Raw genomic sequence first — 144,179 nt, 5'->3', positions numbered from 1 at the left:
TAAGATTCTAAATATATTTCTGGTAACATGATATAGGCAGATGTAGAACTGCTTGTGTGTGTTTTACGTTAACTATTATAATATTGTGTGTATGTTATTCCCCTGGTAGAAGACCAGTTCGAATTAAAGTACTGTCATAGCTAGGGGTTGTTTTGGTCCCATTTTTCCAGAAAATTCCACTACTGAGATCGGTTACTGTCCCAATCCCAGAAACTGAGCTCAAGGGATATGAGGAAATTTAAGGCACTCCATGGCCAATGTTATAGCAGTGCCACAGAGTAAGGTGCCAGTCGCCAATTAGAGATTTGAAAAACAAGCTGGGTTTCAGCAAGGAAAGCCTTGAAGTCAAATTCTGTCACATTTCAGGCCGGTTTAGAGGGGCCAGATGTGAAAGGGTATTATCTAATCCTGGAGGATGTGCTGTTGATGGATAATGATCTGAAATCCATATCTCCTCACCATCTGATTTCCTGCACCACTAGTGCATTTGGTTTTGGAGGCAATTCTGTCGTGCAGCGGGAACCCTCTCTCCAGAGAAAATTCTCATCCGCAGCCGAGTCCTCTAGAAAATCTGGAAACAATGTGGAGGAGGGTTTTACCCTGGAATATTCCGCCTATATCATTCCACTGGGTTTCAATTTGGACAGCCAGTGATCTCAAGGATGAAAATTAGTAAGAACTTGCGTGCTCAGAGGAGCAATGGAAGATTGGGCTGTTCCACAAAGGGAGCAGGGCCATTTGGAAGCTCAGTAGAATGGGAATTATCCAGATCATTTGGGGTGCAGGGTCAGGTTCAGATGGCTGGGCCCTGCCACCCTCTATTAGCCAGTGTACCAGACTCAGACTGTTAACGCCAGGATACTACTACTACTAATAATAATAGTATTGCTAAGTGCTTACTATGTGTCAAGCACTATTCTAAGTACTAAAGTAGATACAAGCTGATCAGGTTGGACACAGTCCCTGTCCCACTTGGGGGTCACAGTCTTAATCCCCATTTTAAAGATAAGGTAACTGAGGCACAGAGAAGTTAAGTGACTTGCCCTAGGTCACGCAGCAGACAAGTGGTGTAGCGGGATTAGATCCCAGGTCCTCTGTCTCCCAGGTCTGTGCTCTACCCACTAGACCAACGTGAATATTTTTCAACCTGTCATCTGAGTTGTCGTTTTCATACCTGGCTGTGATCTTGGATCTCCTTCGGTGTCTGCTGTTCACAGTGGTGCTTTGAGCTAAGTTTCTGTTTGTTTAGGCAAGGCTGCTGTGATGTGGTCACACACTCCTTATTGGTGTCTTCATTCTCCAAGACATTGGCTTTTACAATTCAAACCATTGGTTGATTCTCTAGTCAGAGTCTGTAGCATATTAGACAGTTTTGGGGCCTACACTTACCATCAGACATAAAAGGGCTGAAAGCCACCTTACCTCCAGGTCTGCTATATTCTCAGGAGCTACTGCCCGCAGTGGCCAATGAAATGCCAGCCCTAGTGTGCCAACAGGATGACTTTCTCGTATTAGTAGGTGGATGATGGTTTAGTAATTTGGAGCTGATGTCTACATTCCACTGAACAGAACCAGACTGCTCCCATTGACTCTTCAATCTGGGCAAGTAATTTAACTTCTCTGGGCCTCAGTTACCTCATCTGTAAAATGGGGATTAAGACTGTGAGCCCCCTGTGGGACAACCTGATCACCTTGTAACCTCCCCAGCGCTTAGAACAGTGCTTTGCACATAATGAGCACTTAGTAAATGCCATCATTATTATTATTATTGTGAGGTCCAATGACTTCTACCCATGTTTCAGCATCGCTACCAAGTCTGTCTGTGCAGACTTCACCCATGTTAAGTGTGATTAACAGAGTTGGGACTAGAAATCTGGTCTTCTGATTCCCAAAGCAGCACTAATTTCGCTGGGCCCTTATTATTATTATTATTAATGATTTTTACGTGGTATTTGATAATCACCTACTATGTTCCAGGCACTGTACTAAGTATTAGGCAGATACAAGAAAATCAGGTTGGACTAATCCCCATCCCACACTTGGTTCACAGTCTTAATCCCCATTTTACAGACGGGATAACAAGTACAGATAAGTGAAGTGACTAGCTCAAGGTCACATAGCAAGCAAGCAGAGGAGCTGGAATTAGAACCCAGGTCCTTCTGATTCCCAGGCCAATCCAGTCCACTAGGGCAATTATAATAATAGGCTTCAATTATAATATTAATAATAATAATTATTGTATTTGTTTAATGCTTACTATATGTCAAGCACTGTTCAAAGTGTTGGGGTAGTACAAGTTAATCAAGTTGGACCCAGTTCTTGTCCCATGTGGGTTTACAAGTCTAAGCAGGAGCATGAACAGGTATTGAATCCCCATTTTACAGATGAGGAAATTGGGGCAAAGAGAAGTTACGTGACTTGCCCAAGGTCACCTAGCAAGCAATCAGAAGAGTCAGGATTAGAACGCAGGTCCTCATATTCCCAAGCCTGTTTTCCACTAGGTCTTGCTACTTCTAGGACTCAACTCATACAAGTAACTTGTCAGATGGTGATAACACTGTAATGAGCTAACCTGGACTTTCGTAGAACTTCTCCTTCAGTATCCATTAATTCAGAGTCCTAAATCCTTATGACTGTGGCATGTTGTCCTGTCTTAGTCATCAATGAGCTTTCCAGATCTCCTGGCCAAATTGAAAGCCTTGAGTCAAGATACCATCTGATACTTAAAAGCTGCTGCTCTGAGAAGGGAGACCACCCTAGAAAAAAAGTGTCTCCAGCCCCTGTTTCCTTTATCTCTCTTTTATCTGAAAGTCTGTTTTTTCTCAGTAACAATGCCAACTCTTTATCTAGCAGCCAAGAGACAATTACAGTCATACCTCCTTCTGGTGAAATGATGCTCTCATTTTTCACAAGCCAGCAAGGCCTAGAAGCAGTATGGCCTAGCGGATAGAGCAGGGGCCTGAAAGTCAGAAGGACCTGGGTTTTAATTCTGGCTCTTCCACTTGTCTGCTGTGTGACCTTGGTCAAATCACTTAACTTCTCAGTACCTCAGTTACCTCATCTCTAAAAGGGGGATTATAACTGCGAGCCCCACGTGAGACACGACTAACTAGTATCTACCCCAGTGCTTAGTGCAGTGCCTGGCACATACTAAGCACTTAACAAATACCATTAAAAAAATAAATAAAAATCACCAGTTACCATCTTCTGGGTTTTAAATGAGGAAGGCAATTCATAGGAAAGAGTTTCCCTGTAGCAGATGAGCACTGTGTATTTAACCTTTAGAACATTGTAAAGGCTGTGGTTGGGGCTGGCTATGGGACTGTGGTGACTGACTTTGAGCCCCAAAGTACCTGAAATTCTACTCCTCTAGCCACTATACTGTATTGCTCTCTTTGGTTATTTACTGTTATCCTTATTTTTATCAACTTCTTCGGCCACAACATAGTTAATATGCCAAGTCACCTACTTGCCCCGACTGACCATGAGTCGGCTAAAGGCTTCAGGACAGAATTTTCTGAAGGGTGAGGCTGCAGAGAACATGCAGAATTCTGGCAACTTTGCCATCTCTTTGGCCAGAACTTGGATTGGTCTTCAACTGTTCACAAGCGCGGTGTGGCTTAATGCACTTTACTCACAATGGCTCAGTTTTGTTCTTTAGGATACCTTATACTGTGCTCACTTCAAAAGAGAAAATCCCAATTCTTCATTTGGATCTTGAGTCCCAACCAACTCAGACCACGTATCCCCTCCGAGGTAAGGGTCTGCCTAGGTTCCAGGCACTGTGGGAGGCTATTTATTCCTTTGACCCTTAGCAGGGGTGCATGCAGGAGATGGTCGGATATTTTTCGCACTTCCAGTATGGGCTGGTCTTGACTGTGGCTTCACCTGAAGCAGGCACTAGCCCACCTACCTAAGGTAATAATAATAATAATAACAGAATTTAATAAGTGCTTACTATGTGCAAAGCACTGTTCTAAGAGCTGGGGAGGTTACAAGGTGATCAGGTTGTCCCACGGGGGGCTCACAGTCAATCCCCATTTTCCAGATGAGGTAACTGAGGCCCAGAGAAGTTAAGTGACTTGCCCAAAGTCACACAGCTGACAAGTGGCAGAGCCAGGATTTGTACCCATGAGCTCTGACTCCAAAGCACGCTCTCTTTCCACTGAGCCATGCTGCTTCTCATCCTTCTACACTGTGAGCCCACTGTTGGGTAGGGACTGTCTCTATATGTTGCCACTTTGTACTTCCCAAGCGCTTAGTACAATGCTCTGCACACAGTAAGCACTCAATAAATATGATTGATTGATTGATTGTAACTACTTCTCCTGTCCCTTGCATATTTGTTCACACACCATCCCCTCTCCTGGAGATGTTTTCTCCCTTTCCTCTCCTGGTCTGGGCTGTTTCCACCTTTCCTGATCTTCTCCTCCTCTGCTTCTCAAAATAAATTGAACTGTGTTCAATCAGAGGGTTCCTCAAGCATCTTCATGACTCCCACCTTTACTACATCACTAAAATCCTCTTTTCTCTCCATCCAAACTGTTACCACGTTAATACAATCACTCATCCTATCCCTCCTGGATTACTCCATCAGCCACCTTGCTGACCTCCCAACCTCCTGTCTCTCCCCACTCCATTCCATACTTCACTCCACTGCCCGGATCATCTTTCTTCAAAAACAGTCAGGACATGTCTCCCCCTTTCTCAAAAATCTCCAGGGGCTGCCCATCCACCTCCGTTTTAAGCAAGAACTCCTCACTAATGGTTTTAAAGCACTCCATCACCTTACACCCTCCTATCTCATCTCGCTTCTCTCCTTTTACTACCCAGCCTATTGTTGGGGAAGTACAATATAGTAATATCAAAGAGTTGGTAGACATGTTCCCTGCCAATAACAAGCTTCCAGTATAGAGGGGAAGACAGACATTAATGTAAATAAATAAATTATGGATATGTACATAAGTGTTGTGAGGCTGAGGGATGGGTGAATAAAGGAAGCAAATCCAAGTGCAAGGGTGATGCAGAAGGGAGTGGGAGAAGAGAAAATGAGGGCTTAGTCAGGGAAGGCCTTTTGGAGGAGATTTACCTTCAATAAGGCTTTGGAGATGGGGAGAGTAATCGTCTGTTGGATATGAAGAGAGAGGGCATTCCAGGCCAGAGGCAGGATGTGGGTGAGAAGTCGGGACTGAGATAGATGAGATCGAGGTACACAAGACTCACCACAGCAATTCTAATACCAGAAAAAAATATTGCCTCAAATTAACATGTTTATGAAGACCTGGTCACTGCTTTGCATTATGGAACACTAAAAAAAACAGAACACTTCCCTCTGCCCCTCCTTTTTCTTTGATAGAGAGGAGCCTACAGTCTCAATGCATTTCATTCATTCAATTGTATTTCTCATCACTAAGCTGTCATTCAGTTGTAACCCCACAGCAAAGCCCATTTCAGATGGACTGCAGCTGCCTCCAGCAATTAGCTCTTCCTTTCTTCCTTCTCACAGACCACAGCAGACACACCTCCGATCCCCCTTCCCGCTCTCTCCCTCATTCCCCTGTCTGTGTTCATGAGAATACTGCAGGCTGAGGAAATTGAGAAACTCACCGTATCATTGAAAGCTGGTGAATGAAGCAGGAAGAAGAGAAATCCAAGGAAACCCAAAGGGCCAGTCCTGCATTCAGGACTCTGTCAAGACGAAAACTCACTTTGGAGTTTGGGGAGGCAGGAAAAAACTGATTCCGTTCAAGTGATGGTATACGTCTGCTTGTGAAGAGTTGAACATTCTTGAGCCTTGAAATCAAAGAGAAAGCCAGTGAGCGTGAAACATGAATTATGTTTGGGGATATGTTTTACCTTAACCCCAGAACTTTCAGTGGGCCTTCCAAGTGATGTTTAATTGGAGAAATATGGCTGGATACATATGTCTCTTTTAGAGAAGCAGCATGGCTCAGTGGATATGGCCTGGGCTTGGGAGTCAGGGGTCATGGGTTCTAATCCCTGCTCCCCCAAACGTCTGCTGTGTGACCTTGGGCAAATCACTTAACTTCTCTAAGCTTCAGTTACCTCATCTGTAAAATGGGGATTAAGACTATGAGCCCCACATGGGACAAAGTGACCACCTTGTAACCCCCCAGCACTTAGAACAGTGCTTTGCACATAGTGAGTGTTTAACAAATGCCGTTATTATTATTATTGTAGTTGACCCTAACCTCTCTTTCCCACCAGCTAGGGAACCACCACTAGGGAGCACAATGGGAGAAGGAAATAAGGGGGAAGTATTTAATGATTCCTCCAAGTCATTTTATCCCAAATAAGCGTGATTTCCAGCCCTTCCAAGGTCTGTACTGCCTGGACAGAAGGGACCACTACCACTGAATCCCAGCTCAAATTGAACAGTAACAATGAATTATAGCAAGGGAATGATGATAATAATAATTGCAGTATTTAAGTGCTTACTGGGTGCCAGGAACTGTATTAAGTTCCGGGGTGAATACAAGCAAATCAGGTGATGGATTTGGCTGGGTGAACTCTTTCCCCTCCTCAGTGGAATTTCTCCATTCCGACTGATCAATTAATGGTATTCATTGAACATTTTGTGCAGAGCACTGTACTAAGCACCTGGGAGAGTACAATGCAATGGAATTAGTAGGCACATTCCCTGACCATAACAAGCTTACAGCCTATAGATGAGCATTCCAAGAAATTCTCCTGTGTGCCCTCCACAAAAGGCAAGAGAACCAGCTGAACATGCTTAAATTCAGCCTCTTGCCTTTTGTGGAGAGCACACAGGTGAATTGCTTACAAGAGAACTGGCTGAATTTAAGCATGTTCACAAACAGGAGATATTTCCAAAAGAACCACATTCAAAAGCACATAATTGCGTATGGGCATGCTGTATTTATTTTATTTTGTTAGTATGTTTGGTTTTGTTCTCTGTCTCCCCCTTTTAGACTGTGAGCCCACTGTTGGGCAGGGACTGTCTCTATATGTTGCCAATTTGTACTTCCCAAGCGCTTAGTACAGTGCTTTGCACACAGTAAGCGCTCAATAAATACGATTGATGATGATGTATTTCATTCCCATATTTCATCATGCTTCATCAGGGTGGCCTTAAAATTAGGACAGAGCAGAATGAATGCATTAAGACTGTCTAGTAACTCCAACTGAGACCCATGAAAAATCCACTGAATTTTTGTGGTTTTGCTCTTCATGTTGTCTCTTTCCATTTTCTACTTTGTCCCTTTCTTTCCTCTATCATTACCCAGCCTCTCCCCCTCCCTTCTTCTCTTTCTCTTCAATTCCCCTCACTTCTTCCACTTTCTCTATTCATTCTACTCCCCTCACCTCCCTTTCTTCCTTACATCCTTCTCTGCTGCTATCTTCCACTCCCTCTTATTCCATCTCTGCCATCCTGTTTTGTCTTATATACTTCCCTTCTCAGCTCTCCTCCAATCAGCAACCTCTGCAAATTAGCTTCCAATACACTAAATTACTTTTGAGTCTCTGTCTAATCAGTGTCATTCACAATCCTTAGTGCCCACTCCCACCCAAATTTCTGTCAAAAGTCCTATCAATCCTGTTTTGTAAGAGCAAGAGTTATTTCTCCCTAGCAACAGTCAGCAGGACATTGTTAGCTTTTGTCCATTAACAATTTGTAATTTTTTTAAATCCTTCTTTTGACAATTTTTCCCAATCACACACAAATCTTCCATGATATCTCATGTATATATGTATATTAGATTGAGCGCTCCATTGTATTTATTCTGATTCCACTGTTTTTGTCTCCCCGTTAAAGAGTAAATTCCTTGTGGGCTAGAAGCATATCTTGTGCTTTTCTTTAAATTTCACAAATGCATTGCATTCAGTATGTGCCAAATAAATTTCACTACTACTAGGTACTTGCTAATTTGGGGGCCAAAGAGTGAATTATTAAGGGATTAAGCCAGTAAAATGTGAGACCAGTTTTTGCAAGGAAACACTGTATTCATTTCATTAATCTTCACTGTCTTCCCTTCAGGGTGGCATCACTCAGCCTGTCTCTACTCCTGTTTACATTTTGATATCCTTGGTTAGAATATTTCAGAGCAGAGAGTGTCATAAACTCCATTATTATCCTTAAATTAAAAAAAAAAAACTTCACATGGGCTATAAAACCCTAGGAAAGAACTAGATATTTTCTAAACTCAAACTTTAATAATGCATAATAATAATAAAGTCAGTGGAAGAGGTTTGTTGTGTAAGCCAGGATGAGTTCAACTGCAGTCATGCTATTTGTGAATTTGATAGCCCGTTAATCCACAGAGGCCAGAACCTTATTGCAAAGTGTTGGTTTTTCCTATTTCCAGCTTGTCAGGGCTTTGTATTAGCATTCACTTATGGCTGTCTCTCTCAGCATCAACTCTCCACACCTGATTCCCAAGATAATTTGATTCTCATTTGAAATTTAACAATCTGTGAGATAACGTCAAAACTAATCAATGCAAAAACAAGCTTCCTAAATACACTTTGGTCACTTTGCATAATAGCTGCCAAATGCATAGAGACTATGAGGAGGAGTTAAAAAAGAAAACTCTGTGCAGCCAGGACTCTAATATGCAGGTCAATCCAACTATTCATAGGCCATAGTGGCAAGAAGGGCAAGTTTATAGCCGGCTGGGCAGTGTAATCAGGAAATCCTCTTGAGAGGAGCTCTTGAGATTACAAAAGAGATAGAAGACACAATCTCTGACATTAAAGAACTTGCAATCTAATATCTCAACTGAAGGTTTTATATCAGATCAGCCTGACCTAGTGGAAAGAGTATAGGGCTGCAAATCAGAAGACGATGGTTTTAGTGCCAGTGCTGATAATGGCCTACTCTGTAACCTTGGTCAAATCTCCTAACCTCTCTGGGTTTCCGTAACCTCATCTGAAAATGACACTAGAATATTCTAGAGCTATAATGCAAGCAAGTGACATAAAATCCATTACTATCCTTAATTTTTTTAATATTCACATAGACTATAAAACACAAGACTTAGAGGACTGTAAAAGGTTGGACTGAGTCCAGTCTGATAGCCTTGTATCCGCTCCAGTGTTTAGCATATAAGTACTTAATAAATGCCATAAAAAGACAAAGAAAAAGAAAAGGCAGCAAGGGCTAAGTTTTTGAAGAAAGTAAACCCAGTTCTCTCATTTATTTCTGTAAATATGACAGACACTGTAAGGGGAGCATTAGCTCTTTCACATCAAGGGACCATTTAACACATTCCAAGGGGATATACGAAATGACCCCTTAAACTGGACCCAGACATGGAAAAGTTGATGGGCCTCCCAAAATGCTCACTTTACCAACTGGGAATAACTTTCAAATTAGGAGAATCTGGCTCAAAGCTTTCCATCCTCTTCCATCCCACCAAGAAAAATATCAAATACTTTGCAAATCAGTCAAGTTGGGTGCGCCTTCTTGAGAAAGGGTGTGGATAGAATTTCAAAGCAAGATTAAAAAAATACATATCACCAAAGTTACTATTTGCATGAAGGAAATGGAGATTTGATGACATGTAAAGTAAGTTCATTTGCAAAGCAGCAGAGCTCCACTTAGGCATCCTTGTCCAGGTGACGGCAAGAAATCGTTCTAGGTCCCCATTTTCCCACTGACAGAGTTAATTTACCTAATGGAACCAGGTGGCTAAAGAGTTCACCCAGTTCCAAAACAGGAATGATTTCTCCCACCTGACTTGTAAGGCTCAACTTATCTTTTACTGTTACTTGTTATCTCAGGAGCTCAAGCCTAAATCTCTATAGCATCATATCAAAAATCAGATATTTTAGAGTCTGTGCTATTCACTCATGTGCTACGGAGGGGAGCTTTGGTACCCAATCTTTAATGGAAGTTTCAGTTGTTGTTGTTGTTTTTTTCCATAAAGCAGAAGGAAGCCTGTTCCATTCCCAGGGAATTGGTTTGACCTCCTTTATATCAGCCACTAGAGGTCAATAGTACCCATAACTCTCCTCTTCTATCTACTTTTTTCTTTTATAATAATAATAATAATAATAATAATGGTAGTTATTAAGCACTTACTATGTGCAAATCACTGTTCTAAACCCTGGGGAGATTACAAGGTGATCAGATTGCCCCACGGGGTCTCACAGTTTTAATCCCTATTTTACAGATGAGGTAACTGAGGCACAGAGACGTTAAGTGACTAGCCCAAAGTCACACAGCTGACAGTTGGCAGAGCTGGGATTTGAACCCATGACCTCTGACTCCAAAGCCTGTGCTCTTTTTTATCTTGCTCTCCTTCCTGCTTCCCACTTCTGCTTCCACGGGAGACCAGCCTCTTTTGTTCCCTCTCCTGCTCCTACCTTTATGCTTTCTTTCCCTGTGAGTCAGAGGACCTGCGTCCTAATCCCGGCTCCACCACTTGTCTGCTGTGTGACATTGGGCAAATCACTTAACTGCTCTGTGCCTCCATTTCCTCATCTGTAAAATGGGGATTAAGACTGTGAGCCCCCTGTGGGACAGGGACTTTGTCCAACCCGAGTATCTTGTATCTACCTCAGCATTTAGTACAGCTCCAGGTACATCATAAGCACTTAAAAATACCACTTTTTCTTTTTACCTGTAGACGGTAAACTTGTTGTGGGCAGGGAATGTGTCTGTTTAGTGTTGCATTGTACTCTCCCAAGAGCTTAGTACAGTGCTCTGCACACAGTAAGTGGATATGTAAATACAATGGATTATTATTATAATTATTATTATTATCCCCCCTCTTTTATACCAGACGTTCCAACCCAGGCTGGCAGATTAAGATGCTGGATGGCCTTTGGACACTTTGGACACCCCCTTCCCACCCCTCCCAAACCCTCCAGACAGAAGTCCACTCCCGTTTTTTCTGGAGCACTTACTGACTTACTGGCTCCTGAGGGCCATTCCCTGCTGCAGAAAAGATAAGGGAAATGAAAGCTAGTGGTCTCAGGAAGACTGCGGTAGACCTTCCCACCTCCCACCACTAGACAATATAAATATCTAACAGAGCCAAAAATCCGCATTGCCCCAGTGTCCCAAACCAGTTCCTCAGATCCCAAGAGATTTCAGAGCCTCCTGCAGCTCGTGACTAGCCAGGATGCCAGGCCCTGATACAGTAGGCTCATCATTCTCTAGCTTACTCTGGTGACTTCATCAGCAGGTGACCCATCCAGGGAAAAGTGACATCTTTCTATGGAAATTCCACGTTCCATATGAGGATGTTGAGGCTGGCAGAATGAGGCCAGGAGGCCTCACACTCCCAAGTCTCCAATTCTTAACAAAACTCTTAGTATGGTTGTTTTCTTGAAATGATAAAAGAGCTTAAATGGTGTAAAATTTTCTCTCGTAGTCACTCACCTTGATAGTAGAGTAACTGATAGTAAGAAAACTGATATTGGTTGTTTAGTGCTCATTCACATCCCTCCACACATCTGCCAAAATAGCTCTCTTCCTCCATTCAAAGCCCTACTGAGAGCTTACCTCCTCCAGGAGGCCTTCCCAGACTGAGCCCCCTTTTTCCTCTCCTCCTCCTCATCCCCCCCTGCCCTACCTCCTTCCCCTCCCCACAGCACTTGTATATATTTGTACAGATTTATTACTCAATTAATTTTACTTGTACATATTTACTACACTATTTTGTTAATGATGTGCATATAGCTATAATTCTACTTATTCTGACAGTTTTGACACCTGTCTACCTGTTTTGTTTTGTTGTCTGTCTCCCCCTTCTAGACTGTGAGCCCGTTGTTGGGTAGGGACTGTCTCTACATAGTGCCGACTTGTAATAATAATAATAATAACGATGATAATGGCATTTACCAAGCACTTACTATGTGCAAAGTACTGTTCTAAGCGCTGGGGAGGTTACAAGGTGATCAGGTTGTCCCACGGGGGGCTGACAGTTTTAATCCCCATTTTACAGATGAGGTAACTGAGGCACAGAGAAGTTAAGTGGCTTGCCCAAAGTCATACAACTGACAGTGGGCAGAGCAGGGATTTGAACCCATGACCTCTGACTCCAAAGCCCATGCTCTTTCCACTGAGCCACGCTGCTTCTCTAAGTACTTCCCAAGTACTTAGTCCAGTGCTCTGCACACAGTAAGTGCTCAATAAATGCGACTGAATGAATGAATGAATGAATTCTTCACTAAATTCTGACAAATAAGAGGTCTTAATTACCATCCATTTTCCCTCCAAAAATGCCATTTTGGTTACAACAGAAGCCGGTGACAATTTTTAGAGATTAAAAAAAAGAGTATGCAAATGACATGCATAATTGCTCCCTTGAGATTAGGCAATCAAAGGACAGACATTTCTGAAATGTGACATTAATTCAAATATATAAATTAAAATGCTAATCTATTTTTAAACTGTGCTTTACCAAAATCAAGCCAGAATGCTAATGCCATCTGAGCAATTTGAGAATCTAGGGATTGCATTCTTCTGTAATTCTACACATTTTCCATAACTTAAAAACTCTTCCGTGCCCTGCAGCCGCCAGAGGACTGTCTTGCCTCGATTCTATTATGTGAAGAACTTAGACATTTTCTTTTCTCATCTACATCAGGACCTTTGTCATCTTTGACCAGTCCATCTGTACTGTATTAATGCATCCTGATTTCAATCAATCATATTTATTGAGCACTGACTCTGTACATATCATTGTACCAAGTGCTTGGGAGAGTAGAGTATAACAGAGTTTGTAAACACATTCCTTGCCCACAAGGAGCTTACAGTCTAGAAAATGCATTTGAATGTGAGATTTTAATTGGCGTCAGTATCCTGGGGAGTCTAGCCCAATGGGTCAAGTACATGGTGTCCAGGAAGACAGAACTGGAGCATCCAGAAATTGTTGGCTGGCCGAAACTGTGATCCAGGGTCTAGTGAGAATCTACCTGAATCTACATGGGGATGACATGGGAGAGAAGAATTGCAAAACTGAAGGTGAGGGAGGACTGAACTTGGTCCAGGAGGAGTCAATCAGTCAGTCAGTTGTATTTATTCAGTGCTTACTGTGGGCAGAGCACTGTATTAAGTCTTTGGAGAGTAAAACAGACACATTCCCTGGCCACACTGAGCTTACAATCTTCAGGAAGCTTACAGTCTAGAGTAGCAGCTCAGGTTTAGAATAGCCCATCTCCCTAGAGGTTCTTGTGTCTACGATAGCATGAACCAGTCTGGACTCAGGGTTTCATTGCTATAGGAATGCTCCCTTGACTCTATACTAAAGGAAACATGGATCCCAGTTCTTTCTTCCAGAATGGTAACACCAGTCAAACACCACTCAGCCACTGATTCCTGTTGCCTAGTCCAAAGACAAGGAATTCCTTATGGGGTTCAGGAGAGCTTTTGCAGTGGTCCACCTGCCACGTATTGCCTCAAAAATATAGATGAATTTAGGTTTTCCATGTTTTTTTAAAAAAAATTCATATCTCATTCAGGGAGAAAGAATCAAAGACCAATGCCTAGAGGCAGCATGAAATTGGCAGAGAGCCGGAAGAACGTTCCCCGGAAATACAGAAACTAGTTAAATGAGGTCAGGTTTCCCAAGATCCTAGACTCCTGTTGCAGGTGGTTGTGGAGAGAGGAGCCTGATCTGCAGGCAAGAGGATTCAGCTTTTGTTTTGTTTTTACCATCAAAGCTCTAATCAGAACAGCGAGTCTCCCCTACTTGTTGCAAAGCATCTGTTTAAACCACTCACTGCATTTTCTGCTGAGGTGGGACACTGAGCCAGCTGGACCAGGGTTCAGATGGCGAACATTGTATCCAATGATACCTCCCCACAGAGTCAAATCTACTTCAGTCAGAGGGAGAAGACTGGCTCTGAAGCACTTAGTACAGTGCTCTGCACACAGTAAATGCTCAATAGATATTATCGATTGATTGATATCCTTCTGCCCTCATCTGATTCCCCAGCCCTAAACCCCAACTCACAAGCAAAGACACAACAGACAAACTCCTCTGGGATCCTTTCTGGCAGTTCTAAATCTACCAGGAAGCAGATGACTTTTCCTTAAATTTCTCGGATGCTTTAGGTCCCTTAGGTCCCCAACCTGGCTGTTTCTTCTAGTTTTAGAAGGCCACTCATGATGCACCAGGCAACTCCCTCAAGACATTGCCAAACTTTCAGTAGCACTCTAAGGAGACTAAGCTTTAAAACCAACTAACAGTCTGGGACAGAAAGGAGATTTGTAAGTTGAATTATTTCAGCAAGACCTACTGGGCTACATTTGTAATTGCTGGATATTTTAAGAAAAGTTTCCGGAAGTGTGAATTTCTTTTGGAACCTCATAAAGCACATCAGTTTAATTCAGATGTCTGCCCTCCCTGGGTATTTAAGAACCAAAATATTATATAGCCACTGCCAAGACTCTGCTTGTTGGCTTCTCTAATCCCCTACCTATGGGTGCCCACATCAGTTAGTCAATAGCAGTTATTGAATTCATTCATTCATTCAATCGTATTTATTGAGCACTTACTGTGTGCAGAGCACTGTACTAAGTGCTTGGGAAGTACAAGTTGGAAACATATAGAGATGGTCCCTACCCAACAGCGGGCTCATACTAAGTAGCTGGGAAAATATAATACAATAGTTGGTAGATATGATCCATGCCCTCAAGAAACTTACCATCTTGTGGGCCCTGTTCTAGGTGTCTTATTCTTCTCACTTTATAATCAACTTGTTGAGTAGCTCATCTGCTCACATGGCTTCAGCTCCAGCCCCATTGCAGATGATTCCCAAATCTACCTTAACAGCTCCACCATCTCTGAAGCATTCATACAATCTCATATTTTCTCATGCCTCCAGGATGTCTCTTCTTGGCTCTCCCAATAGCACCTGAAACTCAGTAAGTCTAAAAGAGAACTTTACGTCTAAACCCACTTCTCCATCTCCTTACTTGCCTGGATCTGTCAACAACATCACCTTGTTGTTATTCCCAGAGCCAGAAACTTTGGTATTATCCTTAATTCCTCACTGTCTTTCAGCTTTCATGTTTTATCAAACTACTAAATCTTGCCTGTCTTTTCTCTACAAGATTTACCATGTCCATTCATGTATTCACTCATTCATTCATTCAGTGGTATTTACTGAGCACTTACTGTGTGTGCAAAACACTGTACTAAGCACTTGGGAGAGAACAACAACAGATACATTCCCTTTCCACAACAAGCCATCCGCCTCTTCCTCTCTACTCAAACAGCCACTACCCCGGTTCGAATTCTTGTCATTTCATGCTTAGACTTCGATTTCAGCCTCCTCACTGGTCTCCCAGCCTCCAGCCTCTCAGCCACTCAGTCGTATTTATTGAGCGCTTACTGTACACAGAGCACTTTGCTTGAAAGAGTACAATATAAAAATATGGCAGACAGATTCCCCACCCACAAGACTCTCCTTCTCTCAGTCTATACTGCACAAGGCTGCCCAGATCATCTTCCTAAAACATTATTCAACATCTTCTCTCTACTCCTCTAAAACTCCCAATGGCAGCACATTTTCCGCTGAATCCATCAAACACTGCTTACCGCTGGTTTAAAGGCTATTCTCTAGCTTTTGCTATTTTATATATTGGCTCTTTCTTTTTTTATGGTCATTGTGAAGTGCTTAATATCTGTCAAGCACTGTTCTAAGTGCATGGGTATGTACAAGTTAATCAGGTTGGAGATAGTCCCTGTCCCACATGGAGCTCTAAGTCTGAGTAGAGAGAGTTGAGGAACCTGTGGCCCAGAGCAGAGTAGTGGCTTCCCCAAGGTCACACAACAGGCAAATTGTGGAGCTAGGATTAGAACCCAGGTCCCCTAACTCCCAGGACTGTGCTCTTTCCACTAGGCCACTCCTTGGTTCACACTCTTTACTCCTCCCAAATTCAGCTAATAACCATTTCTCACGCTTGACTCTAGCACCTCCGACCAAGCAACGTGGCTAAGTGGAAAGAGCCCAGGCTTGTGAGCCCGCTATTGGGTAGGGACCGACTCTATATGTTACCAACTTGTACTTCCCAAGCGCTTAGTACAGTGCTCTGCACACAGTAAGTGCTCAATAAATACGATTGAATGAATGAATGAATGAATGAGTCAGAGGTCATGGGTTCTACTCCCGGCTCCACCCCTTGTCAGCTGTGTGACTTTGGGCAAGTCACTTAACTTCTCTGTGCCTCAGTTCCCTCATTTGTCAAATAGGGATGAAGACTATGAGCCCCACGTGGGACAACCTGATGACCTTGTATCTCCCCCAGCGCTTAGCACAGTGCTTGGCACAAAGTAAGCACTTAACAAATGCCCTCATCATCATCGTCATCACGCTGTTCCCCATGCCTGAAACTTCCCTTTCAAATCTGCCAGTCTATGGTTCTCCCCAGCTTCAAAGTCTCCCTAAACTATGACACCCCCTAGGAAATCTTCCTAGATTAAATGCCAACACATCAATCCTAGAGCCATCCTTAGTATTTGTCTATCTCTCCTGAAACTTACATGTAAATATATATTCAATTATTTATTTAGTTTTCTCATCCTTACACATTCACCCTCTTATATCTTATTTTTTGACCCGCCCCCTTCTATTGTAAGTGATTTATTTCTTCCAGTGTCCCCCATTAGATTAAACTCCTGGTGGGCTGGGAATATTTGCTTTGTTACTCTCATATCAATAGTATTGACTGATTCTGTCAACTTGACCCAAGGAACAACGAGTAACGATATTGAAGGTCCAAGTCTGTTCTTTCGTACACATACACCCACCTCCCCACATACTTCTGAGAATCAGTCAATCATATTTATTTAGTGCTTACTGAGTGCAGAGCACCACACTAAGCGCTTGGGAGAGTACAATATAATAGAGTTGCTAGATATGTTCCCTGCCCATAAGGAGATTTGATTGTTTAATTACAGAGAGGATTGTGGAATAAAAACATCTAGAGACACATGACTTACCTCTTCCAGCCTCCATCTGTGTGCGTGTTCATGCCGCTGTTTCCTCATCACTTTCTACAGGGCCACCTGCTTGCCATGAGGTCTCCTCTCAGCCAGTCTTACTGCAACATCTGAGTAATGATGTCGATACATCATTTGCAGTAATGAGATTTATAGTTCATTGTTCCCAGTGACACTATGTATGTTAATTTTCTTCCCTCTGGCTGTAAGTCAGGATTACCATTTGGCTGGAACTGACCCTTTCCATCCAGAGAACAGTGTGTTTTGTTTGAAATCTCTGGGCCAGTGACTCATCCTATGTAACTCCCTGAGAAATCACAAATGGTTACATAGGATGAGGGTTTGCCCCTGTTTCCATTTAGAAAAAGTCTATAAAAGCTGTAACAATACCAAACCCACATGTTCTCATGATTGATTTACAAAGCCATTTCTCATGCTTATCTCTCCCAGCTTTCAGATCCAGAAAAACAAACTGAACCTCAACAGCAGGCGAAAACAAGATAGGTCATGTGACATAAAACATATGTAATACCCTTAGGTTCATCCTGAGAGAAAAGCTTCTGCAGACGGTTTATGAAACGCACCAACCCATTCATTCATTCATTCACTCATTCATATGTATTGAGCACTTACTGTGTGCAGAGCACTGTACTAAGCACTTGGGAAAGTGCAATGCAAGAACAGACAGTGACATTCCCCGCCCACAATGAGCTTAGAGTCTAGAGAAGGGGAGATAGACATCAATACAAATAAATAAAATTACAGATAAGTACATAAGTGCTGAGGGGTTGGGAGGGGGGAAGAGCAAAGGGAGCAAGTTGAGGTGACTCTGAAGGGAATGGAAGATGAGGAAAAGTGGGGCTTAGTCTGGGAAGGCCTCTTGGAGGAGATGTGCCTTCAATAAGGCTTTGAAGGAGGGGAGAGTAATTGTCTGTCGGATTTGAGGAGGGAAGGCATTCCAGGCCAGGTGAAGGACTTGGGCGAGGGTTTGGCTGCGAGGCAGGTGACATCTAGGCACAGTGAGAAGATTAGCACTAGAGGAGCAAAGTGTGCAGGCTGGGTTGTAGAAGGAAAGAAGTGAGGTGAGGTAGGAGGGGGCAGAGTGATGGAGTGCTTTAAAGTCAAAGGTTAGGGGGTTTTGCTTGATACAGAGAAATATGTGCAACCACTGGAGTTTTTTGAGGAGGTGGTGACTTGTCCTGATCCTTTCTGTAGAAAAATGATCCGAGCAGCAGAGTGAATTATGGATGGAAGTGGAGAGAGACAGGAGGCTGGGAGGTAAGGAGGCTGCAAGGCTGGGAGACTAATGCTGTAATCCACATGGGATAACATAAGTGATTGTACTACCATGGTAGCAGTTTAGATGTAGAGAAAAGGGAGTATTTTAGTGATGTTGTGAAGGTGGGACCAACAGGATTAGGTGAAAGATTGAATAACTGGGTTGAATGCAAGAGAGGAGTCAAGAATAATGCTGAAGTTACAGGCTTGTGAGACAGGAAGGATGGTGATGCCATTCGTTCATTTGATAATATTTATTGAGCGCTTACTGTGTGCAGAGCACTGTAATAAGTACTTGGAAAGTACATGGGAAAGTCAGGGGAGGACAGGGTTTGAGTGGGAAGATAAGGAGCTCTGTTTTGGACATGTTAAGTTTGAGGTGATGGGAGGACATCCAAGAATAGATGTCTTGAATGGCAGGAGGAGATGCAAGGCTGGAGAGAGGGAGAGAGATCAGGGACTTAGACGTAGATTTCATTTGGGCTGCAATGTTGACAGGATTTGGTTTCCTTATCAAAATGAGCTGTAGTAGAATCTGACAGGTTGCCATGCTCCTGTACCTGAGGCATATCTCTTAGAGTATTAAATTTTCCTTAATTGATTCACCTTCACTGGGGCCGTTACAGCTCCTGGTCTAACAACAATGATGGCAGAGCTCACTGCTTATGAACAAAGTCATTACAGAATCAGAAAAGTGAGGGCCAAGAAAATGGGGTAGAGAGAGAAGTAGCTAGGAATCCTATCCAGTGATTTTTTTCCCTTTGCTTTGCCTCAAAATCCATCCCGGCTCCGCCACTTGTCAGCTGTGTGACTTTGGGCAAGTCACTTCACTTCTCTGGGCCTCAGTTACCTCATCTGTAAAATGGGGATTAAGACTGTGAGCCCCCTTGGGACCACTTGATCACCTTGTAACCTCCCCAGTGCTTAGAACAGTGCCTTGCACATAGTAAGTGCTTAATAAATGCCATTATTATTATTATTATTTCTTATTCTCTTGACTGTAAATGATGAAGTGGGAGAAAGTCAGCATCCAGAAACATGGGCATCTTTCTTTTTCCCGGCTCATTTCCTTTTTCTGTTAGAGTTCAAGCTCCTTATGAGCAGGGAATATTTCTTGGGCTTCTGTTATTCTCTCCCTAGAGCTTTGGACTTGGCATTTCACTCAGTGGGTGCTCAATAAACACCACTACTACTAGTAATGCTACTTTTTCAATTATGAACTTGTTTTCCATGAAGAAAAACCAGAAAACCCACTTGTCAGATCCAATTGTACTCATTTCCTAGTTTTCAAAGGAACAGTTCTAGTCTCCAGGAAGAGGCTTAAGGGGCAGGAAAAAGAAGACTTTTTGTCTTCTGAGAATCTGGTTACGGGAGAGCCGAGAACTCCTTTCCTCAGCCGGACTTTAATAGCTATTCACTGGCATTAATTCAGGAAGCCGATTTAATTTGTGACCAATATAGCTCCATTTCACAGAGAGAAGAACATGTTGGCAGGTGCAAAGTTCCCCAAATGGAATAATCTTTTCCTTATTAATTTGCTGCAAATTGCTTCCCGTTCCTCACGCACAGCCCAAGCGTGTCACAAACGACTCTACTCTCTGGGCCCTGCATTTACTAAAGCAGGGATGTAGCTTTCAAGGGGAGAAAAAAACACATTAATTCCAAGTTACATTACAAACAAAAGATAATACAACCACAACACACTCAATAGAGCACTTCTGAGTCTTCAAGGCACTTTACCAACATTAACCATTAATACGTATTATCCATATTTGGGGAAATAGAAGCATCAACGGTTTTAATAGCTGATTTAAGGCCAGAGATTCTTGGCAGTCTAGAATATCATTTCAAAGTCTTAAGCCACAGCACCATTCTGTTCCCTGAATTACACTCATAGTCGAATGTTGGAGACTGGCTTTTGAAAGTACCTCCCTCTGGATTAACAAGAGGATATCATTGTGATGATTAGCAGTGGCTAAATCCTTCGTAGTACCTGTTAGAGTTATTAAGATAAAGGAGTTTTAGGGGTTCCATAACCAATTTCTGGTTTAAAGCACTTGTAGATCAACACTAGTAATTCACTGTAGTTTGCACTTTGACTCAAAAATCTGGAACATGGGCGGCAATACTTGATTCAAACTTTTTAAAGAAATTAATAGTTTGCAAAATGTCAAATCAGCATCCCTTTAGGGATGTTTCTCAAGTCAACAAAGGCTGCTGAATGGCATCCCATAGGATCAGAAATCGGGCTGAACAAAAGTTCGCTCCTTTTAAAAATTCAATTTAAAACATGCACTTCAAACCTAGACTTGAACATCAACTTTGAGGCTTTTGGGGACTTAAGTCAGAGCCTATCATTATAGGAACATGGTTTTTTTTTTATGACTTCTTCGATATAGTGGAGGGCTTATTTTTCCAAGAGGAAAATACTTTCTGATGTCAGCCAGATGTGAAAAGATTAGTTGCTCATGATTAATGGGCCTATTGAAGTACAAAGCTTCAAGACTTTGTGATATTTATCTCATCCTAGAGAAGCAGCACAGTCTAATGGATAGAGCACAGGCCTGGGTGTTAGAAGGACCCAGCTTCTCCTCGCCTGCTATGTGAGCTTGGGCAAGCCACTTAACTTCTCTGTGCCTCGGTTACCTCATCTGTAAAATGGGAATTACCACTATGAGCTCTATATATGATACTGACTGTGTCCAACCTGCTTACCTTGTATCTACCCCAGCGCTTATTACAGTGCCTGGCATATAGTAAGCACTTAACAAATACCATAAAAAAATCCTAATTAGGGAGTAACCTTCATAATCTCATGTTCCCTTGTGATATCACAAAAGAGTTATTGTTGAACTCAAATAAACTAACGCATGTTTGGGGTGTGGAAGCTGATATTTGACTCCTACAAATAGTTTCCAGGGGTTTAGGAATAACTTTCAATAAATCCACAGCACAAATCATTTCTTATCCTGAAATATGAAAACAATCTATGGTTTTCCAGTGCTGTCAATGGAATTCATCAGTTTCCTAGAAGTCAAGGAGCAGCTTTTCTGTTAAATAATTTATAAAATCAAAGGAATACAGTTAGCTGCAGGATGAAAGAATTGTGCAGCATTTCAAGAAAAGGTACAGATGGCATGCCGGAAATATCTGTGGAAATATCAGGGATATTCCTGATATCTGTGGAAATATCAGGGATGTCTGTGGAAATATCAGGGATCTGAATCCACTCCACATTTCCCAAACTTTGCCTTTGACTTGGAAGCACAGTGAATGCTCAGTACCTCAAGTTGTCCACTCAGGACTCATCCAGTGTCATAAACTAGGAGAAGAAAGATGGCCCACTGCATAGAGCATGTGCCTGGAAATCAGAAGGACCTGGGTTCCAAACCCAGATCTGCTACGTGTCTGCCATGTGACCTTCAGCGAGTCACTAAACTTCTCTGTGCCTCAGTTGCTCCATCTGTAAAATGGGGATTAAGAGTCCAAGTCCAATATGGGACAAGGACTGTGTCCAACCTGATTAACTTGTACCGACCCCAGTATTTAGTACAGTGACTGACACATAGTAAGCACTTAACAAATACCGTAAAAAAATTGGTCTGAGAGATGAAAGCAGACACCAAGTCCACTTGAAAGCTAGTTTAGTTTCCCAAAAGATTACCGAGTGCAACTATGTAAAATTCTTCTTTCCAAATCATAGACTTTAAGCTCATTGTGGACAGGGAATGTGTCCGTCATATTGTTATGCTGTACTCTCCCAAGAGCTTAGTACAATGACCTGCACACAGTTAGGCGCTCAATAAATGCGATTGACTGATTGATTAATTGATTGGAGGGTATTTCCCGTTTCAGATTTGTTCAAAAAGGATTTCTCTGACTACAATAGTATTATCCCGTCCTCCCAACTGACACTATGTTTTGCCCATCCCATACTGACTTGGCAGGTCAATCACCACTCCCACCTGGAGCGCTTAGTACAGTGCCCAAGCGCTTAGTACAGTGCTCTGCACACAGTAAGCGCCCAATAAATAGGATTGAATGAATGAATGATGGGGACACCAAGATACCCTGAAAAATGGGTTGCTAGGTCAGTGGCCCAAAAACTTCACTGAGGGTTTCCCAAGTTTCAATTTGGGTTTCTCCTTTCTACTCAGGAACTCTCAGGTTGTACCAGAGACTGAGGATGAGTGGGGGTTGGAGTGCAGTTAAACAGCCATGAGAACAGAAGTAATGACTTTGCTACCACAGCTGTGCACCTGAAAGAACAAAAGATCCCTCTCCACTATGAAGTGGACAACTAGGAGTTTGGAAGAGCGACTATAGCCAACCTCATCAACTATTTGCTCCTGTGGAGAAGAGGGGTATGGGTCACTTAAAGACGATGCTAACTAAATCAAGGTGAGGTATTGGTTCGTGGTAGTGGAAGAAAAGGTGACCCCCCACAACCCCCATGTATATGGGACACCTATCAGTGCCAGATACTAAAAAGAAACCAGCATTTCTGGAGTGATATTTCCTTAATTTAATAAAGGATTAAAAATGGCAAATCACAGATTAGAATCCATATGATATCTAACTCTTTTGCTGCTGTTTTTCACTTGCTATAAGAATGAGTCAAAATTACCTAAGCATTGTTGGACAATTTCATTCAGATAATTCAATCGGGCAGTTGGATTTATTGAGCACCTACTGTGTGCAGAGCATTGCATTAAGCGTTTGGGAGAGTACAATATTACAATACAGCAGACACATTCCCTGCCCACAGTGAGCTTTTATCTAATTCGAGTCTTTATAAACTTCACAAAATCACGTTTTCTCTGAAAATTGCCTGTGCATCTGTTTCTAGAAGTGCCTATCAGAGAGACAAAGCCATTTAACTAAGAGAATTAACTTTCAAATGAAAGAAACCCAGGACACAATTCTGCCTTCAAATCCTGATGGAAACTTCTCTTTGTATTGGCATTGTTCCCCATTTAAAATAAATCAGAAATGGTTTTTCTACTTATCTTTCTCTTTCAAAAAATTAAACTTATTTTTCAATGAAAAATGACTGATGAGTCCAAAAGTTACTAAAATGGTCATTCAGCATCTGGTATGATGTTATGGTCAGTTTTTCAAGATTGGTTCTTTTGGTTTATATTTCAGTAATTCATGGGATGCGGTATGACCCAGTAATTAATCTCACTCAGTCTGTTTTTCCACACAATGTAGTGCAATCTCAGTATTTGTTATAATTTGCCTTATCCTTATTTATGAGACAATATAAGAGGAATTAATGTGTGTGCATTTTAAGAAGAAATGACACTGCCCAATAGAGTTTACCATGTTATGGAAAAGGTTTACTGGAATTTAACGGGGACACTAAAGAAGAATGGTGGATATATTTTTTGGAATAGCCCCTTTTTCTAATTTCCAAAATCTTCCATTTCTCAGAGATTCATTGGTGATTTAAACATTCTAACTAATTACCCAGTGGCTTGGCAGCTGCAGTAGAAGCATATCTTTGTAGAAACACTAGCAATCTGTTCAGTCATGGAGACTCCAATCTTCGAGCTGTGCTCTACACGAGCACAAATTAAATCAGTGTAATGGATATAAATAAATAATACAAATGGCACCACTTCCAAACTAAGGGCACATGACCTGCCTATAAATATTGAATTTGTGTCTCATTCCTGCAGTTATTTACTTTCCAAAAATGTGGCAATTTACTCTCATTACCCCAAGTAAATCTACTTTGATTTTAACAGTTATTTTATAATTGGATAGAGACAGCCAGGACTGATTTATAGATCCTGGTTGTTGCTAGGATACGTGGCATGGAATTAGATGAAAATACATCACTCTGGAGGGAAAACTCTCAAGGATCATGGAAAATGACACTTCCAACTTGCACTGCCTGAGAGAGACCAATCCTGTGCCTTCTGGAGTCTTAAAGCTGAAGCATTATTTCCCCTTCCCACCACTCCCTCTTTTGAAACCATCATCCTACACAATAAGGACATTCTATTACTAAAATAAATCAGGTGGGTCTTAAAGCAAAGAACACACATATTTATAGAAAAACTCGTGTTTTCATGTTTGTTTTACAGTGAGAGAAAAAACCCAAAAGCCCCCAAATTTTATGTATTTTGAAAATATATTTAAAAACATTAAAAATTTCTATATTTAAACATATATTATATGTTAATTAGTACACTTAAATAGAACTTGTATTTACAGTAGGATTCTGATGCTTTGAAGTTTTAATGCCAATTTTTCAATAACATAATTATATAAATATACTAAAAATACAATAAATATTTATGTTTTACATGGTGAATAATATCTCTTCGCCATAGAGAGAACAAGGCCACAGACATTTACTTACATCTTCAATGAGAATCACCATAATAAAGCAACAGACCTGCTGCCATGCATGAGACACTTTGCCACAAAGAGAACACAGCAAGACTTAAAAAAAAAATGAAGAGCAACACAGAGATATCATTTAAAAAATCTCAGTTCAACAAAAACTAAGACGCCCATGATTATGACGTGTCAGCTGAAGGCAGCAATAACCATGGATGGATTCATTGCTTCATTCCTACTTCTGAGTAACAGGACCTGGTGGACAGTGTAATAAATAGTTGAGGACTTCTCTACCAAATATCCAAAATTGTTCTTGCTTTTGCCCCTCCAAAAGTAGTTTGGAATTCATATCATGTACGGCAGAGAACTCTATTCCAAAGCATTCACTATAATGCTAAACATAATCACAAAGAAACAGCTAAAAAAAAGCAATAACCCACATAACAAACCTGCAAGGTATGGATGTATGGAGTCATGCAGCAACTAAGGAAGACAATAACTTTCTCCTTTAAAGGCAAATACTTAAAACCATCTCCTTATGACAAACTTCTCTACCTCAAATTAGAATTAAACAAATGAACCGTTCTTTGCTTTTGGGCCACCAAGACTTCAAGGCCAATTATCTAAATGTGATCTCCCTTTGTTTATTGGCCCCTCTCACTGCTGAGCAATTGCTTTGGGTGTTCCTGATGTCAAGTGCTGTTCAAGTTTACCTTACTCTAGGAGTCTGCCTGTAGCACATAGGGTAAGAAGATGGTCGATAGATCTAGAGACAAACTCCTTTAAGAGCCTATCCCGGCCCTCAAATCCTCCCTTCCCTCTTTGGACTAGCCCCTTGCTGGAGTGGTTAGGGTTTTGTCTCTTGGTGAGAGAGTGGTTGAAAGAAAAGTGACAGAACTCTAGGAATCTCCACTCTGCAGCAGAATTCCCTGCCAAAGACCCCATCTGTGCCAAAACTGTGGGTAGTTATGTTCGGGATTCAAGGGAAGCGACATTTTGGTTTGGGGAGAACAGGATACCGACTGAAGTCCAGCTTCCCCCACTCTCCGTCCCTGTGAAGAAGCTGGGCTCCCATCACTTAAAGATGGAACAATTTTATTTCCCTCCTGACTGAGCTTACTGAGAAAACAGGGTCTGACCTTGGATATCTCCCATTCCCCCCACCCCCATAGCACTTATGTACATATCTTTATACTCTATTGCTTCCACCTACCCGTAATCTATATTAATGTCTATCTCCCGTGCTAGACTGTAAGCTCCTTGTGTTCAAATTTTCTTGTATTCTCTGAAGCGCTTAGTTCCGTGCTCTGCACACAGGAAGCATTCCTTAAATACTATAGTTTGATTGATTGATTAACAGGGGAAAATTCCAAATAGCACAGATGGGTCACCTGTCAGCCCTACCTTTGCTTCAACCTGTTGCTGGTCCTGGTTAGTCAGCCTGAATCTCTCTGTAGAAATAGAGTGGAAAGCTTTCTCTCATTTCCCTCTGCAACTAAAAAAGTCACGTGAAGATGAGGAAATTTAACCTACATCCAGAAACTGGATTCCTTTAATACCTAAGAATTTAATTGCAGAGGTGCCGGGGTGTTCCTGGAGGAATTGTGGCCTAGCTGATTGCATCGCAATGGTGACCCCTAGGTCGGAACCAGTTCTGGGGGGTGGTCCAGGCTCCCAGTCATCTCTGGGGTCCGTCTGGGTTAGAGAAAGTGAGGAACTGTCTGAGGGAGGACAGAAAGCTGCCCAACCTCGGCACAGCCAAGTGAGAACCTCTTGAGCATAGTTAGATAATGGAGGCACTTGAAGCGTGAGGTACAAGCATTCTGCCCACTTCAGTCCAGAGCTGCTTCTCAGGAGCCCTTCCCATCTACCCAGAATTTCTTTCTGAATTTCTCAAATACCACATGCCCCAGAAATCTGAGGGCTGTGCCCAGGTAAATTTTCTATCACATTCCAGGACACAAAATGGGGTTCCCCTAACCCAACTTTCCTGGTTTATGGTATCTCTACCCCTACTGAACTTTACTCTTCAATCGGGACACTTTTATTCTGCAAACAATTCTCTACAAGCCTTATCACGTCTCACTCGGATGTTGATCCCATGCACAAAAGTCTCCCCATATTAGAAAAATAAGTATTCTGCCATCCCCTATGCAATAGCCGTTACAGTTCGGGATTGGGTTGGAACATTTACAGAAGGAGTCAAACAATTTAGATCTCAAGCATTTGATTTTCTCTTTCTAGAGAAAGTCAGCACTCTATGAGTGTGTGGTTCTTTCAGAAGGAAATGTCCAGGCCGCGTCGGGAAGCAGTTCCTGAACGAGATTAGGTGCCCAAGGGAAGAGGGACATGAACGCCTTTATTCAGTTGCCTTGCTCTTTTTAATGATTCCTTCAGTTTTCTGATTTGATATCGCCAACACCTTTACCACATACAAAACAAATTTGATTCAGTAAACACATATATAAAAAATATGTGAGTAAATCATTATATATACATGATCTACTCTCATATTATATATATCATATATATACATATATATGTATATATATATATGATCATGAATTCTTCCCCCTCCCTACCACCTTTTAAACTTATGGGAATTTTAAAAAAAAAGAAAAAAAAGAAAAGAAAAAGAAAACAGGAAAGCTAGGACAACAGCACCTTGACATTGTTTTAATTCCAATGCTATCAGAAGTTAAAAGCAGTAAAACAGATATAATACTAACAGGAATAAAGATACTTACTGTCTAAAATGTAAACGGAATGTTTTGGTTCAAATTTTTTTTTCTGAAAAGAGGACAGTTTATTCATCAATTCACAATTGAAGCAACATGCAATTTATTTTTTTTTCAACTTTTTACGTTTTCAATTCTTGGCAACGGCAACAAACCACAATGTTATCGAGGAATGTAATGCAGACTTATTTTGTTGTTTCTTTTTTTAAGTTGTGCGCAAATGACTATTTCCCTTCAGGTCATGGATATGTTCAATAAATAGATTGTAGAACCACTGTACTGTATAAACTTCATTTATACATGCAGTCCATAAAATTATTTTTTTTCTTACTGAATAATTTACCCTGTAATGTATATATACAAATAGATAATTTTTGTCTCAATATAATCTATACAACATAAATCCACTATCTTCCCCTCTTAATGGTCAATGTACATACACAGGAAGTGTCTATTCTTATGAACCGCCAGCCAACTCTTTTTTTGTTATCCATCGTGAGGGCCCGTACGTAGGACTGGGTAGTTCGGCACTGGGAGTTCCAGTGCCTCTTGTCTATGCCCCGACAACCCTCTTTTGTGTAGCCCATTGGGTTGCACTTAGTCTCGTAGAAGTATTGCTTCAGTTGGCCTTTGGGGACCGGAACTTTTTCGAGGACCGTGACCGTTCCGCCCGACATGTCCACGGCCGTCTTCTTGTCCGCCGCCGTGACCCACTCGCTGATACTGTCACATACGCTCAGCTCCCCGCGACGGGCAGGGTCAGAGTGGCGTCGGACTCTCATGGACATGTTGGCCGCATCCAAGTAATTTTTGTACTCCTCAAGCAGAAAGAGCAGCGGGGGCTCCAAAGGCACTTGACTGCTTAGCATCACCCGAGACGTGTACAAGTCTGCATCTTTGTTCTCCTCGCTCGGCTGGACGCTCTGCTCCTCGTCCAGGAGCTCCTCGATCACGTGTTCGAAAGTGTTGGCCAACGACGTCAGTCCTCTCGACCCGGGCTGGGGACCGCCGAGGCCCTCCAGGGTCCCGTGGGTCCGAAGACCGGGGTAGGCCAAACTGCCTTTCCCTCTGACACTGGCTTCTTTCATTGGGGCAGCCTTCATGCAACTGAAGTATGATATAACCATAGTAAGGAAAAAGATGGTCATCACTCTTCTCACCTGGTGGAACTGAGGAAGGGACACAAAACAGAAAACAGAAACCGATTAAAACTTTTTTGCAGGGGCTCAAACAGTCGCACACCCACTGGCTTGAGCTTCGGTGACGTCACGTAGGGTTCAGGTTTATTTACGTATCGGCGATTAACCTCAGCTGCACGCAGGTACAGGTTACTATCAGGTGCATGTTATTATTTCATTTCATGTAAGACAGTGTTTGCCCCAAGATTGAGAGCCTCGGTTACTCTCTATTCCCATGATAAGGAGATCCTTTTAACCAAGTGAAAAGTCAGGCATCAAGGTTTCCCCTTCCTCCGTCCCTTCCAGGGAATATCTTAATGGGCTTAATTGGTCATGATCTCTCATCTTGCTGCTACTAGCACAAGGAGATCATGGATGTTACCAAGCAACCACAAGTGTTGTAGTGAGACATAAGGGAGGAAAAAAAGGTTAGTAAATTTCTCCCTTTGCGGGAATGTGTGGCAAATTTAATGGTCTGAGAATTTCTGTAGGGCTGCCCTAAAACCTAAGCATCTTTAGCTCTGTAGCACTCGAGACACACACATCACAACACAAAGAAGAAGAAAGGTGACTTTTATTTGCCACGTTTCATTCGTATACACAAAGTTGCCAAATAAAGCTCTGGAAAGCACCAAGTGGTCTGTAGGACGTGTAAATGTCTTAAACAGTGTTTTCCAACCTCTAGGTTGTTTCTAGGAAGCATCCTAGATAGAGATTGTCGCTAAAAGGTTACATGACAAATGTCAGCCTTTTAAGTAAAAGCCTTTAAGTCCTTTTGACTCCCTTGACAACTAGGACACGATTACTTCCTTCAATTCCACCTTAAAACAGGTTTCCTTATATTTCAGGCTAACAGCTATCTGTTCCCAACTTTTTCTTTAACTTGAAAATGGGCTCCCCTCTTCTCTGGCTTCTAGAGAACAGTGCATGATCCCCATGTTTTGAAGAAGCAGATAATGCCTAATGAAATGCTTTGCAAGTTTATTGGGAAGTCTCTCATTCTTAGCAATGCCCAATGAAGACAGCCTTCCTCACTGGTTGCATCAGAGCTCACAAAAATGACCAGGGAAGAACAATTAGACAAAATATGGGGCAGAGCCAAAGACCGATGCAGTGTCTCCATCATGGCTCCAGATTCACCTACCTGAATTGTTGTTTGCCCAGATTTAGAAAACGATTCCCCTGTTTCCACCCTCCAACCCTGCTGTTTCTATTTCAGAGGGTTGCCGTGGTATAGGCATTTATTTATAAAGAAGTCAATTCCTCTCCAAGCATGATCTCTGGCACATTTGATGGAGAGATGTGATTTGCAAGTCCACATCAGAAGCCTGAAGTCCAATCTGTTCTCCTACCTCCAGGAGCAGCCAATGCCTGATGCTTTGGGAAAGGATGAAGATCTTCTACAGGGCCTGTGGCTTGTTTTCTGCCCTTTCCAGTAATCACAACATGTCCTCCACCAGGGACTCTCATAACTTATTACTAAAAGCAAACAAACCTACAGGCATGTGTCAGTTTCCCAGATTCACTCATATTGCACAATCTCCCAGAATTGCCTGAACCATGGGATGGTCAAACCGGTTTAGCTCAAACAGGCACCTCCGTCTTCCAATCTCCAACCAAATCTTTTGGGAGAGACTGATCCATTAAGGAAATTGATGTTCCATGGATGTTACGGAGTTCTGGTGATCCTGAGTAAAACCCACATCCCAAGCTAGGCCTCTCTAGGGGGTAAACTAGTTCAGATGAGAATGGAAACAGTGTGCCCCATGCATGAATCACACCACACCTTTAGCAATGTGTCCAGGGAACCTGTTACATCATCCTGTCTTAGAATAGAACATCAGCCCTGTTATAGCATCACTGACAGTATGATCCCTTGCTGTGGAAAAGGAGATGGTTTACGATAAAAGCCAAAAGGTATAAGAATACAAAAAATCACTTTTTAAAGTCCAATATCCTATGGCATGGGTGGGTCAAGAATATTTCCACAAGACCCAGATGCTCTAAGAAAAGGGAAAAAGGTAGAAGTGAATGCCAAACCTCTCCATTCTCTAGGTTCTCCACTGATTGCTTTCTCGCGTGAGCAGAACAAATGGGCAAACCCCAGGGATTGTGAGGTTATAAACTTCAAAATCAACTCTTTGCAGTTCTAGCTGCTCCAAACTTGGAACCCTTTGCTCAGCGCTTTTCATTTGCCGATCTCAAGATGCTTTCCCAAATATTAAGTAATTAAGGCTTGTAGTACTCCTGAGAGGCAAGAAACTGTAATTATCTCCACTTCACACTTAAACAAAGAGAGACCCAGCATTGAAAGTGAAACACATACTGACATGGATTTCTCTAATGGCATCAGGTCAGAAGCTAAATCTCCAAATAAAACTCAGCTCTTCATCTAATTCCCATTCATCCTTATTAACTCTCAAATCACCATGATTGCTATATGATTTTTATTACTTGTGATGGGAATTTTTTTTACTGCACATTGTGTTTCCTTTACACCAAAAGTAATAGCCATTTTTCATGCAAAATTGCCAAAGTACAATTGCCTAAAAATGCCACACAGTTTAGTGCACGTGGTCAATATCGCTGAACAAAGAACTTTAGCTAGCTAACTCGGACTCCCTAGGGCTTTATAGTGAGAATTTTTCAAATAAATTGCCTTAAAAACTATAGGGTAAATCCAGGCCCAGTGTGAATTTGAAAGCTCATTCAGTTATAACACCTTTTTCAAAGCCTAACATAGATACACCTTACATGTACCTTGTAAATGTTCCCCCCACCCAGCCTTTATTTCAGTACGGATACCGACCCAAAGGGATGCACTGAAACCTTTTCTCAGACTGAACTGGAGATTTGATGGCCTAGAGTCACAAATGATTTCCAACTGTCAAATCGTTAAACAAATATTTGACTTCTGGTGTTTTTTCATTTTTCTCCAAGTAGCAAAAACCTCCAATTGTTTCCCACATCCATCTCCGCACCAACTTCTTCTCTCCTCACCATCGGCTTTAATGCAGTCAGCTCTTCCCCCTCAAACCCATATTCACTCCTCTCCTACTACAATCCAACTCCCGCACTCCGCTCCTCTACCACCAACCTGCTTAGAAAAGACCTCGGTCTCATCTTTTTTGCCACCAACTCTTGCTAATGTCCTTTCTCCAGTTTAGAACTCCCTTCCACTTCATGTCTGACAGAACACCACTCTCTCCATCTTGAGAGCCCTTCTAAAATAATATCTCCTCCAGGAAGCCTTAGATGACTAACTTCTCCTCTCCCCTCCCCATTCTCCCTCCCTTCTGTGTCACCTACACACTTGGTTCCGTACCCCTTTGATACTCATTCTACACTTGCCCCTGCAGCACTTATGTAAATATCTTTATTTTTCAAAGCTTCCCCCTATCTAGAATTCATTTTAGTGTTTGTCTCCTCCAGTAGATTGTTAGCTCCTTGAGGGCCAGGATCGTTTCTATCAACTCTATTGTATTGTACTCTCCTAAGCGTTCAGTATAGTGCTCTGTATGCAGTAAACATGCAATAAATATCATTGATTGATAGCACTCTCGCTCTTCAGGTGGCTCAAATGGTATATATGGAAATTAGGATGCAGCGGGCCTTAAAGGCAGAGAATGATCATGAGAGTCTAAGTAACAAATTTATTAAATCATTCACTTGATATTCCTCTGTCTCCAACTCTTTCTAGAATAAGAACCCTTTCCAAATACAAATAAAGCAAGCGTTTTCACAAAGGAAAAGCATTTCTATCATGAATATGGTCTTGTGAGAACCTCATCATAGCTAAAGGAAACAATGACATTAGAGAAATACACCATAAAAATTTTCTTTGGAGCTAATGAGTAGAGGTGCCAGTTTTTCATTGTCAGCACAGGTTGGGGAGGAGCTGGGTCTCAGAGAACTAATTCGCCAAAATGCCACTATTTAGCATCCTTTCAGTCCTGATTAGGACCTCTCAGATTCTTTTGAAGAACTGAGATGGATAATCCAAAAGAAGCAGTGTAGCCTATTGTATTGCGGCTTAGTGGAAAGAGCCCGGGCTTGGGAGCCAGAGGTCATGGGTTCTAATCCCAGCTCTGCCACTTGTCAGCTGTGTGACTTTGGGCCAGTCACTTAACTTCTCTGGGCCTCACTTCCCTCATCTGTAAAATGGGGATTAAGACTGTGAGCCCCACGTGGGACAGACTGATTACCTTTTATGTACCCCAGCGCTTAGAACAGTGCTCGGCACATAGTGAGTGCTTAACAAACACTATCATCAGTATTATTATTATTATTGTACTCTCACAAGCGCTTAGTACAGTGCACATAGTAAGTTCTCAATAAATATGAGTGATTGATTGATTAATTTGCCCAGTGGAAAGAGCACAGGCTTGGGAATCCCTGCTGCTTCTAATCCTGCCCCTGACGCTTGTCTGCTGGGTAAGTGACTTGCTTGGCAAGTCACATAACTTGTCTGTGCCTCATTTACCTCCTCTGTACAATGAAGATTAAAACTGTGAGCCTAATGTGAGACAGGGACTATTTGCAATCTGATTATCTCATATTTACTCTAGTGTTTAGAACAATTCTGGGCACATAATAAGTGCTTACCTATAAAAAAAGAAGTCTGGGAGTCAACCTCAAAAAGCAGTGAGGGGCAATCACCCTAATTATGCCTGTGGATAATGACCCCCAGTTTTATGTATCATATATGACTGTGAGCCCGCTGTTGGGTAGGAACCGTCTCTATATGTTGCCAACTTGTACTTCCCAAGCGCTTAGTACAGTGCTCTGCACACAGTTAGTGCTCAATAAATATGATTGAATGAATAAATGAATGAATTTATTTATTTTAGTTTTACATATTTATTCTATTTATTTTATTTTGTTAATATGTTTTGTTTTGTTATCTGTCTCCTCCTTCTAGACTGTGAGCCCGCTGTTGGGTAGGGACCATCTCTCTATGTGGCCGACTTGTACTTCCCAAGCGCTTAGTACAGTGCTCTGCACACAGTAAGCACTCAATAAATACGATTGAATGAATGAATATGTTGCCAACTTGTACTTCCCAAGCGCTTAGTACAGTGCTCTGCACACAGTAAGCGCTCAATAAATATGATTGAATGAATGAATATGTTGCCAACTTGTACTTCCCAAGCGCTTAGTACAGTGCTCTGCACACAGTAAGCGCTCAATAAATACGATTGAATGAATGAATATGTTACATGTTTCCTTTGGCCGTTAAACATCGCTGTTTCACCTGCACCTATGTTTAAACCTCCTATGTTTAAATTGCATCGAGTCCATTTGAATAGCCCATGAATTAAGTAGTCTTTAATAATGCTTCTAGGTCTTGTGTTGCAAATTGTTAACTACTACAATTGAGTAATGGTGCTGTTTCCCACAGTATGCCATTTCATTTGGAAATACGTTATAAAGTGATAAGTATTAAGTGGTCAACATCAACCTAATCGCCATGGATTTTTCTTACTGAGTATGTCACTGAACAAACAGGAAAACATCACCATTAGATAAATGGTGAGTTTCCTGAATATTTGTGAGGGGAACATTGGTCTAAATATGTTGACCTTTAATGTCAATTTAGCATTTTATTTGGGCGAAAACCTTCTAATGGGTAGCCAACGTAAATTTATAGCTGACTTCAGGATTTGGGAGGATAGGGTTTTGGGAAAAGTCATATGCACTTTATTTTCAAAAAGCAGTAATTTCCCTCCAAACCGTGATACACATGCAGGCACTAATTGTCATTCTAAGGATGTGAGGCAGGTGAAAGCATTTCCCAAGATGCAATAAAGTTCTCCTCTAAATTCATTCATTCATTCAATCGTATTTATTGAGCACTTACTGTGTGCAGAGCACTGGACTAAGCACTTGGAAAGTACAATTTGGCAACAAATAGAGACAATCCCTACCCAACAACAGGATAACAGTCTAGAAGGGTGGGGGAGATAGATAACAAAAGAAAACAAAACAAGTGGACTGGCATCAATAGCATCAATATAAATAAATAGAATTATGGGTATACATGCATCATTAATAAAATAGAATAATATGTACATATTATATATATATATATATATATATATATATATATATACCAGTGCTGTGGGGCGGGGATGGGGTACAGCAGAGGGAGGGAGTGGGGCGATGGGGAGGGGAGGAGGAGCAGAGGAAAAGGGGGCTCAATCTGGAAAGGCTTCTGGAGGAGGTGAGCTTTCAGTAGCAAACACTCATACGAGAAGCAACGTAGCTAAGTGGAAGGAGCACGGGTTTGGGACTCAGGACATGGGTTCTGATCCCAGCTCTGTCACGTCTGTTGTGTGACCTTGGGCAAGTCACTTAACTTCTCTGTGCCTCAGTTATCTCATCTGTAAAATGGGAATTAAAAGTGTGAGCCCCATGTGGGACAACCTGATTACCCTGCATCTACCCCAGTGCTTAGAACAGTCCTTGGCACATAGTAAGTGCTCAACAAATACCATAAGTATTATTTATTATTATTGTTACACACACACACACACACACACACTCACACTCACTCACACTTACTGCAGAAAAACAAACAAAGGAAAATGCGACAGAGGTGTGCTTGTGTCATTTTGCCTTTACACAGCACTTTTCCCTCAAAGCTTCCTAAGCCCTTTATGAGCTGGCATTATCCCCAAATGGCAACAGTGAGGACCAGGAAAGGTTCGTGACCTGCTGAGGTTAGGGAGGAGTCATTTACAGCTTCTAGTCTCTTACTGCCACAACCCAGGTCCCTATCTTCTGTCCTCCAACCCCTCAAATTAAAATTAGAATTGGGGATGGTGCACGAGAAGCTCCAGTCCTGAAGTCCACTAGCACTCAGGTCAACAAACAATCGTTTTCCAGAGGTGTTGTCACGCTCTAGGTGACATTTGCGCAACACCCAGGATTTTGAAAAGGGTCAACAGGGATTACAGTTGCAGGAAATATGAAGTAAAACCCCACGAGCCACAACTGGGTAGAAGTGTTGGCCCAGTGGATGGAGGGGCGGAGTAGAGACTCTACCCTTGGCCAATGGCCCTGAAATCACTCTCCACCGACCCTACCCTAATCTCAAGAGGTACTGTAGACATGTAAATCTTGAAGGGACCTTGTGAAATTACACAGTTCATCCGACAACACAAAAGGGAAACTGATGACAAATCTGAGGTGATAACTGTTAAATTACTGGCATCTGGGCGGGGCGGGGAGGTTCCAGAACAGCAATCCTAGATATGCCACCCACTTTCCAGCTCAGATTTCCTCCTTCACAGCCCTGGAGGAGGGCACTTACGCCAGTCTGGATGGCCAACTTTCTATCCTACTCTAAATGGTTTGTAAAGCCCATCTTGCCATGGCAATCTTTAAAAAGCAGAGTCAACTGTATTCTTATACCTGAATATATATCCCCATACACTTTCTTACTAACTCTGTACCTCAGATGCTTGAATGACACAACTGCACACAAGAGCCCGTCAGGGAAGAGAGTGTAGCACTCTGCTCTGTGGGTAACCATTGAGGCTGAACTCAAACTGAGCCACACAGGGCAACTCCTCCAGCTATCCTCAATAAAAGGAAGCTGCCATTACAGGAGGTTTGGTGAAATGCCAGACTGGTGATGATAATTTAAAAAATAGGAAAGAAAGGAATCTGAAGGTCAGGTTTCAGTCAGATTCATGGCTGACAGGGAGTGGCTTTTGGATTGATGTGGGACTATCCCAAGATTTCCTGGGAGAATCCTATTTATGCCAACGGTACCTGGCAACTGCGGTGACCATATTCGCCACCCCCCAAAGTGGCACTGCACACTATCGCGATGAATACACCCTCTCTTAATGGATACCAGATGGGTTTGAAAAGAATGCCCATCCCAGTTTTTCCACAGGCAATGTTCTTCCAATTTTCCGGAGCCAATTTACTTCTGCAGTTAATTAGCTATCTGTACAATCTCCACTCTAGAAAGACTATCTGCACATAATTAGGCGCAACTTAAATATGAAATGGTGTGTTTAAACTTTATTTAACCAGAAAGAGTTAAAAAGGGTAATAATTTGCTTTCCCAAAGAGACAACTCCTAAATATACCTCAAAACTTAGTTCCAAGACAAACTAACATTAAATTGATATGTCAGAAAGTTGAAGAGGGGAGGGTTAGATGAAGAATGATATAGTGAGTGAAGAGGGGAGGGTTAGATGAAGAATGATATAGTGAGTGGAGACACTGGTACTAGAGTCTATTAAATACACCATAAAAGAATCCCAGGGGAGAGATAAAATTAGCAGGAAGAGGCTAGTAGCTTTCTATCGCTCACCTTCACGAGACCATTTTCAGAGATCAGTTGGCTAAGTTTCACTGAAGCGCACAGGCACAGCCGTCTCTCCTTCTCTGATGTTTATAGAAGTGTGTGGGCAGACGCCAAAACATGTGTGGACACGTATCCCTTTCTGAGGAAACTTGATGTTCCAAGAGCCAACGAGGATTACCCTCGCTCACACATGGAGAAAACTGGTGGTTCAACACAACCATGAGTTACCCTGGGGGTTATTTGTGCATCGACTACTATAATTTTTTTTAATTACCACAAAGCACAGGCAAGTGCTCATTATTTGTAGCTTAATGCGGGAGGGAGAATAATCATTTTTTTTCTCTCTCCACTGTGCTAGGGTTCATTCAGGTAGTTCAACTCACCAAGCTTCCTGACTCTGTGGCTAATGACTCGGGCGGACCTTATTGAAGAAACTGCTGAGGTCCAGGCCTACCCCAAATGCATGAAAAATATTCGCAACACCAAATTCTTAGCCAGAAGACATTGTCTATGAACAGGGTGGACATTTGTGGAAGAATACAACATAGAAACACCTCAAATTCTTTTTGCAGTAGCATGAAGTTAGTCAGGTACTCTTCCTCATCTGCATGGAACTGAACACAGTAATTTGAGAAAGAAAAGGAAAAATAAAACTTGAAAGATTTGGGGGGATTCTTTGGACATAATCCTGGTGGCAGGAAAAATTGTATGTGGTTTGTCCTCTTTTTGTGTAATTATAATGTAGATTCACAGGAGTTGGCTCTCATGGTTAAAAGTTCACTGTGGGCAGGGACTGTGTCTACCAACTCTCCAAAATGCTTAGTGCATTGCTCTGAAGAGAGTAAGCACTAAATAAATATGATTGATCGAGGAAGGCTTTACTCAGCACACTCATTACACAGACCTTCTTGCTTGTTCATTTTATCAAACCCAACATGATAATGACCAAGTTATCCCAAGTCCATTTCACTTCACTGCTCCATTTTCATTTATTTGTAGCCTGGTGGTCCAGGAAACAGCATGGCCTAGTGATAAGAGCATGGGCCTGGAGTCAGAAGACATGGGTTCTAATTCTGACTCTTCCTTTGGCCTGTTCTGTGACCTTGGGCAAGTCACTTAACTTGTCTGTACCTCAGTTTGTCTTGTCTTATGCGGTCGAGTCATCTCTGACCCATGGCAACTCCACGGACACAGCTCTCCCAGAACTCCCCATCTCCATCTGCAATCATTCTGGCAGTGTATCCATAGAGTTTTCTTAGTAAAAATATGGAAGTGGTCTACCATTGCCTTCTTCTGTGCAGCAAACTTGAGTCTTCCACCCTCGACTCTCTCCCATAGTGCTGCTGCCCGGCACAGGTGTGTTTTGACTTGTAGCAGATTGCCTTCCACTCTCTAGCCACTGCCCAAGCTAGGAATGGAATGGGTAGGCCTCTGCTTGACTCTCCCTTCCATAGCTGAGACTGGTGGGGCACTGGAAACTCTCCAGGTGTGATCCTTAGAGGGGGTGCCTCAGTTACCTCATCTGTAAAATGGGGATTCAATACCCGTTCTCCCTCCTGTTCATTCTATGAGTCCCGCATGGAGCTTAAGAGGGACAAAGAACTGGAATGAATACAAAATAATCAAGGCTGGACAGAGTCCCTGTCCCAAGCCTGATTACTCTGTATCTACCCCAGTGCTTAGTACAGTGCTTGGCACATAGTAAGCCTTTAACAAATACCCAATAATAAAAATTATTATAAAGTGCCTGATTTCTGGACCCAGCTCTGATAATGCGTGACCTTCCACAAGCCACTTGACCTTTCTATGTCTTTTTCCTTACCTATAAAATGGGGATAATGACACCTTCATTTCTCTGTCTTATAAGGACATTGTGAGGGCAAAAATTAGATAATAGGAAAGCTCTTTGGAACATAAAGGTATTATATAAATCCAAGATATTGATAACCCTTTCTTCAATCAGCTGAGCTCATGAGAGAGGCACATGCTTTTTGGACCTGACTTCATAACTTGAAGGATAATGCCCACTCACAAATGAGCAAAGTAGCCTGGGTACACACTCATCAGACACAGCATCTTCACTGTGCCCTGAATGTCTTTCCTTTGCCTAAGTGGCCATTTATTTAGACTTTGGTTCCATATGCAACACTGCGCTCAGCCCAACCACTGATACTGTCCTGCAGAGAATCATGAAAGGATAAAATCAAGTCCTTTTTCAGGAATCACAAAGACATGGACACCGGTAGCTATAAAGTTTCCCATGAAATCTCAAGCTGCTTTCGGTGTTTCCCCATCCCTCAAGAACTTTCAGTGTTTGCCCATCCACCTCCTCATGAAACTCCCAGACTGAGCCCCTTCCTTCCACTCCTCCTCCTCCTCCTCCCCATCCCCCCCACCTTATCTCCTTCCCCTCCCCACAGCACCTGTATATATGTATATATGTTTGAACGTATTCATTACTCCGTTTATTTATTTATTTTATTTGTACATATTTATTCTATTTATTTTATTTGGTTTATAATGTTTTGTTTTGTTGTCTGTCTACCCCTTCTAGACTGGGAGCCCACTGTTGGGTAGGGACCGTCTCTATATGTTGCCAACTTGTACTTCCCAGGCGCTTAGTACAGTGCTCTGCACACAGTAAGCACTCAATAAATACGATCGAATAAATGAATGAATGAATGAAACAGTAACTCCTTATCATTGAATTTAAAGAAATAAGCCTATTGTCCTGAATTACCTCGCCCATCTCCTACTGCAACCCACTCGGCTCTCTAGTGCCATGAGCCCACTGTTGGGTAGGGACCGTCTCTATATGTTGCCAACTTGTACTTCCCAAATGCTTAGTACAGTGCTCTGCATACAGTAAGCACTCAATAAATACGATTGAATGAATGAATGAATGCACCTACTCACTGCACCTCGATTTCGTTTGTGTCACCACTGATGCCTTGCCCATATCCTCCTTCGGGCCTGGAAGCTCCCTTCCCCTTCAAAAATGACAGACCACGATTTTCCGCACCTGCAAAACCTTACTAAAATCACCTCTCTCCGAAAGGCCTTCCACAACTAAGCCGCGATTTCCCTTACTGCCTCTTCTTACTGTGTCACCCTTGCACTTGGATTCATATTCTTTAAGCACTTATATGCACCCCACTCACAGCCCCACAGGACCTGTGTACTTGTTATAATAATAATAATAATGGCATTTATTAAGCACTTACTATGTGCAATGCACTCTTCTAAATGCTGGGGAGGTTACAAGGTGATCAGGTTGTCCCACGGGGGGCTCACAGTCTTAATCCCCATTTTACAGATGAGGTAACTGAGGCCCAGAGAAGTTCAGTGACTTGCCCAAAGTCACACAGCTGACAACTGTGGGAGCCCACTGTTGGGTAAGGACTGTCTCTATATGTTGCCAACTTGTACTTCCCAAGCGCTTAGTACAGTGCTCTGCACACAGTAAGCGCTCAATAAATATGATTGAATGAATGAATGAATTGGCAGAGCTTGGATTTGAACCCATGGCCTCTGACTCCAAAGCCCGTGCTCTTTTCCACTGAGCCACGCTGCTTATCCAAAATTTATTCTAATATATCTCTCCCCCTTTTGACTGCAAACTCTTTGTAGGCAGAAAAACTGTCTGCCGACTCGGTTGTACTGCGATGTCCCAAGTGCTTAATACAGGGCTGGGCACACAGTAAACATTCAATAAATCCCACTGATTGATTGATTGAAGGAGTAATAAGAAAAGTATTTAAGGAACAGAAGCACAGACAGTATCTGGGATGGTTGATATGGGTCAAAATTATTTAAGGCGTAGAAACACAGGCAGTATTTGGGATTGTTGATATGGGTCAAAAGAGTCTTCCAAGAGAAGAGCAGCAGTGAGACAAGGCCCAACTTATAGAAACCAAAATATGAGCCCATGTTTCAGGCTTTGGACAAAATGGATAGAAGCCTCCATACACCTAGTAGAAAACTTGTGTCCCTTCCACAGTGGATTAAAGCAAAACAAACTCCATCCAGAAGTACACATCGGGTGTCCAGAAAATATGACGCTAGGCTCCTGGATTGACGGTGCACAGCAGGTGTGTAGGTTGTCTGTCACCTTATGGACCGAAAACTTTGCTTCCAGCCACTGTCAGCCTTGGAAAGGAAACTGACTTCCAGAAAGCAGCGCGGTGTCCATGAGAAAGAAACTGGAAATGCCTGTTGCCAAAACCTTCACAGACAGGTATTAACAAAAGAAAATGTGTATTTGTCAAAGCTGTGTCAGTCCGCCTCTGGCGGTCCACCTCCTGTGTGGGGAATTATTTACTCCGTGCATGCTAAACTCAGGCATTAGCCCGGGCCCCCGGGGAGGGCTCGCCATACAGGGGAAAAGGAGTGTCTTTCTACTTTAAAAGTGACCCTGTCAGGAATTCCATGGCAAAAGAAACAATGTCAGCATGCCAACAGCACTTAGATTGTGAAACATTCAAGCCAGAAGCTAGCACTCTCCATACTCTCTTCTGCTAAGGAATGATTTAGAATTTTTCCTAAGTGGAACCGATAATACTCATTAGCACGGTGAGATCCCATCACTTGTTTTTTAGAGTGGAATTGCAAAAGGTTATCAGGGGAACGCCCTAGATGTGGATTTGAAAGTTTGGAGATCATATCAGTGCCATAAATCATGTGCCATGATGCCGCATTATTATAATTGCACAGAAAATGTTCAGGTATAAGGTATGGTGAACCTTATAGAGTGCATTAAAAACCTATTATTACCATGACCGGGCCAAAGAAAGTCATGAGACACCATCCAAATTGCACCCTGGTAAAAATCAGTTCATCTACTCAAGTAGGGCACTTATATAATCATTGACAAATTGAAGAGAAAGTGATTCATGAATTCATGAGTGAAAATACAGCACAACACAGCTGTATAGACACTGCCCTTCTCCACCATCTGTAATTCCTCATCTCTTCTCTACTTGATTTCTTTTCAAACATTTCTTCTTTTTTGTGTGTGTTTTTGTTATTTATCTATCAATCAATCAATAGTATTCACTGAGCACTTCCTATGTGTAGAGTACTGTACTAAGCACTTGGGAAAATATAGTACAGCAGAGTCGGTAGACAAGATCCCTGGCCGCAAGAAGCTTACAATTTATTTGACTTTCTCCTTTTTCCTAGCGTTTTTGCTTTGTCCATATTCCCTTGATTTTTTCCTCAGTTTTTCACAGGACAGCACATTATTTTCCATATCTAAATTGCTTAAATGCCCAGAGGGCTTGAAGAAGCAGCACTATTCAGTTCAGTACTGTTCAGCACTGTTCAGTTCAGTTCACCGTTCAGTAACTGGTCAGTTACCATTCCTCTTTTTCTTTTAAAAAAAGGTATTTGTTAAGCCAGGCTCTGTGCTAAGCGCTGGCGTAGATACAAGCTAAACAGGTTGGATGCAGTCCATCTCCCACATAAGGCTCACAGTCTTATTCCCCATTTTACAGGTGAGGGAACTGAGGCACAGAGAAGTGAAGTGACTTGCCCAAGGTCATACAGCAGAAAAGTGGTGGAGCTGGGATCAGAACCTAGGTTTTTCTGACTCCCAGCTCTGTGCTCTATCCACTAGGCTACGCTGAGTGTAAAATACAAGTTAGTAGACATGATCTCTGCCCTCAAGGAGACTCAGCACATGACTTTAGGTAAGGGTCTTGGGCTCTGTCCATCGGAAGATAGGTTTTGACTTCAATCAATTAATCAACGGTATTCACTGAGACCTTACTGTATGTAGCTTGAAAAGGGGTCTGTGGGTTCAAAGGCACTATGCAAATCACTTCTCTTCCATTCTGAAAAATTGTTTACTTTCCCTTTGATGAGGCCCCTAATCATCTGTGGGCAGGGAAAGTGACTATCAATTCTGTTATACTGTGATCCGAGAGGTGGCTCAGTGGGAAGAACACAGGCTTGGGAGTCAGAGGTCATGGGTTCAAATCCCGGCTCCACCGCTTGTCAGCTGTGTGACTTTGGGCAAGTCATTTAATTTCTCTGTGTCTCAGTTACCTCATCTGTAAAATGGGGATTAAGACTGTGAGCCCCACGTGGGACAACCTGATCACCTTGTACCCTCTCCAGCGCTTAGAACAGTGTTTTGCACATAGTAAGCGCTTAACAAATGCCATTATTATTATTACCCTCCCAAGTGCTTAGTACAGTATCTGCACATGGTAAGTGCTCAATAGATAAGACTGAGTAGCAAATTATATATGCATTTTCAGATAATTGCAGGTAATTTGACAGGTAATAATTTGGATTCATTTCATGCCTGTCAGCAGATCTGGCGGAAGCCTTTGGGACAGGAAACCTTATTTCCCCCATCAATCAGTCAATCAATCAATCCGTCATATGACTTGGCTAGCTAGGAGAATGAAACTATAGTTCTCTTGGCCAAATCCAAGGGAAGGGAAATGATGTTACCACTTATGTGAGCAGCAAACTTTTCTGCTAATTCTGTTGCACTGTACTTTTCCAAGCACTTGGTACAGTGCTGCTCTGCACATAGTAAACACTCAATAAATATGATTGATTGATTGATTGATTAGTAGCTTCACAAAGTAGCACAATCTGCTACCGTGCTGATCTAGGATCCCCAAAAGTAATTAAACTTTGGGTTCTAAAATCAATCTATCAATAGTATTTATTGAACGCTTATTACCAACAGAGCATTGTATAAGCGCTTGGAACTGTACAGTACAACAGAGTTGATAGGCATGATCCCTGCTCACATGGAGTGTACAGTCCAATATACTACAACAGTAAAAGTCAACCCAGCTGATCTTCAACAATAAATGCTGAAGAGTTTTCAAACAATTTTTCTCCCATGGTAGGCTAAATCGATTTCTAAAACTAAAAGAGCCTAAGTCTTGATAACAATTCAGTAATGGGAGCATTTCTCCAGAGAGCAACAGAAGGGTTAAGATGGGTTGGGTTCAAAGATCGCCTCCCAGTTGGCAAAATAAAAGTTTTTTTTTTTTAAGCCCTGAACACAAACAGAAAACAAACCCCAGCAAACAAAGCATTAACTTCAATAAACTCTCTTGGGATAATTCAAACCATACCAAGGAGCAGAAAAAGTGGAGAGAAGGCACACAGGGTTAGAAGGAGGCATCCTCAGTCATTTTTTTTAATGGCCTTTATTAAGCACTGACTATGTGCAAAGCACTGTTCTAAGCACTGGGGAGGTTACAGGGTGATCAAGCTGTCCCATGGGGGGGCTCACAGTCTTAATCCCCATTTTACAGATGAGGTAACTGAGGCGCAGAGAAGTTAAGTGACTTGCCCAAGGTCACACAGCTGACAAGCGGCGGAGTGGGGATTTGAACCCATGATCTCTGACTCCAAAGCCTGGGGTCTTTCCACTGAGAAGATGCAGCACAGTCAGTCTGTAAAATCCAACAGTCACACTTCCCGAGACTAGCCCAGAAAGTGACAAGATGCTGGTTAACACCTTAGGGGCTACGAATTGGAAATTTGACTTTCAGGGCATGTTGTCAAGGGCCTAAAAGGTGGGCCAGAGGAAGACTCTTTGGTCTGAGTTTCAGTGTCGCCGCTGTGCATGTGTGTGTATGGATAGGTACACACATATGGATGTGATTATTTATGACTCAGACTCTTAGGCAAAAGGTGAACTTTAATATCTTTGAAAATTCTCAACGTTTTCCCCAAATTTAGAGGGAGTCGAAACACATAGTTATAAACAGCCCTGAAGGTCCCCTCCCCCTCACTGGCATATGGAAAGTAGCGCTGGCCTAGAATAGCCCTCCGGAGCTTTACACTAATTACAACAACACAATTCTCTCCAAGTGCAACATTTTACAAACAAAGAGAGATATGAAATAACAACTCGCCCACAATTAATTCCTGCCGGGAGTCATTCCCTGAGAGTCAAGGGAGTAAAGGAGAGGTTAGGTTGGAGGGCAGGGTGCTCCGGCGTGGCCTTCAGAGGTGACCTAGGAACCAGGCTGACAGGACACCAGCAAGTCTGGAGGAATAGCTTGGGCACAGGGAACGCGTCTACCAACTCTACCGTATTGCTTGTTATGGGCAGGGAACGTGTCGCTAATTCTGTTGTATTGTAATCTCTGTAAGGGCTTAGTACAGTGCTCTACACATAGTAAGTGCTCAATAAGTACGATTGATTGAATGAATGAATGAATATGACTGATTAACCGCATTCTTCCAACTGCTTAGTACAGTCTGTTGGGTAGGACTGTCTCTATATGTTGCCAACTGGTACATCCCAAGCACTTAGTACAGTGCTCTGCACACAGTAAGCGCTCAATAAATACGATTGAATGAATGAATAAATATGACTGATTAACCGCATTCTTCCAACTGCTTAGTACAGTCTGTTGGGTAGGGACCGTCTCTATGTGTTGCCAACTTGTACTTCCCTAGCGGTTCAGTGCTCTGCACACAGTAAGCGCTCAATAAATACGATTGAATGAATGAATGAATACAGTGCTCTGCACAGCATGGCTCAGTGGAAAGAGCACGGGCTTTAGAGTCAGAGGTCATGGGTCCAAATCCCGGCTCCGTCAACTGTCAGCTGTGTGACTTTGGGCAAGTCACTTCACTTCTCTGTGCCTCAGTTCCCTCATCTGTAAAATGGCGATTAAAACTGTGAGCCCCCTGTGGAACAACCTGATCACCTTGTAACCTCCCCAGCACTTAGAACGGTGTTTTGCACATAGCAAGCGCTTAACAAATGCCATTATTATTATTACAGTGCTCTACACACAGTAAGTGCTCAATAAATATGACTGATTAACTGCATTCTTCCAACTGTTTAGGACAGTGCTCTGCACAGCATGGCTTAGTGGAAAGAGCACGGGCTTTAGAGTCAGAGGTCATGGGTCCAAATCCCGGCTCTGCCAACTGTCAGCTGTGTGACTTTGGGCAAGTCACTTAACTTCTCTGTGCCTCAGTTCCCTCATCTGGAAAATGGGGATTAAAACTGTGAGCCCCCCGTGGGACAACCTGATCACCTTGTAACCTCCCCAGTGCTTAGAACAGTGCTTTGCACATAGTAAGCGCTTAACAAATGCCATCATCATTATTATTATTATTAATAAATACCACTGATGGATGGATTAACTCAGTGAAAGTGCAACTGCATCCACTTCCCACCTCTGATCATAAAGATCAGCCACAGGGACCCAATACAGAGAAGCAGTGTGGTGTAGTTCATAGAGCTCAGGCCTCGGAGTCAAAAGGTCAAGGGTTCTAATCCCAGCCACTTGTCTGCTGTGTGACCTTGGGCGAGTCACTTCACTTCTCCGGGCCTCAGTTACCTCATCTGTAAAATGGGGATCAAGACTGTGAGCCCCATGTGGGACAGGTGCTCACAGTCCAAATCCAAATCACAAATCCAACCCGATTTGTTTATATCCACCCCAGCACTTAGTACAGTGCCTGGCACATGGTAAGTGCTTAACAAATACCATCATTATTAATACAGGAAATTGGTTCCAGGGCTCTACCTCAATCCAGGTGTCTCATCTGCTTGGAGGAAGGTGGAGCCTACAGCGTGCTGGGGGTGAGAAGGTCACCCCCTTCTCCTGGAAATATTATCTAATTTTTGGCTTCATAGAAACTGTCCTCTCCTGCTTCTCCTATCTCCCTGGCTGCTCCTTCTCAGTCTCTTTCAGGGGTTCCTCCTCTACCTCCCACCCTCCAACTGTCTTGGTCCTTCAAGGCTCAATTCTGTGTCCTCATCTATTCTCCATCTACACACACTCCCTTGGAGAACTCATTCATTTCCACAGCTTCCCAAATCTACCTCTCCATCCCTGGCCTCTCTTCTTCCCTAGCGACTCACATTTCCTCTTGCCTTTAGGACATCTCAACTTGAATGCTATGCTGCCACCTCAAATATAACATGTCCAAAACAGAACTCCTCATCTTCCCACCCAAACTTTGACCTCCCCATGACTTTTCTATTACTGTAGTCAGCCCCTCAAACTCCATCTCTCAAGCCTGCAACCTTGGCATTATCCTCACCTCATCTCTCTTATTTAACCCCATCATTCAATCTATCATGAAATCCTGTCAGTTCTACTTTCACAACATCTCTAGAATCTCCCCTTTCCTCTCCATCCAGCCTCCTTACTGACCACCCTGCATCTAGTCTCTCTTCTCTCCAGTCCATACTTTACTATGTAGCTTGGATGATTTTCTGAAAAAAGTGTTGTCCATATTTCCTCATTCTTCAAAAATCTCCAATGTTTGAACATCTCCAGAATCTCCCGTTTCCTCTCCATCCAGCCTCCTCACTGACCACCCTGCATCCAGTCTCTCTTCTCTCCAGTCCATACTTTACTATGTAGCTTGGATAATTTTTCTGAAAAAAATGTTGTCCATATTTCCTCACTCTTCAAAAATCTCCAACGTTTGAACATCTCCAGAATCTCCCGTTTCCTCTCCATCCAGCCTCCTCACTGACCACCCTGCATCCAGTCTCTCTTCTCTCCAGTCCATACTTTACTATGTAGCTTGGATAATTTTTTTGAAAAGAATGTTCAGTCCATCTCTCCTCACTCTTCAAAAATCTCCAGCGTTTGCCCATCCAATTCCACATTAAACAGAAACTCATCACCATGAATCAGTCAATCAGTGGTGTTTATTGAGTGCTTACTGTGTACTAAATGCTTGGGAGAGTATGCTACAATAGAGTTATTAGACATGTTCCCTAACCACCAGGAGATTCAACTTTAGAGGTGGAAACAGACATTGAAATTGGTGATGGATATGTACATAAGTGCTGTGGGGCTGAGGGTGGAGGGAATATCAAGTGCTTAAAGGGTACCTATCCAAGAGATTTAAGATACTCAACCAGAGGAAGGGAAAATGCGGGCAAAGTGTTGGTAGCGGGATAGAAGAGACTGAGGCACAGAGGGTAGGTTTTGGCATTAGAGGAGTGGAGTGCGCAGGTTGGTTATACTGGGAAATCAGTGAAATTAGGTAGGAGGGAAAGAACTGGTTGAGTGTCTTAAATAGATTAGGTAGGAGGGAAAGAACTGATTCTGGGAAAGAACATGGGACAACCTGATCACCCTGTATCCCCCCAGCGCTTAGAACCGTGCTTTGCATGTAGTAAGCGCTTAACAAATACTATTATTATTATTATTATTATTATTATTATTATTATATCTCCAAGACTGAGTTCTTTATTGCCCTTCCCCTCTGCATCAACTGTGATCTTGGCCACGAAGCCCTTTAGCACCTCATAATATTTATAAACTGTCCTCTCCTGCTTCTCCTCCTATCTCTCTGGCTGCATTCATTCATTAAATTTATTGAGCACTTACTGTGTGCAGAGCACTGTACTAAGTGCTTGGGAAGTACAAGTTGGCAACATATAGAGACAGTCCCTACCCAACAGCGGGCTCACAGTCTAGAAGCATCTTCTCAGTCTCTTACGTGGGTTCCTCCTCTGCCTCCCACCGCCTGTTTGGGTCCAGTGTGGCTAAGTGGAAAGAGCACGGGCTTGGGAGTCAAAGGACGTGGGTTCTAATTCCGCTTTGCCACTTGTCTGCTGTGTAACCTTGGGCAAGTCCTTTAACATTTCTGTGCCTCAGTTACTCATCTGGAAAATGGAGATTAAGACTGTGAGCTCCATGTGGGACAACCTGATTACCCTGTATCTACCCCAGTGCTTAGAACACTGTTTGGCACATAGCAGGCGCTTAAAAATACCATAATTGTTATTATTAGTTATGTAAATATTCTTATACTCTACTACTTTCCCTATTCATAATCTTTCTTAATGCAGAATGTAAGCTCCTTGTGAGGAGGGATAACATCTATCAATTCTGTTGTACTTTTCCAAGTGCTCTGCACCCACTACACATTGATTGGTGGAGGGCCCTTTTAAATTAATTATGGTATCTGTTAAGTGCTTTCTTGTGCCAACCACTGGACTAAATGCTGGGAAAGATGCTAGATAATAAGGTTGGACACAATCCCTGTCTTCAGTCTAAGTAGGACGGAGTAGGATTTGATCCCCATTTGCAGATGAGAAAACTGAGGCACAGAGAAGTTCAGTGATTTGCCCAAGGTCCCACAGCAAATGTCAGAGTTGGGATTAGAACTCAGGTCCTCTGACTTCTAGACCTATTCTCTTTTCACTAGGCTACGCTGCTTCTAGGCTGCAACACTTAAAGCAACGGGACCACATTCATTCATTCATTCATTCAATCGTATTTATTGAGCACTTACTGTGTGCCGAGCACTGTACTAAGCGCTTGGGCAGTACAAGTTGGCAACATATAGAGACGGTCCCTACCCAACAACGGGCTCACAGTCTAGAAGGGGGAGACAGACAACAAAACAAAACATGTGGTCAGGTGTCAAGTCATCAGAATAAATAGAAGTAGAGCTAGATGCACATCATTGACAAAATAAATAGAATAGTAAATATGTACAAGTAAAATAAATAGAGTAATAAATCTGTACAAACATATATACAGGTGATGTGGGGAAGGGAAGGAGGTAGGGTGGGAAGGATAGGGAAGGGGAGAGGAAAAAGGGGGCTCAGTTTGGGAAGGCCTGAGATGGGGCAGTTTTAAAAGAGGTACCCACATGCTGAGGGACTGAACGTACTTATTGTTTCCCAGTTTACGAACCACACCCAGTGACCCATCAATGGTTTGTTGGGGAAAAACAAGTCCGTCAGATGCTGGGGTGTGGTTGGATGTTTACAATCATGGAACCACAGAATCCTAGAGCTGAAAGGGCACCAGGTCACCTGATCCAACTCACTGTTCCAGGGAGGGCAAAGAATAAACCATTTGGGACAGATTGATGTTTCTTCTTTTTTATATAGAGATCTCCAGCAGTGGGGGTGTTACAGCACCCACGGGCAGCTACTCCAGGATTTAATCACTTTGAAAGTCAAGATGTTTTCCCATAGGCCCAAGCAAAATGCCTACTGTTTGAATTTAAATTCACTCCTTCTTGCTTAGCATTCTTGTTTCTGAAGATCAGAATTCAAAATGTTCAGACTCTCACAGGATCATAGATCCTACATCTTTTTCTCTTCTTTTTAAACTCCAGATTTTTCCTGCTGTTGTTGAGGGTGGAAGGGATGGATGGGTACAATGTGCTTCAGGAACAGTTGAAGAAAGACAAACAGTCCCTGATTTGGGCGTGATAAAGATCCATTGGAAGTCAAGTCTAGCTGGGCCGATTCTCTTGTCATGAACAGAGATCCAGGTGCTTTCTCTTTTGGGCTGCAATCTTTACTCTGATTTGATGTTTTCCCCAGGAAACAACAGCAACAACCGCAAGAGCCCAGATGGTTTCCTAAGAGTGTTTTCAATTTTTTGCTTTTTTTCCCCACCAAAGGTCACTGCTCAACCCATTGCTACATGAGCCTTATAGGTATTCTGTCTTCCGCTCTAGACTGTAAGCTCCTTGTGGGCAGGAAACATGTTTACCAGCTCTTTTGTACTCTCCCAAGCACTTAGAACAGTGCTCTGCACACAGTAAGCGCTCAATAAATACCATGGATTGGTACATTGATCCAACCTCTACTTGTCGAGATTTGGCCATTGAAGGGTAATTTGGGGCTTCATTGATCTGACTTGTTGGTGTTTTTGCTTTTTTCTTGGCAACTTGTCCTACTGCTGAAAAAGAAGCCCCAGATAGGCAGGCATAAAGGACCTGGGGAGGTGGCTTCAGAGATCTTCCGCTGTCCAACTGATCCACTCATTTGGCAGCCACAACCAGCCAAGCAGGATGAAGAGTTCATGAGGAGTAGACCAGAAGCTATAGACTAGATTGTAAGTTCCTTGTAGGTGGGGAACGTGGGTACCAACTCTGTTGTTCTCTCCCAAGTGCTTAGTACTGTTCTCCGCCCACAGTAAGTGCTCAATAAATGCCATCGATTGATTGACTGAGTAAAAAGTCAGCCAGAGATTAAGGCAGGAATGCTGGAAGTCAATAAACTCCTCTTCTGTTACTTTGAGTCAAGCCTGGATTCCAGTCTGGTTCCCTTTGCCATCTTGAAGGGTGCATCACCTGTGAAGATGTCACATCTGTCTAATCCATCCTGGGAATAAAGTCACACTGAGAGGCAAGTTGGGCTTCTGAAGCTTCCAATGAGGCAGCAGTTTGTTATAACTAGGTAAAAGGAAGGGGTTTTTAATAGTCTGCATATCTCTTGAATGCTTGCCAGCCTAGGGGTGTTTTTAAAGGTCCATCCAGCTGTGTGGATTGCCAGTAATGGGCTCATCAAGGCACAAACGTATTCTGATACCTGTTGTACCAACTTATATTCGAACAGATCTTCAAGTCAGATAAATATCTGGAGCACGGAGGCCAGATTCCCAACACCAACAGCAGCTGGTCCCAGAGCAGGGTTCTTTTGAGGGAGTCCTCCTTCCTTGATGCTGACAGCCAGGCTTGGTGAGGAAAAGCAGGGGTTGAGAGAAGAATGTGGTGGTGGGGAAAGGGGGTGGTTACGAGCTTGAAGTCCAGGTTATTTCTGGGAGCCTGAAGTCCTGTTGGTTAGAACATGTGGAGCGGAAATCATCTTGCTGATTAGAACACGCGCACTGGAAGCTACCTAAGCCTCCAGGGTCAGGTTTCAAGTCCCACATCTGAGGTCTACTGTCTTCGGAGCTGCTTCAGTCCTATTCTTGGAGGTAGGTTGTCTGTCTGCTCCTGGTTGTTCCAAAGACGCTTTCCACCCACCCAAATTTGCAAATAGTTCCTTCAAACTCCAGACTATGGAAGTCTTCCCATCCTGCTTAACAATGATAATAATAATAATAATTGTAGCATTTGTAACTACTGCCTCATAATAATTGTAGAATTTGTTACTGCTGCCAAAGTCGATTGCCTCCCTTTGCATTGCTAACAGTCACTACAATTAACTGTTTCCTCTTTTAGCAGACGTTTTATGAGAATATAGGTAATCGGGGCTTGGCAGTTAGAAAAAGTGGCAGCTCCCCGGATGGGGAGTTGGAGAAAAAGGCAGAAGTGAGTTGGAGATAGCTGGTAGAAATCAATCAGCAAGCAAAGGGGAGTTTGAGAAAAAGGCAGAAGTGAGTTGGAAATAGCTGGTAGAAATCAATCAGCAAGCGAAGAGTAGCAGCAACACGGCGTGATCTGGAGGCCTGAAATTTCAAGTCTTGAACCTAAAAATATATCAGTTGAGTCTGGACTGGGGAAATCTAGGTGGGATTTGAAAAGAAATTGGAAAGAGCCCGGGCTTTGGAGTCAGAGGTCACGGGTTCAAATCCCAGATCCACCAATTGTCAGCTGTGTGACTTTGGGCAAGTCACTTCACTTCTCTGGGCCTCAGTTACCTCATCTGTAAAATGGGGTGAAGACTGTGAGGCCCCCAGTGGGACAACCTGATCACCTTGTAATAATAATAATGATAATAATGGCATTTATTAAGCACTTACTATGTGCAAAGCACTGTTCTAAGCTCTGGGGAGGTGACAAGGTGATCAGGTTGTACCCTGGGGGCCTCACAGTTTTAATCCCCATTTTACAGATGAAGGAACTGAGGCACAGAGAAGTTAAGTGACTTGCCCAAAGTCACACAGCTGACAGTTGGCGGAGCTGGGATTGGAACCCATGACCTCTGACTCCAAAGCCCATGCTCTTTCCACTGAGCCATTTGTAACCTCCCCAGCACCTAGAACAGTATTTTGCACATAGTGCTTAATAAATGTCATCACTAAAAGATGAAACTTATAGAATCTATGGCCTCAAAGAAATCAGCCTCATTAACTAGTCAGCAATAGGGAGATTTCTCCCAGTATATTTTGATTCAGTAGAGAAGGATGGATGAACCTTAGGGTAAGGCTGTACGGACAAAGTATTTTTGCAGTGGGTTTACTGATTGGTCCAGGAATCCAGCTGCTGCCAGGGAGTGTCGACTGCTTCTCTCAAACCTTCTCAGCCATCTTGGCCCTTGTCCTCCCAGGTCAGCAGTGAGGAAGGGGTGAGGATTGACCAGAGGAAAAGCACAAAGTGCTATTTGTCCATCAATCAATCAACCAATCAATCAATCAATCGTATTTATTGAGCACTTACTGTGTGCAGAGCACTGTACTAAGCGCTTGGGAAGTACAAGTTGGCAACATATAGAGACAGTCCCTACCTGGACCTGCTGCTGATAGGATTCCCAAGGCATGCTCTGTGACGGGACCTCCGGAAACACCTGCCAGGACCGACTTCAGGTGGAAGCAGCCTGGCTTAGTGGATAGATCACGGGCCTGAGAGTCAGAAGGACCTGGGTTCTAATCCTGACTCTTCCACTCGTCTGCTGTGTGAACTTGGGCAAGTCACTTCTCTTCCTTGTGCCTCAGTTACCTCTTCTGGAAAATGGGGATTAAGATTGTGAACCCCGTGTGGGACAGGGACTGTGTGCAACCTGATTAGCTGGTATCTACCCCAGTGCTTATATAATAATAATGATGGCATTTATTAAGCGCTTACTATGGGCAAAGCACTGTACTAAGCGCTGAGCACTGTACTAAGTGCTGGAACAGCACGTGACATATAGTAAGCACTTAACAGATATCATCATCATCATTATTATTATTATTATTATTTGGCTGCCCATGCCCATTCTCCCTGATGCCATCCTGTCACGCTACATCTACCCACAACATAAACAACAACGTATGCAATGTTTTGCTGCAGTCCATCCCAAGAGGACCTCTGCTGCTCTTCCCCCACTACCTTCAGCCATCCCCAACGCCATCCCCAGCATCACCCCTCAACTGAACACCTTTGATTATGAGACCCTTATTTCTACCATATTAATGCATCGCTTCTTTCCTGAACGACAGGCAACTCTTCTGCTTCCAGAGGAGTAGAGAGACACGTAACCATAGTCTCCATCTTTGTCAGGGGCTGCAAAGCCACTATCCTTGCAACTGCATGCCATCTGGCCCTGTTCCCCTCCACCATCACCCTCTGATGATTGCCCAGAGGTGGCCACTTCACTTCCTTACTGTCTGAAACTGGCCTCCGGATAAACCCTGGCTAATGTGAGCAAGAAAATTCCTCTCAGAAAGCAATGCCCAGGCTGTAAAGACAAAGACACTTCTTTTCAAAGCAAAGGGTACAGCGAACCTCCACTAAAGCCAATGGAGGACAACTGAAGTTATCATCCTAAAACCAGCCCTTTTCCAAACCATTTACTATTAGTAAGGCTGAATTCCAACATGTGAAAACCATGCCATTTACAAGACTTGGGATCCTGCAGAAAAAGCAGTACCTAGTGTAGAAGCAGCATGATGTAGTGGAAAGGGCAAGGGCCTGGGACTCAAGGAACCGAGTTCTAATCCCATCTCTGCCACTTGCCTGCCGTGTGGCCTTGGGAAAGTCACTTAACTTCTCTGTGCCTCAGTTGTAAAATGGGGATTCAGTACCTTGTTCTCCATCCCACTTAGACCGTGAGCCCCATGTGGGACAGAGATCGTGTCCAATCTAATTGTATTAATGATTATGGTATTTGGTAAGTGCTTACTATGTGCCAAGCACTGTTCTAAGCATATCTACCCCTGCACTTGGAGCAGTGCTTGGCATACAGTAAGGACTTCACAAATACCACAATTATTATTATATTAATATTATTATGATCCTTTCTTATGAATCACAGTTATCAAGAGATTAAGGTATGTGGTCTGTAAAGTTGAAGTTATAAACATCTCAAAATTATAAAATGTCCCTAGGTATTCAGAATAACCGGCTCCCAAAATCAGCCTCAAAAATGTTGGAGTCGATATGCCTAGGTTACTGTTACACTTTTGAATCAATCAATCGATCATGTGTACTGAGTCCATTCTATGAGCAAAGTATGGTACAAAGCACTTGGGAAAGCACAATAGAATTAAGAGACAAAATCTCTTCTCTCTTGCAATCTAATGGGGAAGATCAACGTGATGGGAAGAAAAGAGAATCTATCAATCAATCAAATTTTAAATGCTGATAAAATTCAACTGACTTGTTCTGAAACACTTCTCTTTAAAATGCAGTCCACAGTATGCTGTCGCAGCATTTATTGAGCACTTACTATTTGCATTCATTCAATCGTATTTATTGAGCACTTACTGTGTGCAGAGCACTGTACTTAAGGGCTTGGGAAGTACAAGTTGGCAACATATAGAGACGGTCCCTACCCAACAGTGGGCTCAGAGTCTAGAAGAGAGCGCTGTACTAAATGCTTGGGAGAGTACACTGTAATAGAGTGGGTAGACATATCCCCTGCCTACAATGAGCTTACAGTCTAGAAGGGGAGACAGACATTGACAAAAATAAATGAATTACAAATATGTACATAAGTGCTGGAGGGTTGAAGGGGGTGAAGAAGGGCACAAGTCCAAGTGCAAAGAAGTGCTTAAATTCTGGATTCCTAAATGCTTACTATAGGGATGATCAGCTTCAGAGAGAATGGGGGCATAGGAAGTCAAACAGCAATAAATCAAAGTCACTCTCAGACTTTTTGTGCATAGTCCCCTAAAAGAAGTCTTCTGCAATGAACAGTGAATCTTTAAGAGGTATACCGGATTCCCTGAAGAGCATCCCAATGGAAAGAACAGCAAGTTCCCAGATCACAATTCCCAGGTCCAGCTAGGACTACTCTCTCTCTCACTCTCTCCTCGCCCCCCCATCTCTCTCTTTTTCTCTCTCTTTCAGTCAGCAACAGAGAGAACGGTGCTCAGAGTAAAGTAAAGGAGAAAGGACTTATTACTCTCCCATAATAATTCAGATGCTCAATCCTTGAGCTAGGCAAAGGAATACATTCAATGACCGGCAAGGGAGGACAGCAGTAGTGGGTAGAGAATGTGGGAGATTGGGAGACAGAACTGTAGCAGTGGGGGAAGTGGTGATGGTGGGTGGGGGAATCCATTCAGAGGTACTCAGAGGAAAATCAATCAATCATATTTACTGAGCGCTTACTGTGTGCAGAGCCCTGTACTAAGCGCTTGGGAAGTACAAGTGGCAACATATAGAGACAGTCCCTACCCAACAGTGGGCTCACAGTCTAAAAGGGGGGAGACAGAGAACAAAACCAAACATACTAACAAAATAAAATAAACAGAATAGATATGTACCAGTAAAATAAATAAATAAAGGAAAAGGAGTTGGAAGATGCATCTTAGCTAGGCAGAAAATGAAACCAACTCTGGCTCCATCTTTCCTGTCATTAAAACTGTCTGTGGATGATTAGACAACGAGATAGTTCCATGCCTTACCGAAGCAACCTGTTCTTTAAAGTAAGATTGGCTTATGCAAAGCAAACACACACACACACACACACACACACCTCTCCCAAAGAATTGTGCTGAAATTACAGTCATGAAAACCAGTGCAGTAGGAAATAGTCCCAACTGAAAAAGTTGTAGAATTTGTCTCTAGATGGCACTAGCACTTCAAATTTTAAATGCTGCTCTGCTCCTTAAATCACTTGGAAATTCATATTTATTTTTCTAGAATTTCCTTTTACACAAACCTTAATTTCATGTATAATTCCTTTAACGAAGTGACAGGCTGTCTTCTAGATTATTTGCTAATAAACCAATTTGAAATTAAAAGATATTTTCATAATACAGTTCTTCCATTTCCTGGTACTATTTCCTTAGAATAAGAAACCCTACACTGACCGCCCAAATCTTAGGGACACTTGCAAACTGTAGAAGAGAGTTGTTGTTTTCAACAGGTGAAGGAAACTAAGATCAAAATGCTTTAACGAGCCACTAGATGCGAGTATTCAGACAATATGTTTGTACATATTTATTACTCTTTATTTATTTATTTTACTTGTACATATCTATTCTATTTATTTTATTTTGTTAGTATGTTTGGTTTTGTTCTCTGTCTCCCCCTTTCAGACTGTGGGCCCACTGTTGGGTAGGGACTGTCTCTATATGTTGCCAATTTGTACTTCCCAAGTGCTTAGTACAGTGCTCTGCACATAGTAAGCGCTCAATAAATACAATTGATGAAGTATAGAACTACAGCATTAACTTATGAAAAGTTCTTTTAAGTGAACGTCTAGTAGAGGATCCCCCTTGACATAATCTACTTTTAACACAGCAAATAAATAATGTCTGCTTCTGGGCCACGCAAATTTACTTGCTTTGTTCTTGTTGTCTAATGAACACATTCTCAGACCTCAATCAATTACTGATTACATATTTGGGGATCCCAGTATTAGGTATACCTTTGTTTCTAACTGGCTTCCAATGGAGATGAATCAGTATCATTTTAAGTAAAAAAAATTCTGGGAAATAAAGTTCTCAACCCCTCATATACTGCCTCACATATTAGAAGTTATTTCCAATGAGGAAGGAATATAGGTATTTATAGACAGAAATACTTCCGATAATATACTTCTACAGGGTATTTGGGCCCAGCTTCTAATTTTGAAATAGTTTTCCAAGCAAATACACACTTTCATGTTCAGTTGCCAATTCCATTACACACCAACTATTTAATTTAAATATTTTGGAAAATCAGTGATCAATTTAATGCACAGAATGTATGTTTCAGATTAAATCATCCTGTGCTTTAAGCGGAAGTATAAAAGGAGTTCGAAAGTACATACAAATGCACTATAAAACAACCAAAGTCTCTTTCCTGTTGCTATGTATCGTAGTAGTAAAACACTGCATGCAGATGGCATAAGGATTTCATTTGCCAACATCATTTATTACTTAAGGTTAGTTGGTACAAAACAGAGTAACTGAAGTGCACCATGAAAGCTATGCATTTGTTCATTCACTTCTGAAGCACATCCACGCCATTTATTCTCTTTTTAAACAACAAAAAAATGTTAATTCGGCAGTTTACTACGTTCATCTTGATCAGTAATCCAGGCCCAGATACCAAAGAAAGAATGAAATTTCCACCTCTCCTTAGTGGACTGGAGCACAATCCAAACATTTGGATAGATAAAATTCAACTGACTTGTCCTGAAAAACTTCTTTTTAAAATGCAGTCCACAGTATGCTACGCTCTCCCAGCACATGCCAATGTCTGAATGGTTGCACCAGATGATCGAGAGCCTTTCAATTAAGCAGCAATTTTGCAATTAGTAGAATCCGAGTGCTCATAACAATCGTTCAAAAACAAGTAGAGACAAGTTAGTAATTACCCTATTAAAACGAAATATCCGCTTACACTTGTGCCGGGTGACTTTGTACCCGGGCTTAACTGAAATCTTCCAAACAGAGAGGTGTAAGCTGAAAATTACATTTTACCCCATAAAGTAAATCAGTAATTCAGACGTCCAAGATGAGAGTGCCTCATTTTAAAAGATATACTGAGATTAGCTATGTGCAATCTTACAGATCACTATGATCACTGTTTATGTGCAGGAAGTCTGACGTTTTTCTGCTCTCCACAAGTTGGTCTTGAGTTCTGCTTTTCCACGTTACTAAGATCCTAGGAACTAAAACATCAGTATAATATGCTTTCCCTCGGCCCACTATGCTTTTAACTTCACTTCTGTTGTTCTATTGTTTATACTGAGAAAATGCTGTAGATACTCTGACAATGAGTCAAAACTTCAGGCTGTTTTTAGATTTACAAGTTCACTGGCTGTAGGACTTGTGATAGGCAGACTGTTCATAAAGACGGATAAAACACACATTTGCCAAATGTTATTTACAATTCAGTCCAAAAAAAATGTAAACAGGTTCCCTGCTTTACTACCAGGTGGGTGTGCTCAGCTTGCTGTGATAAGCCAAACTGGTTGCTATTTATGCTTGAAGGCAAAGAATGATCAATCACTTTCGATTTTTTGTCACTGAAGAGCTGGTCAGCTTTCCCATGCCTGCAAGTCTGCTGGAATAAGTATCAAATAGGGAGGGTGTCCTCTCCCAGAAACTAGAAAGCAAAACACCCATTGGAGAAGCTAAGAAACAAGCAGTGGCGATGACGTTTTCAACTTCTCCTCAGCATAACTGAACCCAAAGATTCAGTGTTGTCCCCTTCTTCTTTGCCATTATGGGACAGTCACCATTTTCTGGTCGTCTTGAATAAGCCAAAAATAAATCAAATGCGTCAATAGAATGATCTCTTCGTTTCCAAACTGCAGATTTGAATTATCTTTGATTGGCTGTAAAGATTCTCTTCTATTTGCTGGAAAGCACCCACCACTAGGATAGAGTTCCTGAATATCTTAGTTAATCAAATCTTAAATAAGTTATGACTATTGATCTCGAAATGGCGGTGACGGTGCGTCGCTTCAAAATAAACAAATGTGAGGGTTTGCCTTTAAACTTCAACTCGGAGTGACTAGGTAAAGCTTTTACTAGTCTGCAGAAAGCGATACCCGTCATATTTTGCCCACTGAATCTTGTTCTTGTCCATTTATTCAGCTCTGATCGACTCAGAGGTGACTTATTTTTCCTTAGTAGATTCAAAAACATGACATTACTCACTGTCTGTTCATCACTGGATACATAATAGAGATTTTTATTGCAGCATTTAGTGACCGCTATTCAATTTGCCTTCAATTTAACCCAATTTAACACCAGGGACATGGGCTTTCTAACCCTGGAATTCCAGTGATGGCAACCAGCATGTTTTAAATTCCAGTAAAGGTTACGGTTACATTTCAACAAGTGTATCTTTCCTCTTCCTTACCTCTGATGCTTGTCTAGAGGTAATATTCGAAGCTGCAGGCGATTTTCCATTACACTCAAGCATTACAAGCGGTGTCACACAATATGGTTTTAGTAAATGTTCTACATAGACTTTTGTGTATACCCACTGCCAAAACTTCATCGTGTAGTATCTACAGGATATGTGATCCATACTAGCTTGAAGCTGTCCATGCCATATCTAAGTAACCTTCAGCCTAGGGAAATTTAATGTTGCATAAAGCAAACAATGACAATTCCCATGTTTATACAAGTTGCTTCTTTAATTCTGCAGCGAGAACAAAGGCTGTTAAGCAGACAAGATCAAATTTTAAGACAAAAGGTTTAGCTTTACAGCAAAACCAACATGAATAACTTCAAGAAAAAAAAGGAAAGGAAGGAAACGCTCCTCTGGGAGTTGTGCCATGTCGAGGGAAATACGTGAGCATCCCAGCCATTTTATTTCACCCGGTCCAATAGATAGGACTAACTATATGTTGCTTTACTGAAGGAGATACGGCCCTAGGTGGATTTAGCTTCTGAAATAAACACTCGGGAAATATTCTTTCCCTTGATTCCTGCCAAGAACATTCCTTCACTCTTGTCAGAAAGTGTTCACTGGTTACTGTTGATACCAAGGGGCGGGGCAAGCAGGGAGAGGGGAGAATCACAGACCCCCTAACAAGTCCCACTGTTGGGTAGGGACTGTCTCTATATGTTGCCAATTTGTACTTCCCAAGCGCTTAGTACACTGCTCTGCACATAGTAAGCGCTCAATAAATACGATTGATGATGAAGTCCAGCTAAAAGAAGACACACGAGATTCCTCTGGCAAAGAGCTCTCTGAAGCTGCCGAGGCCGAGGAAGTCGCCCGATTTCCTAAGGCGTCCCAGCCATGGGTGGGCACCCTTTTGGGCACCCTTTTGAATCCCTTCTTGTTTCTATCACATGGTTGACTGCCAGTCGCATGAGGTAACAAATCCAACGTCTTAATTCAAAGGGAGCTTGCCCGGAGGGGATCATAACGGGAAGCGATGCCTGGGAGAGAGCTGGCCCGGCCCATTGATGATGATGATGGTATTTGTTAAGCGCTTACTATGTGCAAAGCGCTGGGGAAGTTACAAGGTGATCAGGATGTCCCCCGGGGGGCTCACAGTCTTCATCCCCATTTTGCAGATGAGGGAACTGAGGCCCAGAGAAGTGAAGTGACTTGCCCAAAGTCACACAGCTCACAGTTGGCGGAGTTGGGATTTGAACCCATGGCCTTTGACTCCAAAACCCGGGCTGGACACCTGAGCTGGAGAGGGACCCAAGCAGGCCCTCTCCTAGACGCCCCCCCCCCAACCAACCCAGCAGGCCAGGCCTTTCTGCTGCAGTCCCGATCGCTGCCAGAAGAGGGCAGGCAGCCTCTACCTTCCCACCATTCATTCAATCGTACTTATTGAGCGCTTACTGTGTGCAGAGCACTGTACTAAGCGCTCGGGAAGTACAAATGGGCAACATAGAGAGACGGTCCCTACCCAACAACCGGCCCAGCACTGCCTCCCGCCGCCCTCCACGCCCAAGCCCCGCTTCACCACCCCCCCACCATTCCCAAGCGCTTAGTACAGTGCTCTGCACACAGTAAGCGCTCAATAAATACGATTGAATGAATGAATCCATCAACATACACGCTTATCCCATTCATTCATACTTATTGAGCGCTTACTGCGCGCAGAGCACTGTACTAAGCGCTTGGAAAATACTATTCAGCAACAGAAACAGACAGGCCCTATCCATCCATTCATTCCATCGGATTTATGGAGCGCTTGCTGTGTGCAGAACACTGGACTAAGCGCTTGGAAAGTATAATTCGGTAACAGACAGTCCCTATTCATTCATTCATTCAATCGTATTTATGGAGCGCTTACTGTGAGCAGAGCACTGTACTAATCAATCAATCAATCGTATTTATTGAGCGCTTACTGTGCGCAGAGCACTGTACTAATCAATCAATCAATCAATCGTATTTATTGCGTGTTTACTGTGTGCAGAGCACTGTACTAAGCGCTTGGGAAGTACAAGTTGGCAACATATACAGTCCCTACCCAACAGTACTAAGCGCTTGGAAAGTATAATTCGGCAACAGACACAGTCCCTATTCATTCAATCGTATTTATTGAGCGCTTACTGTGCGCAGAGCACTGTACTAAGCGCTTGGAAAGTACAACTCGGCAACAGACACAGTCCCTATTCATTCATTCATTCATCTAATCGTATTTATTGAGCGCTTACTGTGTGCAGAGCACTGTACTAAACGCTTGGGAAGTATAAATCAGCAATATATAGAGACGGTCCCTACCCAACAGTGGACCCACAGTCTTCCAACAATGGGCTCACAGTCTAGAAGGCGGAGACAGGCAGCAAAACAGCAGAGAAGGAGCGTGGCTCAGTGCTAAGAGCAGAGGCTTGGGAGTCAGAGGTCATGGGTTCTAATCCCGGCTCTACACTTATCAGCTGTGTGCACCTGGGCAAGTCACTTAACTTCTCTGGGCCTCAGTTCCCTCATCTGGAAAATTGGGATTAAGACTGTGAGCCCCCCGTGGGACAACCTGATCACCTCGTATCTCCCCCAGCGCTTAGAACAGTGCTCGGCACTTAGTAAGCGCTTACCAAATACCAAAATTATTATTATTATTAAAACAGAACAAGTAGACTCAACTCAGTCGTATTTGTTGAGCGCTTACCGTGTGCAGAGCACTGTACTAAGCGCTTGGAAAGTACAATTCGGCAACATATACAGACGGTCCCTACCCAACAATGGGCTCACAGGCTTCCAACAACGGGCTCGCATTCATTCAATCGTATTTATTGAGCGCTTACTGTGTGCAGAGCACTGTACTAAGCGCTTGGAAAGTACAATTCGGCAAAACATAGAGACACAGTCTAGAAAGGGGAGACAGGCAGCAAAACAGAACAAGTAGACTCAACTCAGTCGTATTTACTGAGCACTTAACTGTGTGCAGAGCGCTAGACTCAGCACTGCGTGGCTCAACGGAAAGAGCCCGGGCTTGGGAGTGTGAGGTCATGGGTTCGAATCCCGGCTCTGCCAATTGTCAGCCGTGTGACTTTGGGCAAGTCACTTCATTTCTCTGGGCCTCAGTTACCTCATCTGGAAAATGGGGATGAAGGCTGTGAGCCCCATGAGGGACCATCTGATCACCTTGAATCCTTCCCAGCGCTTAGAACAGTGCTTTGCACATAGTAAACGCTTAGCAAATGCTATTATTATTATTATTACAATAAGGGAATACAGAGAGACATTCCCTGCCCCACAGTGAGCTCCCTGCCCCTCTTCTTCTTCTCCAGGGCAAACCCTCCAGCCCTCTCTACCTAAGCCCGGCTCTCTACCCCCTAAATCCAGCCCTTAGTCCTTCCCTCTTTTCCTCCTCCCCATTCCTGTCCCAGCCCCTTTCTCCACCCGGCAGGTAGAGTCCGCCCAAGGCTCCAGCCTCCTCAGCGCTTAGAACAGTGCTTTGCACATAGTAAGCGCTTAACAAATACCATTATTATTATTATTATTATTATCAAGGCCCGGCTCCCGGGGCCCCTTCCACTCCCTCTCTGCCTCCCGAAACTTTTCCACCTTGGGCTCAGTCCTCCAAAAAAAAAAAAAAAAAAAAAAAAGGGAAAAAGACCTCGAGAGGAGGCAGAAGCACGCCAGACTTCGCACCGTTAACCTGGGGAGGGGGCGTGAGGGTGTGAGGGCCCGGGAGGGGCAGGGACTCAAGTTTTCGAAATAGTTTCACCCGGGGACCAGAGAGTCCAATCCGGCTCATCCATGCATTTCATTCAATCGTATTTATTCATTCATTCATCCATTCCATCGTCTGTATTGAGCGCTTACTGTGTGCAGAGCACTGGACTAAGCGCTTGGGACGTACAAATCCCCAACAACGGACTCCCAGTCTAGAAGGGGGAGAATTAGTGAGCACTCACTGTGTGCAGAGCACTGAGCTTGGGACGTACAAATCGGCAACAGAGAGGGTCCCTACCCAACAACGGACTCCCAAACTAGAAGGGGGAGAATTAGTGAGCTCACTGTGTGCAGAGCACTGCGTTTGGGACGTGCAAATCGGCAACAGGGACGGTCCCCACCCAACAGCAGACTCCCAGACTAGAAGGGGGAGAATTATTGAGCACTCACTGAGTGCAGAGAGCACTGCGCTTAGGACGTGCAAATACTCAACAGAAACGGTTCCTACCCAACAACGGACTCCCAGACTAGAAAGGGGAGAATTAGTGAGCTCACTGTGTGCAGAGCACTGCGCTTGGGACGTGCAAATAGGCAACAGAGACGGTCCCCACCCACCAACGGACTCCAAACTAGAAGAGGGAGAATTAGTGAGCGCTCACTGTGTGCAGAGCACTGCGCTTGGGACGCGCAAATCGGCAACAGAGACGGTCCCTACCCAACAAGACTAGAAGGGGAAGAATTAGTGAGCGCTCACTGTGTGCAGAGCACTGCGCTTGGGTTGTATAAATAGGCAACAGGGAAGCAGGTGACTGACGGATTGGGTGGTCTCCCTGGAAGGGGGTGAGGGGGGCTCACCTGGATTCCCTCCCCTTCCAGTCCTCCTCTTCCAGGCTGCCCACCCGGATCACCCCACCTGGCCCTGGCATCCTCTCCTGCCCAGGCCGGGACAGTGGCCGAATTGTTGCCGGATTGTACTTTCCAAGCGCTTAGTCCAGTGCTCTGCACACAGTAAGCGCTCAATCGATGCGATTGAATAAATGAATGAATGAATGGGCGGGCACGGATGGTCCAGGGCTCCGGGGACCAGAAGGAGGTCGAGCCCCTTCCTCCTTGGCCCCAGACGAGGGGTGTCCCCCCGCCCCATCCCCTGGGGACTGGCCGGGCCCCTCCATCAACTTTCCTCTGGTCCTCGCCCCTCCCCGCCGTCCCGGTACCTTGGATTCCACACAAAGCTAGTCGGGTCCCTTAGCTCCGGGGAGTCACATCCTCCTGTTCCTGCCTCTCCTCCTCCAGCTCCCGCTCCTCGCCCCGCAGCTCAGACCCAATCCCAGCTCCAGTCCCAGTTCCAGGCCAAGCAGCCGCCGCCGCCACCAGCAGCTCCAGCAGCTCAAGTGTCTCATCAAAGCTTTATGAGGGGGGCGGGGTGGGGGCGGGCTCCCTCGCCCCCAGGACATGAGAGGGGAGAGACAGAGAGACAGACACACAGGGAGAGAGAGAGAGAAATAGAGACGGAGGAAGACAGAGACAGAAGCAGAGGCAGAGAGGGACAGAGGGGAGAAGGGAGAGGAGGGGAAGGGAAAGGAGGGGGAAGAAAGAGACAAGAAAGGAGGGAGGGAGAGAGTGAAAAAGAAAGAGAGAAATAGGGACAGAGGACAGAGACAGGCAGAGAGTAATAGAGAGACAAGCAGAGGCAGAGAGAGACAGAGGGGAGAAAGGAGATGAGGGGAAGAGAAAGAGGGGGAAAAGAGACAATAAGGGAGGGAGAGGGAGGAAGAGAGAGAAATAGAGACAGACAGAGGAAGACAGAGACAGAGACAGAAGCAGAGGCAGAGAGGGACAGAGGGAAGAAAGGAGAGGAGGGGAAGAGAAAGAGGAGGAAAAGAAAGAGACAAGAAGAGAGGGAGAGGGAGGGAGAGAGTGAAAAGAGAAATAGAGACAGGGCAGAGGCAGACAGAAACAGAGAGATAGGGAGACAGGCAGAGGCGGAGACAGTGGGGAGAAATGAGAGGAGGGGAAGGGAAAGAAGGAGAAAAGAGACAAGGAGAGAAGGAGAGAGAGCGGGAGACAGTGAGAGAGAAAAAGAGAGAGAAAAAGGCAGACAGAGGAAGAGGAGAGAAAGGAAATGAGGAGAAGAGAAAGAAGGGGAAAGAGAAAAGGAGAGAGGGGTAGGAAGAGTGAGGGAGAATGAGAGAGAAATAGAGACAGTACAGAGACAGAAAGAGACAGAGAGACAGAAGCAGAGAGAGGCAGAGGGGAGAAAGGAGATAAGGGGAAGAGAAAGGGGGAAAAAGAGACAAGGAGAGAGGGAGAGGAGGAGAGAGGGGGAGTGAGAGAAAGAGAAATGGAGAGAGGCAGAGGATGGAGACAGAGAGAAATAGAGAGAGAGAGGCAGAGAGACGGGGGGGAAGGAGGTGAGGGGAAGAGAAAGAGAGGGGAAAGCGAAAAGGAGAGATGGAGAGGGAGAGAGAAATGGAGAGAGACAGCGGCACAGAGAGGCGGGGGGTGGGAAGGAGGTGAGGGGAAGAGAAAGAGGGGGGAAGAGAGAAAAAGAGAGAGGGAGAGAGTAAGAGAGTGAGCGTGAGAGAGAGAAAGCCACGAATTAGCTACTAGTCAGGGCTTCCACTGGTCCAGTGGCCTCTAGCCTCGGCAGCCGGATGAGAAATTCCAGGGCGGCTGGGGCGGCTTAAAGGGCCCGCAGAGCCTCTGTCTGCTTCCCTCCCTTTTCCCTCCCGCCTTTCCCTCCTCCGTCCCGGCGCCAGGGAGCGGCTGCAGAGTTTTCCTGGGACCGACCGAAAGCCCCGGGTCTCCTCCTCCCTCCCTGCCCCGGCGCTGCCCGCCCACGGGCGCTTCGGGGAAGGCTCCCACTTGGCCAATCCACGAAGATGCTCTGGAGCCTGGTTTCTCCTCTCTGGCTCCCTCCCGGATCGTCTGGGAAACCGACGCCCAGCCCTGCTCCATTCTGCCAAGGGGATTCCGGCTCCCAATAGTAATAACAATAATGGCAAAGCACTGTTCTAAGCGCTGGGGAGGTTAAAAGGCGATCAGGTTGTCCCACGGAGGGCTCACAGTTTGAATCCCCATTTTCCAGATGAGGGAACTGAGGCACAGAGAAGTTAAGTGACTCGCCCAAAGTCACACAGTCGACAACTGGCAGAGCCGGGATTTGAACCCATGACCACTGAGTCCAAAGCCCGGGCTCTTTCCACTGAGCCACAATGCTTCTCAGTATTTGTTAAGTGCTTACTAGGTGCCAGGCACTGTTCTGAGCGCTTACCGGGGCTACCCCGCTCCCCAGGGAGTAGGGCCCAGGGGTCGTGGGGTCTCAGTCCGGCTTCCATCCTGAGCCAAGCCACGCGTGGAAACCGGCACTTTAACTTTTCCCTTCCCAACAAGCAAGTATGTGCATGTGTGTGTGTTTATGTATGTCTTGGAAGCCTATTTTTAATCAAGAAAAGAAAATCCCTGTGCCTCTTTTCTTAAAGGATGCAGAAACTAAGCGCAGACGCTTCGAAGTTGCCCAAAGCAGGGCTTAGGAAACTGGTCACACGCCCACTTAAACAGAGTTCTCTCCCTGTCCTCTCCAGACTTCGCCTATTTCCAATCAAGATAATACAGCATTTTTTATTAATGAACGCTCCAGATAATGTTACTCCCCTTCCTCCCTCCCTCTTCCCCCCAGCCCCCCATCCCTTTCCCGAGCCAGGCAAAAGACTCAACTACGTCCACAGACTTCAAAGACCTAACAGAAGGAGAAAAAAAAAAACACTCTTTCAAAGACTGCTTGTAAAAGTAAACATCAGTGCAGTTCCTAGGGGAGGCTCAGTCTGAAACTTTCAGTTCCTTCACGGTTCTCTGTGTATGCATCTCTATCTCATTCTCTATTCCTCACTCTTTCTTTTTCTGTGGTCCTCTCTCAATGTTTCTCTTTCTGTGCCTCTGTTTCTCTGTCTGTCTCTCTCTTTCCCTCTTTTTTTTCTTTCTTCTTTTCCCTCTTTCAAAATCAGTCCTGGTGGCTGTATGGGCTCTGGTGATGCAGCAAATAGATTAAATTATTGATAGTGGAAATTGCATGGTGGAAGTAGTAATGGCATCTTCTGATTGAGTAGCTCCATTTGATCTTGGTAAAGAAAGAGAGATTTCATACTACTAGCTCACTAGGGTTAGCTCAAGCTGGATCAGACCTAGAGTTGTGAATGAGACAGGGTGGAAATACTCTCCAGAGTTCCTCCGGAGTCTTGACGTGCACTGTCATATGAAACCTCCGCTGCCTCTAAATAGACCCACTACAGCATGAATTACCAGAATCAAAAATGGAGTGATGCATCTTTTATGAAAAGAATTTCATTTTGTTTCAGTGTACTGCTTGTGTCTGCAGAAGTTGGCTCTGCCAATCTCTCAAACATGCAACCTTGTTCTATGCTTCTGAAAGATGAGGTTTTAAAACCACTCTCCTTTGACCAGTGGTTCTGGGTAGAGGTATTTCATCTTCTCGAATCTAGGAAAGAGCAGACAATTGCAGGGAATACTTGTTTATATGAGGAGAAAGGCAAGCAGTACTGATGTTCCTGATTTAAGTTAACCTAAGGCCCTTAGTTGGCTTTGAAATTCTGAGGAGAGCAATCTTTTGAAGGGGGTTAATAAGATCCGGAGCCAGGCAATTATTTTCCATAAATTGCTTTCATAGCTCTCCTGGGTTTTGCCTCAGATGTGATTGTCTTTCCCAACGCTTCAAGAAACTGGGATCTAGGGTTGCCTGCTCTCAATGGTGTTCAGTGCAGAGCAAGGTGGATCCGTTTCCCCCAGGTAATCTGGCACCCTGCTGCCTGATCACACCAAGGGTATTGCCTGGCTAACTTGCAAACTAGGACTCAAACACACTTGTCCTGGGCATGTTCAAATAAATACAAATGCCTGTGAGTTGGAGGTGTCCTAGTTCATGGAAGTGAATGAGCTTTCTCTCCCCTAGAGGTGCTTGCTATCTGGATGTGAGATAATGCAATATACATCTGCTATAGTTAGACCAAATATGTGATTATTCAAATGTATGCCTATCCTCAGAAACTTTGCACCTCTGTCAATTTGACTGATCACATAACCAATACAAACAACTGCAGGCGCATGTGTTGTTGGATTTACATGACTGTACAATATTAAGTGCTTTTTAATATATACTCTTTCCTATGTGTGCATGGGTTTGTGTGTGTGTGTGTGTGCTCCTGTGTGCGTAGTTGTTGTACATCGCATTGAAGAAGACACCACCAGTGGTGAAATTCACATATGTGTGTCATTGTGACTGAAAAGGTCATTGGTAGGATGGACAGTCTCTAGCCCATTGTACAGACACACAAAAGACTGTTCCTTGTTAGGCAGTCATGTTTGTTGTGTGCTGCACCTGGTTCTTTAGCCTCCTTGTCTCCTAGTACAATGCTGGGCAAGGTTAACAAATCCGGTGAACAAATTGGCTTTGCTTCTGCAAAGCACATCTACACTAGTTCCCAGGAAAGTGTATCAAACCTCTAATACAATTGTGAGAACGATATCATTTAAACTGAGTAAAGATTTCAAACTCTGCTTCACTTTGTAGAGATAGGCCAGTGTTGCTCCAAGTTATAGCAAGTTCTTACAATTTTTTTTTTGTAGATTTAATCCCATTCACAACTGTTCAAACTCAAATATGACTTGTGAGGTATTGCCCTCATTTTCAACTCATTTTCTTTCTGAAATGCATTTGGTGCCTGAATAGATTGCAGTCAGAAAACTGTCTTGGCAGTCTCAGATATTGCTCAGGAAAGTTTAGGACATATCTTCCTTCTGCCCGTTGCATGCTATGCCTAGACTGTAACCTCCTTGTGGGCAGGGAATGTGTCTACCAACTCTGCTGTACTGTACTCTCCCAAGCATTTAGCATAGTGCTTACACATAATAAGTGCTCAACAAATATCATTGATTGATCGATTGATTATATCAGAGCTTTGCTGATACGATCAATCAATGAATGACACATTGATTATATCAGTAAACCTTCTCAGCTGGAGGTAATATCTCTTCTTCTCCCATGACACTATAGCTAAAACATTCATTTCAACTTTCACCTCAGGTTATTTGAACAATTTTGCAACTTCACTTTATAGCCTATGGTGTGGTTTTACTGATGGTAAGAGAGAGGAGTACTTACAAGGAAACAATCAGAAATTTTATGAATATTTAACAAAGAAATGAAAAACTACTTCGAATTCCTATGAACTTCACTGTGAATCACTCAGCTCACCTCCTCTTAGTCTCCCCAAGCTATTTCTGAGTCACGACTACAGCACATACACCAATAAAATAGTTTCTTTCCAAACCTGCCCATTTTTCTTTGTAGTATATGTAGATAAATGAATCTGGAGGAAGCAGCAAGTTATAATCAGTTATGAAAAGGAAGCTGCAAACAGAATGGCGAATCAACTTTTCCTTGTTTCATTCTGGTATCATCAATAGATGGTCTGGAAAGGCCCAAGATCAGCTTCCTAATTAGTTTACATTTCAACTATGCCCCAAGGGCACAGATAATGCTAAAGATGCAAAGAGACAAGCAAACATACATTTCTGATTTCTGTTTCTGCGGGGACCAGGTACTGATGCGAACGATGTATCAGAAGCAAACACTGGCTATGATAGTTTGTGACCTCAGTAGTTTCTCTTTGATCAGAAAACTTCAGTTCTTTAAAAGTAAACATGTCCTTAAAAGAAAGCAAGGCTTCAATTCATCATGAGCCATTAGACCATCAAACCCTTATAGGGGTATTAAAGTTAATATTTGCCATTATCTTTTTACTCTCCCGAGCCCCACAGTACTTCCATAAATATCCTTATACTCTGGTATTTCCTCTACCTGTAATTTATCTTAATTTTGGTTCCCCCCCTCCCAAACTGTAAGCTTCCTGTGGACAGGGATCACATCTACCAACACCATTGTATTGTACTTTCCCAAGTGTTCAGTACAGTGCAGAGCACTGTAAGCGCTCAATAAATACCACTGATTAATCGATTGATTTCCATCTGCCGGGTTTACTATTATCCTATCTTCTTTCATCTGTTGTTTTGAAGAGGACAAAAGTCAAGAAGAAACGTTTTGAAATCTCATCTACTTTTGTTGTCAGGAAATACACACTAAATCTCATTTATACAGATGGGAATTAGTGGCAGTGGGCTCAGATTTTGACACCAACATATTTTTTTCTATTAATAATTTTAATTGGGGAAGGTCCATCCAACTATCATTACAAGAATTTTATGTTTAATTATGTTTATTCAAGTCTCCTAGTTACCTCTGCATTCAATCCCCCTTGTACAAAATAGTTGTCCAGATTCAAGTGGATTGACCTCAAAAATTACACCAAGTAATTAGCACAGCAAAGTAGTAAATAAGTTAGGGACACTATATGTCTTGGAACAATCCTGGTTTTTGCTTGAGGGCATTAAGGGAGCTGACCTACTTGGGGCCTCATGCAGACTCACGTTGTTGGAATAACTCCGGAGAATTCCTAGTCCAGAAAGGGGTAAGGATGCCCTCCAAAGCAAATTCTCTACCATATACTTCTATTCCTGAATGGAAGACTCCGATTCCAATGGAAGGGGTGTATTCATTCATCCAGTTCCGTGCTTGCTGGGGGCAGGGAATGTGTCTACCAACTCTCCCAAGTGCTTAGTATAGCATGGCTTAGTGGAAAGAGCACGGGCCTGGAACTCAGAGGGCCTGGGTTCTAGCCCCGGCTCTTCCAATTGCTTGTTCTGTAACCTCAGGCAAGTCACTTAACTTCTCCATAAGAATAATAATGATGGTATTTGCTAAGCACTTACTATGTGCAAAGCACTGTTCTAAGTGCTGGGGAGGTTCAAGGTGATCAGGTTGTCCCACGGGGGGTCACAGTTTTAATCCCCATTTTACAGATGAGGTAACTGAGGCACAGAGAAGTTAAGTGACTTGCCCAAAGTCACACAGCTGACAGTTGGCAGAGCCAGGATTTGAACCCCTGACCTCTGACTCCAAAGCCCGTGCTCTTTCCACTGAGCCACATCTATGCCTCAGTTCTTCCATTCTCCCTCCTACTTAGACTGTGAGCCTCATGGGGGATGGTGACTATGTTCAACCTAATTCACTTGTATCTACTCCAGCACTCAGAGCAATGTTTAACACAGAGTAAGCACCTAATACATATCATTGACAAAAGTAAGCATTCAATAAATATCATTGATTGATTGATAACTCAGCCCGGATGGTTTGATCACTACTGGTTGGGGCTTGTGGAGACGAGACAGGCTGGTTGAAGAGTTGGTATCTTTCTAGGGGCCCCTGCTTTGAGTTGTGTAATTCATCTAGACTCTGGCAGTCTCTCTGCATGCCAGACACTATGGGTGATGTCAGTGTTGGGACGATGGGCCCAGAAGCAGAAAGAGAATCTTACCTTTGCAGGCTCCTTCTAACAGACCCAGTTGTTAGTGTAGACTTAGCAGAAGGCTTGCCCTGAGAACATTTAGGGCAAAAATGACATTTCCAGAACGGACAATTCTCTCTCCCCAAATCAATATAGTGGCACCAAACAGGGCTGTCCAATGAGTGCCCAGTGGATCTCCCATGATCCACTAATGGACTAATAACAATACTAATAATGATGGCATTTATTAAGCGCTTACTGTGTGCAAAGCACTGTTCTAAGCGCTGGGGAGGTTACAAGGTGATCAGGTTGTCCCATGGGGGGCTCACAGTCTTAATCCCCATTTTACAGATGAGGGAACTGAGGCCCAGAGAAGTTAAGTGAGTTGCCCAAAGTCACACGGCGGACAAGTGGCGGAGCCGGGATTTGAACCCATGACCTCAGACTCCAAAGCGCGGGCTCTTTCCACTGAGCCACGCTGCTACTCTGACTCGAATCAAACAGTAGAAAATACAATGTTTTATCATATGTTCACTGAAACTTCCTTTAGAATTGGTCAACTCCTTCTTTATCTGTTCTTGTTAGGCATCTCAGTAGATGGTACGCTCCCTGAGGACAGACATCACGTCGCAGCAGTAGCATTTATTGAGTGCTTAATATGTGCAGAGCCCTTTACTAAATGCTGAGCACTGTATCATTTCCGCAAGCAACTAGCATTATGCCCTGCACACAGTGGGTATTCAATAAATTATGTTGTGAGTAATGAAGATAATCAGGCTAATGTGTAAATTAAATATGACAATTTGTGCTGTTTTCAGTTCTCTCCAGCAGGATCACAAGAGCAAGGAATCTGAGGATATCTGTGCAGGATACACTGATTTGTTAGGTCATGGAAGTAAAGCAAGGTGAGGGTGATTTAGTCCAGGTATTACTCTGGAGCCAAGGAATTGAGAAGAGCAGCTAAGATTCAAACCCTCATAAAATTACCTAAGCCAGGTGTGGCTTCAAAGTTAAGGAATATGTAGGTAGGCCTGGTATCTGTGGTTGTCATTAACCTGCCCAGATGCCACGTGAGACAAGGTGGGGTGGGGTGGGCAACTGGTATATCCAGGTTGTCTGGGATGGAGGGATATTGTAGAAGTGGGACTGGATACAAAGACATGACAGTGGTGGCATTTGGGAAGTTCAGTGGAATTGGAGGAGGCTGGGGACATTCCTTCCTCTCCCCTTATATCAGACATGAACCCACCTTCCTATACAGTAAGTATCCCATGAGATTGGCCATGAAATGGGGAAGAGGCAGGATTTTATAGTGGTTGATGAAAATGATGACATGGATCTGGAAATATTGGAAAGGAAAATGCATGCTGAATATTGCGCTAGGGACGGGAGTGAAGCACAAGTCAAAAAATTTGAAAAAGCATTCAGAATATTGCATGAGAATATCATAGAGGTCTTTAGTGGAAAAGAATAGGGGACCTAGAATTAGATTACTCAATGATTAGTGTCTGAGTTTATCCACTGCTCACTTCTTAATCATGCCCATCTATGGCAATGAAAGAGCGATCACATTTTGATAATCAATCAATCGTGTTTATTGGGTGCTTACTATGTGCAGAGGACTGTACTAAGTGCTTGGGAAAGTACAATATAATAGAGTTGGTAGATATGATCCCTGACCACAAGGAGTGAGAGAGAAATGAGAAATTATTCCTAATGGCTGAACTTCAGAGCATTTTTTTATGGTCTTTGTTAAGTGTTCATTATGTGTTAAACAGTGTTCCAAGCACTGGAATAGGAACAAGTTACATAGGTCAGACACAGTCCCTGTCCCACATGGGGCTCACAGTCTAAGTTGGACAGTTCAGTCTGTCTGGACTGAACAGTTCAGTCACAGTTCTCTTCTTAACATCCCTTTATGTAATTAAACAATTTATTCAGCCACTTTTTGGTCTTTTTTTCCTCAGGGATAAAATGCTTCTAGGTATCTTAATTTTTCTTCAGGAATCCCAACTTCCAAACCATCAATTCATTCATTCATTCATTCAATCATATTTATTGAGTGCTTACTGTGTGCAGAGCACTGTACTAAGCGCTTGGGAAGTACAAATTGGCAACATATAGAGATGGTCCCTACCCAACAGTGGGCTCACAGTCTAGAATTAATTAACTAGAACTTAATCAATTAAGTTGATTGTTCTCTGAATCCACTTCAGTTTCTCCAAATTCCTTTGAAAAAGTGCGACCCCATAATAAGATCTTTATGTAAATTAATTGAGATTCAAGAAATAAGGGAGCTTTAAGCATATTCTTGTGGGAAAGGATCATGTCTTCTAACTCTACTGTATTGTATTCACAGGCCAGTTTCCCAAGTTTCCCAGCTTTATTTGAGCTATTTCTCTCTCTCCTCCCAGTTCAAATGAAACACTTCCCATACTACTTTATCTGGATGATATCTATTTTGCGCAAAGACATCCAAACATTCTGTTCCATTCAAAGTGCAGATCAAATATTGATAAGTTGATCTTAGCCTTGCAAAATTAGCAGTAGTCCACCTCTACAAAACCAAAAGAAATTAGATGAGGTTAAAAAAAAACGAGCAGAACTCAGAGAATTTGAATGAACTTTCACTTCCCCTTCTGCTGATTTTTAGAGTTCTTCCTGAGAATCAGAGACTTTAGAAGACATCTGGGAGTGTCTGCCTAGACTCTGGAATGGGGAGTAAGAAAGGATGGAATGTGAAAAGGAGGAAAGTTGGACAGACACGAGCAAAGGCTGGTAAACTCTGGGGGAGGCTAGAAGAGCTTCTGTACAAGTCTGTGTTTGTGTTTCCCCTTCACTCATTTATTCTGCAATGTCTCCCAGGATCATTTTAAACTCAGTGACAGAGGTGGGGCTTTCTGAAATGACTCCACTGCTTTTTCGAATTACTCAACTCTTGTTGCCTTAAATACGTGTTGGGCTCAAGGTGAAAGGTTAGATTGGACGGAGGTAACTATAGGATCAGGAATGAATGGTTTTTAGTTTCAGAATTCGGCTGTCATTGCCATGATGGAAATGAAATGCAATTCTCGGAACACAACCCAGACCATACTGACTTTCATTCATTCATTCATTCATTCATTCATTCATTCATTCAATCGTATTTATTGAGCACTTACTGTGTGCAGAGCACTGTACTAAGCGCTTGGGAAGTACAAATCGGTAACATATAGAAATGGTCCCTACAGGACTTCTCCATGGTCAGTGCCCATGATTTGTGGTTGGTGAAATTTGCATTGAATCGGGTGAGCGGAGTGTGCAAGCTTTCCTTTATGACAAATTTCACTGGTCTCAGTCCCAAATTAAATAAAAAGCTTAGAGTTGGGAATCTATCATTAATAGACTGGTGGGCACTGTGGTACATTTTCCCCTAAAGCATGCAGTGAGTGGGGCCAATGAGTCAAAACCTTGGCACATTTTACCACCCACCAAACATTTTAATAAAATATTCCCATTGCTGACTTTAAAACTGTTTGCATTATCCATTGTCTGTATCTCCGTTAAAAATTGAATTGGGTTGTGATCCTCAGGCGGTAACCATTTCCTTGTGGTGCCATGAATTATTCGGCTTTGGCGGCTTTCCTTGATTGTATAATCCCTTACATAGAGCAAATTCCTGTTTACCTTCTTTTTGGAACCAGGTTAAACTGAATATTTCCCTTGGGAAAAAGACAAGGAATTAGGAAAAAAATGAATTCTTCTTGGTTTGGATTTTTTTCCCTCTACTAATTGCTGTACCTACAACTTTTATTTCTCCTTTCAAGGGAAAGAAGCAGGTTTTAAAAGGCACAATTCTTACTGCTCTTCCTTTAGGGCTAACATGTAATTTTCCTTTTTGCCTCATTCCTCTAGAGAAGATCATGTATTCTGATCACATAGTGATGAGACCTAAAGAGCTCTTGTGGAATGGGAATTAAGATCAAAATGGATAGAGAATCTTAATTATTAAACATTTTCATGGGGTTTTTTAACATAAAAGGATTCAAATGGATAAAATTATTTGTAGGAACCTGTTATCAGACTTGTTGACCACTGTAGAATGAAGTGGGCAATCTATTTTTTGTTTGGGTGACAAAAATATTATTGTAGAAATGACCATAAAGATTTAGTTTTTCACCATTAAACCCTACTTAAACAAGAATCTTAATTCAAAAAGTAGGACACCCAATGTGAGCAGTAAGAGCAAGTCAACATTTGCAGTTTCTATTTCATTTGTTTTTTAAATCATCTTCCTAAAGCTTCTGGGGTATTTTAGAAGTTTAAGGGGTAATTTGGTGTCTGTGGTGATTTCTTAGTTCTTTTAGGAATTTAAGAATATCTATTCACTTAATGTTAGCACTCCATTAATTCCAAGTTAATGTTTCACTAATTAAACAAAGTGAGGTGTTAAAAGGGCTTATTTAAGACAAGATCAACAAAATATGAAACAGATGTGACTATGTACTAGAGTTTTGGAGATGCAATCTTAATTATTACTAACTGAAACAGCATGGCTCAGTGGAAAGAACCAGGGCTTTGGAGTCAGAGGTCATGGGTTCAAATCCAGGCTCCACCAATTATCAGCTGTGTGACTTTGGGCAAGTCACTTAACTTCTCTGTGCCTCAGTTACCTCATCTGTAAAATGGGGATGAAGACTGTGAGCCCTCAACGGGTCAACCGGATCACCTTGTAATTTTCCCAGCACTTAGAACAGTGCTTGGCACATAGTAAGCGCTTAATAAATGCCATCATCATCATTATTATTATTATTAACTCGTAACATTTGATTGCTAGAGAAACACTGAAATTTGTACGGACAAGTAGCTCAATAATCAAAGACCAGGTTATTTTCTGAGATTGGATAATAATTTGTTTAAATATTAACACCTACCTTAAATATAGATAGATCTATTGATGTATTTCTATATATGGTCCAGTATGGTACCTGAGTCTGCTTTATAAGAAGCTATCCCTTGCCAAGAGAAGCGTGAGAAGCCGTGAGAAGCAGCACGGTGTAGTGGATAGAGTATCGGCCTGGGAATCATAAGGTCATGGGCTCTAATCCCGGTTCCACCACTTTTCTGCTATGTGGCCTTGGGCAAGTCACTTCACTTCTCTGTGCCTCAGTTACTTCATCTGTAAAATGGGGATTGAGACTGTGAACCCCACCTGGGACAGGGACTGTGTCCAACCCAATTTGCTTGTACCCACCCCAGCGCTTAGTACAGTGCACTTAACAAATACCATAATTGGGAGAAACAATGTAGCTTAGTGGATAGAACACGGGCTTGGATGTCAGAAGGTCATGAGTTCTAATCCCGGCTCCACCTCTTGTCTGCTATGTGGCCTTGGGCAAGTCACTTCACTTCTCTGGGCCTCAGTTACCCCACCTCTAAAATGGGGATTAAAACTGCCAGCCTCAAGAGGACAGGGACTATGTCCTACCCGATTTGCTTGTACCCACCCCAGTGCTTACTGCAGTGTTTGGCACATACTAAGTGCTTAACAAATACCACGATTAACATTATTATTATTATTTCCACGTCCATCTCTCATGCATCTCATGTGGCATTTGATGTACTTCTTTGCATACCAAAATGACCCTCCAGCTCAAAGCTGCTACTCAGCAGTACTGGAATCTGAACTCTGAGAAAAACTAAACATCTCAGAGACAGTTATGTTTGTGGGCTCGTTGAGTTCATCACTGCAATAGCTGGGGCCATGGTTCACGGGACTCCATAAAATCCAACTAGGAAAACAATGCTTGACATCTGATAGACATAAATTATTCTCTTGGTTAAATACTGCTTATAGGTGCTGTTTGGATGGTGTGTCCCTTTGTGTGTGCAAATTAAGAATTTGGGGTGAAATTGAGGGGCTGGCTGTGCTCCTCCCCGGGATGCTCTCCTGGATTATCCAAATATCAGGTGAACTCTGTTGCTGAGTGTAGGTCTGAGTTTGGGGAATAACTACTCTTGCAATCTGCACATCCTGGTGGAAATGAATTTTTGTTTTCTTCCCAAGACTCACTGGGCAGCCAGTTTAGAAAGAAATTGGTAATTCAAGGGAAGTGAAGGCTGTGGAGGGAGAATTATTGTATAAGCAAGGACAATAAGCACTGAGTTGACAAAGAAAGTCCCCAACCCCCCTACTGCAAAAGCCTGTAATCATGGCTAGAGTCATACTTCTCCAAATCCCCGCATTCTGTATCAGTAAACAATATGTTCACTTCAAGATCTGTACTCTGTGTTTGGAAATGCCCTTTCTTTTTCAGAATCTGCACTATTTAAATCAATAACGATTTGAAATGGCAAACTAATGTTGCTGCTTTTAAACACACTATACCCTAATCTAAACACTTTCTAACAATTACTCAATAACTCTCAGAAGTCAACATATATTAGACCCTCCCTAAGTCAACAAAGAAAAGAGTTAAACATCATATATTATTTACGTAAGTCCAAGATAGCAAGAAAAGAGAAAGCTTTGGTTGAGAACTCCATGTAACTTCAGCAACTACAGACTTTTTGTTCTCCCAGAACATCAAATCTCTAACTTGTCTAAGCTACACATCCTTAGATAATTAAGATCAACCCCATTTTAGCTAGTAAATTTCGAGTTCTGAAGAGAGGTTCACGTGAAGAAGGACCATCAACAATGTTGCTTTGGAATTGTCTCCACATCTTCCTACCCCTTCGTCCCAAGAAGAAGAGAAAGATAACTAAATATTGGTAACTTGGGGAGGGCTTTGATAATGAGATGTGTTGGGGCTGAACCAGGCTGAGCTCTGTGTGGGCCATATCCTTGGTAGGACATAACTATATTAATTATTATGGTACTTGTTAAATGTTTAATATGTGTCAAGCTCTGTTCTAAATGGTGGGATGGATACAAGATGACTGGGTTGGACACCGTCTCTCTCCCACCTGGGGCTCAGAGTCAAAGTAGGAGGGAAGGAAGATTTAATCCCCATTTTATAGATAAGGAAACTGAGGCACAGAGAAAGTGACTTGCCCAAGGCCACACAGTGGACAAGTGACAGAGCCAGGATTAGATCCTAGAACCTCTGTTTCCCAGGCCAGTGTTCTTTCCACTAGGTAACGCTGATTCCCAGAAGCCCGCAAAGCAGCTGGTCAGCTGAAGGAGACGATCGGGAGAATGAGCCAGGAGGAGATCCCATGTTTACACTACAGGTAGGAAGGAGAAAGTAGGGAGCTGTGCTGTTATTCAGTTTCCTCAACAGCTGTTCCACAGATGCAGCACAGCCTCCCTGGAGCTATTTCCTGGAATGGTGACAGCCCTTTCCTTGATCCCGGCCCTATTGCTCCCCGTCAAGTGGCTTTGCTAATGTGACTGTGCCAGGGGCTGGAGCAGGAAGTGACACCCAGGAGTGTCGATCACTAAAAAGTGGTCAGACTCCATCATTCCCATATTCCACAGCCCTCTTCATTGCATCCCAGGTAGTAGATTTGCGGGATTTTTGGACTCTCATTCATAAAGTTGGAAGGAAAAACCTGAGTCTACAATAGCTCTGCTCTGAGTTAGAAGACATCACGGGTCATGATTTGGTGTGTAGCAGGAGGTGGACAAGAATATTTCATTTGGCATGATAAATGGACTTATTTTCTGATTGTGTTTTCACTGTGCCTTTTAACAGAACGCTGCCAGGGGTCAATCTTTCAACAGTGCACATGTAACTGGATTTTGGAAGAAATGGCTGTGTACTTGTACATGGAGTCGGCCAAGGTGCATGTGCCGAAACACGATCGCTCCTTAATGTGGGGTCTGTCAAGGGCGTGACCCCCACATCTGAGGAGAACTGAGTGTACAATCAATTCCTGATTATTCATAGAAATTGGAATTAGGGTATCATGGATAAATGAAATCCTCCCATCATCCTCTAGGGGAGATGCTCATGACCAGAGAAATGACCCTTGGTCCAGCAGCTAAAGGAAGCAGGAGGAGGTGAAGTAAATAGCATGAGATAGCTGCTGATAAAATGACCATCAGTTCCTAAATAATCAAGAGCCAATTCACTGTGACCTAACTTTGGAGTTAAGCAGGAAAATTCCAACCCCAATCTCCAAAGAGAGTTGGGAGAAGGAAAGACATAGAAAATGTTTGAGAAGTTGAATCTGAGAAGACACAGAGCCTGACTTTGTCCTTCTATTTGGTGACTTTTCCACTAAAAAGGATACAGTCCAAGGAAGTTAGATCCAGCAGGCTCTGGTCTGGGATGAACCCAGTGAATGAGGCTCAGGGAGAAGATTATCTATGGGCAAACCACTCATCACAAGAAGAATATCTATGGGCAAACCATTCATCACAAGAGTCTTCTCCTCTGGATTAGTCAGTTTCCTTCATTTTACCCTCTCAGCCACCCAATTCCTTGTCTCATCAGCCCTGTGCTAGCTTGTTCATTCTTCTGCTCAACCTACCTCCTATTTCATCTCCCTCTCACCCCCACCTCCAATGAGGCGGTTCCACCCAATTTTAAAGCTTCATAAGAACACAGTCCTAGTGTTGGGTTGAAGGCAAAGGGAGAGCAAGGGGAGAAATGAAAGGAGAGTGAATGTCCAGAATCTTTAAAATTGAAGACCTTCCAAATCCATTTTTGGTTCTTCCCTTGGTGAAATTGTCCCAAATCCTTGCCCCAAACCAAGTTAACTTCCCTGGCCTCCCTCAGGGCAGTAAGCATTCTTCAGAGTTGACCTCAGATAATCGTGCCTGTCAATTTCACGAGTTTGTCATTCCACTTGATTTTCCCCTTTTTCCTGCTCACGCAGATCCAAGGAGACAAGAGATGTGGAAAGCATCCCCAGTTGTTTTTCAGGCTCTGGCACCCCACCATATGACACATGCCTCTGGCACGTGACATGCTTCCCAAGACTCATGCTGAAGTGAGGAGTTCAAGGGTCATCTGCCGTTAAGCTGTTCATGCTAAGAAACTAACCTTTAAAGGTTTCGGAATACTTCCCCTATATTTTGACATTTGTCTTAATTATAGAATTCAGGAAAGAAGTCTGTCATCCCCAAAGCTTCAGGAGTTATTTTAAATATGGCATCTTTATAAAAGTCAATAACTGCCTCATCAAAGGGCATTCATGTCCGATGTGGGTGTTTGTGCCAATTGCTTTTGAACTGCTGCAATAATCTAACCAATCCCAGTGAATGGCTTACGGGCTTCTCTACACCCACATTTTTTTCTTAATTATCTCCACCAGGCTGAGTTAGTTAAGGACAGATCTATAGCATTTCCTGGATGTCAAAATGCCCACACACCTTCTGCAATCCTTGAACTAACGGCCCCCTTTCATGTTTCTCCTAGTGGGCCCATCTAATTATCTATTATCATGCCTGTTTAATGCATTATTCATGAAACCTAGGGAATTTCCAGATGTAATAGCTTTGGTTTGAAAAGGGAGCAACCTGTGTAATTAGAAGTTCTGCCCAACAAAAGAAATAAGACATTTAATTTTGAGAGTGTATCTCACAGGTCCAAACTGGAAAGTTTCCAATTGGGCTGCCAAGTCATTATATCGTAGCACACAACAGATTCACCTTTTCAGTGTCTCATCCAATGTGTTTGAGGAGTTGTACCTCTTTTCAGCAAACACTCCTTTCTTAAACGGTAACAAAGTAGTGAAGAGGTTTGAAGGCGGAAAACATGACTCAACAACTCTTATTAAATGTCCATACACACTGGACTCTGCAACTCACAAGGTGCTCCGTACCACTCGTTTTTACCATTTCCAAATGGGTGTCCAAAGAAAAAAAATAGGTTAAAAATTCCATATTAAGAGCCTCCTTCAGTGAATGGAGGCGAGTCTCTATTTTGTCAATATTTCGGATCCCGAGATCAGTAGGTGTGGAAAAAAAATAGAACAACTCTCCTGGTATTGAGTCAGTTTGGGGTCCTGGACCAAGATTCAAATGCTAAAATAATCCAATGGAATCTGGATCCTTCTACTCAGGAAGAAGTGAGGCCTCATGGAAAGAACACTGGCCAGTGAGTCAGAGGACCTGGGTTTGCTAATCCTGGCTCTGCCACCTTCCTGCTGTGTGACCTCAAGTAAGTCACTTAATTTATCTGTGCTTCAGTCCTCAGTTTCCTCATCTGTAAAGTGAGGATTCCTTCCAGGATTGTGAGCCCCATATAGGACAGAGATTGAGTTCAGCCTGATTATCATGTATCCACCCTAGTGCTTAGTACAGCACTTAGCACATAATAAGCATTTAAAAAGTGCTCTCTACAAATACAAATACAATTCATTCCTTAGTTATAAATATATATGACTAAGGAATAAGAGTTGTATTTGTATATATATATATATATATATATATAATTTGGAAACTTTGTCCTCTTCCCCAAATAATTTGGCACATGAGAAGGTAGAGGGAAATGTCTGAGTTCTACTTGTTGATTTTCAACAAGGGAAACTAAGAGCATTTAAACTAGGCATTAACCAGCCCAATTTTTAACTTCCCCTTAAGGTAATGGTTAAGTTCACTGACCAAAGTTTCACTTTAGGGTAAGAAATACATACTCCAGTGTGACCTAATGGATAAAGCATGGGCCTAGGTTCTAATCCCGACTGCCACTTGTCTGCTGTGTGAACGTGACCAAGTCCCTGACTTCTCTGTGTCTCAGTTACTTCTTCGATAAAATGGGGATTAAGACTGTGAGTCCCATGTGGGACATAGACTGCATTCAACCTGAGATGCTAGTATCTACCCCAGCGCTTAGTACAGTTCCTGGCACATAAGGAATGTTTAACAAATACCATTAAAAAAAACTATAGTTGAATAGAAAGAAAAAGTGTTTAGACAAGGTGATGGAGAGCTACTCGAAGAGGGGGTTGAGAGGGGATGGAGGAGAAGGCTCCACTTCACAGCACTCTGGATTCCCACCCACGTGACGCCTCCTCCCACTACCTCAGAAGGCATTTGGAGCGTCGTCACTCCACAGATGCTGGAGGTAGTAATTGTAAAATGAAAATAGGCAGCGGCATTGAATTATCCATAAAGTTAAAGAAAGGGGGATAAAAATAGATATTTCTTGGCAGGCTGATTGCTAACTGAAACAAATTTAGTTTTGGAAAGAGTTGAGTTTTTAGTAAGATCGTATCAGTTCATTTTCATTAGAATCATTTAAGTCGTGGAACCATTTGTTCTAAATAAAAGCAAAGATCTTTATTGGCCTTCAGGAGGAACGTATTTGAAAGGAGATGTGTTCATTTAAAAAATCATTGTACTGACGGAATGGAAGCTACTAAATGTGAGAAGGAGGGAGAGGGAGGGGCTGGAGACCGAGTCTTCCTCATAAAAGCCCCCTTCAAAACCGCAATGAGGTTTTCCCCCATTTGGAGTTGAATTAGATCACTAGTATGGTGTCCATTGACAATTGAGAACATTTGGCTTTTGAGAAGCAGCATGGCGTAGCGGATAGAGCACCAGCCTGGGGGTCAGAAGATCATGAGTTCTAATCCCAGCTCTACCACTTGTCTGCTGTGTGATCTTGGGCAAGTCACTTCACTTTTCTGTGCCTCAGTTACCTCATCTGTAAAATGAGGATTGAGACTGTGAGCCCCACGTGGGACAGGGACTGTGTCGAACTTGGTTTGCTTGTCTCCACCCCAGCGCTTAGTACAGTGCCTGGCATATAGTAAGCGCTTAACAAATAACATCATCATCATTATTATTATTATATAATTATGCAATATAATATAATAGTAATTTCCCCCCTCCCCACTACCCCCTTTCCAGAACCCACTTTTGAATTCCCTCTGTACTCCTCACTACAGCCACCAGGATGTGCAGGGGAAAGGAAAGGAGGTGATACTCGAATCAGTCATCTTGGTTGATTGCTAACAGCTATAGGGAAAGAGTTTATAGGGGAGGAGGCTGAAGATGCGGAACATAAGGAAAGTCTGGGGTTTCTATTTTTCAACGTTGTTCCCCATTCGCCATCCCATTTCTCCTTTATACGTGTCTTGACGGTCCGAATCACCCGGTGTTTATCGAGCGGATGGAAGAGGCATCTAAAGCACTAGACATGGCAGAGCAAAACTCCCAGAAACATGTAGATTCTTTTTTCTTTTTAACGGAGGCTTAAAACAATCTTAGAAACTTCCAATAGGGGAGCTAGACTAAAGAGAGGTTTAACGAATGAAGTAAAAGTGTGTTTTTGTTGTTAGAGTGAAGCCTCCTCCTCTTCAACCTCCCTCCTTCCCCACTTCCATGTATTCCTCATCGAATTCCAATTCTCCCCCAGATTCCTCGGAACCGTTGGCAGTGAGCCTTGCTAAGGGCGAACTCCGTTTAATTCCATCCCAAACTGTCAGTACGAGGCACACTTTTCCTGTTAGCAACGTTCATTTCCAGGGAGACTTTCCAAGAAATCCTTATCATCTCACAAGTAGGAGACGCATACGGGGTGTGACTGTGTGTGTGTGTGTGTGTCGGGTGTGTGTAAGAGAATGACATGACACTCGAGGTTTAAGTTATTAAATATCTCGAGGTTCCAAGAATCAGGTTGGATAGGAATTTTCCCTCCCCACGAGAGCTGCTAGACCCGCGATCTCCAATTTCCTCGGTTCAACTGTCAGATAAATTGGCAGCTCCACTGAAAGGATAACACTCCCTTCAACGATGCCTTCGTCTGAAACCTTAGCAACTGTATCAGGCTGAGGCTGGGGTTTGCTCGCCGCGCGACGCACCCGGGAGAGGAAACTCTGCAATTTAGAGTGACAGCTGCGTCTTTTCCCATCCATCCCGCCGGCGCGAGCTGTCACAATATTTACTCCTCTCCCTGGGTGAATTCGAACTGGGAGAAAGGAAAAAGGAAAAAGAGACCGGGGCGGGAGTGGGGGTGGGGGAAAGCGGGCCTGGCGCCTTTAAATGCTGCCCCGGGATCCTGGTTCAGCCAGGCCTGCGGATCCGTATTTAAAACGGCACCATCTGGGAAGGGTAGGTGGTGATGGGATTGGTGAGATGCGGGCGCCTTGGAGTTCCTTTGCAGCATGCTTGGAATTGCATCAGACTGATCAGAAATCCCCCCACCCCCTCCCTCTCCCCTCTCCTCTCCCCTCCCTCCCGTCTCTCCTCCTTCCCATCCAACCCCCCGCCTTCTCCAGCTCCAGATCCCCTCCCCTCCGGTCTATCTGACGGAGGAAAACGTCTCGATCTCAGAACAATTTGTGCTTCCCTTCGCTGCGGGTTCGCTCCGCGGAGCCTGACTTGGCTTTTTTCCTCTCTGTAGCTCCGTCATCCGGCCCTACCTCTTGGCAGCGATCTCATCCGCGACCAGGCATCGCCCTTCTTCTTAATACTAGTAATTATGATTGTACCGTTATAATGGATCGTAGAGGGTAGCTACTATAAGTAATTAGAGCAACTGTCTTCATCCACTCAGTCGTATTGCTTGAGGGCTTACTGTGTGCAGAGCACTGGACTAAGCGCTTGGGAAGTACAAATGGGCAGCATAGAGAGAGGGTCCCTACCCAACAACTGCGCACAGTAAGCGCTCAATCACTACGATTGAATGAATGAATGAATTCTACTATTGATGATTATGATCATAATTGCTGAGAAGAATGACACTGCCCTTGTAGTTCTTGTTGTCTCGGAGGCTAGTGGGAGCCCATTTGAATTCCACTATTGATGATTATGATCATGATTGCTAAGAAGAAGAATGACACTGCCCTTGTAGTTCTTGTTGTCTCGGAGGCTAGTGGGAGCCCATTTGAATTCTACCATTGATGATTATGATCATGATTGCCAAGAAGAAGAATGACACTGCCCTTGTAGTTCTTGTTGTCTCGGGGGTTAGTGGGAGCCCATCTCCCCTCCCGCCGTCCCCCACCCTCAACCCCGGTTTCCAGGCCGCCTGGGACCGGGGCTGAAACCAGCCGGTTAGAAGGAGACATCTGGCCGGCAGGCAAAGGAGCCGAGTTGGGCTCCCTAGTTCCTTTTCCATTTGCGTAATCGCAGCCGCCCCCCCGGACCAAGTGCTCGGAACTTACAGGAGAGAAAGACGCGAAAGAGAGATGAAGGGGAGGAGACAGAGGGAGGGAAAAATGGGGGTGGGGTGGGGGGGAAGGAGGGAGAGAGGGAGAGAGGGAGAGAGAGAGAGAGAGAGAGAGAGAGAGAGAGAGAGAGAGAGAGTCCAATCCAGGAATCATCCCATTTGCAGGGTAGGAGACCCCAAACCCTAGATACCTGTGAGGCGCTGAGCCTGCTCTTCCAAACTGCTGACTTCCTTGAGCTTATTTTTAGCTCGGGGACTAAATATTATTAGCTACATTTCCACGTAGGACGAATCGCGGAGAGAGAGAGAGAGAGAGAGAGAGAGAGAGAGAGAGAGAGAGAGAGAGAGAATCTTGATTTGTGTGTGTGTGTGTTGAAGACTTGGGTGGCTGCCTCTCCCCTTTTTGCTCTTAATGCCACAAAGTAAGGTTGACTAGGTATTGGAAAATGAAGCGGTAATCCTGGCCAAGCATGCATCTCCAGTACGCACACATACACACACATCAATCTTGCACATACCCAGGGAGCGAGAAAGAGGGAGGAGGAGATGCAAAAAAAAAAAAAAAAAAAAAAGAAGAGCCTTACATTTCAAATCAGCTATCTGCAGTTCCAAGTTCACTAAACTCATTAAATCCTCTGAAAGATCAAGCATGTTTCCCCACTCACTTTGCACAACGATCAGCAGCTCCCGGGATCATCTGAACTCGACGAGTAGCGGGAACCCCCGGACTCTCTCTCCCCCCCCCCCAAGCCCCCAATCCCCCCACTACATCCTCTCTCCTTCCCTCCCCCGTTGCCCTTACCCACCACCAACGAGGGAAGAGCCAGAGATTGTTGGTGCCCGGGGGTGTCGCCCCTTGCTTACCTTCTCCGCGGCTAATACCACACAGCCAGCCAGTGGCTAGATCCTGGAGATCAACCCTCGCATTTCCCAAAGTTAACCCAGCATTCCCACCCCGGGGCTCGCAGGACTCGATTCCAGCCCACGCCGCTAGGATTTCCACTTGCCAAATGGGGCTGGGCTTCGAGCCCGCTCCGCGCTCCCCAATGTGCCTCTGATCTCAGTGGGAGCCGAGGCTCGAGATAAATACTAACGATGGCATTTGTTAAGCGCTTACTATGTGCCAAGCACTGTTCAAAGCGCTGGGGAGGTTACAAGGTGATGAGGTGGTCCCACGGGGGGCTCGCAGTCTCCATCTCCTTTCTCCAGATGAGGGAACTGAGGCCCAGAGAAGTTAAGTGACTTGCCCAAAGTCACACAGCTAATTGGGATGTACAGAGCCCCCTGGCACGTAGTAAGCGCTTAACCAATGCCACCATCATCTAAGGGCGGTCGGGGTGGGCGGACCTCATTCCGGGGTCGGAGGGAGGCAGCGTGGCTCAGTGGAAAGAGCCCGGGCTTTGGAGTCAGAGATCACGGGTTCAAATCCCGGCTCCGCCAATTGTCAGCTGGGTGACTTTGGGCAAGTCACTTCACGTCTCCGTGCCTCAGTTCCCTCATCTGTAAAATGGGGAGGAAGACTGTGAGCCTGGTAACCTCCCCAGCGCTTAGAACAGTGCTTTGCACGTAGTAAGTGCTTAAGAAATGCCATCATTATTGAGAAGCAGCGTGGCTCAGTGGAAAGATCACAGGCTTGGGAGCCAGAGGTCAGGGGTTCTAATCCCGCCTCCGCCACTTGTCAGCTGGGTGACTTGGGGCAAGTCACATCACTTCTTGGGCCTCAGTTACCTCATCTGCAAAATGGGGATGAAGACTGTGAGCCCTGCGTGGGACAACCTGATCACCTTATATCTCCCCCAGCGCTTAGAACAGTGCTTTGCGCATAGTAAGCGCTTAACAAATGCCATCATTATGATTACCTGGGGTCCCCGCCACACGGCCAAACCCATCGTCTCTGTCCAGGGTACTGAATACAGCGCCTCTTCCTCCCCCCACTTGTTTTTCCCCCCCTACTCCCGGGCCCCTCGCGCTCCCGAGGATCCGAAGGGAGATGCGGGAGGAAAAAGGCTACAGTTTCCACTAGAATCAAGTGTGAGTTCTTCCCTTCCATACGCTTTGTCACGTGAAGACGGCTTTGCCGAAACTATCCTGTTGATCACATGTTGAGTAGGGAAACCCCCCACCCCTTCCCAGAAAGGGGACTCCCCCATTTCATCCCCCACCCCCACATCACTTCTCACATTCCTCTCCTTCCCTCTCCCCCAAACCCCATTCCGCCCAACCCCCCCTTCCCCCAAACACACAAACACACACACACACACACACACACACAACCCCAACACAGCTCAGGAAGAGCTATCGCTAGACTGTGAGCCCGCTGTTGGGTAGGGGCCGTCTCTCTATGTTGTCGATTTATACTTCCCAAGCGCTTAGCCCGGCGCTTTGCACACAGTAAGCGCTCAATAAATACGATTGAATGAATGAATATGGGAATTAAAAGCTCCGTCAACTGGTTGCCCACTTAGAAATCATCCCCCGTGCTCACGCATATTAGAAGAGCTGCAAAAGAAGCATCAGCTTTGGGTGGTCGACACGTTCCCCCCATCCCCTGCCCCATCGCCAGTTCCAAGTTTCTGGCACGCGGTCCCACATCGCTCCGTCTTAAATCACCCACGATTTCAATTAAAGTTACACCGTCTCGAACCCCTTTCTCCCGGCCTGAGTGGCTGGTATTCTCTGGCGAGAGGAGTGCTGGAAAGACGAGCTGGAGAGTACATCCCGTTGTTAAGCAACATGTCAAGATTTTACAATTCTCGAGGAAAGCTTTAGCGGTACTCACCATTGTTTCTTTGCTGTCCTAGAGACAGAAGTGTCTTAAAATCCCGTCTCCTCAACAGATGCTGGAAGGTAATGTGTCTTGTTTGAAGTCATCATGCGAGAACTTCTGCTCTGCTTAGTGGATCGCCCACCACTTGGTGTGACTTATGAATCTAATAACCCTTCGCAATATCCGCAAGCACCAACTCTCAACCACCTTGATGAGTCCAGAAGACAAAGCAATTGGCGGCGATTCTTTTTTTTTTTTATCAAAAACCCCCAAACCCTATAGGTTTGCGCACACGCCTTAGCTCAGAGACACGCTTCCCTTTGAGTTCCTACGTGATGCTAATGAATGTGAGAGATTCCCCGCGACTGCCCACCTAGGCTGGCATAAAGCGGGACTCCTCGTCCTGGATCTCCCACCTCCAATAAATAGGCGGCGGGACGGAAGTTCCTGGGCGAGTTGGAGCCGTTTTGGGGCAAGCCACCACACGAAGTCAAGTTCGTGCTCTTTTCATGTGCCACCAGGGCTGGGCTCCCGCCCAGGGCTAAAGCTGGCAGGGCTGCGTTGGAGAGGTTTTCACATTACCAGGTAAGGACCCCTTCGGCTTCCTCCTAGTCACGTTGTTGGGCTCAGGTTGGGGACCTGTTGCTACCGACCAGTAGGCTCCAGCTTTAAAATAAATAAAAAAAAAATCGGGGTGGGAGGAGGGAGGGAGGGTCTCTGCCGTTTTTATGACCAGTCACTGTGTCTCTTGGCAACTAATTCCAGAGGAAACTTCTTCGAAAACTTCTCCCCCTCCGCCCCTTCCTCGCTCAGACCCCCAGTGTTATGACTAAGGTTCTCCAAAGCCGAACTATGGTGATCGTGATGGGTGAATGGGGAGAGTGGGGGGTTGGGGAAGGGGAGGGGTCCGGCCAGGGGCGGGGGGCGTCGCGAAGAGGGCATCTGGTCCGCGGGGGGCGAGCCAATCGGGTCTGGGGGCGAGGTGGCCGGGCTGGGTGGCCTAGGGGTAAGGGATCGATGACTTGATTGACTGATCGATGACCCAGGCGATGCCAGCTGGAGTCTGCCTGGATCCCTGGCTGCCAACTTGAAGGAAGTTTTGCCCTGCTTGGGATCCCGCCTGGCCAATGAACAGCGCTTGGCACATAGTAAGCGCTTAACAAATACCATCGTCATCATCATTATTATTATTAAATGTGCGTGACCACCCCCTTCCCATCTCTTCCTCCACTCAGCCCCTCTACGGGCGGGGAAGGTCCACTTGGGTCCCCTCTTCCTCCAGCAGTGACGGTGGGCAGGGCGCTAAAAGAGAGGAGGGAGAGGGGACAGGGTGGACAGGGGGGAAGGGAGGGGGGGGAGAGCCAGCTGAGATTGCTCCTGGACCTTCTCAGGGGAGCGCCGGAGCTCGTTGCAAGCGCTACAGCCGAGGGAGCAGGAGGCAGAAAAGTTGAGAGAGCACGTGGGTGGGATTGTGGGGGGATGCTTCGGTGGGAAAAGATGAGCCCCTTCCCCGGGGAAGTCCGGTAGCGACGGCAAACCGAGCCACCAGCTGCACCCGCCCTGCGGGTTCCTCGAGAATGACTTCCGAGCAAAGGTTCAGAAAGAGTCGAGGGGTGGGGATTTCGCCCACCTCGCTCTGCAAGCTAGTATCCCTTTCCACGGCTGCTCTTCCTCTGCACGCTTAGCCGGGTCTCCCCAGCTCCCCCAAAGCATAGCCACCAGGAGGGTGAAGGGAGGCGTGGTGGTGGTGATGATGGTGATCATCAAGGCCCAGTGGGAGGGGTGGGGGGCGGGAGGCGACTGAAGAAGATCTCCTGGACAGGTTAAGATCCAACAGTTCAGTATCCACCTCAGAATTTCGCTTTCAACCCAGAACTTCTATAAGGGAGATAGCCACTGGTGTTGCTGAACTGTAGCAAGACAGAAATCCAGACAGACGCTGATGAAAGTTCTGGGGAACGTTGAAGACTGCCCGGTCAATTCCAAAAGCTTCGTTATTTGGCTATATTCATATGCCACATTGATTTTCCTGGGAATAAGTACCGTACATCATTTATATGGTAAAAAAAAAAAAGATTGAAAATAATAAGGTACGCTAAGATGCAGGAACAGCTTCCTCTCCCAGAAAGTACTCCTTTTTTTTTCCAAATCCCAAACCATCTAAACTCATTCTGAGTAAACTCCTTCAATCTAAGTCTGTTTTGTAGATCCAGTCGCTGCCCAGTTCAGTTTTTCAAATGAGTATTGCTGGCACTGGGGGCAGTTCACTTTCTGGGTGCCTAGAGAGGGATTTTCCCATATTGCATCTGCTCAAACCTCAAGGGTGTGCCCATCAGACATCTCTGGAACGGGGGCTAGAAACGATAGTGCCTTTCCAGCAATTGCACAGAAGTTCACATCTTGTTCTGAGGAGCCTGGTCTGCCTTTCTGCCGTCACCTTTCATGGTCATGAGGATGACAGGTGTCTGTGCCTCAAGGGACAGCACAGGCTCTTCCATAACTGCCACTTATGTCGATCTATGGATTAGCCAGCAGATGCTGCCCTAAGACTGGTACAGCTGGCACCTTCCTCTCCTCTAAGGCCCCGGGCACTCATGGTTTTCTGGTAAGGCCGACCATACCTATATTTCAGTTTTCAAGGTTCTCTTTCGCCTGCCAAATTCAGAGCAGTCCTCAAATCTAGAACTGGCTCAGGGATCAGGCTAACAACTGAAGCTCCTAGGTATCATTTACCACATAATATATGCTTCCTCCGGCAGATTCTTTTAAAAGTTTTTTGTTTGTTTGTTTTGTTTTTCTAGTCTGTTCCCAATAACTTTCAAAGATAGATATTCTTGCTTGCTGGGCAGAGCAACTCACTGTAGAACACATGGACTGAAAATATTTTTCTGGGAAATAATTTTGATCATTGTGTTATCTCTGATAGCACTGTGCCTCATCAGCAAGCCACAGCTGAACAAAGGAAGTCCTATGAACAAGGTGTGTAGGCCACGCTCTTGCCCCTCAGTTCTCTTTGTACATTATCAGTGTCACGGTCTGGTTTTAGAACACGTTTCTTCATCCATCCCCTCTTCTCCCAGCTAGATAAATCCAGATCTTAATTTAATCAGGTTGCAGTCATTTCACTTGTAAAAGCAGTTAGGAGGCACTGTACTTACTACATTTTTAATCTTCTGTTCTCTCATACCATCGTTTCTCAGGTCAACTCATTTCCTCCTCACAGGCTTATTCAATTGGCCATAATATACTATAACACCTTTGTAGGTTCACCTTATCCCCTCGATTCTGAGTAATCTTGATAGTGTGAAGTTCTCAAATTGCGTGGGATACGATGCTTGCTCCACAACTATCCCTACCTGAATCATAACTTCAAAATCCAAATCTGATCCCTGATCCAAATCAGAATCCACTTCTAAGATGTTTTCATAATGCTACAGTCTTCTCTCAACTAATTGGAGGAGGTAACGTCCTATTCCAAGACAGGCTGCAGAGGCGAGTCACCACCGGAAACTTTTACTTTTCTCTCTCCCAAAACTTCTCTATATTTCTACGAGAGACCTGCAACTCTTCTATCCTCAACTCCACCTCCACCCTCTGAGGCTACATTTGCTGTCTGTAGAACTAGCAGAATGAGAAGTTCTCGGTCCACCATTACCAGCCAATTGGGGTCTACTTTTACCAAACTGGGTCATCCAGTTACTCACCTCCCCAGTCCATTTTCCTGGAATCGATCCTCTCTCTACCACCTACTGCCTATCGAGTGGGACAGATCTGTCCAGGAGGTCTTCAGAAAAGCAGACATAAATCTGAAGAATTGTGGCTGATCACTGGGAAAATCAGAAACCTGAGAAAAATAGCTCTCAAATCACTCACATATTGATTTTAGGTATCATATATCTATAAAGAATCATGATCAAGGAAGGACTTCTAATGATACTATAAGACCTTAGGTGAAGTCATTACTGGATCAAACCAATGATCCACCCTGCCTGCCCACTATTTGGTCTCTGAGAGTTTTTATGCTATCTGTTAAGTGCTTACTATTTGCCAATCACTATATTAAGTGCTGGGGTAGATACAAACTTATCTGTCCAACATGGGCTGCACAGTCAACCCTCATTTTACAGATGAGGTAACTGAGGCACAGAGAAGTTAAGTGACTTGACCAAGGTCATACAGCAGACATGTAGCGGAGCTGGGATTAGAACCCAGGTCCTTCTGAGTCTTAGGCCCCTGCTGCTCTTACTGGTTGCCTAGACTTTGAATCTGATACTGGGAATTGACAATTAATATTTCGAACTTTTCTTTCTGCATCCCTAACTTTCCCTTCATCAGTCAATCAAGCAATGACATTTATAGAGTGCTTACTATGTGGAGAGCACTGTACTTAGTTCTTCATTCATTCAATCATATTTATTGTTTCATCAATCAGTATTATTTACTGAGCTCTTACTGTGTGCAATGCTCGCAGTATGACTGTATAGCAAAAAGCGTAAAGTGGTTTTAGTGTAAAGTCAGGTCTTTTAGATTGTAAAATAAACTTCTAAGGAAATATGATGTGTCCTTTGTCTCTGGACATATTGAAAACTGCTTTTTAAAGAAGTTAAAGTGTTGGTCTGTGTCTCTCAGCACGTGTCTTTCTTCGCCTCTCAAAAATCTCCAATGGCTATCCATTTTCCTCCAGATTAACTAGGAACTCATTTTTGGCTCCAAGTTTCTTCATGAAATTTCTCAAATATGCATATCATCTCTCTTCATTCGTTACTTCCCAGCTTTCACTCTTCACTCCTACCAGGTCTAACTGTCTCCTGCTTTAGGTTCACCTGCCTCCATTGCTCATGATGATATTCCCCTAGCCTGGAATTCCCTCCTCCCACACATCCACCAGACCTCAGCCTTCAGCACTCCAAGTAATGTCAATCCAACAGCCACTCAACTTTTTTTATACTTATATGTATCCTCAGCACTTATGGATAGATGTATTATTTATTTCTGATTTATGCTATTTCAACCTAGCAAATTCATTCTACTCCCTGTCCAATTATTTTGAATATTTGTCTATCCCCCTAGATTATGAACACCTTATGGGTAGAGATGTGTCCTTTGCTTCCCCAAGAACTTAGGAGAGGGTTTTGCATTTAGTAGGTACTCAATAAATACCATTTGATAATAATAATTGTGGTTTTTGTTAAGCCCTTACTATGTGTCAGACACAGTATTAAGTGCTGGGGTAGATAAAAGATTATTAGGTCTTGCATGGGGCTCACAGTCTAAGTAGAAAGGCTAATAGGTATTGAACCCCCATTTTGCAGATGAAAGAAATGAGACACACTTAAGTTAAATGTCATGCCCAAGGTCACACAGCAGATGAGTGGTGGAGCCAGGATTTGAACCCAGATCCTCATACTCCAAGGTCTGTGCTCTTTCCACCAGGCCATGTTGCTTCTCTACCACAAGTAGTATTGATAAGGACTGAGCCTGTCAAGATGGGAAGACAGACTGCAACAGTTATTCTGTGTGCCCCAGTCCTGTCCCCTCAGCCTCTGTCTGCTCCTGTCTCCCCCTTCTAGACCGTGAGCCCACTGTTGGGTAGGGACCGTCTCTATATGTTGCCGACCTGGACTTCCCAAGCGCTTAGTACAGTGCTCTGCACACAGTAAGTGCTCAATAAATACGATTGATTGATTGATTGATTGATTCCCTCATCTCTAACAGCTCTCCAAGGGGACAGAAAGAGAATCATGAATCAAAAACCTGAAAGGCTTCTCAAAATAAGAAGTGCCCATTAATGGCAAAGCTCTACTGATAAACTCTTTAGAAAAGGATCTATGGTTCTTACCTTTACTAGATAATTCGTCACTCTCGGCTTCAGGGCTCTCCATCACCTCGCCCCCTCCTACCTCACCTCCCTTCTCTCCTTCTACAGCCCACCCTGCACCCTCCGCTCCTCTGCTGCTAACCTCCTCACTGTACCTCATTCTCGCCTGTCCCGCCATCGACCCCCATCCCACGTCCACCCCCCTGGCCCTCCCTCCACACATCCACCAAGATAGCTCTCTTCCTCCCTTCAAAGCCCTACTGAGAACTCGCCTCCTCCAAGAGGCCTTCCCAGACTGGGCCCCCTTTTTCCTCTCCTCCTCCCCATCACCCCCCAAGCCCTACCTACTTCCCCTCCCCAAAGCACCTGTATATATGTTTGTACAGATTTATTGCTCTATTTATTTTACTTGTACATATTTACTATTCTATTTACTTTATTAATGATGTGTATATAGCTATAATTCTATTTATTCTGATGGTATTGACACCTGTCTACTTGTTTTGTTGTTTGTCTCCCCCTTCTAGACTGTGAGCCCGTTGTTGGGTAGGGACCTTCTCTATATGTTGCCAACTTGTACTTCCCAAGCGCTTAATACAGTGCTCTGCACACAGTAAGTGCTCAATAAATACTACTGAATGAATGAATGAATGAATGAATGAATAGATGGTTGCTTCTAGTGGGGAAAATCCCAGAAGTACTAGCTGGAAAAAAGTTAAAAAAGCATGGGGAAAATTCCAGTCTGAAAGTCATACCTATGTGGATTACCCATCCTGGGACAGTCACATAAAGGTTTTGATCAAGGGGATTGAAAACGTGGCTGCAGGTGATTTCAATTTCAAGAAAACCTGACTGCTATGAAATGGTGCAGGGACAAGATAAAAATGCTCTGGAGATGGATGCTCCAATACCACAGGACTATTGCGAAGTTCAAAGGAAAAGAATGACATTGGACTGTATCCCAAAGGTGAATTGACAAATCAAAGGGCTGAAAAAGTTATCATACAACACAAAGAACACCAACAGTAGGATTTAGCAAAAAACTGAAGGAGAAAGGCAAACCAATTTAATTGCCTACATTTCGATTCAGTTCGGAATTATGGGTAGATGGGTGAAGAGTATTTTACACAAATAGAAACATAAGATGCCTTAGTATCCAGTACAATGGAATTACATATGCCCAGAAGCCTAGCAGAACACTCAATGCAGTCACTGGAAAAACACTGAACTCTTATCCATTATCAAGAATACATGTTGTTAGATAGATATATGGATATATTAAATAAATAACTCTAGGATATATTGTTCTCACAGAAATACTGAGAACAGAAGTTGATGAAATTATTCTAGTCAGGTAAAAAGGATTGGTGAGGTCATATTCTGAGTATTGAGCTCACGCCATTTCCTAGCTATAAATAGGATATTGTAGAGATAGAAAAGGAAGAGCAGAAGGCAACGAGAATGACAGAGGGATTTGGGGAATTTACTTTCACTGAAAGGTTTTAGAGACCAGCTCTGCTTCCTTTGGAAAGAGGCAGAAAAATTTCGACCTTATCGAGGGGTACAAAATTCTGAAAGGAAAGGACATGATGAGATGAAATCCAGCCAAGGAAGCTAGGGTCATGGGCAAACACAAAAGAAGAACCTGGATGAGGAACAGGAGACCTGACTGTTTTGACATCTCTGGCCAGAGAATCAACCCTGTAATTCTCCCACAGACAAGGTCCATCCACTTGGCAGGAACCAACATCAACTACCCAGTGGATTTTGCCCAAAGATGGCATCAGGGAGAAGATTTAAGAAAGCAATAAAATTTTCCTCTTTTTCATTATCTTCAATTTGAACTCTTTGAACTTTGTGGCTTACCTGGTTAGCCTGGAGCACTTAGCACATTGTAGTGCCTGACACAGAGTAAGCGCTTAAGAAATACCACAATTATCATTTACGTTTATGTTTCACAGGCTAATAGTGGCCTGATTGCCCATACCTTCAATTCGATGCACATTCACTTTGGACCTTCACCTGATCAAAAATGGTGACTGTGTACATCTGTGGAACTAAGAAATAAGAAAAGCATCTCACAAGATGCATATCATATAAGATCAGCTAATTTATCCTACCAAGGATTTAGTCCACCAGTCTAGCAAGCATTTGTCTATAAGCAAGGGGAGAGATGTCAAACTGTAGGAAATCTACCGTCAAAGACTTCCTGTAAGGGAGGAGAATGGAAAAATGTGTTTCTCATAACCTTGCTGTTGGAGAATATTTTTCAAAAGGAGCTACCAAGTTGCTTGGACTTGCTGAAATGTCAGTGGGGAATCTTTCCACCAGTACCTGCACCCAGTTCATAGATGACGAGGTGACCTAACCTTGAACCTGGTATACTGAGTGCTCCCTTTACCTTCCCAGGAAATGATATCACTGGCAGTCAGTGATAGTCTGGAAGTTGAATCAGGTGATGAAGGTACAGATCAGCTTGTCACATATCATTTTTCGAAAAAGGAAGAAAAAGTAATCTTCTCCCAAAACATGATCCTCCTAATTTCCTCAACAGCCTGATAGTCAAAGGAATCAAAGAAAAAGACATTGGTCAACAGGCTATGCGAGTAATAGGACATTCATGAAGAAGGAACCAGTCCGAATGAGATTAGTAGGGAAAATACTCAAGACTGTAGCTCCGTACCCCTTGTCTTCTTGAAATTGGGAAATTGACCTGAGCTTGATTTTACACAAAGCTGGGTTCAGTCAAGGTAGTTGGTGTTCTCAAAGCAGTACATTCATTTCGTGGCTCAGTGGAAAAGAGCCCGGGCTTTGGAGTCTGAGGTCATGGGTTCAAATCCTGCTCCGCCAATTGTCAGCTGTGTGACTTTGGGCAAGTCACTTCACTTCTCTGGGCCTCAGTTACCTCATCTGTAAAATGGGGATGAAGACTGTGAGCCCCCCCGTGGGACAACCTGATCACCTTGTAACCTCCCCAGCACTTAGAACAGTGCTTTGCACATAGTAAGTGCTTACTAAATGCCATTATTGTTATTATTATTATAATTTTCTATTCCTGGAGTGTGTCCCTGTCTAGCATGAGAAACATTGATCATATATTTAGAGATTGTTGATTCTAAGCATTTTCTTCTTCAGCGATGTTCTCCCCCTTTAGACTGTAAGCTCATTGTGGGCAGGGAATGTGTCTACCAATTCTTTTATACTGCACTCTCCCAAGTGCTTAGTATTGTGCTTTGCACCCAGTAAGCACTCAATTAATACAATTGATTGATTAATTGATAAGTTTCTCCACTGGGCCTCCCAGATTTTTTTTATGGCATTTGTTAAGCGCTTACTATGTGTCAAACACTGTTCTAAGCACTGGGGTAAGTACAGGTAAATTATGTCCTGCATGGGGCTCACAGCCCAAGTAGAAGGGAGTAAAGGTATTGAATCTCCATTTTGCTGTCGAGGAAACTGAGGCACAGAGAAGTCAAACAATAATAATAATGACATTTATTAAGCACTTACTAGGTGCAGAGCACTGTTCTAAGCACTGGGGAGGTTACAAGGTGATCAGGTTGTCCCACGAAGGGCTCACAGTCTTAATCCACATTTTACAGATGAGGTAACTGAGGCACAGAGAAGTTGTGACTTGCCCAAAGTCACCCAGCTGACAATTGGCGGAGCTGGGATTTGAACCCATGACCTCTGACTCCAAGCCCATACTCTTTTCCACTCAGCCTTGCTGCTTCTCTATGACTTGTCCCAAGGTCTCACAGCAAGCAGTTGGCAGAGCTGGAATTAGAACCTAGGTCCTCTGGCTCTCAGGCCTGTGCTCTTTCCATTAGGTCAAGCTGCTTTCCAGATGTATCTTTTCCTTTTCTGACATCCCTTTCCTTCTCCCAACCCAATCGCTCTTTGGGCTGGATCTAAATTGGCAACACTTGGACCCTTCTCTGTCTAAAATAGGAATAGTTGTGCCATTAAATATTGTGTTATGGGTACTTTGGAAGTTGCCAATCCATGTTTGGGCATCGTCTTTCAAACTGGGAATACTGTAGTGCCAGCAGAGAGTCTCAGGATATGGCCCAGGTAAAACCACATATTATGAAGTTATGACATCAATGTGGGAAAACAGAAGCAAAAAAAGAAATTCACCAATGCTACTCTGGGCCTAGAATTCCTCGACAACAACTCTCTCCTCGACCCCCTCCAGTCTGGCTTCCGTCCCCTATATTCCACGGAAACTGCCCTCTCAAAGGTCACCAGTGACCTCCTGCTTGCCAAATCCAGTGGCTCATACTCTGTCCTAATCCTCCTCGACCTCTCAGCTGCCTTTGACACTATGGACCACCCCCTTCTCCTCAACACACTATCTGACCTTGGCTTCACAGACTCTGTCCTCTCCTGGTTCTCCTCTTATCTCTCTGGTCGTTCTTTCTCAGTCTCTTCTGCAGGCTCCTCCTCCCCCTCCCATCCTCTTACTGTGGGGGTTCCCCAAGGTTCAGTGCTTGGTCCCCTTCTGTTCTCGATCTACACGCACTCCCTTGGTGACCTCATTCGCTCCCACGGCTTCAACTATCATCTCTACGCTGATGACACCCAGATCTACATCTCTGCCCCTGCTCTCTCCCCCTCTCTCCAGGCTCGCATCTCCTCCTGCCTTCAGGACATCTCCATCTGAATGTCTGCCCGCCACCTAAAGCTCAACATGTCGAAGACTGAACTCCTTGTCTTCCCTCCCAAACCTTGCCCGCTCCCTGACTTTCCCATCTCTGTTGACAGCACTACCATCCTTCCCGTCTCACAAGCCCGCAACCTTGGTGTCATCCTCGACTCCGCTCTCTCATTCACCCCTCACATCCAAGCCGTCACCAAAACCTGCCGGTCTCAGCTCCGCAACATTGCCAAGATCCGCCCTTTCCTCTCCATCCCAACCGCTACCCTGCTCATTCAAGCGCTCATCCTATCCCGTTTGGACTACTGCATCAGCCTTCTCTCTGATCTCCCATCCTCGTGTCTCTCTCCACTTCAATCCATACTTCATGCTGCCACCCGGATTATCTTTGTCCAGAAACGCTCTGGGTATATTACTCCCCTCCTCAAAAATCTCCAGTGGCTACCAATCAATCTGCGCATCAGGCAGAAACTCCTCACCCTGGGCTTCAAGGCTGTTCATCACCTTGCCCCCTCCTACCTCACCTCCCTTCTCTCCTTCTACAGCCCAGCCCGCACCCTCCACTCCTCCGCCACTAATCTCCTCACCGTGCCTCGTTCTCGCCTGTCCCGCCATCGACCCCCGGCCCACGTCATCCCCCGGGCCTGGAATGCCCTCCCTCTGCCCATCCGTCAAGCTAGCTCTCTTCCTCCCTTCAAGGCCCTGCAGAGAGCTCACCTCCTCCAGGAGGCCTTCCCAGACTGAGCCCCTTCCTTCCTCTCCCCCTCGTACCCCTCTCCATCCCCCCCATCTTACCTCCTTCCCTTCCCCGCAGCACCTGTATATATGTATATATGTTTGTACATATTTATTACTCTATTTATTTATTTATTTTACTTGTACATATCTATTCTGTTTATTTTATTTTGTTAGTATGTTTGGTTTTGTTCTCTGTCTCCCCCTTTTAGACTGTGAGCCCACTGTTGGGTAGGGACTGTCTCTATATGTTGCCAATTTGTACTTCCCAAGCACTTAGTACAGTGCTCTGCACACAGTAAGCGCTCAATAAATACGATTGATTGATTGATTGATAGTAGCACTCCTGAAATTCAGTGCACTGTACTAAATGTTTAGGAAAGTAGAATAAAGAGAAATGATACACTTGCTGCCCAAAAGAAACTTACATTTCTAAGGGGATTGCATGGAGAAAAATATTTACAAATAGAATGATCCAAATAAATAATTGCATTGCTGATCGCGAAAGCATATTTGTGCAAGTACTAAACAAGAGTTTAAGTAAATGCACGAGTTCTAAAAGTGTATGATGGATTTATATAGCTTGGGCTGTGGGAATTAATGGGGGAAGACTTGTTGAGAGGATGGGCTTTTAGGAGGGCACTGGATATGGGGAGAGTTGTGGCTATGGAGAATGAGGGAGTTCCAGCCTGGAGGAACAGGTGAGTGAGGGGACAAAGGCAGGATAATTGTGAGCAAGGTAAAGTTAGAAGGTTTTCTTGGTTGGAATGAAGATAGTGAGCTGGAGAAGAGGGAGCAAAAAGTTCAGATCAATCAATCAGTCAGTGGTATTTGTTAAGCAGATAACAAATAGGGAGATAAGAATTGGAGATTCTTGAAGCTGATTATGAGGAGTTTCTGCTTCGCACAGAGGGAAACAGAAGACAACCGAGGGTTTTAAGTAATAGATGCTTTCTGAGATAATCCTTGGAGGAGTTTGTAGTATAGGCTGAAGGGGAAAGAGGCTAGAGGCATAGAGACCAGGAAGGAGGCTGAAACAATAATTTAGCCATTTTATGATCAGAGCATGGACCTGAGTAGTAGCTGTTGGAGTGGAAAATAATAGCTGGAACTAGGAAATTTGGTGACGGGAGAATAGACAGGATTTATCAGTAGATAAATCATCAAAAGATAGTGAAGAGTTGAGAATGACATGACATTTGTGCGTTTCTGGGGCTTGACACCTGACCACATGTTTTGTTTTGTTGTCTGTCTCCCCCTTCTAGATTGTGAGCCCATTGTTGGGTAGGGACCGTCTCTATATGTTGTCAACTTGTACTTCCCAAGCGCTTAGTACAGTGTTCTGCACACAGTAAGCGCTCAATAAATACGATTGATTGAATGAATGAATTCATTCTGAGAAGCAGCGTGGCTCAGAGAAGAAGCGTAGCTCAGTGGAAAGAGCCCAGGCTTTGGAGTCAGAGGTCATGGGTTCAAATCCCGGCTCTGCCAATTGTCAGCTGTGTGACTTTGGGCAAGTCACTTCACTTCTCTGGGCCTCAGTTACCTCATCTGTAAAATGGGGGTGAAGACTGTGAGCACCCCCGCCCCCTGTGGGACAACCTAATCACCTTGTTACCTCCCCAGCACTTAGACCAGTGCTTTGCACATAGTAAGCGCTTAATAAATACCATTATTATTATTATTATGAATGAATGGGACAGAAAGAGTGGGGATGTTATTGGTGGAGATAGGAAAGTTAGGAAGAGAGGGTTTAGGAGGGAAGATGAGAAGTCCCATTTTAGTCATGTTTAGTTTGAGGTGGTGGCAAGACATCCAAATGGGGATGTCCTGTAGGGAGTGTAGGTCAGAGGAGAGGCCTGGGCTAGAGAAGTAGGATCATCTCCATAGACGTGATATCTGAAGGCACGTGAGTGGGTAAGTGAAAAGGGAGAAGAAGAGGAGATCCAGAAGACAAGACAGTGTCTGAGAAATGTCCACAGTAAGAGGATGAGAAGCTGGAGAGGAGCTAGTGAACCAAACTGAGAAGGAGTGTTAGAGAGGTATGAGGAGAACCACGTTTTCTGGTTTGGCCAGAACAGTCCCAGAGTTTGGCAGATGAGCCTCAGAAAAAAAAAAATGTGCTAAAGGTAGCACTGCATTGCTTACCTTGCTCCTTTTATAGGATTGGATATCCACATCTGGACTAGAGCATGCTCAGCGCCTGTTCAATTAGGTCCCGAATCATTCTGGGACTTATAGATGATACCGAATTCCAGGGGGCTCAATCCATACACTTCTTCCCCCTTCCCTGCTCCCGCCCTCTGTCCCTCTTGGTTCCCTGTGATGACACAGTCACTGAGAGGGAATGGGAAAGCAGGCAAATTTGGGATGGTGTTCCCAAATCCAGCTTGTCCACAAAAGTAATATGGTCAGCCTCTTTCCAGATAAAGACCAAACCTAACTGGGATCTTTCCCATCAAGAATTAAGGCCACAGAGGATTGTGGTGTGCAGAAGGAGTGTGTGTCCTCCTCTGAGTCAGCAGTGATGTAGTTATGTCTCATGCCCTTCCACTATTAGGTCCAGGTTTGCACAGTGGAGAAGAGGGGAAACCCAGGTCCTCATGGTCATTAAAAAGCACATAGTATATTTAATGTGTCAGATATTAGCTCAACCAAATTCCAGCATGGGGAATTTCAGTCTGCCAACTTAAATACTCCTTGGAGAGTCCATTGGATGGAGGTTAGGATTTCCTTCCTGTCCCAAATTGCTTAGCAGCGTGCTGGTGCCATTTAATAGCTCCAGCTCAGAGTTAGGGAAGATGATCTTCCTTTCAGGTGGGTGGGTGTGTATTTATTCTACCCCAAACTAATTACCTGTATGGGGATCATTTCATATAATTGGAAAGTGCTTCAAGTCACCTGGGTGAAATGCAGTTTGTTCTGGCTTGGTTAGATTGAAATCATTTGGAACTTTATTGGCCAAAAAGAAAGGTGATGATTTAATAACGTCGCTCTGCTCTGTGGATCCTGAGATTGTGCCCCAGGGCAGCCTTGACTCCTACCAGCAGCTGGGGCAGCCTCTGTATTCTCCAGGTCACTGTGGCACTGAGAGATTGGAACCAGCACTAAAATTGGCAAACCAAACCCTCTTCTAGTGCTGGACCAATCTCTGTCCATGAACTTTGACTGCAGGAAAAGCGGACTGGAGAGCAGACATGCCACTATTTTCACTCTTTGGGCAGGACCTCCTGCCTCCAGACTCTGGTGGCCACTAACAGCATCCATCAGATCTGCTGAGAGCTTCCATGGTTGCCAGCCACAGTGCTTCCTATAAAGTTCCTGCTCCACAGAGACACACAAATCCCAGTACAATCAAAAGCATTTATTGAGCACTTATTGTGTGCAGAGCACTGTACTATTCTCTTGGAAGAATACAAAACAACAGAGCCTTCTAGACATGTTACCTGCCCATAGTGAGATTACAGCCTAGGTGGCGAAACAGGATGTTAAACCCTACTGTAGAGTCTATAAATATAGTAGGCATTGAAGACTCACCAGATTATAATTTCCAAGATCACCTCTGGGACCCTTGTAAATGGAAATTACACTGCTAATTTGCCTATCATCTGGCTTCGTTGCCATTTGTAATGATAAGTTACACAGTTTTTCCAGGAGTTCTGCTACTCCTCTTTCATTTCCTTTAGTTTTCTTGGTGGGTGAAATATGATTCTGGCATTTGCTCGCGGCTTGCTTATCAATTTCTGACTAACACTCTTGTTTACCATTATTTGATCTAATTCCTCTAACTTTTTGACTGCCAAAATTCACTGGGTTGCTGGATTATCTCAAGCATCTTCCCAGTAATCACTGACTCACCAGCTAGCTCCTTTTGATCTCACAGTGTACCTTTAAACTGCAGTCACCAAACTGTCTCACAAGTTCTTTAACTACCTTCCCGCTTTTGATGTATTTGAAAAATCTTCTAACATCAATGTTGGCATCTTCTGCAATATGGCCTTCAAATTCCTTTTTGGTCCTCTAATTTACTGCTTGCACCTGATCTGACACTCACTCTTTATGGATTTTCTGGTTCTCCTCACTCGGTTAAACTTGACATTAAAACAATGTTTTTCATCTGAAAAACTCTTTCGTTTTAATCAGTTTTTTTAAAAAAATATTCATTAAATGGTTATTATGTTCCAGGCCCTGTACTAAGTGCTAGGGTAGGTACAAGATAATCAGATTGGACATAGTTCCTGTCCAATACAGGGCTCCCAGTCTTAATCCCCATTTTACAATGAGGTAACTGAGGCACAGAGAAGCTAAGTGATTTACCCAAGCTCACACACAGCAGGCAAGTGGCAGAGCTGGGATTAGAATCCAGGTCCTCTGACACCTAGGGCTTTGTTCTTTCCACTAGGCCACACCACTTTCAGTTTAGGCAGGGCTTTTGTATAACTCTTTGGGTGACTCCTTTCAGCTTTCCTATATCTGCTGCCTGGATTAGCTTTCTACAGAGACACTCTGGGCATGTCATTCCCCTCCTAAAAATCTCCGGTTGTTGCCTATCAGCCTTCGAATGAAGCAAAAACTCCTCACTCTCGGCTTCAAAGCTCTCCATCACCTCGCCCCCTCCTACCTCACCTCCCTTCTCTCTTTCTACAGCCCAGACCGCACACTCCGCTCCCCTGCCACCACTCACCTCCTCACTGTGCCTCGTTCTCACCTGTCCCGTTATCAACTCCTGGCCACGTCCTCCCCCTGGCCTGGAATGCCCTCCCTCCACACATCTGTCAAACTAGCTCTCTTCCATCCTTCAAAGCCCTACTGAGAGCTCACCTCCTCCAGGAGGCCTTCCCAGACTGAGCCCCCCATTTTCCTCTCCTCCCCATCACCTCCCCTCCCTCCTTCTGTCCTACTCCCTTCTCCTCCCCACAGCACTTGTGTATATTTGTGAGCTTCTAGACTGTGAGCCCACTCTTCTAGACTGTGAGCCCGCTGTTGGGTAGGGACCATCTCTATATGTTGCCAACTTGTACTTCCCAAGTGCTTAGTACAGTGCTCTGCACACAGTAAGTGCTCAATAAATACGATTGAATGAATGAATGAATGAAAATTTGTACATATTTATTACTCCATTTATTTTATTAATGATGTGTATATAGCTATAATTCTATTTATTCTGATGGTATTGACACCTGTCTACTTGTTTTGTTGTGTTGTCGGTCTCCCCCTTCTAGGCTGTGAGCCTGTTGTTGGGTAGGGACCGTCTCTATATGTTGCCGATTTGTACTTCCCAAGCACTTAATACAGTGCTTTGCACACAGTAAACATTCAATAAACACGATTGAATGAATGAATGAATTTATGTTGGATCAGAGTTACGTTTTCTACAATGCAATCCGTGTGCTGGGATATTTTGGCATCCAATTCCCTCCCTAGCAAGAATGCTAAATTTAATTGTACTATGATAGCTAAGAGTCACTCTCCCATAGAATCCTCCCGCACAAGAACCTGTCATCTATTCAGGGTCAAATCCAGTTTATAGTATTTATTTGTGGGTTCTAGGAATGGTAGATCAATGATCTTATCAAAAACATTCCCTTCATTCCTCATTCTGATGAGTTTTTCAGTCAGTAGAGGTGAAGATAATTGAAATCTCCCACGCCTATTGCTAACTTTATATTGACAGCTTCCTGAAGGTCATTTAACATTTCCTGCTAGGTGTCTTCATTCTGGTCAGTATTTTTGTTGTAGAAGTACAAAATTTCTATCCCAAAATATTCCATGGGCTCCTCTTGTCTGATACCATTTTTATTTCCTGTCTGTGTTTTTCCCTATGTAAACAGCCACTCCCCATTATAATGCTCTTCTTTTATTCATTCATTCGGATTTATTGAGTGCTTACTGTGTACAGAGCACTGTACTAAGTGCTTGGGAAGTATAAGTCGGCAACATATAGAGACGGTCCCTACCCAACAATGGGCTCACAGTCTAGGAAGGGGAGAAAGACAACAAAACAAAACATGTTGACAGGTGTCAAAATTGTCAGAACAAATAGAATTACAGCTATAGCATTCTTTAACAACAGTGCTATTTTATTTTAATGCTGATTTTTTTTAACACATTCTCTCCCCTTGAGACAACACAGCAAAGTTTACCTTGGCTTAAGCACGTCCTTTCCTCATTTCCTCACTCCTCCAGGGAGCCTTCCAAGACTGAGCTCTAACCACCCTCTCCCACCTGTTTTTCTTCCTTACTCCACCTTCCCACCCCTAAGCACTTAGGTATCCCCCACCCCCATTCTCTCAGCAGTTGCGTATGGATCCTCATGTTCTCTTTCTTCCCTTACCAGTAATTTATTTGAATGTCCGTCTCCCCCATTACAATGGAAACTCCTCTAGAGTTGGGATTGTGCTTTTTATCCATTTCCACATCAGTCATTTTCCTTAGTTTCCCTATTGCACTGGTGTAGTAATGGTGTTTATTGAGTGCTCTCTGGGAAAATACAGCAGAAGCCCAAGACACAGGCCTTTGCCACCAGGAGCATACAAACTATCAGGAGAAGCAGGCATAGATTATTATTTACAAAGCGGAGTAATCAATAGATGACTAATTGTATGAACTTCCCTGACGTTCCTTGTTTGCATTAAATACTGGAGAGGATGCTTTCCTGCCCCTCACACTCTCCCATTCCAATACCATCAAACTGCCTCTTTCCTGGGTTAGGCAGGAGGGAGTACTGACTTGGGGGTAGTGGTAATGGTGGTGGGCCCTCATGGTTTCTGCAATCCCTGGCTTTCTTTCAGTGTTTTGGTTTAAAAATGACATGAACATCTTTTCATGTCGTGCTTCATCTTCTTGAAACATCACTTGCCACATCTTTCCAACTTCTCAAAAACCTCCTTTTAATAATAATAATAATAATGGCATTTATTAAGCGTTTACTAGGTGCAAAGCCCTGTTCTAAGCACTGGGGGGATGCAAGGTGATCGGTTGTCCCACGTGGGGCTCCCAGTCTTAATCCCCATTTTACAGATGAGTTAACTGAGGCCCAGAGAAGTGAAGCGACTTGCCCAAAGTCACACAGCTGACAAGTGGCGGAGCTGGGATTTGAATCCATGACCTCTGACTCCAAAACCCGTGCACTTTCCACTGAGCCACGCTGCTTCTCCTTTACTGTCCATTTCCCTCTGCATCAAGCAAAAACTCCTCATGATTGGCTTCAAGGCTCTCCACATCTTCCACCTCAGCGCTCTTCACCTGCAGCTTCCCGGCTTGCTCTCTTTTTTTCTCCTAAGGTAACATTCACACTGAACCTCATTATCGATTCCCTTATCTCTGTCCCTCCACTCATGCTGGTCCCCCTGCCTGGAACTTTCAGAAAACATCTTTCCCCATGTTCCTCCAACAAGCCCTCTCTGAATAATCCCCATCATCCCAAGTCGCCTCTAGCAGTTATGTAAATATTTACACCCAACCTCAACACACATATATTCAATTGTACGTTCAATTGTTATATCCATTACTCTACTTTGTAAATGATACTCTATGCTTGTCTCTGCTGTTAGTTTGCATGCTACTAGTGGGAGGAGACTGTGTCTTTTTCTTCTGTTGTATTTTCCCAGGGAGCTCTCAGTAAACACCATTACTACTAATGGTAGTAATAATTGTCATATAATTAAGCACTCCGTGCTTGGGAAGAACGGAATAAAGAAATGACAGGTTCCCTGCTCACAAGGAGCTTACCACTATTATGACTAGTGACTGCAGACTGGTATGTCTGCAGCATGGCTCCATGGAAAGAGCCCGGACTTGGGAGTCAGAGGTCATGGGTTCTAATCCCGCCTCCACTACTTGTCAGCTGTGTGACTTTGGGCAAGTCACTTAACTTCTCTGTGCCTCAGTTACCTCATCTGGAAAATGGGGATCAAGACTGTGAGCCCCATGCAGGGCAACCTAATTACCTTGTATCCCCCACCCAGCGCTTAGAACAGTGCTTGGCACAAAGTAAGCACTTAACAAATGCCATTATTATTATTATTAGTATTATTAAGTTTCACCAAAGAAAACCACCACACTCACTCCCAGTGGATACAAACCCTGCCTCTCTGCACGAGTGCCTCAGCCACAGATGGAGTCTCTGGCACTCTGAACTGCCACTTGGGCCTCTGCTTGGATGGGGCAGTTTTACAGGATGCTATTAGGGAAGTCTACATAACAGCCCTTTGGTCTAGCAATAAATGTGGTCGACGGAATCTCCAAGCATCTCTTCCCCAAGTCAGTGGTACTAATGTGTACTGTGACTGGCTGCTCCCCACTCCTTCAAAAGTTTACCTACATGTCTCATGAGGTCGGCTAACTTTGTCCTTGAAAAGGGAGTGCTGGTTGAGGTGGACCCCAGCTGAGCCTGTATCATTTTGAAACTCCAGTCAGACTTGTTTGTTAGGTGATGTGTGTGTGTATGTGCGCACGTGAGAAACAGAGATAAATAATAATAATAATTAGTAATTATGGCACTACACACCAAGCACTGTTCTAAGTGCTAGGGTAGATACAAGGAAATCAGTTTGTCCCACGTGGGGCTTACAGTCTTAAGAGCATGGGTTCAAATCCTGGCTCTGCCAGTTGTCAGCTGTGTGACTTTGGGCAAGTCACAACTTCTCTGGGCCTCAGGTACAACAACTGTAAAAAGAGGATTAAAACTGTGAGCCCCCCATGGGACAACCTGATCACCTTGTAACCTCCCCAACAGTGCTTTGCACATAGTAAGCATTTAATAAATGCCATTATTATTATTATTATTATTATTATTAATCCCCATTTGACAGATGAGCACAGAGAAGTTAAGTGGGTTGCCCAAGCTCACACAGCAGACAAGTGGAGGAGTTGGGATTAGAACTCACATTCTCTGACTTCCAAGACTGTGCTCTTTCTACTAAGCCACGCTGTGGGGAGAGAGGGGAGATGTAGGTGTGAATGTTGGAACAAGAGAGAAAAAATGTTGCTTCAGTCCCCTGCACTCAGGTAAAGTGACTTTCCCCATCTCCACTGTAGAAGGAGTGGGGGTTTGTTCCCTGGGACTTCAGGGATCTTCTGTTTCATCAACCCCACCTGAAACGGAGAGGGTTTTCCCATTGCCAAGACTTGCCTCGGTACTAAGGAACCTTCTCTCTCCCTGCTCCTCCCAACTTGACCCCGTGAATTCTCCACTCCTCACTGGCCCTCGGACTCTTTATTTCTCAGCCTAGGCCAGTCTGGGCTGCAACCCATCCTCAATCCTGGCTGATTATTTGGCTTGGGAGAGAGCAGTGCTCCACTGAAATCACTTGAAGATCAAAAAGGCATCACTCCTTCAGTGCTACTATAACTGGCTAGATTGTATCTTTATTATTACACTTGATTATTTTCCATCTTAGAAGCAGCATGACTCAGTGGAAAGAGCACGGGCTTTGGAGCCAGAGATCATAGGTTCGAATCCCGACTCTGCCACATGTCTGCTGTGTGACCTTGGGTAAGTCACTTAACTTCACTGAGCCTCAGTTCCCTCATCTGTAAAATGGGGGTGAAGACGGTGAGCCCCACGTGGGACAACCTCATTACTTTGTTTCCGCTCCCCAGCACTTAGAACAGTGCTTTGCACATAGTAAGCGCTTAACAAATGCCATTATTATTATTATTATTATCTTCATCATCAAGTTACACAGTAGCTACACAACTCCTTGTTACACTTTATAATCACAAGAAACCTCTGACAGACCACTTGTTCAATACCTAGAAGTTAATTTAGCCCATTTTATGTGACTTTATTTCATTAGCGGCTGCCTAATAGATCTGTTCATGACCTCTTTTTTTGGCTATGAGAATAACATCTCCTGCCTAGTGATGATGGAATTTTCTCCGTTCCTTTGATGTCCATCCTAATTGCTGTCTATTGTACCACTCAATTCAGAATTAGAATATATTTCCTTCCTTCTTGGGTGCTGGCTTCTCCATGATCTTAAAAAAGAATCTGTGTTATGAGTTTTCTATCCTTAGGACTGTAATCATAGCTGAACAAAGCAGAGTCCAAAATGCCCCTTGAACAACTGACAAACTCCTCTCTGAATGAGAGCTCACCAGGGTGCTTCTGAACAGTTGAAACTTACTGTTTCATCTTGTTACCTGCTTGAAACAGGAGGAATGGCACCCCTTTGAGCAAACCTAAATTCCCTAGATGGAAACAGGGCTTTTTTTTTTTTTTTTTTTTTGGTTTTGGTATCACACTTTGTTGCCCCTGGGAATATTATTTGAAACGCTTCTGTTTGGTCGTCAGTTAAAATGAGAATAATCTTGAAAGTGCTATTTTCAAAATTTTCATAATGATCATCTACCTTCACATCAAAAGAAACTCCTTACCACTGGCTTTTAAGCTTTTAAGCTGCTCTCCCCGGCTTACCTTACTTCACTCATCTTCTACTACAGCACAACTTACCTTACAGAACTTCACTCCTTTCATGCCAAACTACTCGTTCTACCTCAATCTCACCTGTCTTGCCACCACCTTGTTGCCCATACCACCCTATGGAGTGGGACTCCCTCCCCTTCATATCCTTCAGAGCACCACTCTCCCCATCTTCCCACCTCCCCCAAATTACCATCTCCTCCAAGAGGCCTTCCCCAACCAACACTTCATTTTTCCCTATTCATTCGTTCATTCATTCAATCGTATCTATTGAGTGCTTATTGTGTGCAGAGCACCCTACTAAGCGCTATTCACCCTCCCCTCTGCATTGACTAAATTCTTTGATGTGAATCCCTTTAAGCAATTTGCTACTCATCCCATCACCAGCCCCCAGCATTTATGTGCCTAACCTTATATGCTGCCATTTCCCTCAGCTGTAATTTATTTTAATGTCTATCCCTTCTAGTCTGAAAGCTCCTTGAGGACAGGGACGTCTTCTAACTCTATTGTATCATACTCTCCCAAGGTCTTAGTACAATGCCCTGTACACAGTAAGTGCTCAATAATTACCATTGCTTGATTGATTGATTGATTTCCATTTCAATAGAGGTCTGTACTCCTCTCATTGAGAAGCAGCAGTGGTTTAGTGGATAGAGCAGGGGCACGGAAGTCAGAAGAACCGGGGTTCTAGTCCTGGTTCTGCCACATGTGTGCTGTATGACCCTGGGTAAGTCACTGCCTCTGTGCCTCAGTTACCTCATCTGTAAAATGTGAGCCTCGTATAGGACATGGACTGTATCCCAACTGATGAGCTTGTATCAACATCAGTGAAATGAGAGCAGGGAAGTCCCAGGTGGGGATGGGGGGTGTGGGGAGGGAGCAGGGAGGTCCTGGATGGGAATTAGGGGGAGAGGGGAGAGTGGGGAGACTCTTGGTGGAAAATGGGAGAGAGAGGGGACCCCGAGTGGGGATTGCATGTTTACTTGTTTTGATGTCTATCTCCCCCCTTCTAGAATGTGAGCCCGTTATGGTCAGGTCTCTCTTTGCTGCTGAATTGTACTTCCCAAGCACTTAGTACAGTGCTCTGCACACAGTCAGCGCTCAATAAATACAATTGATTGATTGATTGAATGCTTAGAACAGGGCTGGCACACAGTAAGAGTTTAATAAAGAGCTCACCTCCTCCAGGAGGCCTTCCCAGACTGAGCCCCTCCCTTCCTCTCCCCCTCGTCCCCCTCTCCATCCCCCTCATCTTACCTCCTTCCCTTCCCCTCAGCACCTGTATATATATGTATATATGTTTGTACATATTTATTACTCTATTTATTTATTTATTTTACTTGTACATATCTATTCTATTTATTTTATTTTGTTAGTATGTTTGGTTTTGTTCTCTGTCTCCCCCTTTTAGACTGTGAGCCCACTGTTGGGTAGGGACTGTCTCTGTATGTTGCCAACTTGTACTTCCCAAGCGCTTAGTACAGTGCTCTGCACACAGTAAGTGCTCAATAAATACGATTGATTGAGTGATTGATTGAATGCTTAGAACAGTGTCTGGCACACAGTAAGAGTTTAATAAATGCCATTCAAGGAAAGGACCTGAACCTTGTTATATTGTCCTGGGTAGGTCTGTTGGCCCTTCCAGTGCATTGCTTTGTCTCCGGCAGTGTCAGTGAAGGGTCACTGGAGAGCTTAGGGAAGCAGCGTGGCTTAGTGCAACGAGCCTGGGCTTGAGAGTCAGAGGTCGTGGGTTCTAATCCCGACTCTGCCACTTATCAGCTGTGTGACTTTAGGCAAGTCACTTCACTTCCCTGGGCCTCAGTTACCTTATCATCTGTAAAATGGAGATTAAGACTGTGAGCCCCAGGTGGAACAACCTGATGACTTTGTATCTACTCCAGTACTTAGAACAGTGCTTGGCACTTAGTAAGCGCTTAACAAACACCATCATTATTATTATCATTATTATTAACAGTAGGATGGCTTTCCCAGATAACCATCTTTACGATGTAGGGGCATGCCTTTTTACATCAGTGCTTTTTTTCATAATAACCTATCATCTATTACTATTTCTTATATTTTCTCCAACTTTCAAAAGATAAGGTGGACATTCACTGCTATTCAAACAAAAAAGAGGCATCTTCCATGCTCAAATTTAATAAGGACGTCTACCAGATGTTGGATAGCCTTTGGTTTTAAGAAACTTTTTTTTTTCAAATTCTGGTTTGTTTGTTTTGGATTTTTTCCCCCCCACACAGCCCTGTAGAAGGCCACCTATAGTTACCAAAAGAAAAAATCTCAAGGTTTCCAACTATTCCCTAAATTGGCCCCATGACAATTGTGCCAGATTTGGAATCTTCCATTTCCAACACCAACATGAGAACAAAGCAGAAGAAAAAGGGTAGGTTCAAAATCCTCAAGAAAGTCTGCTGTTTTGTCAGGGTAGGTTTACTCATGCCTAAATGAACCTACATTTGATGACAACACTAGACAGACCTTAGTTTCCAGTCTAGCATGCTTTCCAGAAGTCTACGAATGAGGAGGAAGTTTATTACCATCTCAGTGGGGTGTGAAGTTGAGAACTATTGATTAATGGAACAGGTGGGTTGACTGAAGTTGTTCTGTTGGAGCAGAGGAAGAAGGCTTGGCATTGTGTTAATTGAGATTGTTCCAACAACCCCAGTGAAAAATACACTCAGGATGAATTGTAGAATATGGTTTACTCAGATTTGGCCAAATCAGCATAGGGCTGCATATTTTTGAATGGCTGTTTGCTTTGGAAAAAGCCATTTTGGGACCCTGATCTGCCTGGGGAAGACCTAACTTTCACAACCAGAGCAATGTCTGTGAGACTGTCATACCCAGACAGTGGAAAAAGTTTTGGAGCCACGAGCAGTGAACTGGGTATCCTGACTCAGGCCATGGGAATCATCTGGGACTCCTGAACAGTGTGACTCAGGGTGCTTGGCAGCTGGGCTTCTCATTACTCTCCAACCCATGAGATCAATCAATCAATCGACTGTATTTGTTGAATGTCTATTGTGCGAAAAACACTTATTAAGTACCTGTGACGTACAATTAACAGATAAGGTCCTTGCCCTCGGGGAGTTAGCCATCGAATGGTTAGTATCTAGGCCTGCCAGAGATTGGGGATGGTCCCAGGACAGTCAGCAGTGGGATATCTAAAATGGGCCAGGATGATTCTTGATTTAGGAATCTGAGTGGGCAGAGGCAGAGTAGAGTGGGAGAGAGCTAGAACTGTTATATGGGACTCTCCCAGATCTTGACTTGGCCTCCTGGGAAAGTTCTGAAGAACTCAACCCCTTTATGCTGCTTCCCCTAGCTGAGTAATTCATTTTACTCTGTCTCCTCCACTAGACTGAAAGCTCACTGAGAGCCGGGATTGTTTATGTATATACCTTTTTATTCTACTCTTTTCCCTCTCTGTAATTTATTTCAGTGCCTGTCGCTTTCTGTAAACTGCCAGTTCCATGTGGGCAGGGATTGTGTCTAAACTCTAATAATAATAATAATTGCGGTATTTTTTAAGCACTTACTATGAAACAGACACTGTACTAAGCGCTGGGGTGGATACAAGCAAATCGGGTTGGACACAGTCCCAGTCCCATAAAGCGCTAATAGTCTTAATACCTATTTTACAGAGGAGGTGACTAAGGCACGGAAAAGTTAAGTGGCTTGCTCAAGGTCACACAGCAGACAAGTGGCAGAACTGGGATTAGAGCCCAGGTCCTTTTGGTTTCCAGGACCATGCTCTGTTCATTCATTCAATTGTATTTATTGAGCACTTACTGTGTGCAGAGCACTGTACTAAGCTCTATTCACTAGGCCATGCTGCTTTTCTATTGTCTTGTACTTTCCCAAGCATCTGGTATAGTGCTACGCCTCCATGCCAGCATGACTCTGGATAGGGCGCGGGAGCAGAGTTTGGGAGATTTTTCCATGTAGTGAGTGGAAACCATGGAATTGATAACCAGGGAAAGTTCTGCGGGTTGAAAATGTCAGAAAGGTCAAGGCGGGCTTTGGATCAATTCATGGATAAGAGAATTTTAGAAGTCATGGTATGCATTGTGCCCCCACTGGGTACAATGGACTTGGGAAAGTACAAAAGAAAGGAGAGACACTTTCATGTCTGCAAGAAACTTAAATTCTGAATCAATTTGTGGATGAGAGGTTCATGAATGTGAATGAAGATATAGCGAGAACTACTGGGAATGTTAGATAGTGCATACCCTGGGATGGATATCAAGGAGGGCAGTCGACACTCTGTTCCTCCAAATATCTTCTGTTGAAGATGGACCTTGGGATGGGAGAGCCATTGATCATTAGTCATGATCTTGTTCTCTCCCTACTTATTCATTCAATCATACTTATTGAATGTTTACTGCGTGCAAAGCACTGTGCTAAGCACTTGGGAGAGTATAATACAATAACATACAGATATGTTCCCTGCCTGCAACAAGCTTACAGTCCAGAGTTGGGGAGACGGACAACAACATAATTAAATGACAGATATGAGAAGTAACGTGGCTCAGTGAAAAGAGCCCCGGCTCGGGAATCAGAGGTCATGGGTTCTAATCCCGGCTCTGCCACTTGTCAGCTGTGTGATTTTGGACAAGTCACTTCTCTGGGCCTCAGTTACCTCATCTGTAAAATGGGGATTAAGACGGTGAGCCCCACGTGGGACAACCTGATCACCTTGTATCCCCCCAGCGCTTAGAACAGTGCTTTGTGCATAGTAAGCACTTAACAAATACCATTATTATTATGTGAACATAAGTTCTGTGGGGCTTGGAGTGGGGAGAAGAGCAAAACAAGCAAGTCAGAGTGATGCAGAATGGTGGAAGAGGAAAGGGGGGCTAGGTTTACTGTTAGCCCTCTGCACATTCATGAAAAAAGCACCAAGTAACACGAACCATTTCCTACCTCACTTGTTTACCACGATGATCTAGGTGACTGGCTTCATTCTCAGCCCACACAGCCGAAGTTGAAGAATTCGTCCTCTTTTGGACTCCTTTGTTTCCAGATACAGAAAATGAGGCCGGGCCGGAACAAAATTTCAAACCTACCAAAGAGTAACTCTTAATAACTCCTGTGTAAGAGATTATGCAATCTGTTTTTGCCTTTTCAAGGTTAAATCAGAGAATGGGCGAAGTGATTGATTGTTTTTTGCATTTCCTAAAGGTTCACTTTAACCATGCTCTTACAGTATCAACTACTGTTCTTTAGCTTGACTATGACTCAATATCCTCAACCTTGTCAAACAAATACTGTTGCAATCATTTAAGAGCTAATAAGGCATCTGCAGCGTGGCTCAGTGGAAAGAGTCCGGGCTTGGGAATCAGCGGTCATGGGTTCAAATCCCAGCTCCACGAATTGTCAGCTGTGTGACCTTGGGCAAGTCACTTGGCTTCTCTGTGCCTCAGTGGCCTCATCTGTAAAATGGGGATTAAGACTGTGAGCCCCCTGTGGGACAACCTGATCAGCTTGTATCCTCCCCAGTGTTTAGAACAGTGCTTTGCACATAGTAAGCGCTTAAGAAATGCCATCATTATTATTATCATCTCACTGTGACCCCAGGCACGTCAGAAATGAAGTGCACATATATTCATTCTATCTTCCATTTGCTTTTATGACAAATCTCTTCCACTTAGCATGGTTCCAAGTAACTTTTGTTGATACAAAAGGCACATTTCATTTACATCTGAATAAATGGAGCAAATCATGTTATGGAAACCAGACAATATCTGCAGTTTTATTTTCAGTTTCACTAGTTCAGTAGAAAAAGGTTTTAATATTTTAATAAAATAAGAACACTTTAAGTACCTGCTGCTGGGGCTGTGGAATTTATAAGGTATTTTTACATTTGTTCCCTGATTAAATTCCAATATTTCTCCTTGTAGCCACAGCAGTTGAATACACTGCTGGGAACACTTTTCCTTTGCTGATGAAAACAATATTTTTTTAGGTAAATGGTGCTTTTTAGTGTAAGTATTACCAGGGGACCTATTAAGTAATGTGTGCATACTGTGTCCTGATACCTGGATTCTCATTTTGAAACAGTAGCTAGGTGCATTTGTAGTTTTTTTTAATTTGTTGTTACTTGATAATTGCTGGGAGAGAAAGGTAAACACAGCTAACAAAAATCCTTCATCATCATCATCATCACTATCAATAATGGTACTTATTTAGTGATTACTATGTACAGAGCACTGTAGTAACGGTCTCAGAGAGCACGGTCTCAGCTCCGCAACATTGCCAAGATCCGCCCTTTCCTCTCCATCCAAACCGCTACCCTGCTAATTCAAGCTCTCATCCTATCCCGTCTGGACTACTGCACTAGCCTTCTCTCTGATCTCCCAGCCTCGTGTCTCTCTCCACTTCAATCCATACTTCATGCTGCTGCCCGGATTATCTTTGTCCAGAAACGCTCTGGACATATTACTCCCCTCCTCAAAAACCTCCAATGGCTACCGATTAATCTGCGCATCAGGCAGAAACTCCTCACCCTGGGCTTCAAGGCTCTCCATCACCTCGCCCCCTCCTACCTCACCTCCCTTCTCTCCTTCTACTGCCCAGCCCGCACCCTCCGCTCCTCCACTGCTGATCTTCTCACTGTACCTTGTTCTCGCCTGTCCCGCCATCGACCCCCGGCCCACGTCATCCCCCGGGCCTGGAATGCCCTCCCTCTGCCCATCCGCCAAGCTAGCTCTCTTCCTCCCTTCAAGGCCCTGCTGAGAGCTCACCTCCTCCAGGAGGCCTTCCCAGACTGAGCCCCTTCTTTCCTCTCCCCCTCGTCCCCCTCTCCATCCCCCCGTCTTACCTCCTTCCCTTCCCCACAGCACCTGTATATATGTATATATGGTTGTACATATTTATTACTCTATTTATTTATTTATTTATTTATTTTACTTGTACATTTCTATCCTACTTATTTTATTTTGTTGGTATGTTTGGTTCTGTTCTCTGTCTCCCCCTTTTAGACTGTGAGCCCACTGTTGGGTAGGGACTGTCTCTATGTGATGCCAATTTGTACTTCCCAAGCGCTTAGTACAGTGCTCTGCACATAGTAAGTGCTCAATAAATACTATTGATTGATTGATTGATTGATTGATAGTAAGCACTTGGGAAAGTAAACTATAATGGTCAGTACACACGTTCTCTGCTCATGATGAACCTTCAGCAAAATGCTGCTTTTTTAACATATAGAGGACATGATAACCATTAAATGATGAAATAGCTATGCATAGATATAAGCAAACATATATTAGATTAACATTATAACCAATCTCCTGCAGTAGCAATAAGCAGCAGTAGGGAACTTATATTAGCTTCGATAGGATTGTGTTCTGGAATGACAGATAGTGACATAGCTTGGTTGAGAACGTGGTAAAGCCTTTGGAAAGTGTTTTATACAATCCTTTTCCTCTTTATTAATAATAATGATGGTATTTGTTAAGCACTTACTATATGCCAAGCATTGTTCTAAACGCTGGAGTAGACACAAGGTAATCAGGTTGTCCCACATGGGGCTCACAGCCTTCATCCCCATTTTGCAGATGAGGCCACTGAGGAACAGAGAAGCCAAGTGACTTGCCCAGGGTCATACAGTAGACTAGTGGCTGAGCCGGAATTAGAACCCACCACCTCTGACTCCCAAGCCCGGGCTCTTTCCACTCTGCCCCGCTGTTTCTCTATTATTATTAGCAACTTTAGCAGTAGTTAATAGGTCTAACTTTCCTTTAACCTCATTTTAAATGCCTACATTGTCTGATCTATGGTGTCATTATAATACATTTACCTGAACATCCTATGAACACCCAAATTCCTACTGCCATCTGCCACACATTTCTTTCTAAAATGAATGAGTGAATTGTGTGGGAAATTTTGCCAGGAGTAATGGAATAGAGGTAAATATTTTAGGACTTCAAGAGAGAAAAGAATGGAGAAAAATTGCTCTTTCATCCCAAAAGAAATCTTATGTGTATAAGGCAAGCTTTTAACAATAATTTTATTTTAATATAAGTGATGAGCAGCTTGGTCTAGAGAAGCAGTGTGGCCTAGTCAGTAGAGCATCGGCTTGGAAGTCAGAAGGTCCTGAGTTCTAGTCCCAACTCATCCACTTGTCTACTGTGTGAACTTGGGCAAGTCATTTAACTTCTCCGTGCCTCAAGTACCTCATCTGTAGAATGGGGATTAAGATTGTGAGCCCCATGTGGGACATGGACTATGTCCAACCTGAGTAGCTTTTATCTACCCCAGCACTTAGAAAGGTTCCCAGCACATAGTAAGTGCTTAATAAATACCATTATTATTATTATACAATTAAAGTATTGAACAAAACGAAAAGGAAACACTTAATCCTGAAGGTTTGACAGCTCTCAGACTCAATTTTTATCAGTTGGTCATCAGAGGAAAGTTGTGTTCTACCATACATGTGAAGCATTTTAAGTGGGAGATGTTTAAATTAGGGTGTTTTCCTGTTCTGCAGACATTTCCACAGAAACCATTAGTGTGGCTTTCTAACAGCTTTCTAAATTCAGCCCCATGAAATCAAGGTCCTTTTCAGAATTTCCCAGTAACAGGTAGTTAACCTGAGCTCAGTTTCTCATGTACCTTAGTAAAAGGCACATTTTAGAGTCTTAGATCCATATTAGGTAGACCTGATCCCTGCCCTCCACTCTATGGCAAGGATTACAGCTATATGGGGTCTTTTTCCTTTAAAAAATATCTTCGATAAGGTGCCAGGTATGACATTCCTTCCCCCCTCAGATTATAAACTCCCTGATGGCAAGCAATGTGCATTTTACCTCCATTGTACTTTCTTAAGTGTAAGTACTGTCCTCTGTATAGTCCTCTACACTGTGAGCTCATTGTGAGCAGGAATATGTCTGTTTGTTGTGATAATGTACTCTCTGAAGTGCTCAGTACAGTGATTTGCATACATTAAGCACTCAATAAATACAGTTGAATGAATGAATGCACACAGTAAACACATAAGGCTGTCCTTACATTTGAAGACTAGGCTATCCTACCCATGTGCACAAGTGTGACTGAAGAGATCAATGCAAAACTAATACACTCTGCCACATTATTTGCATTTAAGGACAGATCTTTGATGCCTTAACGGTTTGTTTTTTAAAAAAAGGCTGTCTATTTTTGAGCCCCTATCTTGGTCTTCTAATTTGAGTCAAGTCTTGGCACAAGGAAAGCAATCCCTCCCCCCAGTGATGCCCACTAGGTTGGTCCATCTGCCACCATGGTCTCCTAACTGCTTACTGCTATTTCACATTATTTGAGATTGTCATTAATTGTATAAACTCTTTATTCTACCTTCCTGGCTTGACCTTTCAGTTCATCAGAGAAACTGATTGGGTAACCTGCTGTCATCCATTCTCCCCCACCACACCCTGACAGGGAAGCTGTGTTGCTGTGAGCATTACTCAATGTTTCCTGAGCTTTACTGCCTTCTGGACTCTCCAAATTGGTAATCTTACATTGCCTTTTGATGTTGAACTTAGCTCCTAGGTGGAAAAGGTAAAATTGTTCTAGAAGCTGGATGTCTTTTCTAAGGCAGTTCTAGAACTTGGCCACAGAATCAATCAATCAATCAATCAATTGTATTTATTGAGCGCTTACTCTGTGCAGAGCACTGTAGTAAGCACTTGGGAAGTAAAAGTTGGCAACATATAGAGACCGTCCCTACCAAACAGTGGGCTCACAGTCTCTGCACATAGTAAGCGCTTAATAAATGCCATCATTATTATTAGAAGGGGGAGACAGAGAACAAAACAAAACATATTAACAAAATAAAATAAATAGAATAGATATGTACAAGTAAAATAAATAAATAAATAGAGTAATAAATATGTACAAACATATATGCATATATACAGGTGAAGAGGCTGGTAATCAAAACAGCCTATTTTTTTATACTTTTTGTCTAGCGCATCATTGGTGAACATATGGTAGGTCATCAGTCAATCATTAAATGCTATTTATTGAGGGCTTACTTTACTGCATGCTTGGGAAAGTATAATACAACAGAACGGTAGACATATTCCCTGCCCATAAAAAGCATACAATCTACAGGGGGAGGCAGATATTAAAATAAATTAATGGATATGTACATAAATGCTGTGGGGCTGAGGGTAGGATGAATGTCAAGTGCTTAAACGGTACAGATCCAAGAGCATAGGTGGTACAGAAGGGAGAGGAGGTAGGGGAAATGAAGGCTTAGTCAGGGAAGTCCTCTTGGAGGATTGGAAGTCTATATTGTATAGGAAGGGAGAGGGAATTCCAGGCCAGAGCAAGGGATCAGCAGTGAGAGAGGCAAGACTGACGTACTCTGAGTAGGTTTTCAGTAGAGAAGTGAGATGTGCGAGCTGGGTTGTAGTAAGAAATCAGCGAGGTAAGGTAGGAGGGGGCAGGCTGAGTGCTTTAAAGCCTATGGTAAGGCGTTTCTGCTTGATCGGAGATGGATGGGTAACTGTCATGAAGCAAAGCTGTCTTTATCTGCTCATAATGTCAAAGAGACTGTTAGTTGCATGTCAGCTTTTAAGCCACATCCACCCACAGTGTCGACAGTGGCAGATTCAGAAGAGTTCATTAGGCACAGACATTACACATAATCATTTTAAATGCACATATTTAATACATAAGCAGACTCTTGGGCATTGGAAAAATCAACTCCAGCTACACGTAGTTCTGGCAGAGCAAGCTTCACTACACATTTTAGATAGCATGCAATGTCAGAATTAGGAAACATTTTTGAAGACAATGCATGTCTTTCTGGAAACAGTGCAGTACTGGAAAAAACAACTGTATGCCTACATGTGGGGCCAGATTTGGGATAAGAACTACAGTGAAAGTTTTCCAAAATGCTGGGTTTTACAGGGATAGCCCCCATCTCATAGAACTGGGGGTCCATTTGCATTCAGAACAATTGGCCACATAGTCAACTTGCTCTAAATGATAGTTTGTGAGAGAGATCACTTGTAAAGGAATCCTTTGAAAAAAATGTATTAAAAGTGCAAATGTTACTTGGAAATAAGTAATTGCAAGCATATTAACTTTTTCAAAATTCTATGCTGCTTTTTGCGGGTTTTATAATGAAATGCTTGTAGCGCAACAAGATTCAAAGTCTGAATTTTTTCATCTTGCATTAACATAAGTAAATAGCATTCATACTCAGTGCAACTTCACTGATGACAAAAAAAAAAAAAAACCTTTTCAGTTTAACGTGGTCCTAAGTAGAAGGCTGGGGAAGATGAGAATTTTCCATGCTTCAAATAAAACATTTTTTGAAATTTCACACAGTAAGAAAGTAACAACATATGACAACTAATATGTACTTAACTGCAAGGCTGAGCATTATTATAATTAAAAACTGTTGATTCTTAAAGGCAAGTATTTTTGAGGTTTATGAATGGAGCCATTACCAACAAAAAGCCCAGCTGAAAATGTTGGACTTTGATAGACTGTTATGATTCAGGGTACCAAATCAGAAATATTCCTTAGAGGAGATGGGCCTAATGAGTAGATGGGAACATTATTCAATGCGAATTACAGAAAATGCAGACATCAAAAATAGTCAACTTAATCTCTGGAAGTGTTTCTAATCCATAACTTCCCTAGGTAGAGTGATTCATGGATTTTTTTGTGGTTTACATAAGCAATGCAAGGAAAGATTCCAAAGGAATTGGAATTATTTAAACTCATTAAAAGAAAACTTACACTTGAAATCATTTTGCTTTGTAACCACTCAATACTATCCTTCCTTCTTGTTATTCTCGTCCCTAATGTGTTCATCTCAATGATGGAATGTATAACTCTTCTTTTATATGAGGATCTTAAATCATTTCACAGCCACACAGGACTATCTCCATTTAAGGAATAGCTGGAGAACAGAACGGGAAATGCTGTGCGTGCCATTGCCTTCATAAAGGAAGGAAGAGCCAAAAACAAACAGCTTGACATGCAGTAGTGACAAGTGCAGGGTAGAATAATGAGGAAGGGGAAAAAACACTGCAAAAAAACCAAAATGGGGGAACAAGAGACTTTATGTGAGCATGGCAAGTATGGAACTAAAGCTCATAGTAGACCACAAGTACAAACATCAGCTAAGTAGTGCTCATCCAGAAAGATTCAAGAGATACAGAGACTAGCCTATTCTAATAATAGGACTGAGTCCAGTAGTAATATAGTGGTAAAAGAAAGTAGTTCTTTTTATTGAGTTCCCAGAGCTAGGCACTTGGGGAGTACAAAATAAAGAAGTGTCATGTTTCCTGCCCACAAAGAGCTTACACTTCAATAGAGAGACAAGCATAAAAATATTTGGGGTGGTCAAAAAAACCCCAACTAAATCCCCAATGAACAGACATATATATAATGGCTATAAATAAGTTCAGAAGTTCTAGAGTCAGTAGAAGGTTTTTTATGACACAGGATGCAAGAAAATTAATCCGGGAGGGCTCACTGGAGGAGGTGGGATTTGGGGGATTTTAGCAGGGCTTTGAATGTGAGGAGATGTGTGGTCTGGGAAATTTAGGAAGGATGTAGTTCCAAGCCAAAGAAATAGCAGGGATCAGGGGATGGAGGTGAGAGAACTGAGGATGAGGAGCAACTAGAAGGGTTAGGGCATAACAATCTAAAAGAGAACCAGAGAATTCCAAGGGCTACCTAATTGGAATAATAAGGGTTGAAATATAGGATCTAGAGAAAATTTCAAGGAATTGGGATTGTATAGAAGAGCAGTCAATGGGAGACTTACTAATAGTCTTCCAAAATATGAAGGATTAATATATGGAATAAGTGACCAGAAAGTGACTGGATTTCCACTGAGAGCAAGAAATAGGCTCTAATGGAAGTTTGAAGGATTTAGCTTCCCGACTCAGAGAGTATTAAACCAAATGAGTTGTGGGATCTCTGACTCATGATGATGGGACAGATTCTTCACTATATTTAGGGTTGGCTATTTGCCTACTTGCCTCTAGGAAGGGGCAGAGACCCCAAGTGGAAATCTGTACTGTCCTCCTGCCAATGAGAAGGATTGCTGGGGAATCTTTTTGAACACTCCCTGCTCTTTAGACAATAAGGACCACCTAAGTTTGAGTCTTGTTCCTGGCCAGTAGGTTAAGTATTTAACCCAAGGAGAGGAATCGGTATCAACAGCATTGAGAGTACTGTGGGTCTACTGGGCGCAGAGCACTGTTCTGAGTGCTAGAGGAACAAACAGGAGAAAATATAAAACTTGAGCACTGCCCTTCAGCATTAGCAGTCTAATGCGAGAGACAAGAGACATAAATAGCTGACTATGCTGTAAAGTAGACAAAATGCCAAGTGAATGAAAAAAGAAACAGATACAGAAATCAATCAATGGTTTTTATTGAGGGTTTCCTGTGTGCGGAGCACTGTACTGCTTGTGGGGAGAATACAATAAAACAGAGTTGGAAGACACATTCCCAACCCACAAGGAACTTACAGTCTAGACTTCATCCATGAGTACTGTGACTGTGAGCCCCATGTGGGACAGGGACTGTGTACAACCTGATCAATCAATTATATTTATTGATAATACGATAAATTTGTCCCTACCTCATCCTTAGAACACTGCTTGACACATAGTAAGGACTTAAATACCATAATAATAAGATTATTATTATTATAAAAGATGGGATGGCATGACTGGGAATGTGAGAGAACACAAAACAAAAAAAAATGTATTCTGAGTCAAAAAGAGCGTTAATGCAGATTTCTCTATTTCTTCATTGATGTTATCATGGAGAGTTCAAGGATACTTTACTGTATAAGTACTTAAGCAGATGTCTCTAGCTTGCATGAATGTAAGACACTGAGTCAGGCTTCCAGAGAAGGTCACTGACATTGAATTATATTTGGAATCCTCATTCTTTCCCAATTGGCTCTGATTTCAAAGCAGTAATATCCTAGTCCACAAGCTAGTTACTGGCTAACAGAGTTCAACAGGGCCACCATCACAGATTTCGAAGTCACCAGTCAACTCCACAGAGTGAGAGGTGACAGAAAAGGGAAGACAAATTTAATAAAAAGTTTTGACGAAGTCACAGAGCAGCAGAATTCAGAAGCAGGGCTGTGCCTATTGCTGTCAGAAATACTGATTGAACTGTGTTTCCTGCTACTGCTGCCTTTCCCCTTTCTTCCACCTTCACTCCCACCGTAAAAATATGACTTTAATACACACACTAATACCCAAACACAGTTTTCAGAAAACTGAGAAAGATACTGCAGGAAAAGGGAATATGGGTGAAACGGAAGCATCTACTGAAATCCAAAATCCAGTGATCTGTTTAGTGAATCACAAACTATTAGTTCCAACCTACCCTGCTCTTTCAAACTTCATTTAACCATGACACTATTAATAATACCGGGGTTTCCAGATATTAGATAATTTCCATTTTTCAAATTGAAGGTGATGATTTTATGGTGAGACCCTCCCTAACAAGGCACACAGCCATGGCCAAAAGGATGTATTCATGACTAATAATCCATACTATGCTGAGGGCATGCAGTGATTGTAGTTTGCTACACTAATACAATTGCCATTTGCAATGCCTGTCATTGTTTTCATTTCTGCCTTTTGGTCTCTCAGTCTTCTTGAAGTCCCTGTTCAAAGAGAGGATTTTTTTTCTGATTGTTTCTTGCTATGCTGATTTGCTTGCTGCTGTTGTCTCTCAAGTCTGTTGCTGGACAGCATTGGATGAGATTGTTTCTCTTTGTCTTTCAAGTGTTTATTCTGCTCACTTTCCAACTAGCACATTCTCCTTTCAGTTCACCATACTGCTACTTGAGAATCCTGCTGATACCCATCCTCTTCACTTGTCTTGTGTTCAAGGATACTGCCTTACTGACTATAGATTGTGAGCTCGTTATGTACAGGGAATGTGCTATATTATTATATTGTATTCTCCCACTTAGTATTGTGCTCTGCACGCAGTAAGTGCTCAATAAATACGAATGACTGACCGACTGACAATGAGCTGGATGTATTTGAGACCTCAGTGTCGGTGATTTTGCCTTACCACGTTCTGTGGTGAGGTTAACAGCTGAATAAAAGATTGGACAACAACCAAATTTAGTATGATGATTGATGCCTCTATTTCATTGCATCCTGTCTGTTATTATTTGTAAGGATATACCGGTCTTCTTGCTTTGGTATTCTATTTTTATGGATGGAGTATTGCCTTGGTTGCATAATTCAGTGAAATCATTCATTTCTGTTTTCCAAATGTTTGGTGAGAACTGATGGATAGTCTTAGTCTTCTTCTGATGGGTCATAAAATTCATATCCTCACAACTATTGTGACTTAGTAACATCCTTTGTTTGGTGTGCTCTAGGTTGAGGCACAAATGCTCAGAATTAATGTCTTTGCCTGTGCAGAAAGCAGAGCCAAACAAGTCACTCAAAGAGATTCCAGTGTTATGCTCCAACATAGCACTCCATTGACCCAGTTTTAAACTTGCAGCACCTTCTGGAGGGCCCCGATCAGGGTCCTGAATCAAGTCCCAAATTCCTACCATCAAGTTCATCCTTCAGGAACACACCCCATACTCATTAATAAACATTTCTTCCAGGGTACTCTGGGCTTCTTTTGTTCTTTTACTAAATGATAACTGAACTGACAACATGCATCACCAATACCAGATGCTGTGGGGATTTTTTTTAATTAAAAAAATCTCCATTTTGCTACTCTAAGAAAATGGAGAGAAAGGATTCTGTGGGTCCCAGGCCAGGACAGACTCACTGGGGACAAATGTGGGGAGAAAGGTTTGACAGACTACCCTGAAAAAGCACTACTGCTCCATCCTTCTATCTTCCTCTTATTTCTCGTGCTTTGGAAAAGGTGGCCAGGCAGTTCTGCCGTGTGGTGGGATGGAAAAACATCGGCGTGGGCAATGTAAAATGTGAATAACAAGGAGGGTCTGGTGAATCATGGCCCCCAGGCACACTGCCTTCAGAGAGGAGAACTGATGTGGGATGAAGATCATGGGGACGGGAATGAGGATGATGAAAGACTTTACAGAAACAGACTGAACCATTTCTGGAACCACACTCTGAGGATACACACATGCACATGTAAACACACCTTTTTTTTAAAAAAAGCCTCAAATCCTTTCACAAAAAGTATCTACACTATATATTTGAGGAAAAATGCATATTAATGGGATTTTCATTCATTCATTCAATCGTATTTATTGAGCACTTACTGTGTGCAGAGCACTGTACTAAGCGCTTGGGAAGTACAAGTTGGCAACATATAGAGACAGTCCCTACCCAACAGCGGGCTCATAGTCTAGAAGGGGGAGACAGACAACAAAACAAAACATATTAACATATTAAGATTTCTTTATTTCTTTATTAAGATTTTAAGATTTCTTCTATTTAACTATGGTACTGTTAAGCACTCATTATGTGCCAAGCACTGTTTTAGTTAAATACCAGTTAATCAAGTTGAGCACTGTCGCTGTCCTACATGGGGCTCCCAGTCTTAAACCCCATTCTACAGATGAGGTAACTGAGGCCCAGAGAAGCGAAGTGACTTGCTCCAGGTTACACAGCAGAGACATGGCAGAGCTGGAATTAGAACCCAGGTCTTTCAAACTCCCAGGTCGAGCTCTATCCACTAAGCCACATTCTATTTCCTCCTCTTCTACTCTCATCTCTGTCTTAGAGGGATATATTAGTAGTAGTAGTAGTAGTAGTAGTAGTAGTAGTAGTGGTAGTAGTAGTAGTAGTAGTAGTAGTAGTAGTAGAGAAACAGCGTGGCTCAGTGGAAAGAGCCCAGGCTTTGGAGTCAGAGGTCATGGGTTCAAATCCCGACTCCACCAATTGTCAGCTGTGTGACTTTGGGCAAGCCACTTAACTTCTCTGTGCCTCAGTTCCCTCATCTGGAAAATGGGGATGAAGACTGTGAGCCCTCCCTGGGACAACCTGATCGTCTTATAACTTCCCCAGACCTTAGAACAGTGCTTTGCACATAGTAAGCGCTTAATAAATGCTATCATGATTATTAGTAGCAGTAGTATCATTATTATTACATTTGTTAAGCACTTACTACGTGTCACACACCAGCCTAAACCCTGGGGTAAACACAAATCTGTTTGGACGCATTCCCTGTCCCATGTGGGGATCATGGTCTAAATGGGTTGAGAACAGGCTTTCGATCCCCATTTTATGGATGAGGAAGCTGAGGCACAGAGGAATTAGGCTGTGAGCCCCATGCAGGACAGGGACTGTGTCTGACCCACCCCTGTGCTTAGAACAGTGTTTGACGCATAGGAAGCACTTAACAAATACCATAAAAAAAGTGCTTTGCCCAAAGTCACAATAGTAGACAATTAGCTGAGCTGAGTGGAACACAAGTCCTCTGACTTCTAGGCCTATACTATTTTCTATTAGGTTACGCTGCTCCGTATTTATAACCAATATGCATTTGTAACCAATTTTCAATCTGGTAGGGTAATAATAATAATAATAATGTTGGTATTTGTTAAGCGCTTACTATGTGCAAAGCACTGTTCTAAGCGCTGGGGTAGATACAAGGTAATCAGGTTGTCCCATGTGGGGCTCACAGTTTTCGTCCCCATTTTACAGATGAGGGAACTGAGGCCCAGAGAAGTTAAGTGACTTGCCCAAAGTCACACAGCTGACAAGTGGTGGAGTCGGGATTTGAACCCATGACCTCTGACTCCAAAGCCCGGGCTCTTTCTGCTGAGCCACGCTGCTTCTATAATAATAGCACTTGTTAAGCACTTACTATGTGCAAAGCACTGTTCTTAGCGCTGGGGGGATACAAGGTGATCAGGTTGTCCCACGTGGGGCTCACAGTCATAATCCCCATTTTACAGATGAGGTGACTGAGGCTCAGAGAAGTTAAGTGACTTGCCCAAGGTCACACAGCAGACTTGTGGTGGAGCCGGGATTCGAACCCATGACCTCTGACTCCAAAGCCCGTGCTGTTCCCACTGAGCCACGCTGCTTCTGAGCAGCTAACCTTCTGTTTTGTTGATTGACTAAAATTTGCCCCTAGCTGAATCCAAAGCACAGAAGTGTCTGGACCAACTAATCCAACCCAGCATAATTTATCTCAATCTAATTGCTAACTTCCAGCCCTATGGAATCTATAAAAGGGGCAGATTTTCCCAAGGATCAAACCTGTCTTCCTGAGATTTATTATTATTATTAAAATTATGGTATTTTGTTAAGTGCTTACAATGTGCCAGGTACTGTCCTAAGCGCTGGGGTGGATACAAGGAAATCGGGTTGGACAGTCCCTGTCCCACATGGGGCTCACAGTCTCAATCCCCATTTTACAGATGTGGTCACTGGGGCCCAGAGAAGTGAAGTGACTTGCCCAAGGTCACACAGCAAAGTAGCAGAGCTGTCTCATGACTTCTGATTCCCAGGCCCATGATCTATCCACTATGCCATGCTGCTGCTTCTTTTTTAAATTTGCAGAAGCTTTCAAGCCTAGTCTTTTTGGGGGGTGTTTCAATAATCAAAAGCTAAATTAATGTTTCCTGCTCTAGATATTGGCAGTCAGCCTACTTAAAAGGCTACACACAAAGATGATTTCTGACAGGGGGGAAACGTCTGCTCCTTGGAAAAGAATCTGCAGGCTTAAAGCTTCTTTGCATCAGAAAGTCTCAGTGAACTCCCATAAACATTCACTGAGAGTTACCATAACCATCTTCTGCAGAAGCGGGGTTTTTCCAAATAATTTTTCACATGAATTCATTGAGGCAGAGAAAAATTGAACTGCCCACCCTCACCCACTGGCTTAGTCTGTACAGGGTCACTTGGGAAAGAAACCCAAAGTCCACTGTTTCTTAATGATGCAGATGCTTCACTTTCATTCAGATAAAAAGAGGAGGGGTTAGCAGTTGGTCTAGTTGCAATATTTCCAGATCTGCTGAAATCCATTGGCTTCAACCTATGCGTGCATGCATTCTTGGTGATGTGATGTCATGCTCAGGTCATCATCACTCACCAGTGTTTCCAGAATCAGCAGCAGTGATTTTTGCAGCTACTGTGCATAGAGTACCGAACGGAGTGCTGTGAAGCATCCAGAAGAAGGAAATACACAGTTCCTGCCCTTGAGGAGTTGACAATTTACTGAGAGAGGTGTTAGACAGAAGTGCCCACTTAGGCTGATATCTACATGATTGTAAGTTTGTCCTCCAGACTGTAAGCTCACTGTGGGTAGGAAATGTGTCTATTGTCATATTGTATTCTCCCAAGAGCTTAGTACAGTATGCGCTTAATAAATATGACTGAATGAATAAGGTTGAAATAAGATTGAATGGACAGGGACTGCATCTGGGCTGATTATCTTATATCTATTCTATTGCTTAGTTCAGTGTTTGGGACAGAGTTAATGCTTAATAGATACTACCATTATTAGTACTATTGATGAAAAATAGCTAAAATAATCTAGGAGTACATATACATGATAAACACAAGCAGTTAAATCATTAATATTAATAATAACAATCATGGTATTTGTTAAGCACTTACTATGTGCCAAGAACTGTTCTAAGCACTGGGGTAGATACAAGATAATCAGGTTGCCCCACGTGGGGCTCACAGTCTCAAGCCCCATTTTACAGATGAGGTAACTGAGGCACAGAGAAGTTAAGTGACTTACCCAAAGTCACACAGCTGACAAGTGGTGGATTGGGAATTAGAACCCACAACCTCTGACTCGCAAGCCGAGGCTCGTTTCACTAAACCATGAAATAATTGGATAAATCGAGAAGAACGTTGTGGGGGATGAAGAGAAGGCATGACTGATATGTTGGGAGGGATTGGTTATGCTACACTTGTAGCTTCTGAGTCTGTAAGCAAGGCATCTAATTGCCATAGTCTCCCCCTGCACCCTACACACACACACACAAACACAAACACGCACACACAAAACCCTCATGGCCAAGGCTAAGATTTGATGCTGTACCAACTTTTTGAACTCTGGAAATCTGCCTGGACCAGTGAGGACTCAGAGAGTTATTCTTTCCTAACACTGTTGCTTTTCTTGTTAGTACTGAAGTTACACTGAATTAACCCCGCTATTTCTTGCCCCATGGCTGTGATCAGTTCCCCTCCCCTTCCTTTTTGTTTGTGAACTGCCTATGGGCTAGTGACTGTGTTTAATCCGCTCATTTTGGGCCCACTGTTGGGTAGGGACCGTCTCTATATGTTGCTAACTTGTACTTCCCAAGCACTTAATACAGTGCTCTGCCCACAGTAAGCGCTCAATAAATAAGATTGAATGAATTTTGTGTTTTCCCCGGGGCATGATACATTGCTTTGCCCATAGTAAGTGCTTAACAAATACCATAATTATTATCATCATTGATTGGTTTGTAAGTACACAGTTCTTCATCCTACAACAAATTTGTGGCAATTTATTTGGCGTAATTTAATTTTTCTGTGACTATTCTTTGGCCTCACAAACACCACAGTGAATGATTGCTGTATTTCCAGACTAGGGTGTATGAAAACATTAGCAATGTAGGAAGTGCTTAGTACAGTGCCAAGCGCTTAGTGCAGTGCTCTGTACACAGTAAGCACTCAATAAATATGACTAAATGAATGAAAGCTAGGTGCATAGCTCCCCATTTTACTTTTAAAGGATAATGATAATGAATAATAATACATTAGATTTTGCATAGCTCTTACATCATTTCTGTCCCCGTGATAATTGTATTAGGTAGTTAAAAAAGCAAATACAACTGTCCACATTTTGCAGGTGAGGAAACTGAAGTACAGAGAAGTTGAGTAATTTTCCCAAAGTCACTCAACAGGTTAGTGGCAGAGCTCAATCTAAAACCAAGGTCCACAAGCTTCCAGACTCACAGTCTTCCACCACACCAATCTGTTGTCAAATTGACTTATGTTGGTACAGTATGAGCCACTCTGTTTGTAGAGGTATATATTTTATTAGCTTTTTTTGAGTGAAGATGACCTAGGATTTGTCTCTGAAATTGGAATGAACAGGCCAGTTCAGGTGAAAGTTTGGAACCAAAATTTCCCCTGATTCCTTCTTCAACTGATTTTTAATTTTCAAGTCACTCTGCCCCAACCAATGGCATCTAAATCTGGAGACAGGAATTTGTCACTAGAGAGAGAAAGCCAGATGAGATTGAATATGAGAGAATTGGACATCCTGAGTCTCATGACAAATGGTAATCATACCCCAGATTTTGTGGGTTTTTTTCTATTTTGTTTGTTTCTCCAATTATCAGCACCAGTGCTTAAATTCTGCCAAAATAAGGAGGGGGTTATTTTAGGACCATGAATTAAAACTCCCTCTTACACTGAGGTAAAAATATTTTTGCAGGTGATCACTACTTTGAAAAAGCTGTTTCAGTGCACAAAATGTGCGTGGGATGATCCGGAAAAACAAAGTTAGTTGTTTGGAATGATATTATATTCCACATCACTAGCCTAGGAGGTGGGGCACACTGGGGGTAGTCAAGCATAAAGGAAGAGAGATTTTTCCTAGTACTGCCCAATATAAATACAATGGTGACAGGAAAAAGGTTGAACACAAAGAAACACTTGACTTTCACTTGCATTTCCGAGGGAGCAGCCCAGAGGCTGAGTCACTAAGGAAGTACTTTTACCTTGCTTTATCCAAGGAACGGAAGGCAACTTCTTAAGAACTGATAGCAGTGTGTCTCAATCAATTACCTAGAGTTCCTCATAGTAGATGGGGTAAAGAGAAGGGATTCAATAATAATAATAATGATAGCATTTATTGAGAAGGGATTCAATAATAATAATAATAATGATAGCATTTATTAAGCATTTACTATGTGCAAAGCACTGTTCTAAGCACTGGGGAGGTTACAAGGTGATCAGGTTGTCCCACGGGGAGCTCACAGTCTTCATCTCCATTTTAAAGATGAAGTAACTGAGGTGCAGAGAAGTGAAGTGACTTGCCCAAAGTCACACAGCTGACAAGTGGCAGAGCCAGGATTTGAACCCATGACCTCTGACTCCAAAGCCCGGGCTCTTCCCACTGAGTCACGCTGCTTCTCCTAAGTGAAGTGAAGGAAGGAAGTGAAGGAAGTGAAGTGAAGGAAGCCTTCGGAACAATTTTCTCTCCCAAAGCTTCCTGTTCAAGAGGTCAGCAATCAATCAGTGGTACTTACTGAGCACTTATTGTGTGTGGTGGACTAAGCATTTAAGAGAGTAATAATAATAATAATGACATTTGTTAAGCACTTACGATGTGCCAAGCACTGTTCTAAACACTGGGGGGATACAAGGTAATCATGTTGTCCCACATGAGGCTCACAGTCTTCATCCCCATTTTCCAGATGAGGGAACTGAGGCACAGAGAAGTTAAGTGACTTGCCCAAAGTCACACAGCAGAACCAGGATTAGAACCCATGACCTCTGACTCCTAAGCCTGTAGTCTGTCCTCTGAGCCACACTGTACAGTAGAATCTGTAGACATGTTCTCTGTACACCAGAAATGAACAGTCTAGCCTAGTTCTTAGTGGTTCCTACCTGTTTTACATTTATTTGCTCTCATTGCTGTCTTCAGCATAGTATCATCATGGTTGCCATCATCATCATATCACCACTTATTGAGTGTCTATTTTGTGCTGAGCAAATACTGAGGATGAGAATGACATGATCCCTGCCCTTGCCTGCCCCTGACCCTGTTACACTGTCCCAGACTGACAGATTGTCCCAGATTGTCCCTCATTTTCCCCTCCTCTCCCCATCCTACCTCCTTCCCCTCCCCGCAGCACCTGTATATATATTTGTACAGATTTATTACTCTATTTTACTTGTAAATATTTACTATTCTATTTATTTTGTTAATGATGTGCATCTAGCTTTACTTCTATTTGTTCTGACAACTTGACACCTGTCCACATGTTTTGTTTTGTTGTCTGTCTCCCCCTTCTAGACTGTGAGCCCCGTTGTTGGGAAGGGACGGTCTCTATATGTTGCCAACTTGTACTTCCCAAGCACTTAGTACAGTGCGCTGCACACAGTAAGCGCTCAATAAATACGATTGAATGAATGAATGAATGAATGAAATAGGGACATCCAAAGTCACGGCAGTATAATTAAATAAAAGGCAAAATGTAAACTTTCAGGAATACTCTCAAGTGTTGAGGACGTTGGAGTGCGTGACATAACCAAGAGAGCTGGGGAGAGAAATCTGAGCCGGCTTGAAGCAGGAGGTGGATCGCTCCTTTTAAGATTGCTTAAGAAGCAGACAGATGTGAGAGGCAAATTCTAGGAGGAGGGAATTGCAGGAAGAGTAAGTGGTGTGTGTGGTGGCACAGAGGCAGGAGAGTCATTTGTTGGGCGTGGGGAGCCAGATTATTTGGATGGAGCCAAGAGGACAAGCTGGTTTGGAGCATGGGGACAAGGACAGCCCGTTGTTGCTTAGGGACTGTCTCTGTATGTTGCCAACTTGTACTTCCCAAGCGCTTAGTACAGTGCTCTGCACACAGTAAGCACTCAATAAATATGATTGAATAAATGAATGAATGAATGACAGGTAGCTATAAAGAAGATCCAGGAAGTTAAAAGCAATACAAAGCCACCGAAGAGATCAAGGGGAAGACAATCAACACTTGAGAAAATGATTCCCTTGGTGGCACATAGGATTATTGATGAGAGGCAGTGGTGGTGTGGTTCAGTGGAAAGAGCACGAGCTTGGGAGTCAAAGGTCATGGGTTCTAATCCCGACTCCGCCACTTGTCAGCTTTATGACTTTGGGCAAGTCACTTAACTTCTCTGTGCCTCAGTTCACTCATCTGGAAAATGGGAATTAAGATGGTGAGCCCCACGTGGGACAACCTTGATTACCTTGTATCCCCCCAGCGCTTAGAACAGTGCTTGGCACATAGTAAGCGCTTAACAAATACCAACATTATTAATATTATCCATGAAAGATTTCAGAGGAAGAAGCAGCAGGATTTGGCGGTGTGTGGGATGAATGACAGGCAGAGCCAAACAACCACTCCAAAGATGTGCTTTTTGACATATTGAGTGTGAGATGGTAATGGGACATTCAAGTGGAGGTGTCTAGGAGACAGGAGGTACTACCAGGGCTGAAATTAGATTAAGGAGTTATCTGCATATGCAAGTGCTAGTTGAAACTCTGGACCAGCACCCCAAGAGAGTGAGTAGAAAATGTAAAGGGCAAAGGATCCAGAATGAGTCTTCCCAGGCACAACCCAGGCACAGCAAAAGAGAGAAAGAAAGAGCAACTAGTGAAGTGAAAGAATGGGATAGAACCACAGCTTTAAAATGCCTGAAAGCCTTCCAAGGTAAAGAGGTATTTGACATTGTTACGTGCAACAGATCATTGACTTTGACCAGAAAGAGGTTTTGGAAACCTTGGAAAGAGTCAACGTAGTGGAGGGAAAAATGGAGAAATTCAGATTGAAGAGAGAGTTGACAGAAGCAAAGTTGCTGTAAGAACTTTCAGGTTGTTGGAGGAGATTTGGTAATAGGTTACTTGTTAATGCAAACAACTCTGGAGATGCAATTTTCAGCATTAGGAGAAAAAGGAGGCCTTTACAATTCCAGCAGCTGAAATCCTGCCATCAGTCCGTACCTGAAATTCTGCCACCCACCCACTTGGCCACTGCAGGGCTTGAAATGATGAACACAAGTCAAAATCACTCTGTAGGGACAAAAATGGTGGATTGAAAGAGCTAAGGGGTGCCAGACTAGTGTGGTTGTACTGAAATCTTTGCTCAAGAAAACTTCTGGGTACATGGGAACTTTATGCCTCAGCAGTTGGGTGATATTGGACTACGGCACTTCAGCTCATCCCGAGTCACCCCCAACAACGAAGATGGGTTGTATTCTTTGAGACTACGGTAGTCTTTCTTATCTCTCCCATTTCTTTAGTCTACAGGCATCCAGATTCAGTTCTGAGTTGGTTAGTAGCTCACTCTGACTCTGACTTTGCCAATTACACATACCTTGAGAACTATAGTTTAAGCTCTACCTCTCTGCAATCTTGTATTTACTCCTGCCTTCAAGACATACCTACTTGGTTATCCCACCAACAATTCAAACTTAACATGTCCAAAACAGAACTCCTTATCTTCTCACTCAGATCATTCATTCATTCAATCGTATTTTTTAAGCGTTTGCTCAAGCTTAAATGCTAAGATCCTGCCCCTAACCCAGATTTTCCCTTCACTGTAGACAGCATCGTCATCCTTGTTGTCTCACAAGTCTGTAACTTTGGCATTATCCTTGACTCCACTTTCTCATTCAACCCACATATTCAATCTGTCACTAAATCCTGTCGGTTCAACCTTCACAACATCATTAAAATCCTCCCTTTTCTCTTCATCCAAACTGCTACCATTTTAATCCAAACATTTATCCTATTCCACCTTGATTACTTTATCAGCCTCCTTGCTGATCTCCCTGCCTCCTGTCTCTCCCTACTCCAGTCCTTACTTCACTCTGCTGCCTGGATTGTTTTTCTACAAAAATATTCAAACCATGTTTCCCCTCGCCTCAAGAACTTCCAGTGGTTTCTCATCCATCTCCACATCAAACAGAGACTCCTTACCGTCGGCTTTGAAGCACTCAATCTCCTTGCCCCATTCTACCTAACCTCGCTTCTCTCCTACTACAACGACAAACTTTGTTGCCCTCCCACTTCATATCCGACAGACAATTATTCACCCCCTCTTCAAAACCTTATTGAAACCACATCTCCTCCAAGAGGCTTTCTGTAATCCCTCATTTCCTCTTAACAATAATAAAAACAATTGTGACGTTTGTTAAGCACTTACTGTGTGGGGGGCACCGTTCTAAATGCTGGGATAGACACAAGCTGATCGGGTTGGACATAGTCCCTGTCCCACATAGTGCTCACAGTCTTAATCCCCATTTTACAGATGAGAGAACTGAGGTACAGAGAAGTGAAGTGACTTGCCCAAGATCACACAGCAGACAAATGGAAGAGAGTGGATTAGAACCCAGGTTCTTCTGACTCCCAGATTGATGCTGTATCCACTAGACCACTCTGCGTCTCCCACTCACTTCTGATTTGCTCCTTTTCTCACCCCGGCCCCACAACACTAATATTCACATCCACAATTTATTTATTAATATTAATGTCTGTCTCCCCATCTAAACTGTAAGCTTATTGTGGACAGAGAACGTGTCTACCAACTCTGTTGTACTGTGCTCCCCCAAGTGCTTAATACAGTGCTGTATACACAGTAAGTGCTCAATAAATATGATTGATGGCCATGCATTAATCAAGCAACCATCAATGATCAATCATCTGATTATTCAGTGACAATTCTTCACTTTAAAAAAGCCAGCTGTCTTAGCCATCAGAATAAGTACCTATCAGTGTCCCCATGATTTCTCAGGGTGGTCCTATCTGAAATCAGGCAGACAGACTCAAAGACAACTAAAGCCCAGAATTCTGCAGTACCACCTAGTTTTCTCTTGGTTTGATTTCCTCTGGAATATGTGCTTGCAAAACACAGAGTTATTTGTGGTTCTCTTCACCTGACGTTTTTTGGAGCACTATGGAAACAAGTGGGATGGTAAGAAGGATGGGGAAGAGTAGGTTGATAAATGTTGGTTGGAACTAAGCTAATTTGGGGCCCTAATAAATATTGAAAACCAGTAAAGTCTGATTTATATGAAAGGTGATGGTGTTCACAGATGAGAAACACCCCTTGGTGCTGTCACAACGAAAGGTATGAAATAAAAGGTAATATATCATTGAATGACAAACAACAGGTTGGGAAATCCTTTTCTAATCTAGAAAACCTAAAATTCAGATGGGCTTCCATTTTTCAAACTTCAGTTGGATCTCACTCACGATTGGAGTTTCAACTTCCCTTTTGAAGATCTTTTTGGAGAATTCATAATATATTTATACTCTTCTTAGTATACTCCTTTGCCTTGTTACATAAATACTAGCCAAAGGGTGCCATTAACTGACAAGGGGTAGTGGACATCAAGAGTTGAAAACCGGTAAGGGTAGCAGCAACTACTTTCAAGAGAGATGAGAGGCAGATTGGCTTGATGGGAATCCCGAGGGAAGAGTCAAGAGGGTTGTGGGGAGGTCCTCCCTTGGGGCAACAGGTGCCCCTAATTAGCTTCTATCTCCCATCTCTTCTCCATCTAGTTCTCCCTGTCCAACTCTCTTCTCACCTGTCTTCCACTAAATATTGACTGTCCAGAAGCACCTGAAGCTTGTGCAGATGCATCTTATGACCAAGCTTCATCCTCATTTAGCCCCTATTACTTAACAAATATACAGTCTATCCATGAGCAGTTTTTATGCTGGACATTTTAGTTCCAGAACAGCAAGTTTTTAAAAGTGAACTTGACCTATGGAATGTACACAAAACCAAGTCTTTCTGGCTGTATCTGGCCTGCATAGGAAGGTCCCCCAATAAACTAAAAAGCTTCATTTCCTTTACCCTTTTCAAATGGGCCATTCGACCTGGGATGTTTTCAGGGATGCCCGTGGATCCGGAGGTCGTCCTCCTTGAAATACAGTGAAGTATTTGGGGAGGACTGCAATTGGCAACAGGACTGCAATTGGCAACAGGGTCCATTTTGCTCATCTCTAATTTCTGAGGAGAAACAAAATTTCCAGTGACAAGTGGGAGATGAGAAGGATTTTGTTTTGTTGGGGGGCGGGGGGGGGGGGGGGTGTCCATGTTCGGAACCTTTTCGTGATAAGATGGAATATTTCAGGACCTGCCATGTCACTCTGATACCCTCGAATAGCACTTCAAAATGTTCAAAAACAAGGAATCTATTATTGGCCTCGGGGCTTGATTTGCTATTATGACGTTCAACTTCCAAGGAAGTGTTAATACCCTTATAAGGCACCCAGCACAAATTTAACTTAGTTATCCCTCTGCCGATGATACAAACTGCAATCTCAGTAGCATACGGCATGGGGAGGTGGGAGATTTTCTTGGCTCTGTAATGAGAGAAAAATTAAAAAGAGCCTACTATGCTGAGTCACTAAGACAAACAACTTACTATGGAATACATTCAGGATTTAGCCAAGAAGCAGCTGATAGTGAGTCAGTTACTGGCTAGTGCTGCTGAGATTTTCCTCATTGGGAAAGCTACTTTGTGTAATGAACCTGCAGCAAAAAAGCTAACATTTTGAACATTTTAAGTTCATCAGTTATATTTTTATGCAGTTCAACTGAGTCCTAAAAATGATTTTAAAAAATCTTCTCCCTTAGCTCTTCCTTCTGGATTCCCAGTCCATGTCCCATCTGGTCTTCATTCTTGGAATACCAACAACCATCTTCCCAATGTGTCCAATGAGTCTACAGATGAGTCAGCGGGGTTGCTTAGTACAGTGCTCTGCACACACCAAGTGCTCAATAAATACGATTGAATGAATGAATGTATGAATGAATGAATAAAAAGATTGAAGGAAAGGTGGCCCACCTGGGGATGTGGTGCTTAAACTAGGCTCTCTGTCTCAATAAACAAAAATGAAAGAACCCAGAGCCACTGGTGAACCCTTAGGAAAGGGAAACTTTTAGAGGCAAGTGAAAACTCAATGACCAAAGCAAGAAAACAACATAGGAAAATCAACCAAGTATTCCAAAGGTCCTCGCAGGAAACTGGGGTCTGACTGTCTGCACTTGAAACCAGATCTTTGATTACAGGACTTGGGTTGGGAGTTGGAGAAACCTCTTTAGTGAAATTGACGCTGGCAGAGACATGGTGACTATCCAATAATGATGAAAAAGTCAAGGGATTCTCAAATTAAGCCTTCAGTACCCAGCCAAGCTCCCTAGGGAGATGTTTACTCGTGCCCCAAAAATGTCATATAACTGTTGCCCATCTAAGAAACAAAAAGAATGTCATCTGTGAAAACGGATCCATATATAGTGTAGATAATCAACACTTGACTTTATTCACCAGGTAAAAGTTCTTACCTGCTTAGGATGAGAAGCAGCGTGGCTCAGTGGAAAGAGCACAGGCTTGGGAGTCAGAGGTTGTGGGTTCTAATCCCACCTCCACCACTTGTCTGCTGTGTGACTTTGGGCAAGTCACTTCACTTCTCTGTGCCTCAGTTACCTCATCTGTTAAATGGGGATTAAGACTGTGACCCCCACGTGGGACAACCTGATTACCTTGTATCTCCTCCCCAGCACTTAGAACAATGCTTGGCACATAGTAAATGCTCAACAAATACCATCATTATTATAAGTAGACAAATGGTCATGGCCAAGACTGATGTGCTTTCCTTTCCTACAAATGAAATGCCTCTAATTTTTAAAAACTGAGTTATTAACTGAGTTTCTATTCTGGAATATCTAGGGACTCTGGGGACATCTCAGGTACCTTTACTTCCATGGACTCCTTCTGCTGAGTACTTCAATGTGATGATCCTCCAGTAAATAGCAATAATTGTGGTATTTTTAAGTGTTTATTATATGCCAAAGCATTGTACTAAGTGATGGGGTAGATACAACATAATCAGGCGACATGGGGCTCACAGTTTAAGTGTCATCTTTCATCATCATCAATGGTATTATTGAGCACTTACTAGATGCAGAGCATGGTATTAAGGATTTGGGAAAGTACAAAACAACAGAACTGGCAGATGCGTTCCCCACCCAAAACAAGCTTAGAGCCTAGAGGGGGAGACAGACATTAATTTAAATCAATAATTTATGAAATATAATTTAAAGATACAGATGTATGTGCTTCATGGTTGAAGGTGGGATGAATATCATATGCCCAGAGTCGGAGGGAGAACAGGGTTATTGAATCCCCATTTTTGAAGATGTAGGAGCTGAGGCACTGAGACGTTAAGTGACTTGTAAAGAAATAAAGAGCACCAGGAAGTTTGGGAAATGGAGCTGGGATTAGAAATCAGGTCCTCTTTTTTTCGCATTTATTAAGTGCTTACTATGTGCAAAGCACTGTTCTAAGCACTGGGGAGTTTACAAGGTGATCAGGTTGTCCCACACGGGGCTCACAGTCTTAATCCCCATTTTACTGATGAGGTAACTGAGGTACAGAGAAGTTAAGTGACCTGCCCAAAGTCACACCGCTGGAAAGTGGCAGAGCCGGGATTTGAACCGATGACCTCTGACTCCAAAGCCCGTGCTCTTTTCACTGAGCCACGCTGCTTCTCAAATATTGGTAAATTTCAGACACCCTCCTAATAGAGAATAAAGGCAACCAGGATTCAGTTATGTACAGGCATTTCCCAAACTTCCTGGTGCTCTTTATTTCTTTTCCAAGAACCCAACGAATACTACATCGTGAAATGGCCCCCTTGGAAAAGATAAATCCTAGCTGGAAGAGAGCAGACCGAGAAGGGAGAATGGAGAGGTAGCCTTCGGGAACAGTTCAGAAAAGAGCCAGAGGCCACATACTCCTACCTGGTGATTGAGTGGTGAGCAGGAAGTCTGATTTGCTGCTGGGAAAGCAAGGCGCTTTAAATAAGTTCTCATCTGTTGCTTTATTGTGGGTACAAGGGCAATCTTTTGACATGGGAGTGGGATCCTTTAAGCACTAGTCAATCAAGTAATCAGTCGGTCATATTTACTGAGAGCTTACTGTGTGCAGAGCATTGGTACTAAGTGTTTGAGAGGGTACAGTACAACAGTGTTGATAGCCATGGCCCCTGCCCACAAGGTTAACTATGAGTCCACAAATAGACCAGGGCCTCAGTCTCCCTTAAGGCTTGGCAGGGTGTCCAAGACATTGAAACAGTCTGCAGCAGCCTGGGTGAGAAGGCATGAACGTTTTCAACAATTCAAAGCAATCAGTGCTGAGTTAAACACAAGCATGTTTAGCCGTGCTGTTTGTTATGCTATTACTACGTACCAAGCACTGTACTAAGCGCTGGGGTAGACATGGGGCTCATGAGGAATTCGAAAACAAGTCTGAAAAGGATCTGAAAAGACTCAGATGGCTTTTGGTCACACTGCAATAGGTGATCAACATGGTTTTTTGGCTGCTTATGTGGGTTTTAGAAGTACATCATGAGGATTTGAAAAGACAAATCACTATTTCCAAGCTCAAATGTTTTACCGGGACCCGTGCTAGCGAAAGCTGCCTGATCGTGAGCCCTTTTTGGAAGTTACAGCTGCAGACCAAATGCAATCTTGGTTGTGTTTACAGTAGAGAAACTATACAGAAGTTTGAAAAGGAATTTAAAAAATCCGAGTGGACACTGCTCAGTGCTTAGTAAGGCTCACAGCCCTGGCTGTGTTTTTAAGTCAGTGAAAGGGGAAGATTAGCAACCAATATTTTTTGCCACAACTCAGTGTGGTTCAGCTTGACAGCAGCAGAACCGTCTGATGGACGCAAGGCAGAGGGGGTCTGTGATCTGGGCCTTCTGATTTGCCATGGTAAGATTGCTTGATTGACAGTGGGTGAATGGAAGTCCATTTACGCTCCATTTCTCCCCCTTCCCCACCTCTGGCATGCATTCATTCATCATTCATTCATTCATTCATCCCTTCATCTATCCATCCATCCAGTAGTACTTATTGAGCACCAGAGTACAGAGCATGGTACTAAACTAAGTTTTAGGGCTAGGAGAAGAATACAATGAAGGAAAAATAAAATGCAGTATTTGGCTCTCATAGGAGGCATTTTTTTGTGGCTCAGAGAATGATTCGTGGCCACAGAAAATGGCAACGGGATGGCAGGGCAGAGGTTAGTGGAAATTTCAAAAAACTCCAGAGGAGCAGGAAAAGTGGGACATCCCTCCTTAGATGGATAGTTGTGCTTTGATTGTCCAAAACCTGGGAACATAAGGACAACCCTAAACTGCCAGCTTGTCCTGGATGGAATTAGGGCTGAAATTGAATTTTTTTTTTTCAAAATGTAGAGTTGGGAATTAAATCAATTCCTGGGTTTGTCATGATCTTGATTTGGGAGTAGGGTTGCAAGGGTCTGCTGGTTGCGTATTTTTTTACACCCCCCCCCCCCACCACCTACTCAGAGAGCAATCACCATCAGCAGACCATCCTTAAAGAAAGCCAAAAGTTGTTAATATTTAACATAGCTAAGATACCTACATTTGCGTATTCTTCACACCAATGCCAACATATTGAAAGATTAACAAGTTACAATTTTATTTTGGTAACTTGCTAGCAAAAATACCCACTTGGCTCAGAGCCCTAAGAGACTCCTTAAAAAAAAAATGTTTGGTAAAAGGAGTTCCAGGGTCAATTTTAAAAGACAAATCAATCTTTAGCCAACATGCCAAACTGGACTTGAGTGAACCATTCTTCTCCCATTTTCCTGAAGAGTTTCTCAAGTTGTTTTCACTCAATCAATCCATCAATCAATGGTATTTATTGACGGCTTACTACGTGCGGAGATTGTGAGCATCTTGTTGGGTAGGAATTGTCTCTGTTGCCAAATTGTAATTTCCAAGTGCTTACTACAGTGCCCTGCACACAGTAGGTGTTCAATACATACGATTGAATGAATGAATGCAGAGCCTTGTACTAAGCTCTTGGAAGAGTACAATGCAACAGAATTAGCAGACATATTCTCTGCCCATAACTAGATTTTCAGTTAGCTTTCCTTTTGAGCAACTGCTATTTAACACAAACACTCATACGTCAGCCTGGCTGAAGGCACGTTTCCTGGATGTGGATGTATTCTCACATGGACTGGGCAGATTCCCTAAAATGTGTCTTGGAATAGGAAGAAAAATGATGACTTTTAATTGGAAAGCTCTCGAGACACGACCTGCTGGAAGCTATAAAGTCATCTTTCAAAATGATTTTATGGTTCTAAAAAGTTCCTTTGTTAGTGAAAATATAAACGATTCAATGTGTAGAGTTGAAGTATTCAACAAACACCACCCCTGGAATTCTGATGAAATGCTTTGTGGACTCAGGACCCCTTTTCTGGAAAAAATTGTAACTTTTCTCGTACGACAGACGTATCACACTGATGCAGTTTTCATTCAGAAAATAAATGATTGATGTCATACTATCAGGAGAAATAAACAACAGTTTTTCAGTGTCATTTTTTCTCTGGGTTTCAGGCCAGAAAGATTGAATTCTCAGGGAAGGAAAGTACAATTCAGCAATAGAGAGAGACAATCCCTGCCCACATTGGTACTCTCCCAAGCACACAGTAAAGTACTCGGCACACAATATATAATAATGATAGTATTTGTTAGGTGCTTAACGTGTGCCAAGCACTGTTCTAAGCACTGGGGCAGATACAAGGTTATAAGGTTGTCCCACGTGGGACTCACAGTCTTAGTTCATTCATTCATTCATTCAGTCATATTTATTGAGCGCTTACTGTGTGCAGAGCACTCTAGTAAGCGTTTGGGAAGTACAAGTTGGCAACATATAGAGACGGTCCCTATCCAACAGTGGGCTCACAGTCTAGAAGGGGTTCACAGTCTAGAAGTTCCCATTTTACAGTTGAGGTAACTGAGGCACAGAGACATTAAGTGACTTGCCCAAAGTCACACAGCTGACAAGTGGCAGAGCCGGGACTCAAACCCATGACTTTGGACTCCCAACCGTGTACTCTTTTCTCTAAGCCACGCTACTTCTCATACCCTGATAATGATCCTGAACTATTGAAGGATTAGAGTACTTCGGGGGTGGGGTGGGGGGCGTGGTGGGGAGAAGAAGGGGTGGGGGAGAGGGTTGTCTTTACTGAGACCTTTCATGGCACTTGTTGGGAAACAGGCCCTCAGGAGATGTGTGGGAGAAACATCTGGTTTCTTTGTCATCGATGAAGCTTCACTCAGGACCAAAGGATCAAACAAATGTCCAAGAAACTCACTTTTTCTTCTCCCAAATTAATGATGTAGTAAGTGACTACTGACTCTGTAGTTCTAAGGGACGCATGATAATGAGCCCATGAATTAAGGAATGTGCTTTCCATTCCACATACAGCCCTCCTGCCAGTGGGAGAAGCAATCACTACAAAAATAGAAGAGAAGTCCCCTTCCTTGAGGTAATAAAGAAACTCCCAAAGACGCAGCTTCAAAAAGAACATATTGAAGACTTTGGGG

The 144,179-nt window shown here is 43.4% G+C and overlaps 1 protein-coding gene and 1 non-coding gene across 3 annotated transcripts; both read right to left on the bottom strand.

Annotated features, from left to right (window-relative positions):
- Window positions 1-27,245: 27,245 nt before the first annotated feature.
- BDNF (brain derived neurotrophic factor) lies at window positions 27,246-88,541 on the bottom strand. 2 transcript variants are annotated; one of them, XM_038764545.1, is made up of 2 exons: window positions 88,465-88,541; window positions 27,246-28,482 (listed from the first exon to the last, which is right to left on the bottom strand). In XM_038764545.1, the coding sequence occupies exons 1-2, from the start codon at window positions 88,465-88,467 to the stop codon at window positions 27,721-27,723; spliced, it is 765 nt and encodes a 254-aa protein (XP_038620473.1). In that variant the 5' UTR covers window positions 88,468-88,541; the 3' UTR covers window positions 27,246-27,720. The 2 variants fall into 2 exon arrangements, with proteins under 2 accessions (XP_038620473.1, XP_038620474.1); XM_038764546.1 differs by lacking the exon at window positions 88,465-88,541 and adding an exon at window positions 64,432-64,578.
- LOC119944332 lies at window positions 38,184-38,321 on the bottom strand. Its single transcript, XR_005455821.1, has one exon. It is a non-coding gene; the product is annotated as a small nucleolar RNA SNORA7 (small nucleolar RNA).
- Window positions 88,542-144,179: the final 55,638 nt, after the last annotated feature.

Source organism: Tachyglossus aculeatus, chromosome 22 (genome assembly GCF_015852505.1).
Source record: "Tachyglossus aculeatus isolate mTacAcu1 chromosome 22, mTacAcu1.pri, whole genome shotgun sequence".
Classification (NCBI taxonomy): Eukaryota; Metazoa; Chordata; class Mammalia; order Monotremata; family Tachyglossidae; genus Tachyglossus; species Tachyglossus aculeatus.
This window is presented reverse-complemented; position numbering and strand designations above follow the sequence as displayed.